General features: G+C 32.0%; 11 protein-coding genes and 1 long non-coding RNA gene across 17 annotated transcripts; 2 read left to right on the top strand and 10 right to left on the bottom strand.

Annotated features, from left to right (window-relative positions):
* Window positions 1-18,935: 18,935 nt before the first annotated feature.
* Window positions 18,936-27,890, bottom strand: LOC132724770 (G patch domain and ankyrin repeat-containing protein 1 homolog). 2 transcript variants are annotated; one of them, XM_060709734.1, is made up of 2 exons: window positions 27,481-27,890; window positions 18,936-20,301 (listed from the first exon to the last, which is right to left on the bottom strand). In XM_060709734.1, exon 2 carries the CDS (start codon window positions 20,284-20,286, stop codon window positions 19,108-19,110), a length of 1,179 nt encoding a protein of 392 aa, XP_060565717.1. In that variant the 5' UTR covers window positions 20,287-20,301; window positions 27,481-27,890; the 3' UTR covers window positions 18,936-19,107. The 2 variants fall into 2 exon arrangements, with proteins under 2 accessions (XP_060565717.1, XP_060565716.1); XM_060709733.1 differs by lacking the exon at window positions 27,481-27,890 and adding an exon at window positions 23,227-23,620.
* Window positions 27,891-28,255: 365 nt separating this feature from the next.
* Window positions 28,256-39,913, top strand: LOC132724774 (testis-expressed protein 47-like). The gene is made up of 8 exons (XM_060709739.1): window positions 28,256-28,726; window positions 29,582-29,654; window positions 30,392-30,447; window positions 32,979-33,107; window positions 34,255-34,413; window positions 37,987-38,050; window positions 38,638-38,739; window positions 39,475-39,913. Exons 1-8 carry the CDS (start codon window positions 28,508-28,510, stop codon window positions 39,516-39,518), a joined length of 846 nt encoding a protein of 281 aa, XP_060565722.1. The 5' UTR covers window positions 28,256-28,507; the 3' UTR covers window positions 39,519-39,913.
* Window positions 39,914-42,487: 2,574 nt separating this feature from the next.
* Window positions 42,488-53,320, bottom strand: LOC132724773 (uncharacterized). The gene is made up of 9 exons (XM_060709738.1): window positions 52,880-53,320; window positions 49,524-49,631; window positions 47,980-48,117; window positions 47,565-47,648; window positions 46,284-46,379; window positions 45,568-45,775; window positions 44,968-45,057; window positions 42,918-43,007; window positions 42,488-42,697 (listed from the first exon to the last, which is right to left on the bottom strand). Exons 2-9 carry the CDS (start codon window positions 49,613-49,615, stop codon window positions 42,488-42,490), a joined length of 1,008 nt encoding a protein of 335 aa, XP_060565721.1. The 5' UTR covers window positions 49,616-49,631; window positions 52,880-53,320.
* Window positions 53,321-55,661: 2,341 nt separating this feature from the next.
* On the bottom strand, window positions 55,662-58,837 carry LOC132724775 (uncharacterized). The gene is made up of 4 exons (XM_060709740.1): window positions 58,697-58,837; window positions 58,157-58,267; window positions 57,365-57,460; window positions 55,662-56,381 (listed from the first exon to the last, which is right to left on the bottom strand). Exons 2-4 carry the CDS (start codon window positions 58,249-58,251, stop codon window positions 56,006-56,008), a joined length of 567 nt encoding a protein of 188 aa, XP_060565723.1. The 5' UTR covers window positions 58,252-58,267; window positions 58,697-58,837; the 3' UTR covers window positions 55,662-56,005.
* A 950-nt stretch (window positions 58,838-59,787) lies between these two features.
* LOC132724769 (uncharacterized) lies at window positions 59,788-65,800 on the bottom strand. Its single transcript, XM_060709732.1, has 10 exons — window positions 65,297-65,800; window positions 64,775-64,840; window positions 64,152-64,247; window positions 63,491-63,586; window positions 63,026-63,121; window positions 62,427-62,522; window positions 62,040-62,247; window positions 61,615-61,704; window positions 60,955-61,044; window positions 59,788-60,652 (listed from the first exon to the last, which is right to left on the bottom strand). The coding sequence occupies exons 1-10, from the start codon at window positions 65,389-65,391 to the stop codon at window positions 60,359-60,361; spliced, it is 1,227 nt and encodes a 408-aa protein (XP_060565715.1). The 5' UTR covers window positions 65,392-65,800; the 3' UTR covers window positions 59,788-60,358.
* A 2,905-nt stretch (window positions 65,801-68,705) lies between these two features.
* On the bottom strand, window positions 68,706-76,679 carry LOC132724768 (uncharacterized). Its single transcript, XM_060709731.1, has 7 exons — window positions 76,345-76,679; window positions 74,896-75,025; window positions 73,901-74,011; window positions 73,509-73,716; window positions 70,168-70,257; window positions 69,786-69,875; window positions 68,706-69,545 (listed from the first exon to the last, which is right to left on the bottom strand). The coding sequence occupies exons 2-7, from the start codon at window positions 74,988-74,990 to the stop codon at window positions 69,204-69,206; spliced, it is 936 nt and encodes a 311-aa protein (XP_060565714.1). The 5' UTR covers window positions 74,991-75,025; window positions 76,345-76,679; the 3' UTR covers window positions 68,706-69,203.
* Window positions 76,680-78,538: 1,859 nt separating this feature from the next.
* On the bottom strand, window positions 78,539-85,889 carry LOC132724767 (uncharacterized). 2 transcript variants are annotated; one of them, XM_060709730.1, is made up of 7 exons: window positions 85,738-85,889; window positions 84,947-85,056; window positions 83,601-83,723; window positions 83,192-83,399; window positions 81,717-81,806; window positions 81,390-81,479; window positions 78,539-81,137 (listed from the first exon to the last, which is right to left on the bottom strand). In XM_060709730.1, exons 2-7 carry the CDS (start codon window positions 85,039-85,041, stop codon window positions 80,805-80,807), a joined length of 939 nt encoding a protein of 312 aa, XP_060565713.1. In that variant the 5' UTR covers window positions 85,042-85,056; window positions 85,738-85,889; the 3' UTR covers window positions 78,539-80,804. The 2 variants fall into 2 exon arrangements, with proteins under 2 accessions (XP_060565713.1, XP_060565712.1); XM_060709729.1 differs by having other exon boundaries at window positions 78,540-81,137; window positions 84,947-85,067; window positions 85,738-85,888.
* A 2,455-nt stretch (window positions 85,890-88,344) lies between these two features.
* Window positions 88,345-97,867, bottom strand: LOC132724766 (ER lumen protein-retaining receptor 2). Of its 2 annotated transcripts, XM_060709726.1 has the most exons (5): window positions 97,705-97,867; window positions 94,591-94,850; window positions 93,802-94,054; window positions 91,532-91,608; window positions 88,345-90,773 (listed from the first exon to the last, which is right to left on the bottom strand). In XM_060709726.1, exons 1-4 carry the CDS (start codon window positions 97,793-97,795, stop codon window positions 91,565-91,567), a joined length of 648 nt encoding a protein of 215 aa, XP_060565709.1. In that variant the 5' UTR covers window positions 97,796-97,867; the 3' UTR covers window positions 88,345-90,773; window positions 91,532-91,564. The 2 variants fall into 2 exon arrangements, with proteins under 2 accessions (XP_060565709.1, XP_060565710.1); XM_060709727.1 differs by lacking the exon at window positions 91,532-91,608 and having other exon boundaries at window positions 97,705-97,866.
* An 11,266-nt stretch (window positions 97,868-109,133) lies between these two features.
* Window positions 109,134-117,561, bottom strand: LOC132724763 (H/ACA ribonucleoprotein complex subunit 1-like). Of its 3 annotated transcripts, none has more exons than XM_060709725.1 (7): window positions 117,347-117,561; window positions 116,813-116,949; window positions 116,515-116,583; window positions 115,927-116,075; window positions 113,646-113,705; window positions 112,556-112,650; window positions 109,134-110,878 (listed from the first exon to the last, which is right to left on the bottom strand). In XM_060709725.1, exons 2-7 carry the CDS (start codon window positions 116,931-116,933, stop codon window positions 110,725-110,727), a joined length of 648 nt encoding a protein of 215 aa, XP_060565708.1. In that variant the 5' UTR covers window positions 116,934-116,949; window positions 117,347-117,561; the 3' UTR covers window positions 109,134-110,724. The 3 variants fall into 3 exon arrangements, with proteins under 3 accessions (XP_060565708.1, XP_060565706.1, XP_060565707.1); XM_060709723.1 differs by having other exon boundaries at window positions 110,841-110,909; window positions 112,560-112,650; window positions 117,347-117,559; XM_060709724.1 differs by having other exon boundaries at window positions 110,841-110,909; window positions 112,560-112,650; window positions 116,515-116,580; window positions 117,347-117,559.
* On the bottom strand, window positions 114,577-115,896 carry LOC132724765 (uncharacterized). The gene is made up of 2 exons (XR_009624958.1): window positions 115,593-115,896; window positions 114,577-115,302 (listed from the first exon to the last, which is right to left on the bottom strand). It is a non-coding gene; the product is annotated as an uncharacterized LOC132724765 (long non-coding RNA).
* Window positions 117,562-127,088: 9,527 nt separating the features above from the next.
* Window positions 127,089-132,734, top strand: LOC132724771 (cytochrome P450 3A24-like). The gene is made up of 11 exons (XM_060709735.1): window positions 127,089-127,245; window positions 127,677-127,773; window positions 127,977-128,029; window positions 128,340-128,436; window positions 128,603-128,805; window positions 129,141-129,289; window positions 129,633-129,760; window positions 130,147-130,472; window positions 130,730-130,870; window positions 131,124-131,286; window positions 131,529-132,734. Exons 1-11 carry the CDS (start codon window positions 127,196-127,198, stop codon window positions 131,610-131,612), a joined length of 1,491 nt encoding a protein of 496 aa, XP_060565718.1. The 5' UTR covers window positions 127,089-127,195; the 3' UTR covers window positions 131,613-132,734.
* A 1,880-nt stretch (window positions 132,735-134,614) lies between these two features.
* Window positions 134,615-137,406, bottom strand: LOC132724772 (uncharacterized). Its single transcript, XM_060709737.1, has 5 exons — window positions 137,167-137,406; window positions 136,155-136,391; window positions 135,739-135,858; window positions 135,314-135,478; window positions 134,615-135,185 (listed from the first exon to the last, which is right to left on the bottom strand). Exons 1-5 carry the CDS (start codon window positions 137,404-137,406, stop codon window positions 135,009-135,011), a joined length of 939 nt encoding a protein of 312 aa, XP_060565720.1. The 3' UTR covers window positions 134,615-135,008.
* Window positions 137,407-140,383: the final 2,977 nt, after the last annotated feature.

The following is a 140,383-nucleotide window of genomic DNA, read 5'->3' as shown; positions in this document are numbered from 1 at the left end:
AAAAATATCCTTATAAAGATAAATATACAAGGGAGGCATGATTCATTTAGAGATCATAACGATGATTACGATTCAAGGAGAAGAGATGACTTTCAGTAACAAATCAAGCTATAAGGATTATGGTTCCGACAGGTACTATGGGGACAAGCCTGGGTACAAAAGCCTTAAGAAATTATGATAACCGACACCATAATCGGAATGCCGATTATCGAAAGACATATGATTATCAGCAAAATTTTATGATAAATATCAAAATAGATTCCATGAAGAAAAACGGAGTTATCCGTATATGAACAAAAAGAATATTGACTATGGCAATGATACAGAAAAACCTTTTTGACTTAAGAAACAAAGTTCTACATTCAAAAAACATATGAGCCAAAGCATTGGTTTAGAGGAAAGTATAGCAAATACTACAACAAAGTCACTGTAGATATTAGTAACAACACTGGAGATAATCATTGAAGACGATAATACTGAGACAACTACAGAAGCAAAAGTGAAAGATGAATTTGATGCAACTAAATACAGGGAATCCACGCCTGCGTATAGAGGCTTCGGTAACAGAGGTCGAGGGTTTTCCCGAGGTATTAATAGATTTAATCTTGGATACAGAAACAAATATCTGGCAGCAAAATTTTCAAGATTAAGGAATCCTCCTACGTTTTATAACCATGGAGACAAAGAGTATGACAGTAGTAGCACTGTAAAAGATATCTCAGAGGCACAGAAAGGAGGGGCTGCAGTTGAAACAACTAAAGAAAAAAAAAATGATAAAAATGCTCGAATTGCCAATTGATTCGTAAATTGTATCGGGTTTTGACATCATTTAGGGAATTTAAAACTAGGAAATAGTATATACTTAATTTGTCCAAGGAAGTTTGAAATTAAGGGACAATTTATGAAATGCATTACAAATGTTTTTTACAACCGAGCCAAGAGCTTTTAAAAAGGAAAGCATTTTCTGGTATATAATGACCGCCAAATATGAGAAAAAGTTATAACTGTTTACCGTGTAAAATTGAATTTACCCGTTTTAAAATTACATTTTGTACATGCATTTTTTCTTGTTGTTTGCCATATAATATACATATAAATGTTTACCGTCAAAATATTTATTTTTAACCTGTTTTAAATTATATTTATTGTTGTTGTATATATTATTGTTTAAGCAGAATTTCTATTTAATTAATTCTTATTCAAACCGGTTGAATAGCAAAGCGCATATTTATATGATGCACTAAAAGCTTTACTTTGCACGAAATTCACTCATCAAATTAGATTTTATAACCATATTTATATATAGATATATTATGTCCGTGTCTATCAACCTTCATAGGACTAAGGTTTGATAGACTTATTAACAATAAACTGTGTTAATATTGCATTACATTTATTGCGGTTCAATGAATATACCATTCAACTGCGAAATAAGTATATGATGTAGTTTTGCATATGAAAGTATTAAAAGTGAATTTTACATTCTGTAATGTTTCTCATCTATGTCTCTATAATAATACAATACGAATAGCGCTCGGTGATAAGTGTTGCGCTTATCGGCTATACGAAGCGTCATTGTTCTACATATTTACATGTATATGACATATTTATAAAATGTCAATGAGTTCAAAGCCCTTTTACTTTGAAAAGTTAAATACTGGAATGGAGAAAAAGGAATCCCTAAAACAACGTTCAAAACGGTAAAATTGAAAACGTTGCAGGGTAGGTTTGATTAAGTCTGTCCATGGATAGTACTGGAAAGTGCAGGCTACCGTCCACGCACCCACCCATCCCGGCTTAAGCAGAATTCAAAATTTAATATGAAATGGTTAAATTTTGAATTAAGAAACATCCGGGATGTTCTATACGGCGGTGGAACAGTGTGAAACTTGTGTGCCATTCCTTGAAAAAGGAATAAAAGAATGCACATATATGCCCTAAACGAGCCATCAATGGGCTTCATTAATGAATGGAATATTGAAATAAGATCAGAGATTATGAAAGCTACATGTAACACAATCTTTCAAAAGACATATTTAAAAAGCAGCTCCAGCTGATGAATACTGGAACCATCCAACTAGAAAAAAAATAGAACTACAACAAACACAACAAGTAACAGAAAAAGCATCGAAACACGAGAATAGGGGACGTAGCCCCCCCCCCCCCCCACGAGTATTTAATCAGATTGCCGAGTGTTTTGATGTTCTTTCTCTTTTGTATTATGGTCAAACATAAAAAACACGTTACTTGTTGTCACAATATGAAACCCCAGAAAAAATGAAACCAATGAACGAGCATCTGAATATGATATTTCTGTCGCTTTCCCTTTCTCTGCCGTCACAATAAGTAAACCCCAGCAAAAATGAGCCAATCAATGGGCATGCTCTGGAGTGCGGGTAACTTATACCTGCACTCCAGTTAACGCACTGTGCATGTATATGTATACAATTTAACTCTGACACATTTTCAATAGAAAGGTCCCCAAACTTTGATACAATGATGTCATGTTGAACGATAATATAACACATCTGATGGAATTTACGGGTCGATTTTTTACGTCCTCCGCGATAGAAAGAAGTAAATTTAACATCAAACAAATTGTAAAGATCAACAGCGCAAGGCGACGTACACATTTGTTTTACATTTTTATACTATTATTTACATCAAATAAACTGGTAAATCTTGGCAAACCACAAAAAAATTATTTATCTTTTGTTTCAAATTTTTATATTGGCGCTACATGTACACAATACACGGTATTTTATGCAGTAACCGGTGTCGAAGTAAATAAAAGTTATGAGGGCGCACGTTTTTCAAAAGGAATAAACCTAATAAATATATTAACTACATGGAGTTGTATGTGTGAGGTATGTATCTATTTTCACTTTGTATCTACACATTTTTACAACTTTTAGTTCCGTACGTACCCGAATATCTAATATATTGAATGAATTGTAATGGATTTTCGAGTGTTAATACATTGCAGCGTTTGTCGATTAAAACTGTCAAGACTTTTCATTTTTTTAAGATATACATTCATAAGTATATATATTTACATTCCTTTCGGGTTTCAGATGTTTATTCAGTCCGAAAATTAAAAGAAAATTCAAAAATTTATCCTGTAGTGCTTTAGAAATGTTACTACAAAATTTGACTGATATGTGTACTTTGAATTATGGTCGCTGATTTGCCACACCCTTTAACAAAAGGACGTGGAACTTTAAATTTCTTCTGTTAAGCAAGTGTTGCATAGAAGCTTGTGTTTTTTCCAAAACTGCTTTTCGTTTGTTTGATTGATTTTATTTTCATATGATAAGCTGTTTTGTACTGAAAACCTAACAATGACTTTTTTTAATCTCTTTTTTAATCTTTTTTTTTAGTTTTAGATTAATTTTATTTTAGATGACTGGATGCAAGGCCGAAATATTAGAAGATTACGAAAAGAAGAGAAAACTACAATATACCATAAAACTATTAGAAGTCCAGAAACGAGAACAAAATATTCAACTAAGATTGATATAGGGGGACAATAAACTGTGTATGATGTGCAAAGAACATAAACATCATGACGATCTTGTAATGAAGTTGAAAACTCTCGACTTTTCCATTGGTTAAATTGGAAGTCTTCTTGTAAATCAAGACACCATATTGAGGTCCTTTGGAAAAATCAAGAGCAAAATGACTTGCCTGGCAGTTTAAATTGCTTACCACCAAAGTTGTAAACAGTTTGTTGAACATTTTTTAAAATTTTTCGATTTTTGAAAAACTGTAAAACGCACGACTTGTAAATCTAGTGAGAAAGACCATGTTAAATAGCCCAATGTTGGGGGCATTTCATTTAATAACTATGCAATACTTTGAAAATTTTAAGGACAATAACTAGACTGGTTTTAGTCAAACTAAAAAGATTATGAGATTGGAAATCACTCGGAAGCGTTTTATATATAGTATTTGAAGAAGAAAAAACATAAATATTCAAGGGCTGAAATATATTTCGTTAATTTTTTAAACGAGATGAATGTGATGAATGTATTTCTAGAAAAAAAGAAATCATTACATCAGCTTAACGATTTAGGTTCATGAAGTAATTAAGGTCAAAAACATATTTATTATCAATCACAAGAAATTAAATCATTCACCTCAAATTATATATTATTTACCTAGGAGTCTCCTTTTTTCTGTAAAAAATGTTATTGACAATAAAACAAGGCTAAAAGATAATGAAGTTTTAATTTTATAATCCATTATATAAAACCAGAAGTTTAATATATCTACTATGGCTCGCTTAAAGATGATGTTTAAGTAAGTTTCATAATTATAAGTGACCTGGAAAAATAAGTTATTTTTAAGTCGAACTTCCGGTAAATGAGAGACATTTAATTAGTACACAAATACTTTTTTTTAGCTCATTTGCAACATTAGAAGGAAAGATTTAAGCACGATAAAATAAAGTTAAATAACGAAAATCATTAAAACTAATAAGTGTAGAAAACTGACAAAAGTCATGGGTGATATTTGGGAATTTGTGACTAAGGTACCATACAAATGTGTTAAATTACACAACAAAACGTCACTGTAACGAGTTATTTTTATGGAAGAAGTATTTATCAACATGTTAAACATTGTTTTTCCCTATGGATTTCAGGATAAATAAATCTTTCAAGAATAGTTAAACACTGCAAGATTGATGTTATTGTAATTGATGTAACATCTATTACATTTTGCTTTTAAAATGTCTTAAGTGATTAAACTTCTTTGGTTATATAAACTTCTAATATTAAATATTATTTGTAACTCTTTGTCACATAGATATAACGTATTTTTTAAGACATTGCATATTTTAAACTTTTCGTATTATTAATACGAGTAAGTGGAGTAATAAAAACATTTGTGTCAAATAAAACAGGACAAAACTTTGATATGGGTCATTTAAAAGTACCATAGGAAATCATGAAAGAAGCTTGATTACTACATGAGATATTTACAGCTGTGTGTCGTCGACACCACGATGAACGCCACGTTTCCGGCACATGTTTTAAAACAGAAGCCTGGTCAAAATACATACTTATGGCATGGTGATGGTTACAAAGGGTGGGTTCCACCAATCAGTGAAATAGGAAAGTCCCGCAGAAGGTATAGAAGTAGATCAAATAGAGCTACATGATGTACGTTACTAGTATGGTCTTCACAGCCTTGGTGTGACATTAATACAGCATAACCTATACTTCAACATCCGAAGGACGAAATGAAATACCGATTTCTAAATAATGGTTTAATTACAATGAACGAGCATATACCTGTTATTTTTGCTGATATTACAGTGTTTTCTTTGAATATAACCAAACCCAGATATGTTCAGCTTATCTATTATTCCGCCCAATATTGTGTAATTTATAATTTTATATACAGACTGGAACATACGATACGTTATAGTACATCCAGATACAGATAATAAAATTATGATGCTTTTATATTCCATCATATTTGATATGTTATTTTATTCTTTTTCGTCGATATTTGTTCTCATTTCCAGTTTTAATCATTTACATCTCACTATGCAGGAAGAACCATAAACATTACGGTATCTACGTCTTGTGGGTTAATATATATAAAACATTAATATTATTAAAGGAATAGGAATGGATGATTGATGTCTGTCTAATATAAATATTCATCATTTAAAAAGAGGGAACCATTGACAGTTTTCCCTATTGACATCAACCCTATAAGAGAGAAATTCGTGTTTTAAGACACTATTTTTTACTTGAGAAATAAGTTCATGGGCGCCGCCATTTTGGCGTTCTGTCATTCTCGCGAGACAGACGAGACCGAGATTGTGACGTGTTATACCCACTTCCGGTTATAGGTGTACACGCTGGTACAACTGAAATATATCTTGATGAAGAACTTATTAATTTTATTGCGTACATTATATATTATTTATTGAAAACATCATATGGAACTGAATTGCTTTAATTAATTAATTTGAAGACGCCGCGACATTAATTATTATTTCTCCGATATTCAAGCTTGCTGATGATCCCACCACATGATTTAAGCAATGACTGCTTAATTTTCAAAAGATATAAACCATAAATTTTATTTGAGTTACTATGAGAAACTTCTTCAAATTGACGATATATCCTTTTTATTTTGTACTTAATTTTCACTAGACAGCTGTCCAAATAGGGTACATCGCCGGTCATGTATCTTTTTTTCAGGTAAAATATCAACTAAATCCAATATATATCTACTTACCAAATTCCTTCCCCGACAGATACGCATTTCTACTAACGTAAATTTAATCCAATAAAAACAAAAAAATCATAAATCTACTTAATATTTAAAATGATTATTGGTAACTGAAAAAAATGTGTTGCTATTTTATGACGTGCTGTAATTTACTACAGTATAATTTGACAGGTGTGGAACCTAATTCCCCCTAAGGTCATTCAGTTCACTGTTGAAGCGTAAAAAAATAGATGTCTATTTCGTCATTAGAATATTTGACAAAGGTGATTAACCAATCAGGGCAACATTGTGCATGATCAAAAGGTCTGTCGCACAGAGGACATACAAGGAGCAATAAAAATCGTCAGTACACCAGTGTGACAGGAGCATTTGGTGCAAATTTAGGAACAATTAAAATGGACAATGCGCCAGTATTAGACATAAGTAGTAAGAAACCAGCAATTGTGTGAATAAATTATGCAAATTAGACTTTTGAGCAGCCAATAAAAATGATTTGCCTGCAGTTAAATATTAGGCTACGATTACGATGCGCAGCATCATACGTTGACAGACATGTTAACAATTTACTTTTCAAAAAGAGTTGCTTATATTTTTGAAATGTGTACATCAATTATAAACATATGTTCACACCTTTAAATTTGAAAGTCAGAATCAAACTGCAAAAATTTTAATTATATGTACTATTAAGAACACGTTTTAGTAGGGTTTTTATAATGGAAGTGGCTAGCGTACGGGCCCGTACGGCTAGCCAAAAGTTTTTTAGCCGTACGTTAGTCACGTACGACTAGCAAGACACGCTGTATTGGCTAGCCGTTCGGCACTTTTCAAAATTTTTATGGAAGTCGAAAATGCATAATTATGTTATTTTTATGACTTTTAAGCGAGGATTTTAACCAAGAAAACAGCGCATTAATTGTCTTTGGATGTTAACTTTTTTAGAGATTAATCGCCTTGATCGCTATATATATCGATCTTTGTCATCGCAAGATGTCGAGAAAAAAAAATAGCCTTTGCTTGCATTTACACCAATTGAAATAGTTTACAAAAATTTTGATAATAATCCTTTTTTGTTTCATTAAGTTTAATTTTCGACACCTTTTATATGAAAAAAAAAAAACAACAAACACTGAAAATGATTGTTGTTAGGCTCTTGATAATTGCGACAATTACCGACGGTACTGTATAGAAGTTTGTCCATCAAGAAAGTTTGCATGTTCCGTGAAAGGCATTCTAAAATTCTATTGTCAGTCCCTGGATAGGTTTTAATTAAGGCTAATTAATTGATTGACTGTGGCTTTTATGTTCGATATTTATCTACTGTTTTGAAAAATTATATAATTATTTTTGCATTTCACCGTTTTTTTTTTTCATTCAATGTTCTTTTTATTTATTTATTCCACTCCGATCATTTTTTATTCGATCCATGTGCTTAAAATTAACAAAAAAATGATTTTAATAATTAATACAAATAAAACAACAAATGATAAGCATGAAAAATCAACAATTTTATAACGTTCTCGACTTCCATATAATTTTGAATTGTGCCGTACGGCTAGACAATACGTTACAGTGCGTCCTGGCTAGTCGTTCGTGACTCACGTACGGCTAGAACTTTTGGCTAGCCGTACGTTTCTTTATTTTTTTATTTTTTTTTTGATATTGTTACGTATTTTGAACCATAAAAAATCTCCTCTACACCTCCTGTGAAAATTAAATTGTCTGGTCATTAATATTTTTGGATGCATATTTTAAATGTTATGCAATTTCTTAAAAATACTCTTTTGGCCACCGGCTGCCTCGCTCTGTTAATAAACAGATATGTACAATGAAACTGAAATGTTTGTTTGTTAATTACGTCAAAGCACCATCCCTCTATTAAATTCTGGTGAAAGTACTTTTCACAAAAAGGGCTACGACGGCACAAGCAGACTGAGCAGGGACCCATTTCATTTTAAGGCAATAGCCAGGATCGGTTCAAATTTAAAGTAATGTTATTGGAATATCTAGATAATAATATTTTAAGTAACAAAAATATATGGATTGAGGCGATAAATTATGTATCATATTTTATGACACGCTTTTAGTTATATCAAACGCTTTTTTTAATTCGTGCATCTAAGGAGACGACCCAGATTTAGACGAGATTTTTAACAGTGTTTCACTGCATGCTGATTTCATCGAAGAAGGCGAAATGTATTCATTACTGTGTTGCAGAGTTTTAAACATTACATTATTAAAAGGTTTAATTCAAAAGGAATGTTTTTTTTTAATTAAAAAAAAAGGACTTTGAAATTAAAAAAGGTTTATTTTTTCAAAAAAAAAAGGGGATTAATTTTACTTTAAAAAAGTTTTCCCGGATTATAAAAAATTAAAAAATTTTAAAGAAATTTAACCCAAATAAAGCAGGGGTTTTAAAAAAACACCTTAAAAAAAAAGCATTAAGTTAGTTAGGTTTAAAACAGGAAAGTTTTTCCCGAAATATAACCCAATTTTCCGACCCCAAAAAAATTTAAAAATTTATAAAAAAAAAACCAAGATCAAATAAATGAACCTTTCCTCAACAAAACTAAAAAACAAGGAAACCCCAAAAAGGAAAACCAAACTGGAACCAAGGGCCACCAAAAAAGGCAAAAAATTTGGGCCAACTTTATTAGATTTATTTTTTTTTATCATAAAGGGGAAAATTTTAAATATTTTTTAAACCTTTACTTTTCATTTTTTTTTAAAAACCCACTTATCAGCTTCAAACACTCTAAAGTGCAGACTTGCAAACAAAAGAATTTTAAAACTTTTTCAATTAAAATTTTCTAAAATTCTGAATTTTTTGTTATTGGCCCGTTAAGAATAAGGTTAAAATCACCAATTTCCATTAAATTAATTTAACAGGGGCTCAAACCAAAATTTTTTAAAAAAAAAACACCTAATGTTTTTTATTTTTTTTTTCAACTTTGAGGCCAAACCCCAAAGATACCATTAAAAACTAAAGCCCTTTTGAAAAAAAAATTTAATTTGGTAAAAAAAAGCTTTAAAAATTTTATGCTTTGGGTGAAAGTCACTAAAGAAATCACCTTGTTTTTCCCCATAAGCAATTTATAAAATTTCGAAATTCGGTGAATGTCTTATTGAAAGATTGTACCCCAATAAGAAAAAAAACTGGAAACAAATCCTAAAAAGGAAAATTTTAAATTTTAACAGGAAAACAAACAAAAATCCCTTTAAAGTAAAAATTTTTTCCAAAAGGGGAGTCAAAATATTTCCAAAAATCAAAAATGAGAAAAATTTAAAAGGAAAAAATTAAGGAAAATTAAAAAATTTAAAATTTTTCAAAAATTTTTTACATTTTTGGGGATAATTAATTTTTAAGTAATTTACAAAAATAAAATTTTTTAAACGGGTTTTAAAAAAGGGCAGAAAAAAGGCAAAGTATATATTTGCCCCCAAAACTTTTGGGTTAAACGGGGTTTTAAAATTTAAATAAAAAATTGCTTCCTTTTCGTTAAAAAAATAAAAAATTACCTTTAAAATTTAATTTCAAAAATTTTTCTAAATTAAATTTCATGAATCTGGAGGCTGCCTGCTTTTAATTGGCCAAACTTTATGTCTAAACATCGCCGGTTGGGAATTTATAAAAAAGCCGGCGATACAAGCAAAAAAAAAACAACAAACTATTTTATTGTACAAAATGTAAAAAAAATCTCACCACAGGCTATCTCTCAGATCTTGTTTCTTCTTCAGTTGGTTCCGACATCGATATCCTTTAAGAAATGGCAAAGATACAAAGAACATTTGTCACGTACTGATTTCTACTACAAATCTGTCCTACCATCTATCATAAGAGACTTTAAATAACGCCCATAATGCTCAAACTTAACTTGCTCCCACACTAGCCGCTTTCAATCCTACGATTTCCGCTTTCAAGCGCGGTATAAAAAGTAATTTACAATTTAAAATCTACTAATAATCCTGATACTAGTATAAAATGTTTCATTAGATAAAAATAGCTCTTTTCGGTAATAAAGTGGATGTATATAGAACAATGATAAAATAATAGAACAATTTACAGGAAAAATCAAACTTTGGGAAAAAATTTACGTAAATTAAAAATTTTTTTCTTTTTTAAAAAAAAATTCAAGCGTGATAAACGAAACTTTTTCCCGGAAATTTAAAAGTCGTGTTTTAAACACAAAAAGCAAAATTATTACGTTTTTTAAGGAGGGGTCGCAAAAAGGGGTATTTTTGGCGTTTTAAGGTTTTTTCCAAGTTTTTTAAAGAAAAAGTATTGTCCTTTTTAACAAAATTTTTTACAAAAAATCGTCAATTAAATAAAAAAAAATTTTAAATTTTTGAAAAGGAATTTTTAAGACTTAATTAGAAATTCCCCCCAGGGAAAGGAAAAGAATTAAAAAAGTTTAAAAAAAAATTTTGGCATTTTTTCTCATATAGTTCATTTTCGTAATTTTATTTGCCCCAGAAAAAACGCGAAAAATTTGGTATTTTCCCCAACGAGGATTTTAAATGCCCCATTTCTGACCCATGACTTTGCAGGAGCTAACATCTAGAAACTATTTTACGGGCCCCTCACCACTTCTTATTGCTCCCAATGGGGTAAACACATTTAAATTTAACATGGGGCCCTTTTAACTAGAGAATGGTATTTATTTATACTTCTATTGAGTGACAGTTAAAAATACTAAAATGTTTAACTTGACTTAAAATGTCAGAGCACTTTAAAATCTAAAAAATATATATAACAGAAAAATGACGAATGTACAATTGTCAAACCACGTAACAGAAGCTGTTTTGAATTACCCTTCTTTGCGTATGAAACACAGCTGGCAGTAACAAAAAGTATCAGAAGAACTCTATGACATATTCAGAGTTATCAAAAGAACTCTAGGACATTTGAAAAATCAGGCATAAGTTTGTTAACCGGGACTATGTATTTCCCTTGTAATTAAATAAGTATGCAAAAAATGAACAAGTCAATATGTACGAATGAGCAAATAATATTGAAATTTTACTCAAAACTTTACTTTGACGAGTTCTTCTACAGTATATACAAGCGTTTTCCGACGAACACCATGACAGTTATAAGAAGAACTCCTGACAAGTTATACGTGTGCTCCTGTCCCGTGGTAATGAATATATATGGAACATATATGCATGTTTATTTATTTATCTTTTTTATGTTTTATCAAGTATCCAATTACCCAAGTGCTTACCACAATGATTACAATAAAAGTTCTAGAGAATACATTTTTACATTGTGTCGTGTAAGATTAGAGGCTCGTGTAAATTTAACAAGAATGAATAAAAGTGTTATCTTTCTCGCTCATATATTTCTGTCAGGTGCCCATCAAGCGCATTTCAGAAAAAAATCTTATTCTAAACAAACAATGTAATGGTATTGCCTATTTGAGACAAATTATATAAGGACTATCACAATACATAAAGTATATCATACGCGTGATATAACCGAAATAAATCTCTTTAACTGTACCAAAACAATCCGTTAGCGGTTTAAATTAACTTTAATCACGAGATTAATGTTATTTAATATTTAATGTTATTTTAATCACATCTTTCTTACAAATTAACTAAAATGAAATACATGTATTTTGCTTTGAGCAATTTAAAAGCTACTATCACTAGGTGTAAAGTGAATCATACGTGACAAAACCAATATTAACAAGCAAATTCGTTGAATTTATATCCCCCGCCGAGTTCTCCGGTTATTACTAACACAACAACTGAAGACATAATTAAAGCTTTATTTATATATTTATCATGGCATAAACAGTAATATTCTTTGAATTTGATAAATATTCAGGGCAATCTCTGTGTTAAATAGTAATATCTGGAAATGCCAATGAGATGTATACAATCATACTGCATAACTAATCAAGGGCCATAAATCTGAGTTATAAGTGTCTGACTGGAACCTTGTTACTAGGCGACTATATGCACATCTCCTCTTCGTATCCCATAAAGTTTTATTGAATTCCAGCCAGTAGTTGCAGAGAAGTAGCGCAGTAACGAATATTTTTCTATATGCATACTGCATAACTAATCAAGGGCCATAACTCTGAGTTAAAATGTCTGACCCCATCAAGGCAATGATATGCGCATCTTCTCTTGGTATTGAAGGTTCCCATAAAGTTTTGTTGAATTCCAGCCAGTAGTTGCAGAGAAGTAGCGCGAAAACGATTTTTGCTCTACATGCATACTGCATAACTAATCAAGAGCCATAACTCTAATTAAAGTGTCTGACCCGAACAAGGTGACGATATGAGCATCTCATCTTGGTATTAAAGGTTCCCATAAAGTTTTGTTGAATTCCAGCCAGTAGTTGCAGAGAAGTAGCGCGGAAATTATTTTTGCTCTATATGCATACTGCATAACTAATCAAGGGCCATAACTCTAAGTTAAAGTGTCTGACCGGAACAAGGCGACGATATGCGCTTCTCCTCTTGGTATTGAAGGTTCCCATAAAGTTTCGTTGAATTCCAGCCAGTAGTTGCAGAGAAGTAGCGCGGAAACGATTTTTACTCTAAAAGCATACTGCATAACTAATCAAGGGCCATAACTCTGAGTTAAAGGGTCTGACCGGAACAAGCTGACAATATGCGCATCTCCTCTTGATATTGATGATTCCCAAAATGTTTCGTTGAATTCCAGCCAGTAGTTGCAGAGAACTAGTCCGGAAACGAAATTCGGACGGACGGATGGACGGACGGAAGGACGGACGGACAACGCCGAAACAATATCCCCCGATCTATCGGCGGGGGATAAAAATATTACTTTATAACAAACCATCCGTTCGCGGGATATCTTTCATACTCAACAGATAAATGTTATTTAATGTGCAACATCTTTCTACAATAACATAAAACTTCTTCAATGCTAAAGTTGGACATTTTGCAACTTTAAGATAGATAGATAGATAGATAGATAGATAGATAGATATTTATTCAGGTTAAAACACACATACATGTATACATAACAAACACTTTAGCATTTTATATAAAACTGATGACACAATTGTAATAAAATATTTCGGAAGTTTGTCAGACATAAATATCACAGACGGCTCATTAAATAATAAAATATTATAACTAAAAAACAAAATCTAAAACTCTTTCTTTCCTATGACTAGATATCAATTTACTAGTTTAATAAAATGTAAGGACGTAAGTGGAAACATGTATAGAGTAGTGTGCAATAACCTCGGATTGCCCATGAAAGCCCGAAGGCTTATTTCCAATGGGGTCCTTGGATATATACTTACTATCATATACAATATAAAACACAAAAACATTGAAAAATACAAAACTTTGGAAACTGGAAGATGTCATTTACGTAAAATATCAAACTTTAGTATTTCCATTAACTTTGCTAAAAAGAAAACAATAAAAATGAGATCAATATCTAGTCATACTAGTGGATTTAATTATGATTTACTAACCTAACTGTTCTAGTAAATGGGCCTTCACAGAGCTTTTGAAATTTTCTATCTTATTAATTTTTTTGATGTATGTTGGCAAGGAATTCCAATCATTAATTGCTTTTTGAAAAAAAGTTACATTATCTTTCCCATAACTTCTTGGGACCCTAAAATTGTACTGATTCGACCGAGTTGAATAAGAATGAATGTCACGAACAGGTATAAAATTTTCTATCATATATGAAGGGCACTGGTTATTAACAATTTTAAAAACATGATTAAGACGTAATTGCTTATTTCTGTTTTCTACATTTAGTAAAGACATATTAGCAAGAACAACATTATTGACACTATCTCTAGGTCCCATACCGTGTATAAATCTAACAATTTATTTTGACAAATTTGAAGTTTATTTTTAAAAACACTTGTTCAGGCTCGGGTACCAAGAAGAACATGCATAATCAAGGTGACATTGTATTAGTGCTGAGCATAAATATTTTCTAGTCCTAAAATCTAAAACATTTGCTTGCCTATACAAAAACTTAAGACGTGAATTCACCTTTGTAAGAATACAATTAACAATAGATTCACCTGACAAAGAATCATCAATATTTAAACCTAGATATTTAACAGATTTTGTGGATTCAATAGTATGTCCATTACAAACAATTTTGAACTCTTTAACTTGTTTTAGTTTACGTTTGGAACCAAAAATAAGACATTCAGTCTTTCCTAGATGAAGTGACAATTTGTTATCTACAAGCCAAGATGAACAAGACTCTAGTGTTTGTCCAAGTTTTTGAGAAATAATACTTGGATTTTTGTGAGCAAAAAGAATTGCACTGTCATCGGCATACAGAATAAGTTTACATTCTTGATCTATACTAATTCTCATGTCATTTACATAGCACAAAAATAAAAGAGGACCCAGGATGCTGCCCTGGGGAACCCCACATGTAACAGGCATGTAATCTGATAAAATATTATCAACACTAACAGTTTGTTTTCTACCTTTAAGATAAGACATAAACCAGTCAGTATTAGAGATACCCATCAATTTCAATTTTCCACATAAAATATCATGGTCAACAGTATCAAATGCTTTTTGTAGATCTAACATTATCATGCCTGTGTATAATCCTTTGGAATTATTGTTTCTGATATGATCCATAAGATGGATAAGACAAGTGTCAGTGGAATAGGAATTTCTAAAACCTGACTGTAATTCATACAATAAACCATTAGCAACTAAAAACTTTTCAAGTTGAGAATACACTGATTTTTCTAAAATTTTTGAAACAATGCTTAAAATGCTTACAGGTCTATAATTTCCTACTTCAAGATTACTGTTCTTTTTATATAAAGGTTTTACCCTAGCTACTTTCATGTCATCAGGGACATAATTTTCTGAAATTGACATATTTATGATAAAAGTAATTGGTATTTTCAAAAATGAAGCTGCATCTTTTAAAAATCTAGCAGGAATTTCATCTAAACCAGTACTCTTTGATGAATTTAAATTCTTAAGCTCTTTATATACAAATGTCTCAGACACATGTTTTAAGTACATTTTATTATTCTTAGTATTTCTATCATTATAAAAATCTAACAAAGCTTGTGAGTCAATGTCAAACTTTTTGCTAGCACAAGGTAACTTATCCACTAGCTTAGAAGCAACAGTAGTAAAAAAGTCATTAAAATGATTAGCAATTTTTAAAGGATTATGACAATTTTCACTATTTTGTTTAAAGATGACATGTTTTTTATCAGTTTGTTTGCAAGTAAAGACATTATATTTTAAGTTTAAGGAAATTTTTCCCTGTAACTTTACAAAACAATTTTCAATTAAGATTAGAGGTCCGCATGACATTGTCGTTCTTTGGATGGACGATTTGTTCATCTGAAGCCATGGTCTATATTGTTTCAATTAGGCGCCACGAAAGAGTGGTCTTACAACTCCATGAAAACGTGATTAAGTGATGTGTGTCAAAAACGCGCTTGTTATTATTATTCAAGTCAAGAATTTACGTCATGCACAGAGTCCTGGTAAAAAGAACGCAACGTACTTAAAGAAAAATAAATGAAGTACTGATCTAGTAAATTGTATTTCTTTGGAAATTCTTCTTTATAGCAATATTAGGCTCAATGGTCTATCAGAAAGAAAAATGACCGCGAGTGGCTTGAGCGTAATAGTCGCTTTTTTGGATTGGCAATTAGTTCTTAAAGTATATAAAGTGTACTGCAGTATACATTTTCGCAACATTTTTTTCAGCCAACTGTTAAAACAGCATTTTTGTGTTTACCTTTTTGTGGGCGATTAGTTCTTTCAGTATGAAAATGGTAAGAATTTTCAGGGGAAAAAAGACCATTTCCTGGTGCTAACCGTTCAAACACAATTTGTCTGATTCCGTTGCAGATAAGCTTTCTCATTAATTTTAAGGTTCTTCTTTACAGCAACATAACGCGCAAAACTGTAGCCCAAGGAGACTTGCCTCGGGACGCCCGCGTGACATGGTCGTTTTTTGATCGACGAATTGTTCTGTTTCTGTAAGTTAAAAGATTTTCGTAAAAAGAACCTCACTAAGAGTCAAACACCATTTGTAATATTTATTTGCGGATTAGCCCTTACGTCAATATACATGCTGAAGGGAAATGACCTTCAGAGATCCGCAAGTCATTGTCATTTTTCTATTTGTTTTTTTTGTTGTTGATGTTAATGTTTTTTATCGGTGATTTGTTCTTTGTATATTCGTAAAATACACCATTTTCTTGAGCCAAACGTTAAAACATCATTTGTCTGATTCCGTTGCGGATAAGCCCTTGTTTCAGTTTGGAGACTCTTCTTTACAGAAATGTAAGTATGTATGTAAATGTAAGCTTTGGCTCAAAGGAAATAGCCTCTAGAGGCCCTCATTGCCTGGTGGTTTTAAGGTTCGGTGATTTGTTCTTTCTGTATACTATTAGATCGATGGAAATTTTCGTAAGCATTTTCGGAGAGACTCAACCATTCTGAAACTGTTGTGTATATTATTTCAAATAGGCACGAAAGAGTGGTCTTACGTACAATTTCATGAAAATTTGATAAGGTGGTGTGTGACAAAAACGCGCGCGTTAAAGCATGTTATTACAAGATTGCAGTCATGCACCGTTTAAAAGACCATTTGTCTGATTCTTTTGCAAAATTTGCCCTTGCATTAGTTTGGAGGTTCTCCTTTGCAGCAAAATAACGGCACAAAGACCTAAGTAAAAGGGCCTCAAGAGTAACGCGTGATATAGTTGATTTTTTGATAGGCGATTTGTTCTTATTTAAGAATATTCGTCTCTCACCATTTGTTGGTGCCAAACGTTCAAACACACTTGATCAGATTCAGCTGCAAATTAATCTTTGATTTTAGTAAAGATGTTCTTTTTTTCCGTCAATTTTATAAAAGTCCGCAAGCTATTGCCGATTTTCTTCTTTCTGTATATAGTGTATGTATTTTGTAAAAAGACCATTATTCGGAGGCAACCGTTAAAACATCATTTGTCTGATTCAGATGCGGATTAGCCCTTGTTTCAATTTGAAGGTTCTTCTTTACTTCACAATCAGGCACAAAGCCCTAACCAAATGGAAATGGTCTCAAGCGGCCCCCGTCGCATAGGCGTGTTAATCGAATCTACACGACTATATATAATATTCAATTTATCGCAAACATTAAGAACTAATTACAGTGAATAATGATCACTTTGTCATGGACGCGGATATAAGGTATTGCTAACATTTAGCAGCAATAACATTTAGCGCGTCTTTAAGATCGTTTTCATGGAATTGCAAAAGCGGCACAGCTGCGTTGCAACTGAATTTTGTCAAAAATAAGCTGTAGCAGGCAGGTAGCTATTAGAAAAATCATTGGAATCTTATTATTTGGATGTGAAATGGAATGAATTAGCCTAAACATCCAATTTAAGTTAATTTAGGAGCGGACGTCGATAGAGCTCAAACTTTACAAGTTTTAACGACCTTTATGACAAGGTGAACAAATTCAATGCTGGTGCCAGGGAGAGTTGGCAAAGGATTTGGTGTGTCCATCGACATTATAGTAAAATCACACAATATATCCTCCAATAAAGTCTCGCAAGATGTCTATAAATGTTAGATTTAAGACCCCTTTAAACCAAGGTTTCTGTTGTCTTCCTTAACTACAGCATACAATGTAACAAACTGATTTTTTTTCGGCTATATATCACTATAGATGTTTAATAAACAACAATGAAATGATGATAACAAGATCTTACTAAAGGACATTTTAATAATTAATAATTTAATCAGAAAATGAAGATGAATTTAGTCAGAAAACATTGACACGAGCTTGTTACAGTACATGTATATATGAATGTATAACTCCACTTATAACGAACTCGCTTATAACGAATTATCGTTAATAGCGAACTAAATCTGACATCCCCGGCCGATTCCTTCTTTATTCTATATTTAATCACATCGCTTAATACGTACTCGCTTATAACGAATTTTCGGCTATAACGAACCATTTTTTCAAGCCCCAAATGACGGAAATCATTTTAATTTCCTCGGTTATAACAAACTGTTATACTTGAAATATCGGGATGCGCTCGATTAGGATCAGTACATGAATAACGCTATCCGATAATTAAACAATCGAATGATTGCACAAGTTAGTTATGGCTTCAGGGAATAAAGATTTTGATAAAATGTTCTCACAATATAATTTCCTACTTGTTACGGAAAATTTGTATTTCACACCCTCGGTTGATTGCTGTAAATACCCGATAATTGCCAAATAATCGATTTTTTTTTGTTTGCAATATTAACCAAACGATAATAAAAAAAGAAAACAAATGGTAAGAACTTTATAGACAGTAAATACATGAATAAATACTTGTACCATGTACATGATATATTGCCCAATAAAATGCCCCGCATTAAATAACCGCTGAAGTAAATACGGTTACATCGGTAACCAGTGAAGAGTATGGCTTTTTCACGGCAAATTTCCCCATCCAAACAAGTCAGCAAGTTGCTGCTACTTCGCTTTTAGCGAACTTCGGATATAGCGAACGATATTTTAATGTTCCATTGAGTTCGTTATAACCGGAGTTATACATTTATATATACATGTACATTACTGGACTGGTACTAAATAAGGATTTATTTATTAAACGATATAAATTAACCTTTTCGTGAATGGGGTAATATTAAACTGATGCTGATATCCAGAGACTGACCTTTATTAGAGCACTTTTTAAAATATTACTACCTAATATTTAAAATAAAATGTAGGAATAAGTATTAAAACAAGACTATTGCCATACAATGCAGGACAGTCTTAAAACTTTTGTTTGTATCACAGAGCATGTTTTTACAATATGCATATATGCATAATGCATGCATATTACAAATATGGGCTATCAATGTTCATGTAAGTTCTTAAATTTCTCTCCCATTGTTTGTCTCTTTTCTCTCTTCTTATTCTTTCTCTTTTGGCTACAGTTCTAGCTGACATAACTCTCTGTGAATGTTTATGAACTGTTTTCACTGCTTCTAAATCTTTAGGTCCAAAATGTGTAACTTTTGCTTTTTCTTTCACTTCAGAACCTAAACATAATCTGTCTCTTTTAAGAGTAGTTTTCACTGGATATTTAGTACCCTGACCTTCAGGTCCAAGCCCTTTACATCCATCCCAGCCAGACTTTCTCATCAGCTGAAAGCCACGATTGCTTTCTGGTATAGAAAATTGATCTGGTTTAGGTTTCAATCTGAGACTGAACAGATGAACAGTGGAAGTTTCATGCTTTATTTTTGTACATTCACGAAACTCACTTTTACATACATCACAGAAAAAGGTTACATTCTTATTCACTGCAGGTTTTTCATCTGAGCGTCCAGTGAAAGTATTTATTACAATTTTAGCATCTATTGCACCAACTTCTTCACATATTTCTAAAACCGTCTTTTCTTCATTATTCAAAATATATTTGTTTGCACCCACAGAAATAAGAAACTTTATCACTTCTATATGCCTAGAAACTGCTGCACACATAAGTGCAGTCCATCCATATCCATCTTGAAAATCAACATCTAAATCCTTTTCATTCTTGAACAACTTCTTCAGTCCAGGCAAATCACCATTTTGAGCACACTTAAGCATATGCATTTGAATACTTTTATTAACTTCAGAGTGATTAACCTTTCTCTTTTCATACAGTCTTTCAACACCACTATCAAAACTGTCAATGCCAAAACTTGGCTCATCAAGTTCTTGTTTTATCTCAACAATTTCTTTGGTTACTTTCCTCTGTTCTAATGCATTATATGTATCACACAATGTAATTGTATGTTTCTTCTTTAAGTTAATTTTCATTCCATCTTTGCTTTTTTCTTTGGAATTTCTTTTTCCTTTCCTGTTCCTTTTTCTAGTCTGTTCTGATTCAATATCATCTTTGATCAAATCTTCATAGAACGACTTGGCTTCCTCCCCAGTAAGACTTTCCTTGTTTACTTGCTTCTTTTGTTTGACAACATCATTTTCACATCCTTCTGGTACAAATCTGATCAAGTTTGTGTTTTCCATTCTTTATACACTAACCTAAAAAACACACAAAAAATAAATAAAATATACCATTAATTCTTTGATAAATTAAAAGTAAAAATTGTAATAATTTAAAATTAAATAACCTTAAGTGTATAAAAATAATTAAACGTTGGCTATTTTTAGTAGGTTTGTCAATTATTTCACGCATGTCCGCTACCTTTTAATAAATTTCTTTCATTCTAGATATTCCATATTTATAATCATTTTAATCACAAAAGAAACCAAAAATAGCTTTATACACTTTAACAATAAAAAATATAATGCTCAGGAAAGTCACATTAGTTAAAGCAGCACACTTCCACTGTCTCCAAACATTTGTTTATTTTATACTTTTTTAAAGCACAAATATTAATATTTTTAATGAGAAAAATATCTGAACTAGTAATTAATCTTAGCCAAAGTTATTTTTCAATTACTTGTCATGAATACAGAAATTTCTCATACAATAGTAACAGAACTGTTTAGGATAAAATAATTTGTTGAAAAAAAAAAAAAAATGTTTTGTCTACTCTTGAACACATGATTGTTTTGTCTACTTTTGAACACATGATTAATGTACATGTACATGTAATGTGAAAAAGTCATCTATACATGCTCAACATGCTATTTTGACTGTTATTTCTATCTTAACTGGTAGCAAAAAATTCTATAAAAACTGCTTTTTGGATAAGTGGGGGTTAGGGACAATCAAAAGCACTAAAACCAAATTCAAATCTGGTGCAACACGAAGAAAATGCATTATGGCATCAATATTAAATATCCATGTAAGAGAATAAATGCAGTCTATTGAAGGTTGTTGGCTTGCGCCATTGAAATATTGAACAATGGAAGCTAGTGTATCTGACTGTGGTTGACAACCATTGACCCATGGACTTCTAAATAGTACATGACTTAAGACTCATGCTTAAAACTGTGATTTATTATGGTAACTGTTGAACACAAATATTCTGATGCAATTCAGATACATGTTTCACTAATAACAGCACAAACATTGATTGAATGAAATATGCAACCATTTCTTTTATTGCTTTCTTTTGTTTAAAAGAATGCAATTGGCCCCTTATTCTTTTGTTTTGGAATATTGGAATAAACTTAATTGTAATATTGTTCTCTTTTGTTCTGCTTAGTAAGATGACCCTCTACATGTATTTCTTTTCTTTAGTGCGGATTAACAAGTGGATGTAATTTAAGGTTGGTCAATGTACAATTGGATGGAAGATGGATGGGATTATGGGGATGAGATGGGATGAAAAATTGATTGAGTAACATGATATTCTACAGGTGTTGTTTGAACACTTGAGGCAGATCTATGTTTGGAATAAACATGATAAATGAAAAAATATCTTACAAAATAAAAGCATAAAACCAAAGACTTTTATTACTTTTTTTAACATAACTCTGTGATAACATGCTTTACTTCTAGTTTATTATTCTTTCATCTAAAGTTCAATGGTTCCGGCATGATCATTTGATCAACAAAAGGAAAGTAATTCTAAGTCAAGATGATAAATTAACTGCATACATGTGACAACTGATTTTTACAGTGAGACGAACATCAGGATTTTCATGTTTAATATAGGGAATCGGGATCAGGATCAAAATATCAGGACTTTTTTAAATCCCGCTGGGATTTCACATGTACATGTATGCAACTGCATGTCTGCTGCATATTTGGCAAATTTAGGTTATTAATTGAACATTTAATATAAAAAAATTGATGGAATTACTTGTTTTTGTTTTAAACGAAGACTTTTACTAATTAACTTTCAAAAGGTGTTTTTTGTAGTTTTTTATCTCATATGATCACATTTATTACAATTTGGCCCCGATCACTGATTTAGAAACTTTGTTTCACATAAACTCTATTTTACAGAATGATTCTAAATAATTTGGTTAAAAACTTCACTGTTTAGTTGTCAGACCAACTTGTCCTAAGGTCAATTTTTCCCACTTGACATTGTTTTGGTCAACAGTTCAACTTGTCCCCTATATTTGTTCAAATCATCCTAAACCAGTCCATTTGTCCCCATTTTGGTTAACTCATCACTATTTTACCAAAAAGCAGAATGAAATTATTTGAAATCATTTTTATGGGAGAATGGCCGGGGTGCTGAGCAAAAAAATGCTAATTAGCGGGGACACAGGGGGAAATTTAGAATTATAAATTAAACTTTGCCCCGCGGGACCGCAGAGTAAGATTTAAGATATATAACAGCCCAGGCACGGGCGTAGTTTAATAAATAAAAATATACATGCTAATAAGCTTGGATGTGGGGCGAAGTTTAATAAATAAAACTTTGCCCTGAGCCCCCGCTTAAATTAGCGTGTATTCGCCCCATGACCCCGCCAAGCGAAAAGTTGAGAATTAACAAGTTAATATGGTGGGGGAGCAGAGCAAATAAATGCTAATTAGTGCTCCTGCCATTTTATTTCTTAAATCTTGCTCCTGGACCCCGCGAGACAAAGATTTATTTATTAAACTTCCCCCTCCCGTCTCTGCTAATTAGCGTGTTTTCGCCCCCGCGTCATTTTAACTTATTAATTCTCAACTTTTCGCTTGGTGGGGTAGCGGGGCGAAAACACGAATGCCACAGGTCAGCCACCATACGTATGTCACTATGAGTATGACTGAAACAGGTCAATTTTGAGCAATCAAATTAAATTAATTAATTTATTAATGCAGCACCAACAACATATGAAATATGATGAAGCGAGTTTTGTCATGAAAGATGAATCTGCAGAAGTGCAAATGTACATTGTGTCACCTAGATCTACTAGTCTACTGTGTGTGATGAAAAAGTGTTTTTGTAATACTTTGCCCAGTCCTTCTCAAAATAACCACCAAAAATACAGTAACGTCTCCAAATAAACTCCGAGTGATATTATAAAACTAATTGAATTAAATAAACTTGATTTTACCTATTTCTTTGAATAATTATGATAAAAACATAACACTGTCAATTTTCTTTGACATAAATGATAATTATGTCAAATATGATCACATATGACTATCATAACATCAACCAGACGCTTTTCCAGAGCGTCTCATGACAATGATTTTTATTATTTTATTTTATTTAAAAAGATCTTTTTAATAAATTGATTTTAAAGTTAACTAATTATTTATAAAAGAAATGAAAAAGTATTAAACTTGAATAAATCTCTTTATATTAAAATATTAATTAAAATGTATCTATAGCAACAAAGGGTTTACAAAATGGCGGTCTCCGGTATGGAAAGAGAAGACTCACTGATTGAAGCTCATAGAACCTCGCTCCTTGAAGTAATTGAAGATAAAAACAGAGCGGCAAGCAAGGTATTGCTTTGTTATAACTGGTCAATGTGATTGACGATCAAATTGTTTTGAATCAAACTTAAACGGCGAAGTTATCGCTAATGTTTACATTTTCGACAATGCAAAATATGTGGGTGGGGTAATATTTAGAAGATTATAATGAAAGGAAGTGGCTAGCCGTACGGGCCCGTACGGCTAGCCAAAAGTTCTAGCCGTACGTGAGTCACGTACGACTAGCCAGGACACACTGTATTGGCTAGCCGTACGGCACTTTTAAAACTTATATGGAAGTCGAAAATGCATATTATGGTGCCTCATATTTCCGTGGTACTTAACTGTTTAACACAGACAACATAATTTAAAAGAATAAAATTCTGGAAAACACATTGAATATTGTAGGATAGACATGTCAATTCCATCATAGTTTATTCCATTTAATGATTGCATGTAAGCAATTATGTATACAACATTGTAATTAACACCCATCTGCTGCCTAGTGAGTAAAATTGTGTTCTCATATTTCCAAGGCAATTACATTTTAACAGTTTCAAAAGCAAAATAAATAGTATTTTTTATTTTTTTAGTACACCTATACCTAGGCTCATCTGAAAGTGGGGATTTTCTCTTTGGCATTTATCAAATATGTCAATGGTTGTTTAACAAAGAAGATTTTCTTAAAAGGTATGAAATCCAAAAGTAAAATGGTGAAATAAATTACTCTGCTCCTAATTTCAATTAAATTATATTTTTTGTTCAGTTGTATACGTCACATTTCAATAAAAAAACAATAAAATAGTAAAAGTTAAACGACTGGCAGGTTCAAGAAGTCTAGGAAGTACTTTAGACTGTTTATACCTATTACCTTGGAAATATGGGTACCACGGAAATACGAGGCACCAGTATATGTTATTTTTTGTCTTTAAACTAGGATTTTAATCAATCTCGCATTTGTCCTAGTGTATTCACTTTAATACAGATGCTCCGCCATTTTGTAAAAAACTGAATACGAACAAGCCTTTTAATTATAATCTATTTTGATAAAAGTGTCAACGTTGCATGTTATTAGTTATAAGGTACATGATTTTCATGCTAATATGATATGTTGTTTTATTTGTATGAAAGATGAATTGTTAAATCATTTTTGTTAATTAAGCACATGGATCGAATAAATAATGATCGGAGGGAAAGAAGGAAAGAAAGAAATAAATAAAAAGAATACTGAAAAAAAACGACGAAAAGCAAAAATAATTTAATACTTTTCAAATACAGTAGATAAATATCGAACATAAAAGCACAGTCAATTAATTAGCCTTAATTTTATAAAGCCTACTTAGGGACTGACAATAGAATTTTAGAATGCGTTTCACGGAACATGCAAACTTTCCTTAATGATGGAAAAATTTCTATACCGTCGGTAATTGACGCAATTATCAGAGCCCAACAAAAATTATTTTCGGTGTTTTTTTTTTCAATTTGAAAATTAAACATAATGAGACAAAAAAGGATTATTATCAAAATTTTGTAAACTATTTCAATTGATGTTATTTTAAAGCTATTTTTTCTCGACGTCTTGAGATGACAAAAATATATATTCGTACTTTCTTTACTGTAGCCAACAAGGCGATTAATCTCTTAAAAAGTAAACATACGAAGACAATTGCTGTTTCTTGGTTAAAATCCTCATAAAGTCATAAAACAACATATGCATTTTTGACTTCCATATAATTTTTAAAAGTGCCGTACGGCTAGCCAATACAGTGTGACCTGGCTAATCGTACGTGACTCACGTACGGCTAGAACTTTTGGCTAGCCGTACGGGCCCGTACGGCTTAAGCCACTTCCATAATGAAAAATACCCATTGCTATTGCTCTGGTATTTTTTAAGACTTAAGGATGAAAGACTTTACAAAAGATGTTTGATACGAAATATAAAACAAACCTTTTTCGTGTTATCTCTAGCCAAATTACTTATGTGTGAACGATTTGAGCCATTTAATAAAATGTAAAGTCTATACAGTTTTTTCCTACTGTCAAACTGTTACATTTATGCCTATTTTTTTCTGACTGTCATGTTTACAATTGGAAAATTATGGATATTCTGTAATCATTTTAATTACAAAAGAACAAAAAATAGCTTTATACCCTTTAACAATATAATGGAAAGACACAATTTAATTAAAGCAGCATGGTTTTTTTTGAAAAGCAAAAATATTAAAAGTTTCTAATGAGTAAATTATACTAAATATGTTGTCATACTTTTGCACCAGTAAATAAACTTAGCCGAAGTTCTTTTCCAATAACTTGTCAATATATACAGAAATTTCTCTAACATTATTTATGTATTGAGAGAACTGTTCAGGATAAAAAAAATTGTTGAAAACGATTTGAATTTTTGGCTGAATAGCAAACTTGTATTGAGAGAGTAATTAAGTGAGATTATGAATCATATTAGATGTAATCAAAAAATGAAAAATTTTAATATTTGGAAAATATCTATAAAAAACAGATACATACATGTATTTGTATCTACATGTACATGTATCAAGTGAAGTTGGACATTTCTTCCTTACATTGCTAATTAACGCTACCAACAATGTCTAACTAGGCAGTGTCCATGTAGATAAATACAGTTGATGGTTGGATTTTAGAAAAGACCTTGCCATCCAAAAAATATTTCCAAGTCGCTTTGACAAGTCTAATTAGATTGACTATATTATCTCAAGTTGAAATATGCAGGCTCCCAAGAAAGGTAAAGGGATTAGAAGTAACAGGTGCTTGTAATCACAAGACATGGTACAGATTAAATTGTATAGGCATGCAAGACACCAGGAAAAGAGATTTGATTTATCTACTTAATGCATTTATGTTAACCACAACTTTTTGTCTACAAGAAAAACTGCATCAAATCATTCTTTTTACGGTTACCATTGTCTTGAACACAGGCCTTGACTAAATGGGAAGGTGTCTTGAAAAATGGTAAAAAAAAATATCAACAAAAAATAGTAAAAACTTTTGAAATATTAAAATAAAATAAATGATTGATGCTGATTTTCAAGCTACATGTTTAATTGTAATTTGACTCTACAATGAAATGTTTGCTTTATCTACTGTTATTTATATGGTAAAAAGCCCATTTAGTTTTGTTTACCTTATTCAGGACCTTAAAAAAACTGTACAAGTTCCCATTTTCATAAATAATTTTGAAGCGCATCATAAAATATTTGAAAAAAACCAAAACAAAAAACTATTTTTAGGTGGGTCAAAATCTTAAATATGCATGAAGGTTTAATAATAACTTAACATATTTAACAAAAAAAACTGGCAGTTTAAGAATCTGAGATTTTAAAAGTCAAAGTTATTTCTCCAACCAGTATTATGCCGAGGTTAAATACTCAAGTCTTTTCTTTTCATTCTTTAGATTTGTAATTATAAATGTCATCCAAAAAGAGTGAATGGTTTACTATAAATGGTTACAAGTTACAATTCTAAAGGTTGTTGCAAAATTGTATACTGCAGTAGAGCTATGCAAGACTGCACATCCACACAGTCTGATGTATACTGAATTCTAATTTCAATTTTTAATCTCAATTCAAATAATTTTGGTATGAAAATCATTGCAATTATATAAATTATGAGCAATTCCCAATTCAGTTGAAATGACTACAATTTACAAGTCCTGAGCAGGATACAGGGATAATTACTATTCACCTGACATCAGCAACCATCCTATATATGCCAGTATCTTATTTATCCCTCATTAGGTACAATATCATTGTTGATAAAAAATTAAATGAAATGTTCACAAAAAGTATAGTCAAAAATATTTATGCTTTTAGTAAAATGATGATAAAAGTAATCACTTCATTGACATTACTTACCATGCAAATTCATTTGTTTTTTCCCCATCTTCATTTTGATTTTTTGAATTTCTAAAAATTGTTCCTCATCTTACTTAATTTTCACAATTTCCACAAGTAGCAGATCAGTTATCTGGTAAACTACTATTTGTTCATCAAACAAAGCTCTGGGATTTATTTTTTCACCCAAAGTATATGTAATAAATTGCCAGTTTCTAATATGCCACTATAGTTTTATTGTATCTTATCCCATTGTACAAACATACTCTTAATATTTGCTTAACACAAAACACTTGAAATGAATCCCTTAGAATAAACCATTTTCAGGTATGTTTTAATACAGTTCAAAAAAAAAATCACAAGTGAAGAATATTTAAGGCTTACAATAAAAATCCAGCATTTGTACAGATTGTAGATTTTTGTTGATTTTGCCGGCATTATGTTTGTTTCAGCTGGTGTATATTTACTTAAGATATTGTGATTTGAAAGACATTTAGATTAAACTTTTGTCAACATGGAATGAAACATTATTAAAAGCTTATCAGTATGATTGAAACTTTATCACATGCTGTCAACAGGTAGTTATACCTGTAGTGATAAGATTGTTTTTAAGTAACCAATAGTGTATTGTGAAGTCTGTGTGTTAAAACAAATCTTTTAACTCTCAATTTTAAATCAGACTTGTTAAATTTTGTCATGTGAAGAGATTTAGAAGATTCATGTGTCACACATAAATTCACAGAAAAAAATATATATTTATTAGATCTACATTGTTAAAAAAAATCTGGAAAAAAAGCTGGATGAAATTTATATTGTGTGGAATAAACAACTTATTTGATAATTATTATTAAAGAACAAATATACCATATTCTTTAATATTTAGATTAGGAAGTTTTTATTTTTTGCATTTGAATTTAACTTGAATGGACTTGCCGTGAATAAATTTTAAACAGTGTTTGGGTGATTTTATAACTAAAATCGCTCGGGTAAAAACAGTAGTCAGGTGGTTCCAGAGCTTTTTTAAATAAAACGGGAACATAGGTAAACAATGGCAGAAAAAATGAGTCAGCTAGAGAAAGATAAAGGTAATAAAGATGATAGTCAAAATGATGCAGGGGATCAGGAAAAGCAAAGACCTGGGTCTCGAAGCCCAGAAAGGCGCCGGAAAGCCAAGAAACCCCAGGAAAGAGTATGGGACTGGCCTAAGAAGAGCTTTTTTGAGCTTTCGTGTTTTGATCCAGCAGAAGGTGGAGGTTCTAGTAAAATGGTAGAAAAATTTGCAGTGTGAAATATATTTTTGAGATATTAATAATGATATTAATGATAAAATCTTTTTTTTAGGAAGGTAGAGTATTTAGATTTAATTTGCATTGCCATATTTTAGGAATGCAGAGCATAATAAGCCTTAATTTACATGGTTTTTCATATGGCTTTCACTAATAACAACATTCAAATGCATGTACAAAGTTTGTGTGAGCACAAAATAGTTAACCGAAAACTGTATAAATCAGAGACTTTAAACACAGTACTACACAAACTTTCAAAATGTTGATTGACAATTAATGTCACAAATGTGCATGTTTTTTTTTAATGTTTTTGTAAAGGCAAAAATGTATAAACTGATTGCTTCAATATCCAAAAGAACAAAATTTTATAATTGTTATAGCTGATTGTATATTAATCTTTTTCTTAACATACATGTATATGTTGAAGAAAAAATTATTTTTCAGTAATTGATACAGTATGATACATTAAGAGATTTCTTAACCCTGAAATTATGAACATTACTTTGTGGAGAAGAAGAAAGATTAAAAATGATATGCCCATGTTTTAAGCACAACAAAAAATCGGAAAATATTTATCATTTCCAGTATAAGCAACAGCAGTTTGTAATTATAATAGATATTCAATGATGTCACTGTATTGATGTTACCTCATAACTTGTAACCAATTACATGAATAGAAAATACTGCATAAAATGATTTATTTCCTAGGGAGTAAATTGGACCAGCTGTTATTTAAATCTAGACAATTCCATTATTATGAGCTTATTTAAATGTTAGAATATTTGCTAAAACTTTTAATATTATATTTCAATATTAAGATATATTTATAATTTCAGAAAAATCTGGTTCACAGAATAGTATATGTTGGAAAATTAAGAGAGAATGTTGATGACAGAATTGAAGTTGGAAGTGAGTATAGTGATTTTGTTGTTTTTTCTTTTTGTTAACTTAAACTGGGTGAAAATTTATATTTAAGTCAAACCCTTGTAGGCAATAAAAATGTACTTTTTTTTAAAAATCATTGTTATATACTGATTGTTAGTTGTCTAACAAATGTTCCTGGTTTCTTTACCAGTATTTGCATTAAAAAAAGTCAGGCCTGCTTTTCTACAAGAAACTGTCATCTTGTGTACATGATTTCCTTTATAATACCTCCTGGCCTACATGTAGGGTCCATGTAACATAAGATTAGCTAAAAAAAAGTGGAGGTCCAGTAATTGTTTTTAAAGAAAGATAAAAATAAATTAAATTTCCATTAGTGACCATTTAGTGAAATGTCATACATAACAACATTTCAGATTCTTTTTCAACCATTTTATAGTTGAATGGGTAGTATTTTTATGGATAATATTTTTTCAAAGTATTTTACTTGGCTAGAACACACATTAAGGAGCATTGGTGACTTCCTGATGTCAAAAGGCCAGTCTGCAAATTTTTGCAAGAGTGTGCCTATGTGATGTTGAACTGGTAGTGACACCGTGAGTGACCTCAGATGTAAAGAAAGAACACACAAAAAATTCCTATATTGATAGTTATTCTCATGTTATCCAATAGAGAGAGTGAAAGTTTAAGAGGAACAGTCAACTGTGTGTAATTTATATCCATTAATAGGCTGTGTAATATGAGGTGTAATTTTTATTTTTCAGATCATTATGACAGATTGTTGAAGAACTTACAGAATAACTACCAGCATGCTGAACAATAACAGGTCTTCTTCTAGTGTCCCTTAAAACCCTTTTAGTTGTAAGGAAAATCTATATATCTTCCCCAAAAATTTTTAAACCCCCTTACCAACTTAATTCTTAAAGAACTTGCTCTCTCAATCTGGACAAAACCATTTTTCATTTTGGAAAAATTTTCAAAATAATATAACTAATGCCAGAGTGCAGCCCATGATCGAGGGCATTGATTGCTGTTTGATCTTTGGTCTTACGGGTTTGCCTGTTAAATTCATCTTTGCCCACAGGCTAGGGTTAATAGTACAAAAAAGATAAATTCTGTTTTACCCTAGAGGTAGAAAATTAAATTTTATTTTTAGTCACGGGGACAATGCCCCTAAAGGCAGTGAGGCCCCATTGTCCATTGTCTGGTTGTGTCAACAAAATTTTTTCAACAACTTTTTCCTCCTAAACCATTAGGCCATATTTGTTGAAACTTTGCAGGAATGCTCCTTGCATAAAGCTCTACCAAAGTTGTTCAAAGAATTAATTCCATAAAGAACTCTGGTTCCCATGGCAGCCTAAAGATATTTTTACAAAAAATCTGAAAAAAAATCTTCTTGTAAAGAACCCAAAGGTCTAGAGCTTAGATATTTGGCATAAAACATCTTCTAGTGGATGCCTACCAAGTTTGTTCAAATAAATGCCCTAGGGTCAGAATTGGCCGGCCTCAGGGCTCATTAATTTTCCTTATATGCATATATATATATTTTTTTTTTTAGTTTTTACTATATATATATATATATAGTAAAAACAAAAAAAATTCTTCTTGTGAAAATCCAAAGCAGATAGAGCTTAGATATGAAACATCTTCTAATGGATGTCTAGCAAGTTTGGTCAAATAAAAGCCCTAGGGTCAAAATTTGCCCCGCCCCAGGGGGTCATTGATTTTCCTTATATATACCATGTATATAGTAAAAACTTAAAAAATCTCTTGTGAAACTCCAAAAGAGCTAGAGCTTAGATATTTGGCATAAAACATCTGCTAGTGGATGTCTACCATGTTTGTTCAAATGAAAGCCCTACGGTCAAAATTGGGCTGGCCCCAGGGGTCATTGATTTTCTCTACATGTATATAGTAAAAACTTTAAAAATCTTCTTGTAAAAATCCACAAGAGGTAGAGCTTAGATATTTGGCATCAAACTTTTTCTAGTGTATGTCTACCATGTTTGTTCAAATGAAACCCTAGGGTCAAAATTGGCCCTGCCCCAGGGGATCAAGGTTGACAGTTCAATCCCCAGCCAGGTCAAATGTTTGTTTTCCTTCAATTTTTCTGTCATCTTTTTATAAGCTCACTTCTCACTTAGTGACAGGCTGAACTGTTTATTAAAATGACTGCCAGAGTTAAAATTAGACAACAACATCTAAACCACTGGTTCAATTTTGAAATAATTTTACACAAAATTTCCTTGATGACAGTGTACAAAAAATTGTTCAGATTAAGCTGTCCCTTGTTTTCAAATTGTGCTTTTTTGGTGAAAAAGGGACTCAACTTTGACCTTTTGACCTTTTTCTCAGGTGAGCGATCCAGGGCCCTCTGGGCCCTCTTGTTGTTAAAGTGTGATGATAATTGAAAGATGATTGAAATAAAGCCAGGATTAAGATAGTCACTTACAAATATCCATAATTACTTTAATTATTTTTAATGAAAGGTATATGATAAACAGAGAAGAATAAAAAGATAACTGAATTATATATAGATACATAGATCAACTTTGGCACTAAAAACAGAAAAATATGCAAAATAATAACTATTTTTGTAACAATCAGAATTACATAATTGTATTAGATTTTTTATGGGATTCTAAGCTTGATTTGTGTAAGAAACACATTATATTCCCAGTCCTATTAAGTAAAAGAAATTAAGTCAAGTTCCTTTAACCCATTACTTCATGAGCATTTTGTGAAAAATGGCTGTTTTCATTGAAAAGTCTCCCGTTACAAGTTCAAATTGCTATAATACTATAAAAACTGCTTCAACACTAATCAAACTTGGCACAAATGTTGACTGGACCATTGCACTTGCAACAACATGCTCAGGCTTAAATTTTCTGTTACCATGGCAACGAGGGGACATCTCAAAATTGCCAAAAATCACTATTTTGCGTTGATTTTTTCCATCAAAATTGATTTCAAAGTGCTGCACTTTCTCAATGGATTGAGATAGAGTCAAATGCTTTTCAGCGTTGATTACACGTTACCTTATGATCAATCTGGGGTCATTTACAGCCTCTCACAAGTCCAAAATTTTTCTTGGCGATGAGGGGGACTCCGCCCCCCTTCAAACCCCCCAAACAGAAGGGGGCACATCCCCCTTCTGGCAACCCCCTGATGTATCTTTTGGTTGGGGGACCGCGCCGAAAAAGAGGTCACTTTTTTTAACAACATTTCTCAAACAAAAACAAGTGTTTGGGGCCTAAATAAGGCATTTTTTCATCATTTGAGACAACAAAAAGGGGGGGGGGGTGAAAAAGGCGTGTATATGAAGTAATGGGTTAATGTCAATTATTATAGGATTCTATTATTATTATTTTCCAGACATCGTCAGATATGATTCTTGAAGTGGTGAGAGATATAATAAAGACACAAAAAGAGGAAGATGGTTTTCTAGAACAGGCAAAAATACTTATTGTCTCACATGATATATCCTTTATAAATACATGTTTTAATTTGCTATACAAATCATTAAAGCTGCACACCTCCAGATGTTCTAAAATATTTAGAGAAAATCAAATTTGAAGAGATGTAACTCTAAGATTTTAAGAAAAGTAAAAGATTCAAGATTCAAGTAACAATTTACATGTTATGTATGATTAATGACTGATCTTAGTATATTTATAATACCATATTTCTACTGCAGGACTAACACAGTAACAGCTATTTTTGTATATTTTGATCTCTTTTTGGTAATTTACATGGATTGTAAGTGCAGTTTGCAGTGTGTAAATTACTTTCTTTGTTCACTACACAATACTTTGAAATACATTTCCAAATTTTCATGAAAATTGGTAGAATCTTGTGGCATGCAGCCTAATGGGAGAGTTTTAAAAGTTTGATATGCTTCATAATGTGACAGTCCAAACATTTACACCACAGATTTTGAAATTAAAAAAAAAAAAAAACAACTTTTAAAGACTTGTACTGCTTTGAACTTGGAACAATTCATTGTTAATTCAAAAGAATGCCTTCATAACCAAATGTATACAATAGGTAGCTCAGATCTGTACATTCAAATTCCATTTTAGACTGAATTGACTCCAAATTATTTCACATTAGAAAGCTGTTAGCTTCATATAGCTTAAAGGTTGGTGGTTCAGCTAAAATGCAGCTTTTGATGAAGGGGCATCTGAGATCTTCCTCCATCAGTAATTTAGCTGAAAAAATTGCCATAACATTGTTTGCTTCCCAGCATTAGCTCCACATCTCTGAAATAAACAGTTGGTTGGTCCATATTTGAATTCAGACAATTCAGCATGTTAGTTTACTTTCTACATATTCAGTTTTTCCTCGAGTTTCATTGACAACCATTAACTAGATTTATCTCTCTTTAATTCAATAGAGAGATCTATAATTGAATCATTTCCAACCACATGCATGGGTGCAAGTTTTCAGGCATATGCCTGAAGCTCAGGTTTTTTGTGACAAATTTCATCATTTTTTACTATAAAATTATGTATGAAAATGGTTATGAATAAAGGTTTTCAGGTTTTTCCAAATTTTCAATCAACTTGCACCCATGCACATGTACACTACTTAAACATGTATTAATAACTCCTTAACTACGGTGAACGTATCCACACGTCTTTACCAACAGTGGAACTTCAGGACGTTGGATATACAGGCAGCTAGAATGGAATCTTATGAATCATCAGAAGGTGCCGATAAAATTATCATAGATCTTCTCTCACAACTACTTAAACTTGGTAGCAAGTTGGCGATCATTCCAAAGGTATTTCATCTTTTTCTTAAACTGCTCAAACCAAAAGTGATTGGCCTTTGCCACCAGCATAGTGCCAGGTTAGCCTGCACTTCCGTGCAGTCTGACCAGGCTTTATATTGTTGGCTGAACAACTTCAAATTATCATTTTAATATTTGTAAAAAAATAAACATGGATGGTTCAAAAAATGGAAGCTGGACAAGCCTATTTAACAAATTCAGTAAGTTCACACATGAAAATCAAAATTGTTGCCAACTTTTCTCAGCCTTATTTTGAAAATTAACGCATATATACTTTAACATATCAAGTTAAACCATATGAAATTAGATGTAACATAACAATTATTTTTTTTTTAAGATTTTTATTTTATTATTCTTAGAAATGGTTTATTTTTTTTGTCTTGTTTTTTTTTTACAGTAGAAGATATTATTACATAAATAGTGTTATATCAGTCAGTGTCAATCCCTCTACCAATATTTTAACCAATATTTCCTGAATTATTGCCTGCAAGATATTGTTTTGATGTTGTATGTTCATCTATTTATATATTTGTTTGTCTGTCTGTTCGTCTGTCTGTCTATTGGTCATTCTGACTAATGTTTAACAAATTACAAGAAATATTACTTAAATGTTTGTATACATCAAATTATTACAAGGAAGTTTGAGCAAAGAAGATTTTATCAGATTACTTAAAGAGTTGCGAGTCCTTTCGCTCTAATATCCTGTACATGTTCTGTATGTTAAGAAATTTTGAACAAAAGATGTTCTTTGTTTTGAGCTTGACAATTTGAAGAATAGTGTGAGCTATTGTACTCATGTTAGCATCAGTATTTGTATTGCAGTCGCACTTTGGTTAAGATTTGCGTGCAAGTTGGTATCTCTAACTACTGAAAGGAATTTGTTAAAACTTCACACACCTGTTTTCTGTGATGATCTAACTTGTTGGGCATAGGTCCCATAACTCTTAGTTACCTTTTTTTAGAGTTATGCCCCTTTTCTTACTGTCAAGCACTGAGAATACTCGAGCCTACTGTCTTATGGACAGTCCTTGTATTGGTATTTAAATCAGGTTTTGTGCATGAATGTTGGCATTCCTCGTTATATTTATATCCAATAAAGAATACATAATTACAAAAAGTAAAACTCTGTGTCTGCGAATTTGGTGTTGTGATACCTGTTTTATGAAATGCCAGTTGTGAATTTGATCTAAATATTTTGAGATTATTCTTTAGATTATGCCTGATGGTACTAGCTTTATAAATGAGGAGGATTGGGTAAATAAAACATGCATTTTTTATGGGTATATGAAGTGCTGAAAGTCTTTGATGTGCTGTATTGTAAAGCATGGTGTTAATCTCATTAAGATTTTGATATTGATATGGAGTTTGATATAGGAATAAAGAATGTGTTTTTTTTCACTTGCACATTGGTATGTTTAGGTTAGCACTGTAGATGTAAAAGCACATGGTATTGAAATTCAATGTGAAGAAATTGCTTAGTTATATATATTGTTTCCTTGTATTTTTCCTCTGAATTCCCCTTACCAGTAATGTTGCAAAACTGGTATTTGGGATATTTCATAGTCTCAGTTGCCATATTTTATATGCAGTTCACAATTGTTACATTTTATGTAGTCTCTCAAATAAGTGTTTTGCTTTGACCTGAACCTATTTTCAGTTTAGCTTTACTGGATCTACCAATAGATTAGATTATCTTTTAATGAAAGATAAGTGTCTGTAGCATCAGAGGACTCCATGGTTTAGTGGTTTGGGTTACCATCTTCAAATCACTTGTCTGCGAGTCACTGCTGTGTGGTTTGAATCCATTTATGAGAGGAAACTCACATACAGAAGGTTGGTAGTTCTACTCGGGTGCCAATTTGTGCCTGATATAATGCACAGAGGGGCACCTGATGTCTTCCTCCACCAGTAAAGCTGGAAACTTGCTAAATCACTGACCTTAAAACTTGTTGGTGTGACTTAAAATCCAACAAAAAACAAAACATCTGTATCTGCATAATTTAAGAACAACAAATATTCTTGCACTGTGCAAAATTTCTTTCAGATGAGGTGATGTGACATGGCAATTATGTTCTCTATTTTGATTTTTTTTAACCTTCTTTAAATCACAAGAACTTGTTATAAAACTAAATGCTCAATGTTGTTAAGTTTGAACCTTTTGTTTCTGCCTTACATTTATGGGGTTGAACCTTGCTTTAGATGTTGAATTGTTTCTAGTGAAGGAGCTTTTCAGGTAGCATATAAAATGCCGATGGTAAAAATATACACATATGATAGGCTCTGTAGATAATGTAGAGATGGGCACTTAACTATCTTCTTTTACAAGTGCACTGAATGGGACTAGAAAGTGGGCATATGTCATGAAGAGTCTACTTAAATTGAAACAGTGTTATTGTGAAATACTTAGAAATACTTTCAAAAATACTTTCAAAAATACTTAGAAAGAACAAAATCAGTTTAAGTTGATTTCCTATGATTGGATCATTTACTATAGTATTTCATTTTTAATATATTTATCAGGCAATTGTGTCCGGCTTGTTTAAAAGATCAGTTTCATATTATCATATTTATATAATAAAATGTGTGTAAGGATGATTTACTACATTTCAATAATGACTTAATTTAGATAAAGAGCACTGAACAATGCTCACTGCCTGGCGAGTTGTTTTGAGACACTTTGCACATTGTTTGAGTAGAAAAACAGAATCAACGATTAGGATTTTAATTCAATTGACAACTTCTTCTACTACTACCACTTTTTCTTCTTCACAAAATGATTAAGTTTAATCTAAATTTCCATTTATAAGTAAATTTGAATCAGTTTTCATAAATTTGAATCAGTTTTATTTTTTGATCCTTATTTCACTGGGAATTTGTATATTTTGTACATATATTTAGCTGATAGTCTGCCACTTTTCTCCTGTATTGTTATTTTATTCTTTTACATGTATTTTGTTATTCAGATCTATTGTATATTTGCTTCCAGTAATATGTAAGGGATTCTATTGAAAGGTTTGTGTATGGTGTATATTTTATACAATCATAGACTTTTACTCTAAGCCTGCTGATTGAAAAAGATTCTACCCATGTGACCTGAGTGCAGACCAAGATCAGCCGGCACATCTGATCATGGTCTGCACTGTTCACTATAGTCAGTACATATTTTGAAATTGATGAAATGTTTTGTCCAGATTGAAAGATGGACAAGGCCATATAAGATGTTTTTGGTGGTTAGAGGTTCACTGTTTGAATGCACTGAATGATGATGGCTGGTGCTGTTATACATCTAAGTATTATGGGTTTGATCTGGCTGATTAATTTAAGCTTCTGATACCAAAACCCCTTACATTAACAATGAACAGTTACAAATTCAAAGCTTGACAAGCTACAAATTTATCATGGCATGGGTAAGATAGAAGTTTTCTATTTTTAAACTTTGCCATACTGGAAGCAGATATAAATATTTTCCTAGTCTTTCCAACCTTTTGCCCCTAAACTTAATACATGAAATATATATGAAACAAATGTAATGTTACTTACCATATTTTATTTATCAATTTTCAGATTGCTTTTAAGTCAACACTAGATTCTTTGCATGAAAAGTTCCCAGATCTTCTTCCTCAACAAGGTAGGGGCTATATGTTTTGTTGAAATGTTTCTGACAGTTCATCAATAAATTGTGTAATAGTATTTTATTTCATCATTTGACATTACAGGAGTAAAAATATTGTGAAAAGATCAATTCAATTTTGTGTTTATTTCGTATCATGTTATCACCATTTTAGATACTGAATTTAATCCATGTAAATTGTACTAAATTATTATATATACACTGTATTTTAAATATATTTGTTAATATATAAACAGGTTCATACCAGTCACAGGCACCCAATATATTGAGTGAAAAATGTAAAAGCATTTAAGTGTCTTAAGGTCCGAGTGTCAATAGATACCCCTGGTCTTCGGATTGCTAGAATCTATCTATAAATTCCACAACAAAAAGTCTTGTTTCTGCTTATGGTAGTCCACATTATACTACAAAATCATGCCACCTTCTCTTGGACAGCCCACATAGTATGAAGTTCTTGGTCATTGCCTATAAGACTACAGTTTGACCAAATCCAATAGGATGTGTTTTTTTCATATCAGGCAGTCATAGTTGAAGTTTAGTGATGTGAGGTTTCAATATTTAATTGCTTGTTTGTTCACTTTTAGCACATATTCACTTTTTACTGGAGGAGAATGACTCTACAATGATAATGCCTGAAGAGTATTTGGACATGTATGAGAAACCCTTTGATGTCACTTTGGAAAGTGGTGAGTTTTTTATCAATTAGGTAGTGTAAAATTATTTTAATGGCAACCAAACATAAATATCAGATTTATAAATTATTAAAGTTGAAGCAGCAAAGCTAAATTAATATAACCATTGTTCTGCTTTAACAGGATTGAAGAAGACCCTTTATGTTATATTTAAATAAAGAAAGAACTGAGTATTCATAGATTATTTCATGCATTAGCATGAATATTGGATATAACTACAGAGTGACTTTCCTTAAAGCTGCATGGCTTTAGATGAGCCAAAATATTTCAAGAAAACCAGATCTACTAAGATATTATAAAAAGGATTCAAGTAATAATTTACATGTTCTGTTACATTTGTGATTAATGACTGATTTTGTAATCTTTATCACCATATTCTACTCTGTTGTTAACACAGTAAGGGCTGCTTTTTGATATTTTGTGATTTATGTGAATTTTAAGTGTCATTTGCAATGTGTGGATTAATATCTTCGTTCACTTCACAAGATTTTACTTTTAAATACATTCTAAAAAATTTTACGAAAATTTGCATGAACCTGGAGGCATGTGGCTTTAAGCTTGCTGGATGGTTTTTCTTTAAGCAAATTAAAAAATTCTTTGTCCGAAGTGTGAGCTGTGCTTAGAGAGAAAGTATATATATACATTGTATATATAATGTTACTATGTGTTTGATGATAATAATAATTCACTATTCAGCATCATGTCTTACTTTTTTCTGTTTTCTTTCAGAAATGGTTTGGCCATTACCAACAAAGTTGTTTCCATACAACTAAAGATCATTACATAATGGTAACAAAAAGCATAACAGTGTATTTTAATGATTTATATCTACATTAAAAAAATTACAACAACAAAAACAAAATAAACAATCAGACACTATTATACATGGTATGCAAAATTCAGTGACTGATATTTTTACTTAATAAACTCAAAGAATCATATGAATATGAGGACAAAAATGCTGTTTTTTCTGTCCCACAATTAATAAAAAAAGAAAAACATTTTATATTTATGCTGTTTTGTCTGTTTTCTTGATGCCTGTGATAGTACTTATGGAATGTCAATTTCCAAAAAAATTATTTTAAGATTATTTTGAAATTTGTTTAAGCTATGTTGTATATTACATTTCATTTATCATTTCATGCCTTGTAATAAACATTTAAACTTGTTTCAGTGTTGTTCTTTATATGAGACTGTTTCCTTCTTCAGTTAAAAGAAAATGTAATAATGGATTTTTTTTCAATTATTAAAAAGGATGTTACTCCATTGGATAGACCGCATTGTAACTTAATAGCTGAAGAATTATTTATTTGTTTCGTCAACGATTTTATATATAAGTGATTGTGTAGATGACCTCAGTTTTAAATGTCAATTTGTCAGACTGAGTTCTAAGTTATATAATTTAAAACGTAATATTGTTTTGCTGGGATAAGGCTCGTGTATTACTGTTTGATGTGAAAAAACACTAATGTTTCGGTGTTGCATTGAACATAGTTAGCAGATGATCCTGACAAAAAACTATTAGTTTGTGCTGGTGTTGGTATCTTATAATTATTAGCTCACCAGAACTGAAAGTTCAGGATAAATTATTTGTAAAAAAAAGGTGATTCCCAAACATACACTTTAAATGGGTATTGTTGCATGCCTGTCACATGTAATCTACAGCTGTCTTAGTTTATCAACTGTCCGTTTTTTTTGGTTCATCTGAGCTTAAATGGAAACACAATATTAAAGTGTATTATAATAAGCACGGTCTTAAACATACTTTTTAAGTTTACTGAAATATTTTTGCTTGCCACTGAGAGTGTACTGAAGTAAAAGTAGATTTACATCTTATGAAATAATGGATGAATCAACACATCTTTAGTTGATAAGACCCTTAATTTAAATGATCTTAAATATTTCTGAAAGATCTTCTGTTGTAATTAAGGTTGTTACCACACTTAGGTGAAATTTATTATGCTTCTCAAACAATTTTCAAACGTCGAATAATATGTACAATATGTATAGCAAATATTTGTCCACATTATATGTAATCATTAAAATATATGCATTTATTTCTTATTGAAAAATTTGACTTAGACTTTATAGAAAACAGATATCTTATTACCTCCCTTTATTAACATGAAATGTAAATTCGGTATTATCTTTACAAATAATGCTTTCAAAATGAATAATAGATGGCAATTTTGTGTACAACTATAATAGCTAGGCCATTATGTAACAAATTGTTCATGATCAAGTTGTGATTTTAGTTTACAGAATAATAGTATGAATAAAGTATAGCAATCGCTTTTATTTATACTTTTTGGTTAATGTATTTGATGGTAGAATAAAAGTGTTGACATTATAGGTATACTATATGAAGTTATGTTTAGTTTTGAAGTAAAGGAAGGAAATTCAAGTATATTGTACTTATTGCATATGAAAGCAACATTCCAACATATGTCCAATACATTAAAATACGTGTACAATTTGTTTTTCATATAAAACTCCGGAAAGGAGAGATACTTCGAGAGCAATGAAATAGAGAGAAAAGGAATCTCTGCAAACCACAACGAAGAGTGGTAAATAGCAGGCCTGATTGTTTTGAGTCAGTTCATAAGAGATAGCGGAAAATGAAATGTTCAACTCTCGCGCCCTAGCACCGGCTTAAGCGGTATTCAAAAGCAGTATTTGTTCAAGGAAACAGTGATCCCGAAAGATCAGAAACAATATAACAATACTTAGATGAAGTACGAGGCAATTTTTAAAGGTGATATTCCAATCGGTGTTCTATAGTTATGACATTAGTTATTGCATTTAAAGAGGATATTAAAAATATGTATATACTAAAGTAGATACAAGTAAAATGGTTTCCTGCGGGGAACATTTTTAATGACAAAGATATTTCATTTAACTATTTTCAACATTGTTTGGGGGGATAAATAAACGTTTGTATCAGGAATATAGTTGACAATAATCGATCAATATAGAAGAAGGTCTTTAGAAACTGGTGACCGTTGAAGACCGGAGAAGGTCGAACATGAAAATTTGAAATATCAACTAATAGTGTTGTTTAATTATGTAATTCGATAATTCCTAGGGTAAATCCGTAACGCATTATTTAGCTAGTTTTCGTTTAACCAATAAACGGTTAACAGATCACATGCTCCTCCATGTACTGAAAACAGGTCACGGTCCCTCCATTGCAAAAGTTAAACGCGTACCAATACCTGGTCTGGAATAATAAGTGAATAAATGATTGGAGCATTGTCGTTTAAAAGACGATAAAAGAGCAGTGGGAGTAAAGATGAGCTTGGAGACGAGCAGTGAAATTTTTGTAGTTGAATGGACATTGATCCGTTTAAAGTGTTGGAAGTCTAGAAATTTTGGTTAGGGGTAATTGTTCCAAAGTGCAAATGTATTTTTCTAAACACTTTTTCCTTTATAAAATAAATTATTTTTCATTAAAAAGATACAATATAACCGGGAAAGGCCCAAAACAAGGGGTTTTAAATTTTAAAATGCTTCCGATCTTTTCATTGATAAGCAATTACTTTTTTAAATTTTATGACCTATTTTTCAAAAGCACAAGAAAAAAACATTGTTTTTTGACAGATTTCAATTAACTATCTAAAAAAATAAAAGCATTTTTGTATTTTCCTTTTCATTTTTTTAAAATTAAAAACCTCGGGCCCCCCTTCGTTAATTAATCCCCCTCCGCCCTTTTAAAAAGCAGCCCCCGGGCCAAAAAATTAGCTTAAAACACTTCCTCAAAGTTTTGTTTATGGCTTAAATTATTAAAACTCGCTTCGGGTTTTTTTAGAATAATTGCCATGGGTGGGTCTTGTGTAACCATCAGCCACGATAGCTTCAAACACTCCTGTACAAACGTTATAATAATCGGATCATCTTGAAATCTCTGGTCCTGGTATTTCGAAGAAAATTTACTCTTAAGACTGCGTAGGATCTGAAATGATATTTAAACTTTGTTTCTTTTTTATTGTCATGAATACACAATATATTGAATCTCAATTGATCACTATAATTATTCAAACAATGTAACAGACTTTAAAAGTTATGCTTTTTTATATTATTAAAACTTTGAACCAAAATGTCTGTATATCATTAGCATTAAACACAGCAGTAAAGACAACCATTTTCATTAGATAGATGTCATTAATACAGACCGATTCTAATACTGGAACCTGATCGAGAGCAAACATTTTCCTTTCTTCTTTTATGCGTTGCATCAGATCAGTCCGAAGTCTGTTGTGTTTCTGAAATAGTATTATGAATTTCAATCATATATTTGTTTTCTGAATTTAATAGCCTTAACTTAATGTTTTATGATAATTTAGGGTTAGCATGTAAAACTTTCCAAAGGTTTCTATACACTGTATCGACAAACCACGTGACTCTAGGAGGTAAGTTGGCCATACTCTTAAAGATCTGTACATACCTTCAAATTTTGCTTTCTAAATTCATGAGTCAAATTTTTAAAGAAAATATCTTGTCAAGAAATAAGTAAGAGAAAAATGAAAATGGTCCATGTTTTAAACATTTTGGTAGAGATTGAATATAATGAAATTTTAAATCTGGGGGCTAAATATTTATTGATTAATTAATGAAAGTGTTCAATTTCATAAGTGTAAGTAAAACATTTGTTCAACAAAATTTTGATGTTGACATTTATTTTAATATGTGAGTACAAGCAGTTCTAGGACAGATGAAAAGAAAGAACAATTATTATTTGAAAGCCTAATCTAAAAACTTAATGTACAATTTTAGAATTATTATGGAGTTAAAGCTAAGAAATGTTATTGCTAAAACAGAATGAGTCCTACTGTAGTCCAATTGATTCCTGGCATGCACTCTTTCCTCTCTCCCAGATGATGAGTGTTATCACCTTTATGATGGCACCTTGTATATGGCTTTCCCCTTAGATAATGTTGTCCAGGCAAATAGATAGATATTGCAGATGCTGCAAGTTTTCTGTCTACTTTGTAGTCATTAAAATCTGTTATTAGGAAATGCCCTGAACAAATTTAATAATGTTAATAACTTGGTATTGGCGATGATCACCTGATTCTTTCCAAAAATAAATGGTCTTATTTTTTTGTTGGGTGGTTCCAGTTTTCCTCACTTTAATAATGTTGAAACCCCCTTTGGATATGTGGTCTGTTTTTAAATTTGTTTTTTGACGTCTTATCTGTGATATGCAGGCTTCATAACCTCTGATCCCCTTTCAAAATTTCATTTTATTTAGTTCCGCCCATTGTTTTTTAGTTCAGGGCACACATATATTTTATTTGGGGACCATATGCCGCTTTTCGTGGAATGGCACTTATGTGTTGAAGGTTCCATGATAATCACCATATGAACACATCTGCGGATGTTTTTAAATTCAAAATTGTACCAGTTCCTGCTGAAGCCGTTGCGAGGGGGCGAGGACGGTAGTTTGCACTTGTTCAGTTCAATCAAACCGAGCCTGCAACAATTTCAATTTTGTCGTGTTGGGCTTTCTTTGGGGTTTCTTTTTTTCTCTATTGTTTAAAAGTAATCATATTTAATTGTTTATATTTAGATTTTACAGGACTACCAGTCTATTTTGAAGTGGGTATTGACAGAATTTGTTGTATTTTTACACTATAATCTCTTGAATAAAGTAACAAAATTGTTTTATTTTAGCCTTAACTGACAAGCAATTACTGTGATGTGTAAAAATGTACTATCTTTCATTTTTAAAGTAAGAGTTTAATAATTATCAATTTGTATTGTCTGTTCTGTAATAGGAGTTAATACATAACATTATTTGTCAGTATAACACCATATATGTTAAATAAGAAATTTGTAGCAAGATTAAATATGTTCATAAACACTGTGCAGTCCCCCTATACAGGTCACGTGCCTCCCTTTGTCGATACAGTGTTTAGGTATTGATAGGATAATATTGAAACATTTTTTATGACAGTTCACAGTCACGTAGAAAGACGTGAATGAATTATGAATTATGTTGGAATTATTTTCATGGTTTTGGTCAATCAATCTTGAAACCAAAGTTTAACTACAGAAGAAATACACATGACAGCTGAAAAAACAACTATTTTTAAGAACAGAATTTAAAATCTCAATTCAATTCAATATTGCACTAATCCTTAAATATTTCATTTGTATTGGAAATAAATCATTTAATATAGACAACAGTAGGATTTTTTGCGACTATTTAACAGTACTTACCCTTGTAATAACATCCGCAATACTTGCCACGTTGTTATTGAGTTGGTGCATCTGGTCTTCTGATATGATTTTACATTCTGTATAACAATGCTGAAATGTCCAAGTTTATATCAGTTTTATTTTACATTTATTTAACGTATTTTCCTTTAGTTCTAAGTCGTTGAGTCCATGATAACACTAATTAATGTAATTATGCAGTAAAGACGATTTTGCGCCTTTTCATATTATTTATTGGGTCAGATTTTATGTTATTATATAATTGGTATGTTTACACTGGATTATATACATGTAGACATTCTTGACAATAGTCAAACAAATTTCATATGATATCAATCATTGATTTAAGAAATAACTATAGGTTTGAATCTCAACAGGGACTTTGGATTCTTCCATTTAAGTATTGCCACAGGCCAGTTGTTATTCCTAGGTGTCCTCTTCTCCAGGAAATAACGCATTATTGACATTTGAGATGTTCCTCGACCAAAAAACCATGAATTGTCGCTACATGACTTAACAATGTTTGAGAGACTTAAAACCATCTTGATAATAAGAATAATCTAAAAGGATTAAAAGACACGTTGGTAAAAAGTATAAAACAACCTCTAAAATTTCTAGAAGAATCTGGATTATCTGACTCTCTGCTAAAGAATTCCCGAAAAAAATGTTGATAGCACCATAAGCATCTGTCCATTGATTGTCGTAAAGTTCTGAAAACTGTTCCCCCACTTTGGTTGGACGATTTTGATCGTTAAGATCTGCTACGTTAGGATTACCGTCCCTTAAACGGCTCGACATTATCGCACTTAGTCTGGAAAAACAATGACATTTCTATTTAATCAATTTAGAAATTAATCTACTGCAAATTGTCCGGAAACATTCATCCTTCTTGTAACCATATATCTATCTAGTCTTTGTAAAATGAAAAACAGTTGAAATTCATGTACAAATTACTTAGAACATATTCATTCAAGCTCAGTCGTATTAAAAGCAACTCCCAATCCGCTTCCTGGAACTTATGAGTAATGTTGCCAGATGAGAAAATCAGGCGTCAGTTGAACTCATTAACACGTTCCCTTGATACATTTCAACCAACCGCCTTACTTATGTAGAAATTGACAATCCATAGTATATTTCCAATATAAGACTTGCTTCTCAGAATGTACTGTTCATATTATAATCTGAGTCGTTTAAACCTTTATAAATGTTTTATGACAGTGTTTAAAACGAAAGTGGCCATAACCGAGACATGAAAGTGAATTTGTATGTTAAATTCCTCATCTGTGAATGGACATACCAAGTTCGAAACAGGGCTTTACCGTTTTAAGGCATCCTCCTTCTGTTGTTGTTCATTTGTAAGTTCATCTTGTAAACGTGACATATTTCTCTTCCAGTCTGCTTCAGCTTCCTTGAACCTCATAAAATTAATTTGAGTATAATATTAAGTCATTTTCTTCAATCAATCAATCAATCAATCAATCTTTTCAAACAATCAATCAATTAATCAATCAATCAATCAATCAATCAATCAATCTGAAAGTTACTGCACTTATTAACTGTAACAAATAACCTTCAGGCCTCTTGTGCCAGTAAAATATGTTTGACGATATATGCAGGTGCATGTATATTACAAATAAAGATAAACGGCAAAATGGAAATGTTACAGACTCAATTTGATCGAGCCTGGTCAGGAACGATAGTGGTATCTACAAGCTTCCGTCCACACAACCTAGCACAAGCTTAAGCAGAATTCAACATATAAACATGAACATATTACTATTTTGGTTTTAGAAACATCCGCGTTTATATGGCGGTAATAATGATATCTTCAATGTGACACTATTATTTGTGTCATTCCATGAAAAGTTGCATATAGTCCCCAAGTATTTTCTAAGAATACGTGTGGCTTAAACGCGAAATTTTGAAAAAGGGGTAAAAGGTAATAAAACCTGCATATCATAGATAAGACATCAATAGACAAAATTAAAAAGCAGGCAACATATCTTAAGGATGATTAAACATTATTCAAGTAGGAATTAATATTGTAGCCACCCAACAAGAAAATACCAAATAGTTAAAATCAAAATACCACAAACAAAACAATATTGTGGTGCTGAACGATCTTTAAGTATTAGAAATATAACATCTCTGGAACCGTCCAAATCCTTGATCTTACGGCTGCATTTTTGTTTGTTTAATTTATCTTATTTAAGCCATTTTATTTTTAGAATTTCGTCGGTATTTAAACATTTTGTAACGGGTCATTGAACAAATAGTGATTGTAACATGCATATAAATTTAAACCTGCAATCAATACAAAAAAGATACAATCGACCGATGAATATATCATGAGTGTTGAAGCATCAGCATAAATGTTCCGGGCTCAACTCTCTATGGAATAACAATGATATAATGACTTACCTTTAGGCTAGCATACACCGGTCGCATATCCATCTGCCCGGTATGACAAAATTCTAAACTACAAGTTATTTGAATAAAGATGTTTGATATCAAAATTCTAATGTCAATTATGTAAAACAATCAATTTCCACTACATAACTTAAGCGGGATACTAGCGGGGTAAAAGTGTAATTAATTACTGTTTCAAGGCATCGTCCTTCTTCCTTAATTCATCTTGTAGGCTTGACATCTCACTCATCCATTTTATGTTATCTTCATGGAGTCTAAAGTTAATTCGATAGTGATGCCAGTTTATATTCGGATTAATTTTTTAGGCATGTAATCACTAATCACATATCACAATCTTATCACATACTAGTATCACAAATAGATTTTTTTTTTGAAACTTTTTAATAAAAAGAGTTTATGAAGTGAAAAAAACATCATTTACATATTTTTTGTCCATACACATAATATTCCGTACATAAAAATATACTTATTTCTTATACATGTACTACTGATACAATCCTAATATTGATGTAAACATACAATATGATCAAAGCAGATTGCGTACCGAAGAAACTATCAAAATTTTTATCATCAATGTAAGCTTACCTCTCTCTTGCATCACAACATGCCGGACTGCGCAATTCCTCGTACTCTTCTGATGTGCTCGATATCACCGGTAATAAACACTGTGGTCTACTGCTTAACTTTAACCATTTTTTGAAAACTAGCGTGTAGCATCTGAGGCTGAAAAAATACTTTATCTGTTTAACTTACAATTAAACAAAAATTAAAATATACGAAGGGTGTTCAAATATCAATGCAACTGTTCAATTTTCAGAAGTGCTTAACAAAGAGCCAAAATAAATTATCTCAATCATTTAAAATGCTCACCACAATGTGATATACAAAGTTTAAGTCTTTTTATCCAGTTTTTAAATGCGTTTTCATAATCATGTCGAGGTATATTTTTCAGACACTGGAAAATAGCCGAACCGAGATTTTTTTGCGTTTGATATTTTCTTCCAGCAAGGTGTTTTTGAGCCTCGGAAATAGGAAAAAGTCACAAAGGGAAAAGATCTGGCGAATTAGGAGGGTAACGAAGCTCGACAACCTTTTTCTGATTCAGAATTTCTCTTACAATGGCCGCTTAATGGCCGCTTTGTGTGACGAAGCATTGTCATGCAACAACCTGACACCATGGTGACCAGTTGCTGGTCGACGGCTTTTGAAATATTTCTTTAATTTATGAAGGACCTTGACTTTGTAAAACTTGCCATTTTCAGATTTACCCTTTGGTACTGCAATTTGGTAAAGTTAATGGTGTGTTTTGCTTGTCAAGGTCTCTTACTTCAATTGGTTGCCCATATTGTGTTATGTATCTTTCGCTTGGGCTCATAAAAGTGAATCCACGTCTCATCGCCAGTGATGATATTTGCGAAAGATCGATTGTTGTATTTAGGGAACTGTTTCAACAATTGTTTGGAGGTTCTTACCCGAGCAAGTTTTTGCGTTTTTGTTAGGGGTATCCATCTGGCATTTATCCTTCACATATTTAAATGACGTTTGAGAATTTATGAGCGGCTCCTACGGTAGATACCAATGCATTTGGCTATATAGCTAGTTGTAAATCTTGCATCAGTAGCAATCAAATCCTTTACATGTTCAACCATTTTTGGCGAAGTTGCAGTTTTCGAACGGCGTGCATGAGGTGTATATTTTACTGAATTCACACTACTTTTAATTTTTTTACACCACCGTGTGACAGATGGAAAAAGAAAGTTTATTGTTAAATATATATTTCGCATGTATACCAAGAATACAGCGTATCTTGATGTAGGACCATATTTGGTCAGTGAAATGAGACCTTTTCCCAACCATTTTAGCTTTAGTATACACGAGTAGATAGCGTTAATCGAGCTATTGTCAAAGCTACTGAGCTGACTTACTTATGTATTGTATAAATTGAGAGCTTATACAACCATCCATACGATACATGTAAAGCCTGGTTAAAAGCAAGATATTGGCCTAGTTGCATACATATTTGAACACCCCTCGTACAGTGGGAAAATGAGTACAATGAATTTCACAATCATTTATTTAAAGAGCTTCTCGGACATTAAAAATACTATGCGATACATAAGAACACTCACCTCTTCAACGTACATATTGCAATGATTGATACAAAAATGAATGCCATCAACCATACTGATTCAAGGTAAATGGGTCCAGCACAATGATCCATATTCTGCCACCGTATTCTGTGAATTGTAAGTAAAATCCGTACATTAATTGATACAATTTATAAATGTGGTCATTTAAATCAAAAGGTCGCAATTTGTTCTTTTCTTAAAGCAGCATGAAAAATTTGAAAATGTATCAAAAGGTGAGATATTGTGAAGTGAAGAAATAAGGCATTTTACACATTCCAAGCGGCACTTATAATCACCAAAAAGAGTTCAAAAATTACAAAAATAGCCGTTAATTACTGCGTTAGTGAAGCAGTATGTTGATAAAGCATAATGTTTTGATAAGAAATACACACTATTGTCTAACGGAAGTGGTCGCAATGGCGTGTAAACTGTGTAAAAATAATTGAAATCTAACTTCGATGATATTTAATTGAAAGTATATATCGTCATCTTAGTGCATTAACTGATTAACTTCTGTAAAATGTAGAAGAACTTATTTCGTTACTGCACTAAGGTGCACGATATTTGCACTGGATAAAGGCTCTCTATGTTTTGCCACCAACACACAATGGAAATAAGAGTATCATTTCTTTGTGCTATCCTTGGTGTTGGTGTACATGTCATGGCTTATTTATTTTCAAGTATGTTAAATATGTAATAGAAAGAGCCTCGAAACACGAGGCTATCTGATTTGTACGAGGTTGTGTAGCCTCCGAGTATGAATCAGATTGCCGAGTGTTTTGATGTTCTTTCTCTTTTGTATCATAGTCAAACATATAACACGTCCCCTGTTGTCATCCCAGAAAAAAGTAACCAATGAACGAGCATCTGAATATGATATACATATCGCTTTCCCTTTCTCTGCCATGACAATAAGTAAACCCCAGCAAAAGTGAGCCAATCAATTGGCTTAAACCTGCACTCCAGTTAACGCACTGTGCATGTATATGTATATGATTTAACTCTGACACATTTTCAAAAGAAAAGTCTCCATACTCTGATACAATTGTACCTTACATAATGTTTAAATGTCCATGTCTATGTATTCTTTAACGAAATCAATCTATCTATATAAGTAACCCCTGGAGCGGGGCTCTTGTAGAAACCATAAGGTCATGCCACATGCCTAATATCTTAGCTCTAGACACTGAGGAGAAATCTTTTAAGGACAATTCGGGAGATTTCATATAGACATATAGGCATGATTAAAACTGTTCAATCGAACTGGCATGTTAAAAAATGGCGGTTATAGTTCTCGTTTTTGAATTATCTGACACTTAATTGGACTATTTTACTTAATTCAAGGGCAGTTAATTTACAATGAAGTTAAAGCTTATTATTTATTATTTTCATGTATAGTACTCCCCGCGGGTACCGCGTCTTTTCCAATTCCGGTGTAAGCAGAAAATTTGTTTCTTTACCCACTGAACGCCACCAAATACTCTTTCAACCATGAAAGTGGAAACTGGAAGTGTTCCTTTTTTAATTTGGATAGAAATTGTTAAGAATATTTTCATTTCAAATAAATTTCTGTCATTGATAGAAAAATCCAAAGCTGCCCGCATGTGTTGAAAATACTTCTTTATTTTACCCCATATTTATCAGTTAAACTGATAATTTCATGTTCCGACAAGTGAAGGTCGTCTGCTGAAACTGTAGTGACGTCACATTCTGTTGAAAAAAGTTATACTAAAGCCAAAAATGGCCATCAATTTACATACTACGGTACCATAGTGCTCTCCATTTAAGCTCCCATTCAAAACATGGCGGACTAACCGTAGATGATTCTAATTTAAATCATTGAGTTATTCTATGAATGACATGTGTATTTTAAAGTCAAAATGCGACATTTAAACACAATTTAATAAAATAGTAAATTCAAGTTCTTTTTATTTATACAATTTGCTGGAAATAATAAGAACAGTGGTACCATAGGGGACCATCCTAGCTTACTTTGGTTTGAGTCATTGTGCAAAATTTTAAGAACGAATAAAAGTGGGTTAATTTTGGTATTCTTTTTCTTTTTTTGTTTTTTCTTTCAGCTTTAAACCTGTGTCAATATCTTTAAGAAAATGGCATCATGCTGATTCAAGGGCAAATAACTCAAAATTTGAATCATCGATGACACCCACCGTTTTTCGCTTGAAATATTTCTGTCATTATATTCTAACAAAATGTCAAGTTTTAAGGAAATCTATTGAACAGTTTTAATTTATATGTCTATATGAAAACTCCCGAAAATGCCCTGAAGTTATTTTTACTCTACAAGTCTATATGAATTAAGTGGCCCCCGGAGTATAGCAAATTTTGACCCTAGGGATATGATTTATGTCATTTTTGTTGACATACACATGACAAGGCTACAGCCAAATATCTAAGCTCTAGGCATTGCAGTTTCATAAAAGAAGACTTAGATGCAATTTCATTTAAACGCCTATGTAAACTGAGTGACCCCTAGAGCGGGACCATTTTTGACCACGGGGGCATGATTTATATAACTTTTGTAGAGGACCATGAGGTGATGCTACCTGCTAAATATCTCAGCTCTTGGCTTTGTAGTTTCTGAAAAGAAAACTTTAAAGGTTTCATTTTGAAAAAGTTTTTTCTTTAGCTCCTGTGACCTTCTTTTGAATCAGACCGGAACCGTTTAAATAAATGTAGTAGAGAACCACTTTAGGATCATCTTGTAAAGTTTGGTCGTAATCCATCAAATACTTTAGGAGGAGATGTTGTTGAAAGAAATTGTGGACAACAAAAGACGACAGACACACTGCCATCACAAAATCTCACGTCTGAGCATGTTTTTGTCACAAAAAAAGACATTTATTAACAAAAAACAAAACAAAACAAAACATTTTTATATTGCGTAGTTTCAGTACCCTTCATTTTGCAGTCACGTGCCGTTTTCTTTGGTCAGATGAAGTTTGTGAAGGCATTGATTTGTAAATTAACAATATCTGAACTCTTCCTGGGGGCTTATACAAAAACAAAAGAAGTGATGAAATGGTCATAGTTTTAACAAACTTTTGAAAAATGTTTTATCTTAAATAATAAGATAATATTTATTATAACATTGTGTATTTCTTTTCTTTTTCTTTTTATTATTATTATTTTCTTATTTTATAAAAAAACATTTTTGCGCCGATTTTAACACAAGTTATGATAACAAAATTACAAAATGTAGATTCTTTCAATATTGAGCTAAGAAGGTGTACACAATGATAATATAACTTCCCATGAAAGTATTCATTTTTTTTATGTATTTAATAGAATTAAAAATTATTCTGTAACTTAAATTTTAAGATACATAAACTTACATATATGTCTGTTTCACTAAAAAAAAGTTGCTGACCACCTACTACATATATAACAAAATTGATTTAATTCCTCTTTCGTTTTCGAACAGCAAAACTAATGTAGATAATTGATATGATAAAACAAGAGTATCAAATCATATGTAAACATAAACATGCTTTAATGTTAACTGATTTATGTTATTATCTTAAACCTTTCAACATTGTATGATTTGACTTAAATTTGTCAAATCCCGTATCTCTTAATTTAGCTACAACGTATACAGCATGTTAACACACCATAAAAAGCTGGTTTTTTACTCTTAAATAAATTTTCACATTTTCTTTTAATTTCCAAAATGGTTATATGTATTTAACAGACGCTCAATTATTTCATTTGTTGAACGTAACCGATATATCTGTTTTATTGCAAACCAGTGAAATTTCAATATCAAAGCCTATAACTTTATGTTATCTTTTGATTACCATTTTTTTACAAGCAGTTTACTGTTTTGCATATTTACTTCAAAGAAACATTAATTTTCGTTTAATTAAACTATGTTACTTCAAGATAAGGCTTACATTAAATGCGATATGATCACTGCCTTTGAACGAATCTGAACAAATCTGAGCACATCTAAATAGCTTAATTTTCATACGTAATTTTCTGAAATTGCTTCATACGGTGCTATTGGTTTGGGGGATACATTGCATATACAAGAACAGGTTCAAATAAACCGTACCTATAAAATACCTAATTTTGTCGTGTTGGGCAATTTTAAAGGTTTCCATCAAATATTTTACCTTTCACTTTCTTATTTGGTGAATGGCATAAAAGCGTGGGATTAATTTATAGAGCGTTGTCTTTTTACTGTCGCACTTGCATATATCCTGGATGTTTTTTAAGCTGTGAGAAGTTGAAAACCAACCTACATGTCACGCGAATCTAACAATCTTACTTTATATCAATGATAATTAAAAATAATACACATTTTTTATCTTCAAACGCATGTTAAGAAAAATAGGTCATAAAAGGTCTTTTACTAACCGACACTTGGAGAAATTCATATAAACTTTGAAACTTGGTCAGCCGACATTTTCTTGAAATATAATGAATAACAAAAATAAAGCTTTGTAAACAATTACGTGCTTATTGACTATAAGTTTTAGTTTTTTTTATAATTTTAGTTCAGAAAATGAAATGATTGATTATTTATAACAGTTGTTTTATTTTATTACTATTGTTTCATTCAATACTTTTGACGAAATTATCAAGACTTCAAAGAATCTCCAATAGTATGTTAATGCAACGTTATATTTTAAGCTTAGCATTATATCATAACGTTTAAATTGTGCCTTCTTCATATTTTAAGTCTCTTCAATGTCTAAATATTCACATTACTCTTAAACATATGCCCTTTTTAACTTTAAAGAGAAAGTTTTATCTTTCCATTTCAATTGATTCGCATGCACTACAAAACTTATATACCGCGACAATATATCTTTTCTAACAACAGTTCTTCGTCATGTTTCTGAATCAATCTCTTCAACATCTCCATTATCAATGGACCTACTTCCACTAGAAACATCACTGGCCATACAATATACTCAAATGATTTGCTTTTTTGTCTTGTATGCCTAAACATTGTCATAAGAATCGGCTTTAGGTTCAAGTACTATTTCATTTGGTTGTTCTTGTATCCCCATAAACCACGGTAGTTTCAGACATTCCTTTGTATACACATAACGAGAAAATCTTTGATCCTGGTTTTCGATAAGAAAGACCTCTTCAATGAAGGCGAAATCTGACCTGAAATATCATTTGAAACATGCTTTTACTGTGTGTAGGTATAAAGAGACGTTATAATATTTTGAAGTGATGTGGTATTTGGTTCAACTTTGCAAAGCATTCTTGGACATCCTTATCAGCACTGTCATGGACAGTTGAAGATTTGCATAGGACAAGCATATCTCATTAAACGCTTCGGATAGCCTATACGAAACTTCATATCGTCCATAGGATTACGGTCAAATCCACCTCTGGACAAATTTACTTCATGTTAAAACGGCCCATTTAAAGTCAAATCGGCCCAAATTTGAATACACCTTCAAAAGTTTAAGTGAGAGAACATTTTATTCTACCATATTCTAACTATATGTCAAAAACACATTATTAAGCCACGCATAACCGTCATTGCCCACAAAAAAACAGATAATAAACAAATCCATAGACATACCAATCAATGATTTTATAGAGCAGTCGGCAATACCTATACATATATTATACTTTTTTTTACAAAAACTCTAAGATCACGGACATGTCACATGTCATCTCGTGCCGTTATGTTGATGGGCATTTAAATGGATATTCCATAAAGATAAGTAATGTGGAAACATAAACTGTAGTACACTGCTTTTATAGTTTTATTTTTATAATTCTCTTATACATGAAGTGATTTTTTTTATACTATTGTTGCTATATTTGGGGAAAATGGTGCTAAATCTGATCTCTTTTGAATGTATTGCTGCAACAAAAGCAGCAAGAATAATACTTTTCAAAAGCCCGTTATTTTCCCAACTGAAACTTTTAAGTTTTACAAATACAGTTTCATGATATTTTAAAGAAATATTAACTTCCTAAGTGAGAAGGCCCATAAAAAATATATATGGATATTGTTGATAAGTATACGATACATGATTCGACTTTATATATCTTCGTATCGCAGAAAATAAACTGTTCTAGCATAAAATATTATTTTTATCATATAAATGTTCATACTAAATCACGGAGAAGTCTATTTAACTTTTGCAAGACATATTTTGTAAGAATATCCAAATTATACATTTCTATTGTTTATACGTATTAATATTAATACTTCTTATAAGTAACAAATAACGTACTTAGAGCAATCTCTCATCATGACATTTGAAAACATCAAAACCAACCATTATTCATAACAACTTTCTAATGACCATGAATGTTTGGAATAATATACCTTGTGAAATAAGGAATTAGTAATAAATTATTTTAATTATTTTCACTATTAAGATGTAAGATAAGTTGAATTACATTAGTTATTAAGTATTAATAATCAAATATCGATAAAACTATATAGCATAAATAAAACTTTTACCGTTTTAAGGCATTTTTTATACATTTTCCCCTCTATTTTTTTCTTGCAGGCGTGCTATCTGTAATAATGCATCTTCTTTCTCTAACCTTTCCTGTTTTAGTTCTTCTTGCAGGCGTGCATTCTGTCTTAAGGCGTTTTCTTTCGCTATATTCTCTATTGTAAGCTCCTCTTTTAGATATGCTCTCTGTCTCAAGGCATTCTCTTTTTCTAAATTCTCCCTTCTAATTATTTCTTGTAAGCGTGTTATCAGTCTTAATGCATTTTCTTTCTTTGAAATCTCCCTCTGAAGTTCTTCTTGTAGGCTTGCTGTTTGTCTTAAGGCATCTTCTTGTTCTATGTTCTCCTGTTTGCGTATCTTCTCTCTCGTTAATTCAGCTTCTGCTTTTGAAGCCCTATTAAGGTTATTGTAATTATTATTTCACGAATGATTGATTATTCATCATGCATGCTGATATAAATCTTGTAAAAAAATAATAATTCAATACCTATCTTACATAATACAATAACATTTAAGAGTAATAATGATGTACAGCTTTGGTGCTTTTTCAAAGACACATAGTGCTTGTTTATGAAGGGAGATATAAAAACTTGTTTTTTTCTGCTCAAATAGACAGCATAAACATAAAAATTATAGGCCAAACGTTTCAAAGGTTAAAAACAGTAGCCTATCGACGTTGTGATGACAGTGCTTATAGTGGGCTCTAGGCCATGTAAAAGGTAAAAAGGTAAATGTTTTGGAAATTAAATACCCCTACAAAGATAAATTGTACCCTTGGAAGTTGACAAAATAAGGTTATGTTACATAAAATGTATAACCCTTTTAGTTTCAAAATTGACAGGAGTTTTAAAAGATTAATCAATATGTAACAAAAGTAATTAAAATGGAATGCCAAGAGTATGATTTACACAATACTGTAGCAAACAATTTGGCAATGTCACGCTCTTGATATTAGCTTTTGTTATTCCTAATTCAGAGTGACTCGAAAGTCAATACGATGTATTTAAATGTATGGAGTGACGTCAGAGAGGGTCAGTTTTGGTGCTAATGCAGTAACTAACATAACTAAGAAGAGGAACATTAAAGTACATGTACGTAAAATTTAAGTCTGAATTCGAATTTTAAGAGAAAAGTGCTTTTTGAAGCTCTTCTTTATCTTTAAACATAAGACTTTGTTTTAAAAAGGGTAAATATTACTTTTTAGGGGTCTGCTAGGCAATTACTACGAAATTGGACAATTGGCCATATAAGTTAAAAAACAAAAAAAAACAAATTAAATGTTATTTTTATATTAAAAGTTCAAGTGGGAACTTAACCTTTCTTATGAATACAAATATTAAATTCAGTTTTAAACAGGGTAGCATAAATTATCTTAACCGTTTCAAGGCATGGTCAAGCTCTTGTTTTTCCTTGATAAGTTCAGCTTGCAGGTGAAATATTTGCCTTTCCAATTCTTTTTTATCTTTCTTGAATCTAGAAATGATATAAACAAACAAATATAAAGAATGGGGAAACACTTAAGTAATAAGCGAAATAAGGTTTATATTTGATACAATTAACACACTTATTGCCATTTGTTAAGTTATGATACATTGCATATATTAAATTCTACTGATTTTCGTAAATTGATAAGAAATCTTGGTGTAGCATATTTTCTTCTCAAAAACAAAATAACGTTTAAGAATTTATAGCGCTTCAAATAGCTTAGGTCACGTATGTCGCCCTGTGTATCCCGTTACTTATTTGTTTATTCAAATTTCAAATGTGTTTAAAGGTGTTAGACTGAAATTCTAGAAGTGTTCATCCATTGTAAATAAAGGTATTATTTATAAGGGGTCTAACATTGTGAGCTAGGCTAGTAGCACCTTTCTGATTGTATTCAAGTTTTGACTAGTTTGGGCTTTTTAATTTTGCTTTTTCTCCTGTCTGCTTGCTTGATTTTCATTTTGTAAATTTATGATATTTCTTAGTCAGAATACGTTATTTAATATTTATGATAAACATCTAGATTAATTGGAAAAGTGCAATATTTATGATGAAAACCAAGGTACAGGTGTGTAAAAAATTCTAATTTGAAATTTATTAAACAAACTACTGACAAATATTTTTAAGATGATTAACGAAACGGTTATATTTCAAACGTTTATCATATTTTATGAAGATACATACCCAGTACGAATACTTATGAATACAAACGCAAGTGCAATTATCTCAATGCTAAGAACCGCCGACAACGTGTAAATGATACAATCAATGGTTTCCATATTTGTCCATTACTTTCTGTGAAATGAGTGAAAAAAGATCATTTAGAGATACAGTTATCATTTCTTGTGAGTGATATTAATTTTTATTATATATCTTTCAAAAAATCTGAAATATCAGTATAAATCCTTGACAAAAGGATCAATCAATTCATATAAGTGGTTAAACATTGTCACTTTCAATATATCAAAATTATTTAGAAATCAAAAACACGTTTTCGTCCCAGTAATTGCATGCTCGCATATCTTTATCACGAAATTTAACGGAATTTTCCGAACCTACACGAAGTGATGATGAGTGTGTACTATCCTTTACATCGTAGATTATTGCTCATAATTAGATAACAAGGGAGCGTCTCATGTCAAAAACTAGATCACATAATGAATAAAACATATAAATAAAAATTAACAAACATTTTTGAAATATAATATATAAATAAATACTTACATTTTTTCAATGTTGATTGCGATCATTTTCTGAAACTCATGTTACATTAGTTATGTCCATCACTGATTTGATTTCAAAATAATGAAACCAAATAAGATTACATTTGATGATAACATTGGTCTTTATCAATTTGTTATTGCGTAAATGTTTTATCTCACGCACGCTTAAATTAATTCTATTTGTAAGTTTCATTAAAGGGACTCCACTGTGGTTTTTGGACATGATGGGACTAAAAATATTTTTTTCCAGAAAAATGTACCATTTGGTATAGGTTTAGACCACTAATCTTTGTGCAAAATTTCAGATCATTCGCGCACTTCGTTTTTCCAGAATAATGATTCAAATTGTAAAAAAAATGACCCAAAATGAAAAGCGTTTAAACGCTTTTCACTCCAATCGGGCTAAGAAAAGCTTAAAAATACGATTTTCAATTTGTTTCAAAGTATATTTCGTAACTTTCTTTGCATATATTTCTGTTTAAAGTTCCCAAGCTCGTTCATGTAAGAAATTCAAATGTTATGTTTTTTAGGCTTTTAAACCTCAGTGGAGTCCCTTAAACAAAATATTCTTCTATATTGAAGGAAAATAGTAAAATGATAACTCTCATGCTACTACAAATTTTCAAAATGTAATCAATTGAAAACAAGGGCCGTTTTAATTTGTAACCTAAACTGAAACTAATTATATTGTTATTTAACTTTCTCATTGTTCTCATTTGTAGTATATTTTTCTTCAAGGTTATAAGTGTCATATAGTATGTATAGTAACATATGATTGCCTCCGCATGAATAAATATGCGGACCTTGCAAATGATTACTTTTAAATTGCATAGTTTAAATCATATTTTATTGTTGAATTATATTGTTTAATAAGGTTCTATAGATATGGAGGGAATGTTACATTAATCAATACAAAATAAAACAAACCGTACCTACAAAATATTAATTTTTGTCATGTTTGGCAACATTTAAGGTACCAATAAAGTAATTTACCTTTCACTTATTCTTCTTTGATGGAAGTCATACAGGTGAAGCATTGGTATATAAATTTTCGAAAAGCAATCATCAAAGGAAATATTTTCATGTCTTTATTTCACGAAGCCAGTAGACAAGGCAACAAATTTAATAGTATATACAAGTACATGGGTCACATATAATATCAATGGCAAACAATTTATATACATAATAAATCTCATACAAAAATAAACATTGAAACAGAACATACATTTTTAAACCTATACTATATACAAAAGAGAATAAACACAAAAAAACTTGAAAACTCCTGCAAAACGTATGTCTGTATATACCATGTCTGTATATACCTTAATTTATTCTATAATGTATCTTGTGACAAAACACGTTTGTTCATGAGTGTGCGATAGCAAATGTTCTTTATTAAATGCCACAAGGATATTATCATAAAAACATATAAAGAAATTTACCTTTTGTTTTGGAAAGAGCATCAAAATTATGAACGGAAATGATTGGATTTAATCTTAACCTATTATCTATGTCCCTTTTAACATTCTAACTTTGAATCTTTTAAATGTTTAAATATTCCAAGTGCATTTGGTACTTAAATTTGGAACTATAATATTAATATTTTCTTTGCGCTACACGTTCTTAATTTACTGCACAAATGTAGTTTATCAATATTTCATCGTCATGTTTCTGAAGTAAATTCCGCAACACCTTTCGTTACCAATGGACCTCCTTCCATCAGAAGCAACGCTGGCCATACTATATATTTTAAAAATTTGCCTCTAGTCTTGTATGCTTTAAAGTTTTCATATGTATCGGTTTCAGGTTTAAGTACTATAGCCATTGGTGGGTCTTGTATAACCATTAACCACGAAAGCTTCAGGCATTCTTTGATATACACAATAAGATGCTGTTCATCAAGCAATCCAACTTCTTGGTTTTTCGATGAGAAACTCGTTTTGAGAGTAGGCAGAATCTGGAACACCAATAATTTTTAAACCTGCTGTTTATGTGCAAAAGGGGTAAAAAACGCTAACATATCTTTGAATAATGTAATATGTAGCTCAACTTTTTAAAGGAAAGTAGGGGCTATCTTACTAAGGATTGCCGTCGGCATAAAATTTAGTTTATGATATCAATGAGAGTGCATGTCTCGTTAAATGCTAGAGGTATTTCATTAAAATTTACTCTGATAATCTTAAGATTTAAAGATATATGTCACTGACCAAGATAAATGTTACTCGACTATGATTATAGAGATATATAAATTTTACTTACCACTGTTAAATCTGGAACCTCGTCAACGGCAAACGCTTTCCTTTCTTCTTTTATGCGCTGCATTAGATCGGTTGGAAGATTGTTGTCTTTCTGGAATAATAGTTGTAATACCCGAGTTCATTATGTTAAATTTTATATTTAGTGATAATGTTACAAAGTTCATCTTCGGTCATTTTGTATTTTGGGTTAGAAGAATGAATGGTTTACGTCTTCCCTCCCTTCCAACCTAACTCAGCATTTTAGATAACAGCATTATCTAATAAAAAAATCGAAGAAGTAGATAATGTCAGAATTCTATAGAAGATTGAGCTCCATTTCTATTCTTTTTCGTTTGACGCATATTTGTACTTAAATACCTTTGATTTTTTATTAATACCGTCAGAAAGTTCCGAGATTGGTAACTAAAATGTGCCAAAAGAAAAAATGAAAGATTATCATTATGATTATTTTTGTTTATTTCTCTTGTTTTTGTTGTCGTATGTCCACGAGCTGTCGATTACTACCAAACAATTGTATTATAAATATTGGCGACATTACTGTTGGCATTTTAATATTTTAATATGAAGGTAATCGAAATTTGGACTCACTTATTCAGTTTATACTAAAGTTTTCGGGGACTGAACAAAGCATAAAACTAGCTTAAATTTCAATAGCTCGTACCTTTGTGATAATAGAAGCAATACAAGACACGTTGTCATTCAGCTGATCCATCTGGTTTCCAGATAGAGCTTTGCATTCCGTAAAACATTTCTGAAATATTCCAGTGTTATGTAGCATTTCCTTTCAAATGTTCCTATGTGTGATACTTAAGGTATGTTATATATTTTTGACACATTTAAATATTGTCCTAGTCGGGTCTGTCGACGACGAGGGCTTTATAACTGTTATTTTTAAAGGAGATGCAGACTGTATGATATCAATTTAAGCATTGCGTAAACATGTTCAACTTAATAGACTAACCTCCTTTGTAAAGAGATGGCAACTGAGTAACGTGCATTTTATTATAAATTAGGAAATTGTACATCTAAAAACATTAGACATATTAAAAACGAATAAGTAATCAAATAGAAAGTACATATAATTACCTCAAAAATTTCAACAAGAATCTTAATAATTTCTGGCTCACTTTTAGCTTTCCCAAAGAAATCATCTATAGCACCGTAGGCATCCGTCCATTGATTGTCGTAAAGTTCAGTAAACTGTTCTCCCAATTTTCCTGGACGATTTTGGTCGCTCAGATCTACTACATTAGGGTTGCCGTCCTTCAAACGATTCGCCATTATGGCACTTAGGCTGTTAAAAATGTACTTACATTTTGACACTTAGGATGTTAAAATGTACTTAAATAATTTGAAATTATTTACAATATAGTAATTTGACAAATGCTTGAAAAGTTAAACGTGACAAAAGTCACAAATCGATATAAATATTATTCAACAATTTAGCTGTTATTTTTTCAAAATGAATTTTACCGTTTCAACGCATCGTCCTTTTCTAGTGCCTCCTTTCTAAGTTCATCTTGCAGGATTGACACCTTATTCCTCCATTCAGCTTCTGTTTCAGTGATCCTAATTAGATCATATTGATGACGATTATATTTCATCATTGTACTTACATATTTTGAAAAAAAAATTGAATAAGCGATTGTTATTGTAAACATTTTCTTGAAACAAATACTTTCTTTCTAAAAAAAATTAACATTATTATTAAAATGCCATTGTAATTTCCAATCCCGATGAAAAAAATCATTATTTAAATAAATCACATGTGTAAATAGCGTAAACATTTTCATCATACCTTACGCTTATTCCTTTCGTAGGTAAAGAGTTCAATAGATTTGAAAAATGGGAAAGGGACGTCATTAAAAACCAATAGTTTAAAGCACAAAAGTCTTTCTTCAAAGACGAGACATTTGCCTCGTGATTTCAACTTTAGTTTAGTAAACTACTTATATCAGTAAGCATGATTATGTTGGCTGTTATTACACAGTTTGATATATGAATCCCTTACATAGATGATGGAAAATCTCCAAGTATAACACAGGACAAGTTCAATATTAAATTAAGAAGACCTTTTCAATGCATTTTCTTTAACTTTTTTCTCCTTTGTAAGTTCATCATGTAGGCTTAACACCTGTCTATTCCATTCTGTTTCAGCATCTTTGAACCTAACAAGGATAACTTGACTATGATAATTGCTCATTGTTTCATTTTAAATACATCATTGAATAAAATAAAATATAAGTTAATATAATTTCTCAAACTTAAAGGAATAAAGTACTGTTGTTTCATGAATATTTTATTGAAACAAATTGCTTTCTGTCTAAATATTTTCAACATTAACAGTAAATTACCATTGTATTTTCCAATCCCGACGAAAAAATGTTAATCTTGAAATAAATCATAATATTCAACATTCAATATTCTCATCTTACATTACGCTTATTCCTTTCGTAGGTAAAGAGTTCAATAGATTAAAATATTGGGAAAGAGGTGTCATTATAAACCAATAGTTAAAAGCAAAAAATAATAATTACATTTTCAATGCATCATCTTTAATTTCTTTTTCCTTTGTAAGCTCATTGTGCAGGCCTAACATCTGTCTTTTCCATTCTTCTTCAGCATTTTTAAACCTAATAAAGATAACTTGACTATGGTATTTATTCGTCATTTCAATCTAATTATATAATTGAATAAATGAAATACAAGTAACTTCTCAAGCTTTAAGGAAAATAGATTGTAGTTTAATAACGCATTCCCTCTTAGCTTTTTTCTTTGTAAGTTCATCTTGTACCTGGTTGATTCTTTGATATCTATTGAATAATCAAATTATATTTTCTTAATTCAGTGTTCTATATCTTCAATATATGAAAATTATGAAAAATTATGCAAAAATATAATAAATATTAGATGACATAATGTTGATATCAAGATGTAAATGAGGCTTTCCTGAAATTTAATATAAAAAAGGAAACGCTGCCCATGTTTTTGGTCAAATTAAGACTTCACATATTCATACAGAAAAAAGAGGAAGTACAATAAACATGGATATTTTACAATACAGGTTGTTTTCTAAAAGGACATACTAAAGATGTTTGACAATACTGTTTATAATGCCAGTAAACAGACTTAGTCAATAGCTGGAAATACCCATTCAATGTAAGCATTTGTATATTTTTAAGAGCGAGGAAGGTTTACCGTTTTAAAAAATCTTTTTTTTCATTTTCCTCTAGTTTAAGTTTATTTTGTAGGATTGTCTTCGCCGTCTTCCATTCTGATTCAGCTTCATTGAACCTAATAAGATCAATTATATATATATACATGTACTCTACGGTACCAGCCTGTCAATTAATTTTGCAGGCTTTATATTTATTTTGTCTACCCTTAAAACGGAATGAAGAATAATTTACAGCAGCGTATGATCCAATAGTTGCAACAATAATCTATAAAACAATATAGGGCTTTGGAAATGCCATGTTCAAAATTAAAAAATAAATCGTACCTTCTATACTGTATAGTAACCTTTACATCTACATTGCAAAATATATCCACGTCAAATTTACAAAATGCTACTTGACAGACAGAAAATCAGGTTGAATTCAAAAAACACTTGTCATACATATTTGATGAAAAAGCACAAATGTTACATTTGTAAGATCCCAAAATAGTCTGCATGAAACCATATTTTTCCTTAATACAGGTTTGGTTGCAACAGCTAGTATATGATACAAAGATTCACAAGAACAGCACTTTTCATGGCACATGTCTATGACTATCAATCAAACAATATTATACCATTACATGATAAGTGTTATGCTTACCTATTTATATGTGCACAGCGTTCATGACAGTTTCGCTCCAAGTCGTGAGAGCGCACCTTGCGACGTCTGTGATAATGTAATAATAGTCTTATAATTATTTGATGTGAAAAATGGTGCTTTTTATATCGAAAGCAGTTACAAATCATTTTTAGGAAGAAAACATTATAAAACAAGAACATTTGAGAAAGTGATGACAAATTGAAGTGCGAAACCTGCAGACGGCATTTGGTTGCATCAAATAAAGAGATAAGAGTTTAGGATAACAGTATAGAAATATGAGCTGCCCCATTACAAAACCAACGTAGTGGGTTTGCGACGAGCATGGATCCAGACCAGCCTGCGCATCCGCGCAGTCTGATAAGGATCCATGCTGTTCGCTTACAGACCCTATAAAAAGTAGAGAAACTGATAGCAAACAGCACGGATCCTGGTCAGACTGCGCGGATGCGCAGGCTGGTCTTGATCCATGCTGGCCGCAAACTCATTTTATTGGTTTTGTCGTGACGCGGCTCATATACGTACCTTAAACACTGGCGTATGGATTCAATTATCACTACAATAATTCCAATAACCAACACAGCTGACTCTGAGTAAATAATGTAATCACGGACATCCATAATTCACAAAGGAACTGCATAAATCGTAATGTAACAAATACAGTATGTTTACAGTCACGTTTATCAAATCTGCCCAATGAGATTAGATAAATGTGTTTACTAAAGATAGCACAATATCTTGACTTCTAAAAATCGGATTAAGTTAATTATAAACCATCATTTTTCTTTGTAAAAAAGGTAAAAATAGTAACTAGGTCATGGCATTTTTTTTGGAAAATACATGTTGTTGCTTTTTGTTGTTTTTTTAAGATACAAATATATGTTATATCATAAATAACCATATTCATTCCTCTTTCGATTCCAATGATAAAGGTAGTTTTAATTCATTTCAATCTTACCATGAAAGTTGAAATAACATGTAATGGTTTATATAGATCTAAATCTAATTAAGTGTCCGTTTCAGTTATAAAACCAGCGAAAGCAACTATTCCATTTAATAAAAGATTACTCTAAGTAATTGCAATTCTTTAAGCATCAATATGAATAAATTACTCGGTATATAGTTCATCTATAGAGTCCATCATTATTTATGTTGATAGTGTACTTTAAAATTCATGATAGCTAGCTGAACTTTTATTATACATTATAACATTGAATGCCACAATTTTCTCGCCCAAAAATGGAGACCACCAAGAATATGTGCCACGATTACAAGATTACATATTTTTATCGAGTCAAAGTTATGTGACGAATTAATCAGTGCCAAATTTATATAATTATTAACTCCAAGCTAGCTATATGTAATTTCAATAGCTTGTATTAAAGTTTCAGCTGCTCGTATTGTGTTTTGAAAGTAATACTGTTGGTCCAAGTGGCATGCAACTGACAGTGATTCTTAATCTTCTGCTTCAAGATAAGGGGAACAAATATAAAGTTAAACTATTTAAGGTGAAAAGTGATTGTATTTCTTGAAAGTTCATGGGCATGCCAAGTAATTGCAGTAATTAAACGATTCCGATCGTATGTATGATGTCATACAGTTTTCATCATTAAATATATTCCCGATCATTGTGTTACTGTAAGGAAACTTTTAAAGGTTGATATTACAGACATAGAAAATTAGACAAAGATCGGTATGTAGGGTAGTATGCCTATGCAGACCTAAACAAGGCTAAAATGGACAAAACTGGCAGCCATTGGGTGATCATATCGTGAAGTCGTCTACGAACAGTGTATGTCATGCCGGCAAATACCACACGACAATACCACAATGTCTGTGTACGACCCCCAGATGATATGGCAAAAACATACAGCTGCATCATTTAAGGAGATACCAAATAAGCTACCAATTGTCTTAACACTTAAAGGAAATGGTCAACTGGCAATGAATGTCTCGTAAAAGTGAAGGACCTGTCAAGGGCATATAAGGAAGATGACAGAATAGACACTATTGGTCAAAAGTCTTCTCCCTTAACACTCATTAAAAATGTGCTGCCCGATTATCTAAAAACTTGTGAATACTGCGGTCTTTTGATTTAACTTACATTTAGTATTATGGATGATATTGTGGAGAAAGACAAAACTAAATAAACCATTGTAAATTATGAGGCAGTAGAAATAGTTAAAAGTGTATAAAAATATAAAAAAAGTAAAGACCACAAACATGCTTGTGAACAACAACATGAAAGCTGCCTGCATTAAAGGGAGACACAGGCAAAATTTTCATTTCTTAATTTGAATTTTTCATTCATTTTTCTTTATATATCCTCAAAATGAATACACAAGGCAGTCAAAGGAACATAACTTTTCTCCATATAAAGAATAAAATTGTAGTTTCCGAACTTGACCCGCGTGGGTCAGGTTAGAGCGCTAATATTTCACAATATTTGTCACAGTTAACTCTGGAAACGGTAAAGAACATGCCAAAATAAATGACTTAGACTTGTTTTAATCATACAATATCCACAATATCTGTTATTGTTACTTCAAGGGTTTTTTCAAGTCACATGGTTTGTTTTAAAAGTGTTCGGTGATTCTGTTGGCGTCTAGATTTTGTTATACATACATATATATATTTACACTTTAAACCCAAAATATATAGAATTAATACAGAAATTCATGTTTGGACTTTTAGAAATGTCATTTTAACGTGATTTGAGTACACAAGATCATTTTTGTCATTATTTTGCCTGAGTATCCCTTTAACGCTCATTACACTTACAGAAAATACATCCAAAGCAGAATATCAAGAAAGGAAGATTTAAAACTTATATGTATGAAAATATATTTAGAGAAGTTGATTACCTCAGTCTGTGCAATTATTAAAAAAGAAGAAAATGCTAAAATACTTGCTAACTTGGTAATATTAAAAACAAAGGAACAATAAAACAAGGGAAAATTTGTTATATTTTCTGGTCCTTCGGGGACATTGATGCCAGCACTATTAAGTGTACAGAATTGAGTACCGCTCAAGCCGGTGCTTCGAGGCGTGAGGGATGTTGCAGCTATTCATTATTCTTCATTTTCAGACTCAATGAAAACGAGTCTGCAATGTTCATGTCATTTTGCTGTGATTAATACTTCTGAGCGATCACTTTTTTCTTTTCTTTTATTAGATTTTAAGGTTGTCAATAGTAGTGACATGTGTCATTAGAAAAAAATGACAAGTTACAGTTTTACATCTTATCAGGTGTACTATAATTCTATTTGAACTATGACCTATTTATGGCAAAAAAAATCTAACACTGCAAAGCATTATATTGATTATAAGGAAAAACAATGAAATAATTAAAAAAGACGCCAGAGGTTTCACTTTGTATTTTTCTAACCTTATGACCTGTTTTTTTCTAAATGTTACACTTTCACCCAAAAGTATGTTTTTGTTTGTTTGTTTTGGGTTTTACATCACATCGACACAGTATATGTCATATCGCGACGTTTCAGCTTTACTGGTGGAGGAAGACCTCGGTGCCCTTTTGGTATGCATTATTTCCGGCACGAACGGGTACCTCAGTAGAACCACCGACGTTACGTAAGCTAGCTGGATAGCTTCCTCACATGAAAGAATTTAAAGTCCCTGTCGGGATTCGAACCCACAGAGGTGAGGGGCAAGTGGTTTGAAGTTAACGACCTTAACAAAAGGTATGTAGTTAATACGTTGATACTTTCTTTTATCTTTTATATTTTTGTATATAAATTCTACTATATTTGTTTTTATTTATCATGATGTAAAGTGAATTAGTCTACAATGGACACAATTTTCATATACCTATACAAATATTTCTTAAAATAAAATAAATGATAAAGTATTTAGTAGTTATGTAGCTATGGACATTTATTTGATGAAGAATACCATTTTGTTTTAGAATAATTTATTTTATGAAAAAATATAATGATATCTAATGATATCTTTATCGAATCATATATCTCAAACTTATCAACAACATCCATGTATGATTATTTCGTGGTTTATTATCACCTTTGATACTAAATACTTTCAACATGGTCATGAATGGTAATTCAGACCTTCTATAATGGACCACTTCACGTAAATTTATTCTAAGGTAAGCAGCTATGTCAGGCAAAAACAAGTGAATACAAGAAAAACATTGATACAAAGCATCAAAAGGCGTCCAAGCAAGAAATGCAGCAAGTTAAGATGAACTAGTAGACATATGATGACGAGATTTTCTTATAAACTTTTCAATGGTTAATTGGTTTTTACAAGAATTGCATATCATTCATGAATGGGTGCACGAAAGACTTTGTTCATTATGAACTTTGGTATGCATGCTACATGATAAGAATATTACTTTTCCCCACAGGAACTTGAAATTTTATCAATATTAACGATAATACCCAAAATATACAGGTCAATTATATCCAAAATATACTCTTAGTTCCACTTCTGAATTTAGAGACGAAGAGGTGCTAGTGAACTCTGCAACACCTTTACATATCAATTCACCTTCTTCTTGTAAAAGCAAAGCTGGCCATACAATATAACTAAGAAATTTGCCTCGATTCTTGTACTCCTTAAAGTATTTATAATCATTGGATGCAGGTTCAAGTACCATTGTCATTGGAGGGTCTTGTATGACCATGAACCACGAAAGTTTCAGACATTCTTGTACGTATGCTTTAACAGAAGGCTCATGAAGAAATTTTGGGTTTTGGTTTTTCGATGAGAAGTTCCGCTCCAGCCTAGGTAGAATCTGAAACATGTGTTAATGCGATATTATAATAATCATGTCTAAAACAAACTTAATGTGCTTCATTCGCTTTATCAAAGCCTGCAACAAATACTATCATTGTTGTCTAAAAGCCATATTACTTATCATGAGAAATTTAAATTATTAATAAGTGTACAGTAGGAATAAGTTCAAAATGTCTTACTGCGTAAAGATGATGTGTAATCAAAATGCAACGTGTCTGCAAGACAACAATATACAAACCATATCCACTGCTGGAATGTGGTTCGGGGCGGATTGTTTCCTCTCTATTTTAATACGTTGCATCAGATAAAACGGAAGTTGACTGTCACTCTAGAATAATATTCATATCATCATTGGCTTATTATTTAAAATGTAACAATGTAAATTTTTCTATTTCTGTAATAGTCTTTAAACATGAACAATAACATGTTTTTCTACGCTTTATTGTATAAAAATATTTGATGATAACGAGCTTTTGCAAAACCTTTTGTTTATTTATGTCTGAAGATCTCCAGAATTTTTTATGAAAAAGTGTTTTATAACTCAAACTTGAAGCAAAAATGAATAAAATGACATTATTCGTTTTTTTTTAAATATAGCTTATTTGTAAATTATAGCATACCTTTGTAATAATGACGGTAATATTTGCCACGTTCTCCTTTAACTTTTCCATCTGGTTTATTGATACGTCTTTACATTCTGTAAAACATTCCTGAAATGTAACAGTTAAATATTTTTCTTTATGTCACTACCCTTGATAAGTTGGTTGTGTCTAAATAAAACTTAACTTTGCAACAAAAAGTAACTTGGACCTCGATGCCATTGTTTATATTAAGCCCTTGGTGATAGAGGTAAAGTATCTGCAAGGCATTACATGTCAGCCTAGAACAGCAATTATACTTCGTGGCTCTGAAATGAAGTGTTTTAAGAACAAAATATCAATGTAGCTTTTCACATCTGTTTCAACCTATGTATTGCGGTCACCTAGACATCAAACTATTTTAAATTGATTTAGTTAATATAAAATAATCGTATGATAAAAACGGTGATCCAAACATCGAAAGTAACGTTTTTGACCAAGTGAATAGTTTTTTTACTGATAACATAACAAAACTACATGCCTTGTGTGCTCTTTATTTCTATTTGTTAAAACTGTAACATTGTTTTTGTACAATGCTTGTTTTTTTCTTCTGAAGTCATTTAATTTTCATTGTTTTAAATAATCTATTTCAACAAATAAGTAAGCTATGATTTCTCTGCAATGGAATATAATGTTATAATTAAATGAGATGGAATGTATTGTATTGTTAAAAACTGGTCATTATCATCATATGAAAGGTCATGTTTATAAAAGAGCCAATATAATCTTTGAAAGAAAAAAATGTCTTATACATTAATTTACTTAGATAATGGAGCTGGACAGCCTAATGAATAAGCAATGTGTATAAGCAACACGGCACCGTTTTGGTGTACATTGGCTTCCTGATGTTGTCAACGATCTACCAAGAACAACCAAGCGGAGGGTGATGACATTGTGTCAAGATCTCTACAACGAAAACAACATACTGCAAACACAACTCGGGCACCCACTCAAAGCGGAAAGAATCATTTCAGGACGCCAAAATCTGATGACCCTACGGTCCGAAGATTCAAACTTCAAAACTTTCAACGCCCATAAAGTGCTGCTCATCGAAAGTGTAACTTATAGATTTACACCTTATGTTCTTACATGGACTTGTGTGAATATGCTTGGTATAATATTTTATGATTTCGCAATTGTCAAGCAAATATTTTATAAAGTAGAAAAATATACATTTGATGGGCTCCTTTTATAACTCATTTTCTTGTTAAAATCCATACAATGCAGGCGTGTGTTTTCAAAGTTCTTTCGTACATAATAAGTATTTGTGAAAGTATTTCTTTATCTCCAATTACAGTTGAGTTCACACTAAACAATATTGTATTGTTCTCAAAATATTTAGCAACAGGTTCATACATTCATCAATTACTTTAATGTGAAAGACAAGTCAGTAATTGTCAACATATTTATTGTGTAAGAAATATATGTTATGTTTGCCTCAAACCACTTTTTCTATACTTCTGAAAGATACATTGTTGTAATTACAAGTAAAAGTGACATAAATCTAATAAATAATTCAAAGTAGAAACTTGAGACTATTCATCAAGGTATTTGGCAGATATCAGACTCCTGTATATAAGCTTGGACAGTACTCTGGCAGTCACATACTAAATTGACTGAGACAAAATAAATCAGCCAGAGATCTAAATTATTGTCTACTTATTATTACAGGTATGTTATTTTCTGTTTGTTTAAATTTGTTATATTTTTCATTTCTTACTTTGTTGTAAACTTTGTAATTTTATTTCATATTAGGTTTAAATAGTGAACTGTTATATTTTTACATATTAAGAGTTAAATATGATACCAGTTTAGTAATTTTACAACATTAAGATTTGTAATACTTTTTAAAGTTGAAATTTATAGAAAAATGTATTCTAGAAATATGTTTAAGAAATAATTTAATTTTAATCATCCTTATGTGTTTAGATATGTTTTTTGTAAATACCTTCCAAATTTAAAATTGTCAAATAAGGTGTTCCTTATAATTATAGGATTTTTTATCAAGTTTATAATTTTATGTTACAATTAGTTAGTAATATTGTTGTTTAAAAAATCATGATCTCATGTAAAACATTTCGGTACTTCTCATGTGCCTTGCGAGTAACTTATATATAATTAATACCATTCCCCACTTTAAATAATTTGTTAGAATAATAACGAAGAAATATTATTTTATTTTTGTAGATAGAATAAACCTATATATGTTATCTTCATTGGTTATAAATGAAATGAGTAAAATTATGAAATCTTTTATAATATAGATAATTTCAGATACATATACATTACTTGTATGATTTCTTTATGAATGATGTTTTTATGTATTGTATTGTATTTGAGACACATACTAAATTGACTGAGACAAAATAAATCTACCAGAGATCTAAATTATTGTCTACTTATTATTACAGACACAAGAATCTCAAAACTAATTTTACACCAACTTGGATATTACATATAATAATCCGATATCCTAACGGTGTAAAAATAATATATAACTTAAGAGGCAATTCCTCATGTTCAAGATTGAAAGAGAATATTAATTCATTGATTTTAAAACAATCCATATACTGTGATATTATGTTTTTCAACCATGAAATGCTTGCATACTTTTTAAAGATATAAATAATTAAAATTTTTCAAAGAAATCATGGAGCTAAATATAAGTTTATATATCTGTGCATGAAATAAATAAAATTGATAACTTTATTTAAGATTTCTATATTAAAAATTTAATGTATAAAGGGAATGCTTTTATACAAGAGGACAGTCTCAAGTCATGCTGTGTATTGGTATTTATACTAGTCCCCTGCTGATAAGAGGGCCTCAGGGTAAATAACAAAAATGCAGATGTATGCAATATTTACATGTATTTAAAATTTCCTGTTTTTTTTTCTCCAAAATACATGTAAGACATCTAAGATAAATGACTATAATTTTTGTATAATCAAATGTAAAAACATAATAATAATGGCATAAACGCATGTTAGATATTATTGTCATTATTGTCTTTGAAGTGGAATTTTCTAATCTTATAAAAAAAACTGGTTTAAAATCAATATCAGTGTTAACTATTCTGGAAAGACCTCATATCAATATTTATCCACATTTCTTGCAATTTTGCATCAAAATCATCTTTTAGTTTCTGAACTGGGAAATGTTAATTTTTTTTATCATAGATTTGACAAATTTACCTTGTCAGTTTTAATTAACACATTTAAAAAATAATATATTTAATATGTACATGTAATTATATTTCAAATAAAGAAGACTTATAAAGTAACGTTGCAAATTGCCAAAATATATTATGTAAATGAGATGACCTTTACTATTTCTAGAAGTATTTGAATTATTTCAAGTTCTGTTATAGTATTCTCGAAGAAATTCTTGGTTGTATCGTATGCATCTGTCCATTGATTGTCATAAAGTTCTGAAAACTGTTCTCCCACTTTGGTTGGACGATTTCCGTCGCTCAGATCTGCTATATCAAAGTTTTCATCCCTCAAACGACTTGACATAATGGCGCTCAGACTGTAAAAATATATCCTCATTTCAAGTCTTCGATATTTTAAAGACATTTAATTTTCTGTTTCTAGACGTGCAAATGTTCAGTGTTTTATCTAAAAGGAAAAAAATTAAAGACAAAAATGTGATTTTACCAATAAAAGTCAGAAAACGTTAACACCGATTTTAATTATATCTAATTTGATATTACCGTTTCAAGGCATCATTCTTTTCCTGTGTCTCCTTTCTAAGTTCATCTTCTAGTTGTGAGTTCTCCTCTCTAACTCGTAATAATTCCTTTCTTAATTTTGCTCCACTTGTCCTGTTAAAGATACCGTGATTATATTACGTTATGATATACATTATGAGTACATTTATATATTCTATGCTGTAATATAAAGGTGAAACAATATGACGATACAACATCCTCGTGGTGTGATTATTTTCCATAATATTTGTTTCTGTTTGCCCAAACAAAGCATTTACGTATTTCGAAAGAAACTTGTATGAAATGCCGCCTTATTATGTTTAATCTAAAACAGTTGGTACCGACTTGAGATTTTTCTCACCGATGCATTTGTTATGCTGATTTATAATAATTTTTCTTCAAAGTCGCCGCGCATGAAAAATGAGTAAAAAAATTAAGTCACATTGTTCATGTTTACATACTCCGTATACTATTACAACATGGATAAAGTGGACGAGTTTGATAGGATAGAAATGGCTATTTTTGGTACAATTTCTCGAGAAAAAGGGAATCAACATGTAGTATTTAAATCAGCAAATGACTGAAAAAATAAAAGTCATTACTTCCGATGACGTAAATTGTTCAAATAACAGTGTCAATCAGTCTTTGTGTAGAAGATATTTTTTGTCTTGTGATCTGGTTTAATAGTTTGATTAACACTACATTAAGAGTTCTTAACAATAAAATTTCATTTTATTAAATAAGATACTTTCAGTTTTCTGTTATTTTCTTTTCTTTTTTGTCATAATGTAATCAATGTATCGCAAAATGAACTGTATCGCAATATATCACCGTTGCACCCCATTTGTGTAAAATCTATATAGGACGAGGCGCTAGCCGAGGTCAAATTGATAAAATTGGATCCGAAATGATTTCTATTGGAATTTCACCCAGTTCAAACACTGAAAGTCAATTGGCTATCTTCAATAAGGTGTGAAATAAAGGTAAAATAAACTTACTTTGTATAGGTGCATAAATACATAGCCAGACAGGCAATTATCGCACAAAACAACAGTCCTGACAAACAGTATACGAGGATGTCACATGAATCCATTTTTTAATTTTTCCCACACAAATACTGTGAGTTTACTGAAATTTAAAAAAAATGGAGATACAACTACTATAAGCTAGAAATATAAAGATAGAATTGTTATAATCTACAAGAGGGATATACTTAATAATGATATAATCATTCGGTACACCTCGCCGAGTATTCGTAATTATTGAAACAGCACGTATATACTCGGTCAGCTTGGCATCTGTATATCTAAAAAGCAGATATTAGTTCGTTAAAATTTAGATGGTGATAATTAAAATATGGGATGATTTTTATGTTTCAGATATACCATTCTCAAAGAATAGAAAACCAAAACTTGATATGATTATCTTACAAGTTTTTACGAGATCTGACGGACTGTGCCGACTTTTTACGAGACTAGGTCGCGATGGCTGCATCAAAAGATGTATAACTACATTGCCAATTACCTAATAAATGATAATAAATTATCTCGTGTATTGAACTAAAGGCAGTAAAAACAAATTTACGAAAGGTGCATGACTGAAAATCCTGACAGAGTCCTGCGTTATTTTTTTTCCAAAAAGAACAGCGTTTATGCGGGACAAAATATCTGCTCAACCTGGGTTTTTAGCATGTCAAAAAAGGCCTGAGGACTTATCTGAGAAATCTTACACCGTCATGCGTGAACAAATTTTTGTCCTGCGTCGTCCTCATTTACGTCCTCCCTTAAAACATATTTAATTTCGTGTTTAGCGTGAATTTACACATGACCATTCCAGCGTAGACACATGTCATCTTGCGACAGCGTGCATTGTCCTATATGCGTATGCGCCTATTTAAAACTGTACTTCGTCAACGTGCGTCTTCATGCACGACCAATTCTTGCCGTTTTGATTTCAAACAAGTATATGACATGTCAGTCGCTAATAGGTCTACCTTCCGTCAATTCAAAGATGCTACCGAAATCAGTTTGGAAAGGAAGCCACAGGAAATATGTTGGCGAAGACAGTACCAATTCAACAGCAATATACCATGCCTTGTCGTCATTTCGTAACACACAAACACCGTGGTACAAACTGTCCGCGTCGATGAGCAATAACTAAACCAGTACTACGTCATTAAACATGTTTGCGACAAAGTAGGACAGGTAAAGACCGTCATGTGAAAGATGCTTGTGAGTTGTCTTTGAATCAATCTTACGCCAACGAAAAACAGACGTACTCATCGTTATGTGAATTTATCAAAGACCACCATTTTCTACATAGCTTTGCACACAGCTTTGCGACTCAAAAGTCCTTCACATCGATATGGCAAAACCTTAAGGTTGATTAAATATAATAATATAAACAATGTAATAAGAAGTCATATTCTTGCAAAAAAATGTACTTACATAATTTCAGTTTATAATGTTGAATGGCAGCTTTTCATTGATTTCATATTACATTGTAATAAATTAAGTTTCTGTTTCGATTTGAAATGAAGAAAACATTTTAGATAATAATGAATGATAACGGTAGTTTTTATCATTTTCCATGTAAACATACCAGTATACATACCTTGATATAACTTAAACTTCGCTCTGTTGTCAAGGGGGACAAACCAGAACATACGTACGGTATTACATAATCAAATAAAGCATTGCAATCTTAATGCAGGCGTCACACTGTCCGATAAGCATACATCAGATGGGCATACGAATATGGAATGAAAATGGCCCCGATATAAGTCGACAGCCAATCAACAGCCGAAGCCGAAGCAAGTATCATTCCTACAGAATGCTACGCGATCGTTTCCGATCCACACACGATTCCTACCGAAGGTGGCGCGATGGCATCCGATCCACATACGAAGTCACCTTAAAGGTGCATTTTAACAAGAAGTTTACCCGCAGGACATGCGATAGGTACACGACATCGTATTTTGAGTACGATGCATTTGAACATGGTCACGAAGGCGTTATGTGACCTCCAAGTGTTAAAAAACGTTCGGCCAACCACGGCAAATTTTAGTTGCTGATAGTATTGGGCGCACAACTAAATTTGATTGAACTTTATCATGCCGCCAAAGGTGGGCCTGTCAGAGTTGCGCATCATGTTTTCTAAGGTGTATCAATGCTGCTGCGTTCTATTTCTTTGTTGGCTCATCGTCAAAAAATGCTATTCTACAGGATATATACTGAAAATAATTGTTAATAAATTGCAAATAATGAAAGTTTTTGAAGTCTCTGTAGAGATGTGCAGGACTGACAGATAAGAAAGATGGTCTGAGAGTAGCCTTTAAATATATGTCCACCATGATGCATATGCAACGCTTGAGCCACTCATATTTGCTTTCTTCGTCCACATCGTGGTCCCATCTCGATTTAATGGTACCGAAACGACGGTATTGCGGGGGTTTGACGTAGTCGTGTTGACATCCCAAGACAATCTGGCATATTCTTGTTTCCTTCGTATTGTCTTCTTGAGGCAAAAAAAATGCAAGATGGCACCGATGATCACACGAAGTAAAGACGAAGAAAAGTTCACGATTTGACAAGATGACTTCACGACAGCCTTACGAAGCGCAAAATTGGCATACGAATGCAACACGAAATGAACTTTCGCAATGTCTTCCGGTAATTTTTTGGCATGCCAAATATTTTGCGACCGTTCACGAAGTTGCTGCCGGAGCCTGAAAAATTAGTGTGGGGTCATACGATGGCACAAGATGGCGTCAAAATGGACCGGTGTTATAACGTACTTCCCGTTACATTTTACGTTCACTGTTTTAGTGCTAATCGGTAGAGTGGCATTTTCATCATGCAAGTTAGAAAGATACAGTGTTTGTTGTAAGTTAAAGTCTGTATCTTGTTAATTAAGACAATCATGCCATTATCATATTGTCGCGAGCAATATAGCCTGATTGTATAGTTCGTCATTCATTTATAATACATACAAGGAAACAAATACGTCAAGATAAACCTGTTTATGAAAGATGAAATCAAGAACCAGAGAAAAATAAAAGTAAGCATTATGTCATATCGATGACACATTAACTTACTACTGTACTGAATATTTATGACCTTCCGTAGCTAAGTCTTGCAAAACAGCATGAATTCCCCCATGAGCATATATGTATTTGAAAAATGGCCATTTTCACTGAAAAGCCTCCTCTTACAAGTTCAAAATACTATGAAACTATGAAAAATGCTTCAATAATAATCAAACTTGGCACAAATGTTGACTGAACCATTACCTTTGTAACAACATGCTCAGTCTTAAATTTCCTGTTACCATGGTAACGAGGGGACATCTCAAAATTGCCAAAAATCACTATTTTGCCTCCATTTTTACCATAAAAATTTATTTCAAAGTGCTGCAACTTTTAAGGGATTGAAATAGAGTCAAAGGCTTTTTAGCTTTGGTTACACATTACCTTATGATCGACCTGGCTTCATTTTAAGCCTCTCACAAGTCCAAAATTTTCTTGGCGATGAGGGGGACTCCGCCCCCCTTCAACCCCCCCCCCCAAACAAAAAGGGTACATCCCCCTTCTGGCAACCTTCTGATGTATCTTTTGGATGAGGAGCCGCGCCGAAAAAGTGCTCACTTTTTTTAGCAACATTTCTCAAACGAAAACATGTGTTTGGGGCCCGAATAGGACATTTCTTTCACTATTTAAGGCCTAAAAAAGTGGGTAGGGTCGAAAGTGCGTTGTTTCGCGTATATATGAGTTAAAGAGATAACAAAAAATGTTGAAAAACTTTGGAATCACCCAAAATCTAGTTTTTCCATGTTAACATGTGATCTTTTACCTAATTTTGGTGAAAAAAATGTTGTTTTGTAACATTTATGTTTTTTTTAGTTAACCCTTTCCCCCATGAGCATATTGTGAAAAATGGCCATTTTCACTGAAAAGCCTCCTCTTACAAGTTCAAACTGCTATGAAACTATGAAAAATGCTTCAATACTAATCAAACTTGGCACAAATGTTGACTGGACCATTGCCTTTGTAACAACATGCTCAGTCTTAAATTTCCTGTAACCATGGCAACGAGGGGACATCTCAAAATTGCCAAAAATCACTATTTTGCCTCCATTTTTTCCATCAAAATTTATTTCAAAGTGCTGCAACTTCTCAAGGGATTGATATAGAGTCAAAGGCTTTTCAGAGTTGGTTACACGTTACCTTATGATCGACATGGGTTCATTTTAAGCCTCTCACAAGTCCAAAATTTTCTTGGAGATGAGGGGGACTCCGCCCCCCTTAAAACCCCCAACCCTTCTGGCAACCCCCTTTATGTACCTTTTGGATAGGGGGCCGCGCCGAAAAAGTGCTCACTTTTTAAGCAACATTTCTCAAACGAAAACATGTGTTTGGGGCCCGAATAGGGCATTTTTTCACTATTTCAAGCCTAAAAAAGGGGGGTCGAAAGTGCGTTGTTTCGCGTATATATGAGGTAAAGGGTTAATGCGAAAAGTTCTTCAAAAACTAACAAATACTTTCGGAAACGGTTTGGCCAATGTCAGAAAGTTGCATGACATCGCGTCTTCGCACATGGCGTTTAAAGTGCAATACTTTCTGGGGCAGAAAAAAGTCGTTGTGCTCAACTATCCTCCATAATTACCTGACCTTACCCCTTGTGACTTCTGTTTGTTTCTAAAGCTAAAAATACCTTTCAGGTTAAAATTTTATCAGCGCAAACACATCAATTCTGCAATAATACAGTGTCTTTATATTTACCTTAAGAAGAATATGAAAGTGCCTCCACAGACTGATCTGGAGGTGAAAACTTTGAGGAAATGAAATATCAAGTGAAACCCATGAAAAATCAATTTTTACGTGCTTAGATGCATTCATATTTGAACACTCCTTGACCAACAACCATGAAATAACAAGAGCGATCAGTGATCACATGTGTCGCCTCATGATGGCCAATTTCATGTTGGGACAAGTTTTTTGACAGACGGACAGACAGACGGACAGTGCCCAACTAGACTTGGTACTGATCATTCCTGTAAAGTTTGGACAAAATTGCACCAGTAGTTTATGAGGAGTAGTCCGGACAAGCTTTTGTGTATCTGGCAACACACAGAAAAAAACACCTTTTTATCAAAGGGTCATAACTCGGCCAAAAATCATTCAACCGGGAAACCTGTGCAATATGCGCAAAGACTTGAGCTACTGATCAATCCTGTAAAGTTTCATTTAAATTGCATAAGTGCTATAAGAGAAGTAGTCCGGACAGACTTAAAGAATAAAAATTATTAAAGGGCAATAACTCTGATAAAAACATTGAACCGAAAAAATGCTGACAATATGCACAACTAGACTTGGTACAGATCATTCCTGTAAAGTTTCAATGAAATTGCACCAGTAGTTTATGAGGAGTAGTCCGGACAAGTTTTGTGACGGACGGACAGACAGACGGACAGACAGACGACGGAGAAGTGATCCCTATATGTCGCCACTACTCCGTAGAGGCGACGCAAAAATGCCATAATTTAATGTATTTTATTTACAAAATAGCATGTAGCGTGTATAGATTATCATCAAAGTAAAAAATTAACTGAGGTCAGTAAAGAATTTTTAATTAATCAAAATCAAATTATAATGTCACACTCGCACTGATAAACTGCTACATGTCTAAATAATTGCTATCTTGAAAGCACCTCTTTCAAGCGTTTGCAATTACTGGATTAATTAGCGCTTTCTTGACTTTATGATAGTTCTTTCTGATTTGTAAGCATATATCCCTTAGGCAGTAGAATTGTTATCAATTATATGCATTTTTATACAGACATTTAATAAAATATGCCGAACAGAAACACATTGCCAACGCACTGCTGTTATATGCAACTTTCTTTGCATTTAAAGTCGTACATTTAGTTCCGCTTCTGAATTTAGTGACGAAGAGGCGCTAGTGAACTCTGCAGTACCTTTACATATCAATTCACCTTCTTCTTGTAAAAGCAAAGCTGGCCATACAATATAACCAAGAAATTTGCCTCGATTCTTGTACTCCTTAAAGTATCTATAATCATTGGATGCAGGTTCAAGAATCATTGTCATTGGAGGGTCTTGTATGACCATGAACCACGAAAGTTTCAGACATTCTTGTATGTATGCTTTCATAGGAGGCTCATCAAGAAATTTTGGGTTTCGGTTTTTCGATGAAAAGTTCCGCTCCAACCTAGGTAGAATCTGAAACATGTGTTAATACGATATCATACTAATCATGTCTAGAACACACTTAATGTGCTTCATCCGCTTTATAAAAAGAAAATAAATACTAGTATTGTTGTCTCCAAGTCATTTAAATGTAGCCTAATTACTTATTATGAGAAAATTTAATTGTTAATGAGTATACAGTAGGAATAAGTTCAAAATGTCTTACTGCGCAAGGATGATGTGTATTCAAAATGCAACGTGTCTGCAAGACTACAATATACAAACCATATCTACTGCTGGAATGTGATTCGGGGCGATCAGTTTCCTCTCTTCTTTAATATGTTGCATCAGATAAGACGGAAGTTGACTGTCACTCTAGAATAACATTTATAACATCGTTAGCTATTATCTAAATAGTGTAACAATGAAAATGTGACCATTTCTTTCATAGTCTTTAAACATGAACAGTAACATGTTTATCTAGGCTTTATTGTATAAAAAATGTGACCATAACAAGATTTTGCTAAACCTTTGATCTGTTTATTTATGTCTGAAGACCCTCCAAAACTGTTTTATGAAATAGTTCGTCTTTTCAAGTATCTTATTACATACCTTTGTAATAATGGCGGTAATATTTTCCACGTTCTCCTTTAGCTTTTCCATCTGGTTCTTTGATACGGCTTTACATTCTGTAAAACATTCCTGAAATATAACAACTTTCTACTTTCCTTATTTCACTCTCCTTGCTAATTTGGTCGTTTTCAAATATAATTACTTTGTCAGATCTCGATGTCATTTGGTGATTTTAAGCCCTTGTTGGTAAAGGCATAGTATCTACATGGCATTTCATTTCGGTTCATAATAACTTAAGGACTTTGAAAATGCACGCTTTGTATAAGGATGTTTTTACAATAAAGGCGCTTAAAATATCAATTTATCCTTAAACATTTGTTTTAGCATACATGTATTTATTTACGTCATTTAGACATCAAACTATTTTAAATTGATTCACCAATTATGAAATAATTGTATGATAAAAAGGGTAAGATTTTTGACCTTGTACTTGTAAAAAGAATGCTACTGTAAACATAACAAAACTCCATGCTTCATGTGTTTTTAAACTGTAACATTGTTTTCGTATGGTACTTGTTTTTCTTCCTAAGTCATTAAAATTTCATTCTATTTCAATAATTGAATTCAACAATTAGGTAATTTATATTATCTCTGCAATGGAATATAAAGTTATATATGAAATGGAATATATTGTTAAACACTGGTCAATATCATCCCATGAAAGACACTTGAAATCAATGTTCATTTATAAAAGAATCGATGTAATCTTGGACATTATAAAATTACAAAGATATCGGAGCTGGTTAGCCTAAGGAATGTTACCGTAACGTGTACAAACAACACGACACCGTTTTGATGTACATTAACTTCCTCAGAGCTTTTTGACTACTCACATTGTCAGCGACCTACCAAGAACTGGCCAGTGGAGAGTGATGACATTGTGTCAAAATCTTAAACAACGGCTGCAACACATTGCAAACATGTCTCGGGTACCCACCGGAAACAGCAAGAATCATTTCAGGACGCAAAATTCCGATGATCCTATGGTCCGAAGATTCAAATTTCGTGACTTTCAAAGCCAATAAAAAGGTGTAACTTACAGATTTACACCTTATGTTCTTACATGGACTTGTGTGAATACATTTGGTCACATTTTATGATATTTTCAATTGTAAAGCAAATATTTTATAAAATAGAAAATGATATAAATTTGATGGACTCCTTTTTAAATTCATTTCCTTGAAAAAAAAAAGTCATATAATATAGGCGTGCGTTAGTACATAATACTTATTTGTAAGTCTTTCTTGATCCCCAATTATGTAATTATATTCCAAATTGATAAAACATTTAAAAATCTGGAAACAAAGTGATCCCTCAAAAGCATTAATCACAACAAAATTACAAGACTCGGTTTGATTGAGTCTGTACATGAGGGATAATGAATACGTGCAAATAAAAGAAAAGTTATAAAGAAACGTTGAAAATTGCCAAAAGATGTAATTTAATGAGGTGACCTTTACTAGTTCTAGAAGTATTTGAATTATTTCAAGTTCTGTTAGAGTGTTCTCGAAGAAATTCTTGATTGCATCGTATGCATCTGTCCACTGATTGTCATAAAGTTCTGAAAAATGTTCTCCCACTTTGGTTGGACGATTTAAGTCGTTCAGATCTGCTATATTAGGGTTTCCATCCCTCAAACGACTTGACATAATTGCACTCAGGCTGTAAAAATATCCTCATTTCAAGTTTTCGATATTTTCAAGACATTTAATATTCTGTTTCTAGACGTGCAAATGTTCAGTGTTTTATCTAAAATAAGAAATTTCTAAATGTGATTTTATCAGAGATATTGTAACTATAAAAGTCAGAAAACGTTTAACATATCACCAAAAATAATTACATGTATATCAAAATCGAATTTACCGTTTCAATGCATCCTCTTTTTCCTGTGTCTCCTTTCTAAGTTCATCTTCTAGTCGTGTTTTTTCCTCTCTGAGTTTATCTTTTAGTCGTAAATTCTTCTTTCTTAATTTTGCTTCAATTGTCCTGTAAGAGGTACCTTGATTATATGAGGTTCATTCAAGAAAATAAAATACGTCAATATCAACTGATTATGAAACATAGAGGTTATTTTACATTATTTAGTATACAAATGAATACTTTTTGATGAGTGCACAGCTGTAAAATAAAGGAACAACGATATGATGATACAACAACCTCGTGTCGCGATTATTTTCCAGTACTATTTGTCTCTGTTTGCCAAAACCAAATATTTACGTATTTTCAAGCCTTCTAAATATGTAAAAAAATATATGAAATATCGCTGCAGTTCGTTTAATCCAGAACAGATGATGTTAATTTCTTTTTAACTCACCGAGGCATTTTATGCTAATTTAAAATATTTTTTCTTCAAAGTCGCCGCGCTAAGAGAATGAGTCAATAGTGTTACACCCTTTATTTCTTTAAAAATTCATCCACTAAGTCATATTGTTCATGCTATAACATGGATAAAGTGGACGAGTGTGATTGGATAGAAATGGCAATTTTGGTGAAATTTCATTTAAAAAAGTAATTAACCTGTAAAATTTAAATCGGCAAACAGCTGAATATATATATATAGTCTGATCAGGATCCATGCTGTTCGCTTACAAAACTCTATAACAAGTAGAGAAACCAATGGCGAACAGCATGGATCCTGATCAGACTGCGCGGATGCGCATGGTTGGTCTGGATCCATGCTAGTCGCAAACGCATTATATTGGTTTTGTCATGACGTTTCTCATATATATATATAAAAAAACATTATATGTACTTCGATAGTGTACATTGTTCAAATTACAGTGTCAATCAGTCTTTCTGCAGAGGATATTTATGTTGCATGATCAGGTCGTTTATTTTGTTTAGTTACTATTTGATACACACTAATCTAAGAGTTCTTAACAATGCAATTTCATTTTATTGAATAAAAAAGCTTTTCATAGTTTATCGAGCTTTTACTATTTTTAAAATAAACAGTACTTTCAGATTTCTATTGCTTTTTTGTCATAATCAATGTATCGCAATACGTATTGTAATATGTATGGGCTGCCTGTATCGCAGTAAATCGCAATACGGGATTCACCGTATCATTGCACCCCTAAAGTGTAATCCCTATATAAGACAAGGCGCTAGCCGAGGCTAAATTGATAAGATTAGATGCCATTATAAATTTCTCGCGGTTTAAACGTTGAAAATATATTGGCTATAGTATCAATGCTAAATGCACTTACCCAGTACAGATGCATACAGAGACAATCAGTAAGGCAATTATCTCCAAACCCAACACTCCTGACAAACAGTAAACGATGATGTCACATGAATCCATATTTTGCCACAAATTCTGTATGTTTACTTAAATCAAAAAAATTTAGAGATACAAATATGGTTACAAAGGTAAAATTGTTATAAACTGCTTATGAAAGAAAGGACATACTTTATAATGTTTTATCATTCGGAACAGATTGTGCTATAGTGCATAAACAACACGAATAAATTCAGTCGACTTCGATCGTCTCTGTATCTATTTAAAAAGCGGTAATATTTTTTATCTATCCATGTAAGCAGAATTTTGTATTGTTTCATACACGACCGGCGATTTGCTGAAAATTAAGGTACAGCTAATAAACCGCAATAAGATTCAAAAATTAAACGTGATATCCGAAGTCACATAACTTTGTTTGGGAAAAAAATGTCCAGTGGTTCGTTTCGCTTGGATATTCAGTTTTTCAAAAACAGTACCAATTTATAAACATAATTGCGATAAAGACCGTCATATGAAGGAGAGTTGTGATTTGCCTTTGAATGCATCGCACGTCAACGCAAAACAGACGTACTCTCATTTTTAAAATATTGCAATACATATATGTCATGTAAATTTATCAAAGACCACCATTTTCTACACACTTGTGCAACTCAAAAGTCGTACGTGTCAAACCCTTAAGATTGATTAAATATAATTATGTAAACAATGTAATTAGAAGTCATATTCTTGCGTGCAATTATATTAAACAAATGTACTTACATAATTTCAGTTTATAATGCTGAATGGCAGCTTTTCATTGAGTTCATATTACATTGTAATAAATGAAGTTTCTGTTTCGATTTAAAATGAAGAAAACATTTTTAGATAATAATGAATGATAACCGTCGTCTTTATCATTTTCCATGTAAACATACCGATATACATAACTTGACATAACGTTAAGTGCTTTATCTTAAACTTCGCTCTGTTGTCAAAGGGGACTAACCACGAAGAGTATTATATAATCAAATAAAGCATTGCAATCTTAAGGGAACGCACACCAGTGTAAACTGTCTCAAAGCACCATTATTACATAATCAGAACATTGCGTATCATTTTTTTACCTGTTTTTATCTGTAGTACAATTCAATAGTATCAATTTTAGTTTTTAGGTACTGCCATCCTTGTTATTTCTCACTACCCCTGACATTTATCAGAACAAAATCCCTTAGCCATTTTTATGAGATCATTGGAAGATTAGTTTATTGACTAATGGTACATTAATTTGCTTAAAAACTACATGTACTTTTGATGGAATTCAAAAGAATGTTTCAGGTTAATATTTCACAATGCCTTCTTACCGTTACAATTATTTACTTCCACTGCTTTAGTGCTTCTCGGTATAGTAACTATGCATACTGGCATTTTCATCAAGGCAAGTTAGAAAAGATACAATGTTTGTTGTAAGTTAAAACTTGTATGTTGTTAAGACAATGATGCCTTTTGACTTAATGGAAGAGCTATATAGCCTGATTGTATAGTTCATCTTTCATTTGTAATACATTCAAGGAAACAAACACATCAAAATCACCTGATTATGAAAGATGTAATCAAGCACCAGAAAAAAAGACCTTATTAATAGTTAGTCAGTCAGTCACTGTTCAAATTGACAATAAAAATACATTTTAATTGTAATATTCACTATATATTGTATAAGTGGGCTATAAAGTTCATAAAGTTATGGACACTATTATGTCAAGACAATAAACAATGCTCAAAATTTTGGCTGGCATTGCAGGTGTCACACTTGTAGTCATGATAGTTATCATTCGTGTTACAATCCATCAATAAAATATGACTAATTGGTCCTCATTCACAAACTTTGACCTCGGCTTTGGTAGTAGGGACCTGGAGTATGTGCGCAATAAGCCTTTCAATGGTGAACATTTGTGTCAAGTTACATTAAAATCCCCCGAAGTATGTAGAAGTTTGGCTCCGAAAAAGCATTTTTCAATAACAACTAAGGGTGACCTTAACCTTTAACCTCGAGACCTGGTTCATGCATTTGACACTGCTTCTCATAGTGGTGAACATTTCTATAAAGTTTCATGAGAATCCCACCATGCGTGAAGGAGATATGCTCTGGAATTTTTTTTAAATATCTTATCATCTTAAGTGACCTTGACCTTGCATATATTTACCTAAATTAGTAGTTATGATAATGACCATTTTTGTTTCAATCCCCCAATAAATGATTAGTAATTGGTCCAAATACACATTTTCATCTGAACTTTGACCCCTATGAGTGACATTGACCTTGGCCACATGGACCTAAATTTTGCATGCGACACTCTGCCTCACAATGGTAAACATTTGTGCAAAGTTATATAGAAATCCCTCTATGCATGCAGAAGCTTTGCTCCGCACAAGCGTTTTTCAATGACCTCTGTGACCTTGACCTAGAGACCTGGCTCATGCACATAACACTGCTTCTCATAGTGGTGAACATTTGTATGAAGTTTCATCATTAGAATCCCTTCATATGTAGAGAAGATATGCTCTGAACAAAATCTCTATATTTTATTATCTTTAGTGACCTTGACTATCATCTTTAGTGACCTTGCATATATTAACCTACATTACATGCTTCACACCAGTAGTTATGATAATGACCATTTGTGTTTCAGTCCCTCAATGTATGTTGATTTAATGGTCTGATTACACATTTTCATCTGAACTTTGACCCCTATTTGTGACTGACCTTAGCTGCAAGGCCCTAAATTTTGCAGGCAACACTGCCTCACAATGGTGAATATTTGTGCCAAGTTATATTGAAATCCCTCTGTGCATGTAGAAATTTTATTCCGGACAAGCTTTTTTCAATTACCATGACCTTGACCTTTGACCTGGTTCATGAGCGCGACATGGCTCCTCATAGTGGTGAACATTTCTATGAAATTTCATTAGAATTCCTCCATGTGTGAGAGATATGCTCTGGACAAAAATCTGACACCGCTTGCTTTTCAAACAGGTGTATAAAAACGGCGACATTTATTATTTAGATAACAACAACTTTTGAGCCTATTTAACTCGCTACTAGTCAGATGTTAGCAAATTGGGTATCTGCCAGTAACCTTGCAATCATTTGTCTAAATTTCTAGTGAGTCTTCGTAATCGTATGAACTAACCCTTATGATATCCCTGCATTATAGGATATCGGAGTAAGTGAAAGTCTGGCATATTTATGCAACCACCTCGAAACAGCTGCATAAGATACTTCAAGACGGGTGGGGGGATCACAATAGTTCAACTTGAGCATAACATCACAGGTTTACAAGTTTTTTTCCTTGACTTTGTGCTCAGGTTAGCTAGTAACAAAAACAATGGCAGAGTTTATCTTTGCAACTTATGGCAGGCATTTTATTTTCATGAGATATTATCAAACTTCTATTTACAATCTTTATTTGAATACAAAGTACTACCATAAAGATATGAAAAACCATTACAGTATGTTAAAAATTATCTACCACACAAAATGCATTAATACCGTATGTTTTAAATATATCCTGACAGCATGATTATGTAATGTGATTATATAACCAATAATTTTCACGTTTTGTTCTAAACACACCTTTTACACAAATATATTTTTTGTTTTAATAATTTTTTTAACTGTTAAAAAGAAAATTTTTACAAACGAAATGGTCTAGTATTATTTATGATAAATCTATTCTAAATCACATGTACAAAAACAATGCACCAAAAATTGACATTTGGTTCACTCATGAAAGCTAACAAATAAAGCATTACTGACTTGCCAGTAAAATATGGTTTTCTTTTTTCATCTACATAATCAAAGATATCCAACAATGTTAAAGCCACATGTGTATTATTTTCTCAATTTTACTATATTAAATTGCCTAGCTACTGCAACAATAGGTCAATTTTCAGTGTCCTTAATCTTTTAACAGTAATGAAAATAAAATCAGTTAAAATATTAAATAAATCAAAGCACCCATTGAAAAATAAGTCTAAAATACAAAAAAAACATTTCATTCTTATGCCAGTCAAACATTTTTTAAAAGAGTCTTTACATTTAAGCCTAAAAATGTCACCAGACCATCTCTGGTATAATTAATAGCAGTGCCATTTTTATTTTAGAACAAAGACAATCATTTCTCTTTAAGACCTCAACACAATGTATCTAAAAAATAAATGCACAGCAATTTTTCAGGCTGTTTACCTTTAGGTTCTGTACCTAGCCTGTACAATAAGCAGTCCATATTTACCATGAAAAAAACTAAAATAAAAAGAGTACCACTGGTGTAAATAATACTGTTATACCCAATATATTTAACTGATATACTGCACTTACTCTCACGGATAGTGTCTTATACTCACAATCTACTACTGTTTCAGCAACAATATATACCAATTTGTACCATAGAAAAAGCAGTATTAAATCACCATTTACAAGACAACTGAACAAAAATGCTAAACATCATCTCACAGACTTACCAGAGTGGTATATTTGCCACATCAATATTTTTATGAGAAGTTCACCGTAGATTATTTAATGTTTCTTTTAAAAAATACTGGTGTTTCTATTTCAAGTATGTGTGTAAATATAGCACTTCTGTAATAATTCCCATCACATGTAACATTCACAAAAATAGACTAGATTTAAAGTCCAATAAATAAAGATGGTTATGTACATTAGTTAGAAATCTAAAAATAACCATTGGATTTTCTTTGACAGCTCAACCAGAGTACTTAAATATGAACTGCTTTTTACTACAGTTATTCCTTTTGTGTGTGTTGCTAAACAAATTCATTATCAGAACATATAACTCTTAGTTACCATGTATTTGCAAAAGTTAATTTTTATAAATATTATTTTTTTTACTTATTTTTTTTATCAGTATCTTATCATTTGCCCCATCTCATCAAAGATAGCTTTTTTTCAATGAAATAGTTTAATAAATGAAAACATGAAGAACATTAAAGAAATTAAAAGCTTTACAATCTAGAAAGATATGTCCATCAGCCATCCATATAATTATGTAACAACATTAAAGAACAGAGAAAAAAACTTTTACCAGTAACCATTTAAAAGTACAACAGCAATGTACAATATACTGAATTTTGTACATTATCAATATATCAAATTTGAATGTTATTCCTTCCAATATGAATCAAAGGTAAACAGTATTGACAAAGCGTAAATTTGAAGTGATAAAAATTTAACTTAAGCAAATACAAGATAATAAACAGTAGTTTCAACATTAACTGGTCCACTTATACTCTGCTAGCAGAGTTACTCTACACGTACATCTGGCATTTACTCATTCATCCATCCCCTCAATGTTATTTACAAATGCACACTGACGCAAACACAAAACTACACATGTTCTGAAAGTCACAAGTTCTGGTTTTGTAACGATGAAATTAATTTTTTGTTTAAAAATCCCAACATACCCATGTACAAACAAACACGCAAACTGGACATGAATTAAATCACTAAAACAACTTTCTTCAGCCCACCTCGATTTCAGTACTGATACCTCCAATGTTACAAAGCAAACATGTACCTTTTCTTGTCTGACTGCACATGGATATTTATAAAAACCTTAATATGCCTAACAACTTTATGTAAAATAATTATCATTAAAGTCAAGTCTGTCATTGTTAACTCAAGGCATAAAAACATCTCTAGGTGATGAAATCTTCCGTGATACAAAAATGAAGATATTTTCATAAAAATGTTCTTTGTTGCTATGTTTACGCTGGTAAACTGATCTTCTTGCCTTTCAGAACTGAAATAACAAAACAAATATTCAGTTAAAACAAAGAATTTTACCACTAAAACAAGATAAATATTCCTCTAAAACAATCATACACTCCATAAAAATATTAGTGTTATTTTTTTAATAAGACTGATATAAATATCCACACTAAGAAGAATGGTAAATAAAAGCACAGTTGCAAGATGAAATGACATTAATAAACTTTTCACAGCATTACAAAATTTCACTATTTTTGGATATGATGCCATTCAAAAAGTAGTCCCTTTAAATTGACATTGGCCTCTTTACTGCCCGATCAAATTATATCTATTGTAAATATATCTTTAGAGAATTTTGTAGAAAGAAAATCACTACTCCTACAACTAAGTACATGTATACTGAAATACTTCTAGGATGTAAACATTAGTGGTGTTTTCAGAAGATAACAGCTTTAGTAAGTTTCTATAAAGAGATAGTGAAGTATATATAAACTTTTACAACTATCTTTTACTTTAGATGACATTGTCAGTAAAGTCAATAGTTTGTAAAAATGATCCCAAACATGCTATGTATACAGTATAAACTAAAGATCAAAATAATAAGCCCAGTTATGTAATCATAATCTAAACTTTTTGTTTAACAACCCTTTTTTTTATTTTTGCCCTTGTATACAACATGAAATTAGCAAAATGTGGAAATTACAACTTAAGCATTAGGACAGCCAAAATCCAAGGTATTAACTCAATAAAGCAGGTGCTATAATTTAGTATAATTGTACCATCAAATACCTTTAAATCGAGAATTAAGAACCATGTTAAAATCTAAACATGTACAAGATCATCAGTTGGCGCAACTGGGTTTACCACTGAGCAAGATGAAAGAAAAGATATATTGTCCTATATCTGTTTACATCATTATTTGATATACAACAATATATAATTCAATGGCACATTATTTAATAGTTAATATGATTGAAATAGAAAACAAACATGATGAAAAAGCACTTTTTCAAAACTCACAAAACAAGAGGGCCATGATGGCCCTAAGGTCGCTCACCTGTATATAGCCACACACCCCCCCAGCCCAATTTTTACCCAAGGGCTTTTATTTGTTTATTTGAACAGACTTGGTAGACACCCATAAGAAGATGTTTCATGCAAAACATCTAAGTTCTAGCTCATTAGGTTTTTTAAAAGAAGATTTTTTAAGTTTTTACTATACACATATAGTTAAAAACAATGACACCCCTCGGGCAGGGCCAGTTTTGACCCCTGGGCTTTTATTTGAACAAACTTTGTAGATATTTACTTAAAGATGTTTCATGCTTAATATCTAAACTCTAGCTATTTGGGTTTTTTCAAAGAAGATTTTTAAGTTTTTGCTATACACATATAAGGAAAATCAATGACCCCCGGGGCGGGGCAGGTTTTGACCCCAGGGCTTTTATTTGAACAAACTTGGTAGACATTCACTAGAAGATGTTTTATGCCAAATATCTAAGCTCTAGCTGTGACGGTTCTTTAAAAGAAGACTTTTTAAGTTTTTACTATATGCATATAGGGCAAATCAATGACCCCCCGGGACCGGGCCAATTTAGACCCCAGGGCTTTTATTTGAACAAACTTGGTAGACATTCACTAGAAGATGTTTCATGCCAAATATCTTAGCTCTAGCGCTTTCGGTTCTTTAAAAGAAGATTTTTTAAGTTTTTACTATATGCATATAGGAAAAATCAATGACCCCCTGGGGCGGGGCTAATTTTGACCCCAGGGCTTTTATTTGAACAAACTTGGTAGACATTCACTAGAAGATGTTTTATGCCAAATATCTAAGCTCTAGCTGTGACGGTTCTTTAAAAGAAGATTTTTTAAGTTTTTACTATATGCATATAGGGAAAATCAATGACCCCCTGGGGCGGGGCCAATTTTGACCCCAGGGCTTTTATTTTAACAAACTTGGTAGACATTCACTAGAAGATGTTTTATGCCAAATATCTTAGCTCTAGCTCTTACAGTTCTTTAAAGAAGATTTTTTAAGTTTTTACTATATGCATATAGGGAAAATCAATGACCCCCTGGGGCAGGGCCAATTTTGACCCCTGGGCTTTTATTTGAACAAACTTGGTAGACATTCACTAGAAGATGTTTCATGCCAAATATCTAAGCTCTAGCTCTTACAGTTCATTAAAAGAAGATTTTTTAAGTTTTTACTATATGCATATAGGGAAAATCAATGACCCCCCGGGGCGGGGCCAATTTTGACCCCAGGGCTTTTATTTGAACAAACTTGGTAGACACTCACTAGAAGATGTTCCATGCCAAATATCTTAGCTCTAGCTCTTACGGTTCTTTAAAAGAAGATTTTTTAAGTTTTTACTGTATGCATATTGGGAAAATCAATGACCCCCTGGGGCGGGGCCAATTTTGACCCCAGGGCTTTTATTTGAACAAACTTGGTAGACACTCATTAGAAGATGTTTCATGCCAAATATCTAAGCTCTAGCTCTTAGGGTTTTTAAAAGAAGATATTTAAAGATTTTTCTTTCGGTTGCCATGGCAACCAGAGTTCTGCATGGAATTAAATTCTTTGAACAATTTTTAAAGGTGACCACCAAAGGAACATTCCTGTGAAGTTTGGATGAAATTGGCTCAGTGGTTTATGAGGAGATGTCATTTAAAGCAAAAGTTTACGGACGGACGGACGCCGGACGAAAAGCGATCACAAAAGCTCACCCTGTCACTTTGTGACAGGTGAGCTAAAAATGGTAAGATATGTATGTATTAAAAGGTTACATATGTTGGGAAAAAAACAACAGTAAGATTGGTAACAACAATGGATACCCCTCAATGTTAAATGGCAAGAGTCCATTGTTACATTTCTGAGAACACATGATGTTAAACAGATCAATTGTCCTTTACTTTTATGAGAAAAAAGACAATGTCATCTTTCAAATTATGAAAGGTTAAAATTATGATGGTGATTATTGCTAACAAGCCAGATCAAAGATTACAACATGTAAATTCTATCTTTTGTAAAAAAAACTGCAACATAGACTTACCTTTAGTAATGTAAAGGTAGAAGAAATCGCAATAGAGTATTGTTTGTACACATCCAGCTACAACGGCAATTAGATCAAAGAAACCCTCGAAGTAGTATCTGTAGATCCAGTTCAGCAGATAAAGTGCTCGATAAGAACCAAGGGCAAACAAATAGTGGCTGGTAATAGTTTCTGCCTCACCAGTCTTGCTCACCATAAACAGCTGCGGTAAAATTGCAACTGACTCAAGGTAGATAGAAAATGTCCATAGAATCTGTTTGAAAAAAGAAATACTATAATATATAACAAATGTAAAGAAGGCAACTATATATTTTTCATTAAACTTAAAGCATTTTAATAATATATTATTTAGTTATATTTAGTGTAATTAAAGTTTAGTTTAGTTATATTACAGTAACTGTTTTATTTCTTTTCCATTAACCTATCCTGCATGACAACTACCTGGAAATGTGTCATAAGACATGGATGCCCATACATTCCAGTTTTGTCAGTCAACCAAGAAACAGCTGAATAGCAAGGCATATTTATATGCACCCCTCCCCCACTAATGGGGTATGATTTTTTTGGGGGGAAAGTCTGTTGCAAATTTTTTAATCTTTTTATTTCAGTCCACGAAAAAATGAAATAACAGAATCCTCAAAGCAAACTTTGAAAAGAGAGAGTTCTTGTATGATATGAGAACAAGATTAAGACATATGCAAACATAACTAGGCTACTAAAACTTGTGTGTTTGCTTTACAGACTGTAAAAGTAATCAACGTGTTAAAAAACAATTTCAAATCTGCTTACCTCAAGAGGTGAAAATTCATGATTCACAAGAAAGGCTAGTCCTCCAACTGGCACAACGAGAAATTCCACACGGAAAGTATCATGGTTGGAGTCATATGTAGGCTTGAAGTGTTGGTAGATAAAGTATACAGTCACATATGATGAGGCAATGAAGAAAACTTTCATAGTTGTATTGTAAACGGAGATGAAGGATGTAAATAAATCTAGGTATCTTGTTGTAAATACAAGAGCAAATAATATTTGACTCTTTCCAGATATACCTGAAAGGCAAAAGAAATATATTAAAAATGAAAATCAAATCAAATTCTTTAATGACTTACGAGCCCTGCTTACTGCTGCTTACAGTCAGAAAATAAGAATCAAACGACTTCTTAAAAAAATTTGGCATATATTTCAAATTTATATGGAAATCGATAGTAAGAGGAACACAAACTTATCAATTGATCAGCTGTCAAGTGGATGTCAATTTGCTTGTCCTCTTATTTTATGTCTAGAGTTGGTCCGTTATTAACCATGAATCGTTAATATTGCCCTGGAATTGAAGTATGGTTTAACTGTTTCTACAGTACTGTAGTTCCAGAGACTTGTATATATAGTTTAGTATTTTATAACATATATGAAGCCAGAGGAATGAGATATCATTATGAATACTCATTTTGAGATTTAAAGTTTGTTCTACTTCTAGTCAAGATCTAGTCACTAAGGTGGTATAACAGAATAAACAGATATGCATAAACAGGTCAATTTGCACAATCACAAGGGACGGAAATAAGGCCTCATTCATAATCCAAAATACCCTCTCTTTTCTCGATAAAAATATTCCAAATAACTGCCAAAAATTTAACTTTTTCTACTTTTGAGAAAATTTTAGCAGCTTTGACTTTTCTTAAAGGAGACATGTAAGATATTTGGTCATAAATTATTAAGAAAACTTAATAACTAAGCATTTGTATATAAATATATTGTACTGTATATTGTCTAAATGAAAGTATCATGATACTGGTAAGTGTTACAACCAAGATATTGGGATAATATTGTGATACATTTCATCAGAGATACACAACTCTAATAATGTCTCAGTGCAAATGTATCCTCAGACATCCATTTCACATGACAGTCTCAGTCCTGTAAATTGTTGATTCACAAGCAAGAGCCAGGAATGTCATTGTTTACCACTGACATAATCAGCATTATTTTTGAGTGAACAAACATCACTATCTAAGCCATTTTTGACAGGGACTTCCTTTTCAATTTGGTCAGCCTGCTGTCATGTGATAGTCATGTCACAATTTTGACATCAAAATGATGGGAAAATGATAGGGCTGCAACGATATACCAAACGTTCCTTTTGATTTGATTTCAGACACCTGATCAATTTTTTTTTTCGATTCAATTCATGTGTGATTACTATTTTGTCTTTACTTGACAATTCTGCTTATTTGCTGTAAAAGTTAGTGACCCTAAAAATTTCTTTTTGCATTTATTTAGTTGTCTCAACTAATTTGGTCCCTGACTTGATATTACTAGTAGTGTTCATGAAATGAGCGGTTTATTTCAAATTATTTAGAAAACAATTTTAATCAAACAAACAATAATGTGACTAGTAATCTTACAAATCTGACTTTCTGAAACTAAAACTAGACTTTTTTAACACATCAGCATCAGTGTACTTTCTTTTCATATGTTGCTCCATGTCTTGTAACTGAAGCTGTGGTTGCATCACGTTAGTTGTACGGGCACGTACGGCTAGCCAAAAGGTCTAGCCGTATGTGAGTCACGTACGACTAGCCAGGACGCACTGTATTGTCTAGCGGTACGGCACTTTTTAAAATTATATGCATATATGTTATTTTGTGTCTTTAAACGAGGATTTTAATCAAGTCTCTGCATTTGTCCTAGAGTGTTCACTTTAATAAAGATGCTCCGTCATTTTGTAAAAAAAATGATAGTTATGAACAAGCGCTGTATAATCTATCTTGATAAAAGTGTCAAAGTTGCATGTTGTAAGTTATAGAGCGTCATAAATTTTCATGCTTATCATTTGTTGTTTTATTTGTATGAAAGATGAATTATTAAATCATTTTTGTTAATTAAGCACATGGATCGAAAAAATATTGATCGGAGTGGAATAAATAAATAAATAAAAAGAATATTGAAAAACGAAAACGGTGATGAGCAAATATATTTCTATAATTTTCAAATACAGAAGATAAACAGAACGGAATATGCCAACTTTCCTATATGATGGACAAACTTTCTATACCGTTGGTAATTGACTCAATTATCAGAGCCCAACAACAATTAATTTCAGTGTTTTATCCATTTTAAAGGTGTCAAAAATTAAACTAAATGAAACAAAAAAGGATTATTATCAAAACTTTGTAAACTATTTCAATTGTCTAAATGCAACCAGATGACAAAGATCGATAGCCAACAATGCGATTAATTTCTCAAGAGTAAACATAGAAGACAATTGCTGTTTCTTGGTTAAAATCCTCGCTTAAAGTCATAAATAACATATGCATTTTTATCTTCCATATAATTTTTAAATTGCCGTACGGCTAGCCAAAACAGTGTGTCCTGGCTAGTCGTACGTGACTCACGTACGGCTAGAACAAAAGTTCTAGCCGTACGGCTAGCCACTTCCTAATTCATTACCCTTCATATTTACTTTACCTATCACTATTACTAATTGTTAAATATTCTGTTGCTATTTATAAATGCACAATCAGCCAGAGGAAAATATAGTGCTTTACTTATTTTTAAAGATAATATCTATTTTTTCAAAAGGCTGCGCATGTTTCAATTGTTTGCAACACTGCAAAATCAGAACATCCTGAAACTGATTAAGGAAGTTCTTTGTAAACCAGCTGTTACGAATTAAGTTTGTGTCAATTTACATGGATATTATTCAAGAATATCAAATAAAAGAAATTTAGGACATGATTGCAGTTGCTTAATGTTCCCATGGCCAACAGACAATACCAGTGCATGCCATTTAAAAGTGGGTGGGGTGATGCATAAACATGAAAAAACCGGCTGACTGACCGATGAAAGTTTGTTTACAAAATGAAAACAATCAAATTACAAAAATGTCTTGCAAAAATCAAATACCTGCTACTGAACGTGATTTCCACATTTTCAAAAGCAATAATAATATGGCCAATAAATGGCTCATATCACCACAAAGTCGGAAAAAATTCATTTTGTCTGATCTGTCAAATTTCCACGTCTAAGAATGGCGAATGCAGACGTGGCCCGCTGTGTATTCTGGGTAACTTGCCAGGGGAGGTAATAAAATGTCAATTTCGGCTTCAAGTCAACTCGACCCAAAGGAAAACGACAGACCAGATGATTTAAAATTTAAGTCGTGGACGTTTCAACTGCAAAACTTACGTATGACTTCAGTCTAGTACCATGATATTTGTAATATTATATAAAACCACTGTAGATCTATAATTTTGTGTTAATAATTGATAGCAAAATAAGTTTCTCACTACTTAATATTATTTTTTAAATATTAATTAGAGCTATATATATATAGATCTATATATGTATTTATCTAAATCAAAAGTTATCAGTATACATTTCATATAAAAAAAACACTACTAAATTATATCTAAAAGGCGCTAGTTGATTTTTTGGTAAGTTATTCTAGCAATGTAACAAAAAAGGATTTTTGATTTTTTTTTAATCTGGGACAGAAAGTTACTTTAGTCCCAGTTTTAATATATGGATGTAATATTGCATGAATAACAACACATTTGGGTCAAGCGTCTTTGTTATATCTTAGATGTGTCCTTGTCATATGAGGATGTGAAAAATAATTGTGGTTTTGTAACATATTATAATTTGTTATGCGCCATGTAATTATATTCGTTATTTACAAATACAATATTTGATGTTGTTTTTAATGTCCGTATTCCATATCCAAGGCAATAGCTACTTTTTAAAAGTACTCTGGTATTATAAATAGACACTCGGTTTCATAACCTAAAGTTATTTATAATAATTAATCAAATCTTTAAAAAAAACTGAAACGACCATCCAGTTCAAGTGTATATTATATAATGCCTCCAGATGAGCCAAATTATTTCAAGAAAATCAAACTTGAATGAAATGTACTAAGGTTTTAAGAAAGTTAAAAAGATTTAAGATTCAATGTTATATATGTTCGATTAATGACTGATTTTGCAGTATTTATCACCAATTTTCTACTGCGTGACTAACGCAGTTAGAGCTATTTTGAGCCCCTTTTGTTAATGTTGATGGATTGGAGTTGCTGTTTGCAATGTATAAATTACTTTCTTTAATCACGTCACAATAATTTACTTTCATACAGTTCCATTTTTTTCATGAAAAGTGGCATATGACTCGATCTGGAGGCATATGCTACTGTAAAAACGATTGATATAATATAAACATGTGAACTAAATGCATTAAATTTCATCTGCAAAGAACTTGTAAATAAAATTAAAAAGAAGTACATGTATATAATACTTTTACTGTCTAGGTTGAATTGGTACACATAGAAATTTGCTTGTTAAGTTTTTTTTATCTTGCATCAAAATATCATTAATGTACTTTCTTTAATTTTCTTTGACACAATCATACATTTAAATACAAATTCGCTAATTAATTAAGGAAAAAAAATGTTCATAACAGTTAATTAAGCAGACAATTTTGTTTTCAGAAATGCTCCGACTGTTATCATTCACCTTCTAAACGAGCACCTTTTATAATATGTCAATATAATTATCTAGGAAAAGTCATGAGCAAACCAACCAAATAATTATATATTTTAGAATTTCACAAGGGTCTGAAATCCCCAAGTTGGTGCTGGGGGCATGAACGGTAGATTGCATTTACCACTGCCTGGTACGGGTCAAGAATCTTTCAGCTGTGAATGCTTAAATTTGAAATAAAATTATATAACAAGGGCAACATTGTCGCAAAATACGCCCGTCACAAAAGTTTTTGAATTATAGATATGCATCCCAGTACTCTTTGACCTCTCTATGTAACCTTGACTTTGGTAGCAGGGACCTGGATAAGCCTCACAATGGTGAACATTTGTGCCAAGTTACATTAAAATCCCCCAATGAATGTAGCAGTTCGGCTCCGAACAAGCATTTTCAATGACATCTATATGTGTGACCTAAACGTTTAAACCTATATATATACCTGGTTCATGCACGTGACACTGCTTCTGATAGTGATTAACATTTCTATGAAGTTTCTTTAGAATCCCACCATGCGTGGAAAAATATGCTCTTGACAAAATTTATATATTTTTTCATCTTTAGTTAATTTGACCTTGCATACATTAACTAAATTACATGTTAAACACCAGTAGTTATGATAATGGCCATTTGTGTTTCATTCCACTTAATAAATGATTGCTAAATGGTCCGAATACACATTTTCATATTTTATCTGAGCTTTGACCCCTATGTGTGACCTTGACCTTGGCCACAGGGACCTAAATTTTGCACGCAACACTCCGCCTTACAATGGTGAAAACATTTGCTGGAAAAGCGTTGTTCGATGACCTCTAAGTGTGACCTTAATTGACCTTTGACCTAGAGATCTGGTTCATGCCCGTGACACGGCTTCTCATAGTGGCGAACACTTTTATGAAGTTTCATTAAAATTCCTTCATGCGTGTAGGAGATATGCTCCGGATAAAAAGTGGAAGCTGCCCGCCCATCCTCCAGGGGGAAACTATAATACGACCTGTTTTTAAACGGTCGTAAAAAAAGAAATAATTTTTTAAAAAAAGTTATTTTTTTCTTTGAAAATTAATTTGTGGATTCTGATGCATTTTCTACGGTGGCATAAAGGGGTTACTAGAAATATTTTATCTACTACGTGCTACTACGTGCGCACGCGATAGTTACTATTTGCACAGCGATAGCTACTACGTGCACATGCGATAGCTACTACGTGCGTACGCATATAGCTATTACGTGCTCACGTAATGATTGACCTACGGGGGGCTATCGCGTGTGCACGTAGTAGCTATTGCGTGCGCACGTAGTAGCTTTCGCGTGCGCACATGGTAACAATCGCGTGCGCACGTAGTAGCTATTGCGTGCGCACGTAGTAGCTTTCGCGTGCGCACATGATAAAGCATTTCTGATGCCCCTCTATGCCACCGTAATTTTCAAGTAAAAACGTGTCTATAAGAAGTTTAAATTGATATCGCCAATACATTTCGAGTGTATACTCCGTACAAAACATTTAGTATAAAGAGAAATAAGTTCAAAATTTTACAAAGGAAAGTTATGGTTCTTTGGCACTACAACAAGCTTCATATCAGTGAGGACTATCTAAGTTGATACCTTCAATACTTTTTGAGTAATGCCCCGGAAGAAAACATTATTATTTATTTATTATTATTATTTTCTTCTTGTTGTTTTTTTTAATTTATCTATTTATTCTTTTTTTATTGTGGCGGAGTTGGGGTGGGTAGTGGGCCAGTTTAGTCAATCTAAAATGTAATAAGGAGATTTACCACTTCACCAGCTGTCTTATACATCTGATTATACAGCTCTACCCTAGGCTATAATCCTTTAAAGCAGGTATTTGCACACCATTAATATGGAACTTAATGGACTTCAGTATATACAGAACGTCTAAAGGTTTGCAGTTTAACGCAGTTTAAAGTTCTAAGGTATAAAGTGAAAATTCGTTATGATTATATTTTGAAAGATATACAGCTGTTGTGTAAGTGTTCTTTGTTATGAAAGTTTATAAACAAAACATTGAAAATATGCTGAAATACAATACATTACTAATTAAGAAGATTTACATTTTTGCTTCATAATATATGAAATATTATGACCAATGCACTTTCAGCATTTACACCACATGATGTTCCAATAGAAATCATTATTGGATCCAATCTTATCAATTTAGCCTCGTTTTCATTTCCAGTGTCCAAAACGTCCATATCAAATCCATATCACACCCCTCGTTCTCGTTTCTAGTCCAAAAGGTTCATATCAAATCCATATATTGCACACCACCTACCATCGTTTTCATTTTCGAGAGTCCAAATTCCATATCAAACATTATTGTAATTGAAGTAACAACAAAATAAAAAAAAGGTGATGTGAAATGAAGAGGTCATTAAATATAGCTGAGAACAATAATGATTCTATTGGACCCGTACACAGTTGCAGATGCTAAATCAGACTCGCCTAGCGCCTCGTCCAATATAGTTTGACAGTTGTGTACTCGTCCAATAGAATTCAGTATTGTACTCAACCATGTATAATAACCTTTGATTATTATATTGCGACGGTCTATTACGATTTTCGAGGCAAGTTTTAACTTTTTGTTTAGTATGTTTAATGTAGTTATTTCTGAACATCTTTCAATCTTGACAAATCCATGCACTGAAGTACCGACTGAGTTTGATCTGCACAGGTCGCATGGCCGCTACAGCTAGGTTGATAAATTCAATGAAAATCAAATAACGTATGTAAAATGGACAGTTGGCATTTAAAAATAAAAGTTTTCACTCCAGACACAAAGTATATGAATACAATTAACTCACATGAACATTTTGTTTAATTTCGAAATTATGTGTAACGGTGTTAAAAACCCATAAAAGCATTGCGTGTTTTGTATTTCGAAAAAGTTTGTGATATTCATTGCAATCAAATATTGGCAGACTGTCGCGCTTTTTAATGTCCGAGAACAAAAAACGTGGAAGTTTAACACGTCAAATTATAATGAAAAGTGACGTCAACCGTTTTTACTCAAAGTTACATACATGTATTTGTTATATACTTATAAATGAAATATTGAGAAATATTGATGAAATAAAATGCGTATTTTCATTTTCCGTATTTTCACTGTAAAAATTTATTTTTCACTACAGTGAAACATATTTTCCGTATTTTCACTGGTGTCTTGCTGGACTACTTTCTTTTAAATTCTGCCATTACACAAAATTTAAGGGAAAGTCTTTCAAATTTTATAGCAAAAAAGAGAAAAATACATATAATAAACAGAAAATTTAAGTTTTAGTAACTCGAAATTTCGACATACTAACTCGAAATTTCGACTTAGTAACTCGAAATTTCGACTTAGTAACTCGAAATTTCGACTTACATTGCACGACTTTCATTGGTTGCCGGTGAAAGCAATGATTGAATTCAAGATACTTTCTTTCGTGTGTAGCTGTTGCACATTGACAGAGCACCTTTAACATTTATTTAACAGAACAATTTTATAGGGTCAAATTGTCCACACATACTGAACATATCCTTCGCTTTTTTGTGGAGGGGGGGGGGATGTAAAATCACACTTTCCACATTTCCGTGTTAACCGGGTGTTTCTTTTTCTTAAGCACACATACAACCATCATATGGAGAAACAACAAGTCCAAAACCCACCCTATTGTAAACTGTGCAATATCATGTGTTAAATAAGTTTTAAATGACGTGTATACGCCAGTTAGTCTGTCACGTTTCTTTATACTAATAATGTTTTTGTAACATTATTCATTATTTACTAATACTTTGATTCATATTGCGTTGATAAAAGTTGATAAAAGTGATACTTGTTATAATATATATGTTGGGAACAATATAAAAGCATCCGATTTTACAAGAAATATAGTCAGTCCAACAATTTTGACAAAGGCCTCAGCACGCCCTATTTTGGCCACGCCGCGATACTTTCCTCAGATGTACGGAATGCCGTTAGGGCCATTGCCTATGAATGTGTTGATCTGAAACGCGATAGTCGATAGTACGATGGTGAAAACGCGAAATCACGAAACTACGATGGTGAAAACGCGAAAGCACGATGATGAAAACGCGAAAGTACGATGATGAAAACGCGACAGTACGATACTACGATGATGAAAACGCGATAAACTATCGTGTTTTCACCATCGTACTGTCGCGTTTTCACCATCGTAGTTTCGTGATTTCGCGTTTTCATCATCGTACCATCGCGTTTTCATCATCGTGCTTTCGCGTTTTCACCATCGTAGTTTCGTAATTTCGCGTTTTCACCATCGTACTATCGACTATCGCGTTTTAGATCAACACATTCATAGGCGATGGCCCTAACGGCATTCCGTACAGATGTCCCACACGTGAAGTATAGGATCGTTTTTTTTTTACAGGGATGAGAAGAATATGATTAGTGAAAAGATATGTTCGAACAGATGGGATACAATACAACGTCTTAAGAACGCCTGAACGTACAAATTAAAGGAAGCCTTGTATTTTTTAGGTCGGGTGTGTACATGCCATTACTATATAAGTTTAAGTTAAATTTCAATAGTTTTTGTCCAGGCACCCGTTTCTCCATCTCCATCGTTCAACGGCACTCCCTACTATATCTTATACCATCTAACTAATAACTTTGGCCGGGTTAGTATGTCGAAATTTCGAGTTAGTATGTCGAAATTTCGAGATAAGTAACTCGAAATTTCGAGTTAGTAAGTCGAAATTTCGAGTAAGTAAGTCGAAATTTCGAGTTAGTAAGTCGAAATTTCGAGATAAGTAACTCGAAATTTCGAGTTAGTAAGTCGAAATTTCGAGTTAGTAACTCGAAATTTCGAGATAAGTAAGTCGAATTTTCGAGTTAGTAACTCGAAATTTCGAGTTAGTAACTCGAAATTTCGAGTTAATAAAAAACATACACCTGGCACTAATGCTCTTCCGTAGATGCTATTTGTTCAACATTTTTCTGTAATAGTTTCATAAATTAATATTTTACATGAAATATTTTATGTCGGATTCTATATATAAAGAGCACATGAATTGTTGTTTCATATACATGTACATGTATGCAGAAACTGGTGAGATACTAGTATTTCAAATGGACAATGATGAAACAGTTCAGGAAAGACATAGTGTTTAAAGAGGATCATTAACAAAATATATAGAAGTTCAGGTCATACTTCGGGTGCTCATCTGTTCATTAACTATGAACAACCTTCAACATTGCCAGCTGTACGGCTTATTAATTAACTTAAACTATAAGCGGGACGTTGAAAAAAATCGATGTAGGAATTTATGTTTTCGGTCACAAAGCACAATGTATTTGAAACCCAATTTCTCTTTAAGATAAATTGCTGCCTTCATTTAATTCCGGACAATTATAGGAAAAAGGAATATGAAGTTATCAGAATAAATCCCTAGCAAAATTCGAGCCTAAGGTAGTCCCTGCTGTACAGTGGTCAAGCAAGTTTTAAGTAGCATCAAACTGTTTAATTCATAAAACAAATATTATTGAAGGAAGGTGTCAAATGTTCTAGGCCATAGCTTCACACAAGTTTCAAGTGTTTTCCTTTACAAATCTATCATAATAAACCGTGACTGGCAGGAAGATAGGACCAAGCATGACTTGATTATAGTGGTCTCCATACCACGGAAGTAAGCCACTTTCAGATCACCAGAGCTCAGTTTAGTCACCACATCGGTCCTGGGCATGCTGATTTCATGATCAATCACAACGGAGGTGACTTGCACCATCCGGGAATCTAACATGGGTCGGTGAAATCAGTCCGAAGCACCGAAACGCTCAAATCTGACCACAGGGGGGAGCTTAACAGGAGCCACCACCTTGCGGGGGTCCACGCTGGAATTTTTATTTCTCGATCACATTAGAGGGAGAATATAGTAATAGAAGAGTACTCCTAGGATCAAATCTATTTATAAATAACAAAGTTGAGAGTTTAAGCAAATTTCAATAACTTGATCTATGGTCAAGGTCAAATATAGGTCAAGGTCATACCAGAATAATTCAATGTCAGTTGTCATACATGTTCTTCTGTCCAAATATGAATCAAACCTGTAAATACATATAATGAAGTTATGAGAATTTAAGTAAATTTCAGATACTTGACCTTGGCGATCAAGGCCAAATAAAGATCAAGGTCATATTTGAATTATCTTACATTAAGGGTTCTTTTTGTCCTAGTATTAATCAAATACAACATTAATATTAACAAAGTTATGGCCAATTGCAGCAAAATTTACTAATTTGACTTTAAGTGTCAAGGTCAGATAAGGTCAATGTAAAGTTCAATTAAATCTTCTTTGATGCCTTGTCCTAAGGATTCTTGTGCAGAAGTATGAAGACAGTACATTCATTTATTACAAAAGTTTAGCCAATTGTAGTTTAAAACTATGAAATTACAATAAGGTAAAGGTTATTTAACGGTCAATGTCATATTTAGTTTGATTTTTTTAAGACATTGTCCTTACTTGTGCTCAAGTATGAAGACAATCCATTTATAAATAGCAAAGTTATAGAAAATTATAGCAATAATAATCAAGAAAATTCATAGACTTGACTTTGAAGGTCAGTCATTTATAAGTCAAGGTTAAGTTCAGTCTGGTCTACTTGAAGGGCTTGTCCAAAGAATTGCTGTGTCCAAGTATGAAGACAATCCATTTATAAATTACAAAATTATAACCAATTAGAGCAAAAATCAAACAGATGACCTTGAAGGTCGAGATCATTAATGAGTCATGGTCAATTCTGACAATGTACTTAAAGGATTGTTGTGTCTAAGTATGAAGACAATCGATAAAGAAATAAAAACTAGAAATGTGTCGTTATGCCACGGATTTTTAAGTTCAAAGCCCTTAAAACTATTCAATGTTAACACAAACCATTTTTATACAAAGTTCAAGGCACTGAAACTATTCAGTGTTAACCTTTCGTAAATTGCATATTGTATATTTGAAGCCAAAATAATGGCTACATACATTTCCACAAAAGTACGAGTGCTGAAACTGAAAATTCAAATTTTTTCCGACATTCAAGAAAGATAACTTTATCCAAAATCATTGAACCACGATCAAATTCAAACTTGAACTGCTTATTCCTTAGATGTATCTTTATGTCAAATTTGAGATGAATGTGTACAACCATTGCGGAGATAATGAACGGAAACTTAAAATTTCTGATTGTTTTTTAAAGTTAAAGAGAGATAACTCTGTCAGCTATCATCAAACCATGACCAAATTCGAACTTGACCTGCGCATTCGTTTGACATATCCATATGTCAAATTTGAGTTGAATATGTAACACTGTTGGGGAGATAATGAACAACAAGAGCTGTCGGTAGGACAGCAACGCTCGACTATTCATAGTGCTTGATAGTAAAAAACCCTTGATAATGAAAAATATTCTAAGTAAAGAAAAGGGTAACATTTTTCTTTAAATCCATATTACAGATAAAGGCCTTGGAGAGAGTCCTATTATGTTCTCAAAGAAGAGTATAAAATTTCAACTTGTTTCAAAGCCATGTGTCAATGGACTTTGAAAATATTTGAGGTATAACAAAAACGTAAATTGTAAGTCCAAAAAGGGGCATAATTCTGTCAAAATGCTTGATACAGTTACATCCCCCTTTCTACATGTTGGGGTCATGATGGTGAACAAGTGTGCAAACTTTCAAAGCCATATGTCAATGGACTTTGAAAATATTTGAGGTATTACAAAAACTTTAACGTAAATTCTAAGTCGAAAAAGGGGCAAAATTCTGTCAAGATGCTTGATACAGTTACCTCCCCCTGTCTACAGGTTAAGGTAATGATGGTGAACAAGTGTGCAAAGTTTCAAAGTCATATGTCAATGGACTTTGAAAATATTTGAGGTATTACAAAACCTTTAACGTAAATTCTAGGTTGAAAAAAGGGCATAATTCTGTCAAAATGCTTGATACAGTTAACTTCCCCTGTCTTCAGGTTGGGGTCATGATGGTGAACAAGTGTGCAAAGTTTCAAAGCCATATGTCAATGGACTTTGAAAATATTTGAGGTATTACAAAAACTTTAACACAAGTGGTTACGCCGACGCGGACGCAAACGGTGGGGTGACTACAATAGCTCTACTTATTCTTATCGAATAGTCGAGCTAAAAACTTCATACTATTTTCAAAGTGAAAGGGGCATTACTCTGCAAAAATCATTGAACCATGACCAAATTCGAATTTGGCTTGCGCGTTCCTTTGACGTATCCATATTTCTAATTTCAGTTGAATGTGTAATACTGTTGGGGAGATAATGACCGGACATTGAAAATTTCATATTATTTTCAAAGTGAAAGGGGCATAACTCTGCCAAAAATCATTGGAACCATGACCAAATTCGAACTTGACCTGCTCATTCCTTTGATGTACCCATAGGTCAAGTTTGAGTTGAATGTGTAATACCGTTGGGGAGATAATGAACGGAAACTGAAAATTTCATATTATTTTCAAATTAAAAGGGGCATAACTCTGCCAAAAATCATCGAACCATGATCAAATTCGAACTTGACCTGTATTTTATCATGACATATCCATATGTCAAATTTGAGTTGAACGTGTAATACCGTGTGGGAGATAATGAACGGAAACTGAAAATTTCATATTATTTTCAAATTAAAAGGGGCATAACTCTGCCAAAAATCATCGAACCATGATCAAATTCGAACTTGACCTGTATTTTAGCAGGACATATCCATATGTCAAATTTGAGTTGAATGTGTAATACCGTTAGGGAGATAATGAACGGAAACTGAAAATTTCATATTATTTTCAAAGTAAAAGGGGCATAACTCTGCCAAAAATCATCGAACCATGACCAAATTCGAACTTGACCTGTACTTTCTCATGACATATCCATATGTCAAATTTGAGTTGAACGTGTAATACCGTGTGGGAGATAATGAACGGAAACTGAAAATTTCATATTATTTTCAAATTAAAAGGGGCATAACTCTGCCAAAAATCATCGAACCATGATCAAATTCGAACTTGACCTGTATTTTAGCAGGACATATCCATATGTCAAATTTGAGTTGAATGTGTAATACCGTTAGGGAGATAATGAACGGAAACTGAAAATTTCATATTATTTTCAAAGTAAAAGGGGCATAACTCTGCCAAAAATCATCGAACCATGACCAAATTCGAACTTGACCTGTACTTTCTCATGACATATCCATATGTCAAATTTGAGTTGAATGTGTGCAACCGTTACAGATAATGAACGGAAACTGATGATGACGGAATGATGGAACAGGGTAACACTTTATGCCCCAGCCATTATATTGCGGGGGCATAAAAATAATGGCCAACGTTAAAGTTTCTGAATGGCTATGGGTACAACAACCCGACCATAGCAATAGCTCGAAACATTTCTAACTTTAGCTAAAAATGGAATCCTTTGAATAATAATGGAAAGGGCTCATCAAGCAAAAATGTCAGTTTGTTTTGCAAAAATGTGGACAACTACATGAAGTACAGACCGGGAGAGCAAGTAATATATGGCAGGTCATATGGCGACTTTCCAGCTTCACTGGCGGAAGAAAAACCTCAATTACCTCGAAGTACATTATTTCAGGTACAAGCATGAACGAAAGATTTAATGACCTTCCGTAGATAGCTGCTGGATAGCTTCCTCACATGAAAGAACCAGAAGTCCTAGGCAGGATTCTAACGGATGCCCCATATCATGGCTGCTGTTGTATTACCTTAAACAGTGCTAGTGAACTAATGAAAAATCAAAAGCAAGTTAAACGCCTTCAGTTTTATTTTCAAGGCAAATATGTATGATAAAATTGACATCTATGTACAAATTCACATTAACAAAAAGTCTTCAACAAAATTCTCATGCTGCATTAAGTTCAAATTCAGTACAGCACACATTAAAATGGTTATCATAAAAAATTCACAAAATCAGTAACAGTTTCATATTTCACTATAGTTCATACATTTAAGTAACATATGTGTGGGGTGTCTTTACATAAAAACATTTTGACAATTATTCAATCATCTCATATTATCAGGTATAAGCCCGCTTTCTAACTAGAACTTCAGCAGTCTGTGACACAGGCAACACAAAAAGATTATATACTGCATAACACTACAAAAATCACCCCAATATGATTCATTGTCTACTCAGCTCTTTTAAAAGACACTAACAGCATGTATTGTGGTTGCAATATCACACATTATTAGTTATTCTGTTACAAATGGGAGGATCTCTCATTGCACCATGTAAGAAAGTTAGTATGTCAAACACAAATGATAACAATAATAGAATTAATGCAGGAATGAGATTATTTTAACAATATCAGCTGTTTTTCTCTCACTTAACAAACACATAAAATAACAAGGATGGTGAATTACGAATATTGTAACCAATATTCTGAAGTAAATGATTTGAAAATGCCTATTTTTATATGTAATGATTAACTAAATGAATTGAGCATTTCTCTGTTAAATTTGCCTGCAAATGTGTGCTACCTTATACAATGTACATCAACAGAAAAATAAGCTAATTACATTTAGTTTTCATTATCTAAAAATAAAATAAAATATTTACAGCTCAAAGCCTGCCTTTATTACTGATGATTTAACCTGTTACCTCCATTGGGTTATAACAACAATAGCACAGATATTATGAGGTTTCCATAATGGTAAGACTCCTAGTCATGTGACTGAATTACAGATCAATTTGTTCCACATTTACAGGTAAAGTATCTGACAATTTGCTATAGATATAGACGATTTTTACAATATTTACCTCCCTTGCCAAAAGTGGCAACCATTTTGGGGGTTAATATTCTATATTATTGACAAAGCATGACAATATCAAATTCTTTTATACATATGAAGAAATACATAATTGTAGAATTATGAGAGACTTTTTTTATCTTATCTTAAGCATATGATATATTGGAAATGAGTCCCCTGGCCTGTGAAAGGCATCTATACAAGATTTGGTATGAATAATTCTAAAAAGACTTGGCTTTTCTAGCCAGCAATAAGTGTGTACAATAGTACACAAAATTTATGCATAATGGATAAGAAAAAGTAATGACAATAACTTGCTATAAAATCAAGTTAAAATATCATTTTCTTGGTAGTTAAAACAAAGATATATAATTTTGTCATATTAAAACAGAGAGGTATCATTCTGACAGGAAGGAATCTTGCTGCTGATTTTAAGGTACCGTACATAATGCTCAAGTTGCCCCATTAAAATGTTCTCGAGTTGTAGTATACATAAAAATTGTATCTACACCCATACAGGTCGGCAACATATATCCAGAAAATATTCCCCTACCCCTATATTGTATAGGGTTATACAAGTAAGCAAATCAAAATCTCTTGAACCCACCACCTCTACCTCCACCCCTGCCCCCACCAAATCCCCCTCCTCCTCCTCTTCCGCCTCCTCTACCTCCACCCCTGCCCCCACCAAATCCCCCACCCCTACCGCCTCCACCACCTCGCCCACCACGGAATCCACCGCTCTACCACCACCACCAACGACCTCCGCGACCTGAAATAAATGAAGATGAGAAGTATATAACATATAGTAATATGACCACTCTTAATGGTTTGATAAGGTTGAGATAAGTGACATTTTTAACAATGTTTATGTCCTAAATGATCAGGACAGTAAATGTTGAAATCAGCTGAAATTTGTGTAAGGGGTCAAGGCAGTCACGCCAGATGAAGCCCTTCGAAACCGCTTATAGTTTCTCTGATTTAAAGGACATGACTTCATTTTGTTGACTCTTTGTCAATTTTAACAGAAAATCTAGAGCTAGTAAGGTTGTGAAGAAGCCACCACATCTAAACATTTACAATAATATAACAAGAGCGATCAGTAATCACATGTGTCGCCTCATAATGGCCAATTTCATGTTGGGACAAATTTTGTGACAGACGGACAGACAGATGGACAGTGCACAACTAGACTTGGTACTGATCATTCATGTAAAGTTTGGATAAAATTGCACCAGTAGCTTATGAGGAGTAGTTCGGACAAGCTTTTGCGTATCTGGCAACACACAGAAAAAAACACCTTTTTATCAAAGGGCCATAACTCGGCCAAAAATCATTCAACCAGAAAACCCGTGCAATATGCGCAAGGACTTGACCTACAGATCAATCCTGTAAAGTTTCATTGAAATTGCATAAGTGGTATAAGAGAACTAGTCCGGACAAACTTTAAAAATAAAAATTATTAAAGGGCCATAACTCTGACAAAAATCACTGAACCGGAAAATGCTGACAATATGCACAACTAGACTTGGTACTGATCATTCCTGTAAAGTTTGGATGAAATTGCACCAGTAGTTTATGAGGAGTAGTCCGGACAAGCTTTTGTGTATCTGGCAACACACAGAAAAAAACACCTTTTTATCAAAGGGCCATAACTCGGCCAAAAATCATTCAACCGGAAAACCCGTGCAATATGCGCAAGGCCTTGAGCTACAGATCAATCCTGTAAAGTTTCATTGAAATTGCATTAGTGGTATAAGAGAAGTAGTCCGGACAAACTTTAAAATTAAAAATTATTAAAGGGCCATAACTCTTTTGAACCGGAAAATGCTGACAATATGCACAACTAGACTTGGTACTGATCATTCCTGTAAAGTTTGGATGAAATTGCACCATTAGTTTATGAGGGGTAGTCCGGACAAGATTTGTGACGGACGGACAGACATACGGACAGACAGACTACGGAGAAGTGATCCCTATATGTCGCCACTACTCCGTAGAGGCGACACAAAAATAAGGATAAAGTCCAGAGCATACCAATAATCAGGCTTGGAATAAACTGGCACAAATTTAAGGGGGAATATCATCTCCAATCAGGAGTCTGGTTCCTAGAACCAACGGTAAACCAGTACTGGTGTCATATGAAGAAACATGGCCACAACAACAGTAAGGCTTAAACCCATGATGCCTGGGCTATAAAAAAAAGACACCCTAACAACTAGGCCACTAGCCACTGCTCCTCACCTCATTCATAATTGATTTTCAATATAGTTGAACTATCCAATAATTGCATTTTACCTACTTTAATTGAACTATACAGACATGCACCTTATTTGTAACTTGAACAAATTCAAATGACGTATTTCAGAAAGTTAACACTTCCATTTCTACATAAAAGTACTGTATAAATCATGCAACTTACCACCACCACCTCTGCCTCCACCACGTCCACCTCTCTTGGGTTGTTCGAGAAATCTTTGCAGTGGTAATAACTTGTATGGGTCAATAAAAAACTGAAAATAATCGAGCCTCATTTTATATAGTAATTCTAGATAAAGATGTAAGTTTACAGAAAGAGTAAAAGACTGCAAAGAATTTTATCAAACAAAATGACACATATGCTGTCTGTCCTAAATAAATGATTTATGTAAAGTAAGAATAAGTTACAATTATGAAAGTCACAGAGAAAATGATGTGTAATAAAATGTGAATTTATGGAAACAAAGAAGGTTGTTACAATAACTTATTAATTAATTATAAGGAATTTCTGTTGCAATATGAAACTAAAATTTTTTGATATCAAACATTGAATATTTTCATATTCACCTATTTAATCCATGCAAATAACTGTATCTCTTTAGTTTGCTTTTATCATGCAAGTAAAAACTGATAAATCATACAATCATACACAAAAGATAAAGGAAATGAAGAACTACGAGCAACATATGTTCCAACACGAGACATGAAGTTTTTAACACATTTGTTCTGAGCAATTCAAGTAGGCGTGTAATGTAGTTTCTTAACCAATCAAAGACATTGTGATACAAACTTAAAGCAACACCAAGGAACAAAACCACCTCACAGTAAATTGAACCCATTTAGTTGCCTCTTATGATCTCGCAGAGATAAATGGTGGCTGCAATTCTGATGCCTTGAAGGCAACCCCTCAGTCAAAAAAGGAGATATCCGTCTACAAATATTTCATACCATTCTTGTGCTGGTATTCATAATTTACTGAAGTCAGGGTTAAATAAAGGCAGCAGCATGGTCAGACAAAGAGAACTTCACAAGAGAAAAAAACCAAGTTCCATATCAACATACTCTTACAAAATGACATTTCTATAATACCTCTAGACCCTTCATATTTTCACAATATTCATTGTGATGTGATAAAAGTAAATGCAGTCAAGTCAAACTGAATTTTATTTTCAAGCCTTTTCGCAAGTAATGAAATGCTATTGAGATCATTATAAGAGCAATTATCATGCCAAATTTTGAAATATCTTACCTTTTGGTCTTTAGAAAAAGAGCCTGCTTTCATGTTGTCTGATAATTTTATAGAAAAATACTAAGTTATGGTTAAAGAAAACATGTTTAGTTCCCTTCAAATTAACGTGTTAACAAAAAATTGTTTACACTAAACCATTACTTCATGAAGGGTATAAACTACTACATAGTATCAGTGCATATATTAAAATGTTATTCAGTACTGTTACTCACAAACCTATGTGGTACTTATATTCCGTACTGGTACCAAGCATTACCGATCAGCCATACAAAAAGCTATAAAAATATATAGGCATACTGAAAACAGTTAAAAATACAACTAAAACTATCAAGTATTTAAGGGTAGAAAGCTGTATTGGATTATCTGTAACTACATATACACTTCTGCATATTTATGAGAACCATTACGGAATTCACATCTGTAATTTTCAGATAAACTGTGTAGTATTGAGGTGCATAAGATCATTACTTAACTACTAAATACAGCAGCTGAATACTTTTTGCACACCATTTTTTTTCCATTATCAAGTATAATAATAGATTAATGTTCTGGTAAAAGTAAAACTAACTCTCTCCAAATGTGTGCATTATGAATATGAGATTAATTTACAACAGCATCACATAGCTGGGGCAATTTACATCTAAATGTATTTCTTTAAGTAATCAAAGTTTTACAGCCATCAAAAACTAGAACTGCCACTATCATGGCGTGAATACCCCCGCATACCACTTTGTCAGAATCAACTGTGGCCATTTAGAGCTCAAGGACAACCTCCCTGCCAAATCTGAGGTTACTAAGCCAGTGCATTGCTAAGTTATGTATTCTACATGCTTCAAATGTGAAAATGTCAAAATCAATACATTGCCGACAGGACATTCTTTAACAATTAAGAAGAAAAGCTTTTTTTGTCAAGGTCCCTGTGACCTTGACCTTTGACCCAGTGACCTCAAAATCAATAGGGGTCACCTTATAGTCATGATCAACATCCATGCCAAATATGAAGACTGTGGGTCATAAATGGGTGGACAAACTTTTTGAAGTCAAAGTCCCTGTGACCTTGACCTTTGACCTGGTGACCTCAAAATCAATAGGGGTCATCTACAAATCATGACTAACCTCCATTCCAAATATGAAGACTGTGGGTCAAAGGAATCTAAAGTTATTGGGCGGTCAAGCTTTTTGAAGTCAAGGCCCCTGTGACCTTGACCTTTGACCTGGTGACATCAAAATCAATAGGGGTCATCTACTAATCATGACTAACCTCCATTCCAAATATGAAGACTGTGGGTCAAAGGAATCTTAAGTTATTGGGCGGACAAGCTTTTTGGAGTCAAGGCCCCTGTGACCTTGACCTTTGACCTGGTGACCTCAAAATCAATAGGGGTCATCTACTAATCATGACTAACCTCCATGCCAAATATGAAGACTATGGGTCAAAGGAATCTTAAGTTATAGGGCGGACGAGCTTTTTGAAGTCAAGGCCCCTGTGACCTTGACCTTTGACCTGGTGACCTCAAAATCAATAGGGGTCATCTACTAATCATGACTAACCTCCATACCAAATATGAAGACAGTGGGTCATAGGAATCTTAAGTTATTGGGCGGACAAGGTTTTTGAAGTCAAGGCCCCTGTGACCTTGACCTTTGACCTGGTGACCTCAAAATCAATAGAGGTCATCTACTAATCATGACTAACCACCATGCCAAATATGAAGACAGTGGGTCATAGGAATCTTAAGTTATTGGGCGGACAAGGTTTTTAAAGTCAATGCCCCTGTGACCTTGACCTTTGACCTGGTGACCTCAAAATCAATAGGGGTCATCTACTAATCATGACTAACCACCATGCCAAATATGAAGACAGTGGGTCATAGGAATCTTAAGTTATTGGGCGGACAAGGTTTTTGAAGTCAAGGCCCCTGTGACCTTGACCTTTACCTGGGTGACCTCAAAATCAATAGGCGTCATCTACTAATCATGAGTAACCACCATGCCAAATATGAAGGCTGTGGGTCATAGGAATCTTAAGTTATTGGGCGGACAAGAAAAAACCGACGGACGGCCGGACGCCGGACGGCCAGACGGCCGGACGGACAAGCTGATTCCAGTATACCCCCCTTACAACTTTGTTGTGCGGGGGTATAATAATTTTTATTAAATTACAGAAGAGACAAATTCATTACACTTGTCCGGAAATTATTTTATTTCATTAACATTATGTTCCACCCATTATAGCTTGACACACTTTAAATATTGCATTCTTACTAATGTAAAAGGATACAAAATCTTTAACTGGTCCAAATATTTCATCAACTTTTCCAATTTGTTGTTTGTTTTCCAGGAATATAGGTGCATTGAAGTATGGTACTTTTTCATTTGTACATTTACAAACAAGGTCATCTTCACATGTATGTTTCATAGTGCCTAATTCTGAAAAACAATTAAAACAATAGTTACATTAAAACGCCATTATTACTATATAAAAGTATGGATACTGAAGGCCTTTTCCTAGCCCAGTTTGGGAAGTTTTGAATTGTAAAATTGCTTAATTGGGAATTTGAATTTTATGACATTGTTTAATTTACTCACGCAAATTTCAACTGAAACACAACAAATATAACAAGAGGGCCGTGATGGCCCTGGATAATACTCACCCGAGATACATTGCTAGAAAAGACCACAACTTTAATTTTTCAATGTTATAGTCAGTAATCAGATCACATTTGGTTTGTCATATTTTACCCAAGCTTTAACTTAAATTTAACCTCTGGAGTCCTGCTACAAATGCTACAAAGATAAAACAAACAAGACCCAGAAGTCTAGTAAGAAAGAAAAGTTTGAAAAGTGTACAAAAGGAACAGACACATACCTACAACAGATTCTGGTGGTCCCTGATCATAGCCTCGGTTAAAACCTCCTCCCCCGCCACCTCGACCTCCTGTAAATTAAATTAAAGTAACACACATACATGACATTAACCTTGGTGGTAAACGACTTATGTTTGTAAAATTGTAAGTTAAGCAAGTTGGATTTAAAATGTTGACAATTAACAAAAATTCATTGGCACTTTTCACAAACAGTCTGGATAAAACAGTATTGATAAAAAATCCCCTCGTCAAAATGAAGTAAAATTTAGTTTATGTTACCAAAGGAAGAAGAAAATATACCTCTAAATCCTCCTCGGTCTCCACCACCTCGCCCTCTGAACCCTCCACCACCACCACGACCTCCGCCACCTCCACGGCCTCGAAACCCACCGCCGCCACCACCACGATCACCAAAACCCATTATTTAATTTAGATAGCTGTAAATGGTAAGTTTTTCTTCTTCAACATTGATAAAAATAAATTGTCTTGCATGCAATTTACTTTTTAGTAAACCCAATAATGAATAATAAAAAACACAAATAATTATTTTAATAAATCATAATCTTTTCTACAAAAATTCGATCTTTAAATCAAATAAATTAGGAAGATTACTGATGTTCAAAAAAATGGAGACATTAAAAAGTTTAAATAAGATGTCGCGAAAACTTGTGACATTCTTATTCATACTATTCAACGTTATTAATTAAACATTGGAGATATAGAAAAAACCAGCAGATATAAAAAAAAATACTTTCTTGTGAAGATCTTATTTAAAATAAGTAAATACCGTCGCTTTTGCAGATCAGAAATGTTTACCGCTATCGGGAAACTTACCACGTGTTTTTACAATTTATGCGTCCCTCTTTGCCACAAATTTACAAAATGACCTAATGATAACGAAACAAATCGTGTCAGTTAAATAATGTCAGCGATTTAAAAATGAATATTTGTAAAATATTCTGCAAATTCAAAGTAAAGAATTGCCAAAAATGTTATTTAGCATGAAATGTCAACAATTCTGTGAATTTTAGGCCTGACACTACTATTTTATTGTTTATAGGTATAAATGCACTAAATTTATTTCATATTCATATAAAAATATATATTGAACACCACTAAATTTATGTTTCTACACAAATTTAAGCTACTGTATGTATTTATGCCCAAATAATAATAGAGGAAAGACAGCTCTTCCTACATCTTAACAGTTAAAATAGTTTACTGTATTCAGTCGTGAACTGACTACCCCATGACAGAGAAGGGACAGCTACAGAAGTATGAAGTGCAGGAACTTCATGTAACCGTGGGACTAATTTCAGAATGAAACACAGGACACACATCTAACAAGGTGGAACACGGTCAAGAAAAGCGAAAAATATATGAATAGCAGTGTAAAATATCTGGAAAGAGGTGATAGGGATAAAGTATGGCATGGGGAACTTCTAATTAAACGGATGCATAATTATGGTCTATTAAAGTAAATTTAAACTAAAATGCTCATCGGTCATCATAGTTTTATGACATAATTTACAACGTCCTTTCTCTCATATTGTCTGATTATTCTCAATATATATATTTTCCATTCAATAATTAAGTTTAAATTATAAAACTTTTTTTTGACACACATATATATAAACGAATTCAAATTACTACTCCAGGTTTATTTTAACAATTTCACAAACATTTCTCTTTTAAACACTTTAAATGCTACTTTCTTTTGCATATCATTGTATAATGTACCAAAAAATTCGACGGTATTCAACGGTCTCCTGTCTCAAAATTGGAAACTGTTTAAGTATTTGGAATTAACGCTTATCGTCGATTGATGGAGATTCCTCAATAAAACCAAAACTAAAAAGATGAATGGTAAACTGATCTTCATGTTTGTCAGATATTTCCATCCCATTTGTCCTCACAAGTTTATTCTACTTCTATGTAAAAAAAAACAGGCATAAATTTTGTCAGTAAGGAGGAAATAACATTATAGCACACAAACATAATATACATTTTATTATTGAATATCATCCAAATCATTAAGTACACAATTAACGTGGAAAAAAGAATTCGTCAACAAAACTTATATCATATTAAACAATTTTTGTGAAGTAAGTTCTTCTTCCAAACTGTAAGTAACAATTATTATATACCGGTATATATTTCATATATTTATATCAAACTGTTATTCCAAGGAAGCACCAGCATTTTATTTGTTCTTTTTTGTTATTTGCAAAAATATAAAGATTATATAATTGAATGCCATTTGTATAGTTAAGGTTTTTTATTATCTTCCAAAAAAGGCATTTTTGTATAAATTGTTATTTGCCATAAATCATTTCATTATGATGTTGTCACTTAGAATAAAACAACAAAACTCTATATGATTATGCGAAATATTGATTTTATATTGCAATGATATGTTTTATTTTGTTAAAATGTTTAAAATTAAATAAAGATGCAGTCATATTTTAATAACTTAAAATGAAATTATCCTTTTATATTATTAAAGTTTATTTAAGCTCTATCAGATGAAATATTTTATAAAACAAGAAAATAAAACAATAAAATTCTGTTGTTTTCTTGAAAGAGTTTTAATAAATAATGTCTATATTATTTGATAGACATGAATAGTGTACGTAAAAAGAATAAAATATTCCGGAACGAAATAGTCAGCTACCTTTTTTAGTCGGTTTGGCGATATTTTAAGGCAAGTCCCAATCTCTTGAAATAGAATATAATATATAAAATAATATAAAGTAATTTCAATCCAAAAAGGAGATGCCAAAATAATACTTAATAGATCGATACGTTCACCAACATTAAATCTTTTTGGCTGAAATTCCAACAGCAATTATGGTGTATAAATCTTTTGACATACTGGCAAATATGGGTGAAATTTTAAATTTCTTTTACTATGAATTACATAATTTACGCTCAGTCGCTCATAAGGAACTTGTTCTGAAAACTATACGTCATACTAATCATTTGAAGGATTCTTTTTCTTACGACAGAATTGATGTTTCTAACAAATTACCTCTTACTATCAAACAATGGTTGACTTTACAATATAATACATGATGCAAAATGATCACTTTATATTGTAGCTGCTGTTGTAAATGTCTTATATCATGATGCTACAACTTGTAGCCTACAACTAACAAAGTTGAAACATATTCATATAATTTGGACACACAAACACGCACGCACGCACGCACGCACGCCCCCACGCATATACACGAACAGACACAATTTGTTTCCTATGAATAACACTTCTTACATGTAATTTTATTATTGTGTGTGTGCCTGTTTGTTTTGCTAGAAGCCGAATTTCAAACCAACTTTGACTTTTAAGTGAAATATATCATAATAAATTCTATTTCAGAATTAAGCAAAATATATGCTTTATTAGAATAAATTCTATTTCAGAATTAAGCGAAATGTACGAAGCAAAATTAATGGAAACAAAACATAAAGTGCATTGTTTTGAAAGATAATTATGTAAGTTACGCTACATTGTGAAATACAATGTATATTTCTAAATTTAAGATAGCAATGATAAAAATAAACAAAATATTTAGATAAATATTTTAAAACAAAATAAAACGAAAACATTCAGTTAATTAATTTACATCGAAATAAATGGAGACAGAATATACCGATAAATATAATGAAATATAAATGGAAACAAAACATTTGTGGGAAAAAATGCTTAAATAATTAATACAAATTGAATTAAAACAAACTAAATATAAAGTAAAAATTGCAGATATTAATAAAAAGTATTTATCAAAAATGCACTGTATGGAAACAAAAAATTGCAGTGAAATATCAAGAAATACAATTAAATAAGAAAGACTACATTGAAGCAAAATAAAATAAAGATAAAAAATGTAGGAAAACAAAAAACAAATAAAATGAATGTAAAAATATGAATTATGAATCCGCTATATTTATTTTACTTGAAGCAAAATAAAAAACATGTAAAATAAAGATAAAAAATGAAAGAAAACAAAATAAAATAAAAATTAATGTAAAAAAAACAAACAATTATGTATCCATTCCTTTTATATTTTTTATTTCACTTAATTAAAATTGACATACATTTCCTCTTTTCTGTTGTTTCATGCGAGAAAAAAAGATGAAATATGTCGAATAATATCAAACATCAAATATTTTACTGTCTCTGTTTCTTCCAAAACTTAGTCAACTTTCGCACAAAATGAGTTTTTTGTACTATTTAAATGATGTATAACAAGTGTTTGTCAATTGTTAAAACAATTGAATAAGCTGAAATTTAAAAAAAAGCAACAAAAAACCCCACATATTTTGCTAGTTTTCATGTAAGAAATAAAATAATTATCATAAGAAAACCCTCATGGTTTTCAATAATTTTCATGCGAAATGTTAAGACTTCATAAGAATAATATCTAGCACATATATTTTGATTTATCTAATTATTTATGTTCTAAATTCTTTCTTTGAATAAGGAATTGTTTATCATAAGAAGAACTCCACTTTTTTCGGTAAAGAACGACAGAAAGCCATGTTACATGCAGAACTCGATTGTTCAACATTAATTTAGAACTAATATCATCATTTAAAAATTATGAAAACAAAATATAGATAATACTATAAAGATGACCAAATTGTACTTACTAGTACTGTACTTCCTAGATGATTAAATTCCTTAAGATTTTAAATCCTTTAAAATTCTCATTTTCACATAATATGCAATGCATTTCATATCTCTCTTTTTTTTGTTCAAATATAACTAAAACTGATCCATAATGATTAAAAACAATAAGGTAATCGAACGTTGTGTGTTGTTATTGTAATCGTTTAAGAAATTGCTAAGAATACAAATTGTATTCGTGCAATGTTTGAATAATGTGTATACCTGTATAGTATTTTTTATACATTTGCCAAATCTTTTCATGTAGGAATGGTTATGACTCCACGCCACTTGCCCCTAACCTTTGCCAGTTTATATCACGATTACAACAAAAGGAAGCTATCCCATTGGTTTAACTAAGATAAAATGTGTTTTCTTTTCTTTTCATTTTTTGCTCATTTATAGTTTATCTAATGTCTTCGTTTGAGAGATAAAGAAAGATGTAAAAAAGCGCAAAGCAACAACAAAACTTTATTTTGCCTGAAACTTAAAACATTTTATTCTAAATTATAAAAAAATAGAGTACAATCCTGATATTAATAGTTTATATACAATAAAATATATAAGATAATAATAAATATCAATTAAATAAATTAATAAAATTAATATATTTTTCCTAATCAATTGAAATATTATCAAATAATATACAAACTTTTAAACTCAGAGCTTCAATAAAAGCAATTTCACACGGGAGTCATTTTGAATTAATCAGTGTAAAGCAAATTCAATACGATGCTTCTGGCTGACATGAACACCCCATAGCACCGATTTAATATATCGAATGTTCATGTCTTATCAAAAAAATGAATAAACATTAAATTAATTAATTCATTTTACGCAAATATTTGAGATTAAAATTAAGGTAGTCTTTAATATAAGCGATCTTTCATCTAAATGTATGACGACAGTAAAATGTTGCAATTCACTTCAAGTTAGTGGTGAAATGTGTCATTGGATATATCTCCCTTTAAAAATATTGCTAAATGTCATTATATAAGCACCGAAATAGAGAAAAATAAAGAATCTCTAAAGAACGTACAAAACGACAAAATTGAAAAAATGTTGCAGCCTCGGTTTGATTGAGCCTGTTCATGGACGGTAATGAAATGTGCACGCCCCCTAGCTCCGGCTTCAGCAGTATTCATCATTTAACATGAATTGGTAACATCTGCAGATGTGTTCACATGGCGGTTATCATGGAACCTTCAATGTGACACGATACGTCGTTAGTGCCATTCCATGAAAAGCGGCATATGGTCCTCAAATAAAAATGTGTTTGCCCTAAACGAGAAAACAATGGGCGGAACCAAATTAAAGGAGATCAGAGGTTATGAAGCCTGTATATCACAGATAATATGTCAAAAGACACGTTTAAAATGCAGGTCACACTTCCTAAGGGTTATTTAACAGTATTCAAGTGAGGAATAATGGAACCACGTACACAACTAGATAATAGCCGGATGGAAAGAACTAAAATACCACAAGCACAGCAATAAAGGCGTGCCGAACGATCTTTAAGGATCGGAAATATAACATCCCTGATTTAATGTACTTGGCGACTTTTTTTACAACATCCTGAATTCGTGAATGCGAATTTATAATTAATATGCTCTTCTTATTTTCATACCTAAAGGCTTTCATAAACGTGATTTCAAGCTATGTAACTCGGACAACAGTAATTTTTGTATACCTTAAAGCGGTAATTAAGTACATAACACGTGATTTGATATTTATATTATATTACATATAAGGAAATATGATGGTCAAACTAATTAATGGTCCAAAAGCGTGTAACAAAGTCCTCTGTTTAAAGTATCAGTTCATTTCAATTCAATTCAATATTTTATTGGGCATAAACATATACAATGGTCAACGCAAATAAGCAACTGTATGGCGGATATAATAAACAATTGAGAAAAGTAAGTTATTACAAAGTTACAATTGTAGATAATACATGCATTTAAAGATTAATTCGGCAATAAATGACATTAAGTCATATACAATTCATTTAAATTATTTATCAGTATCATTACAAGACAGGGAGTAGTTAACAAGCTATTACAATCAATAAAAACTCATTAAAAATGATAAAAATGTAATTTGGTCATTACATGTTTCTCTTAACATTACCTAAATATATAAATCTTGATGTTTGTTTAAAGACTATGAATGCCATGACACTTTTAGTACCATGACATTCCTTACAACGTACAAGTCTGACAATCGTAAATTAATTAGTGTAACATTATAATTATCTTATCAATATTTGAAATTAATTGTATGAAGTGACTGATAGTGTGGGATGCATTTAACTAGATTTTAAAGTGTGTTACGATAAAATGGATAGAATCTGTGTTATTTCCATAACAATCTGGGAAATGTTCTTAATTTCTCAAAATTTTGTAAAATTACTTAAACAAAAATGTGTTACTTTTTAGCATAACAATTAAATCGGATAAAGGATAAGATCAGAAAAACTGGATACTAAAATAATGTTCATGAACATGCATTATCACATGTTCTGACCCTTTTTCAGAAAGATAATTAACTTGATAATTAATTTTACTTAATTAATCTTTATTTTTATATAAATTATTTCATGAAAAATAAAGTACATTTTTTATTGATAATGTATATACAACATGTACATGTATTTCCACATTTTTACAACATTATCTCAATAATATTTAAGTCCGACGTGGTCGCAAAGGGAATCCTTAAAACATCATAATTATTTTCCATATCTTTTTATTGCAATTTTGGCCACAAAGCTATAGAGACATCATTTGCTTTAGGAATAATGCAAAGTTGACTTAGAAATGAGGCAAAACAATTAAACTAAATTTATCCTACCTGAGTATCTTGAAAAAAGGACTTTTTTAAGATTTATTTTACTCATATGAGGGCGTGGGGTTCCACATTATTATATTATTTACATAATTAGTCCATTCCTAATCAAAGATAGCCTTTTGACAAATACTACAAGAAAGATGCATACTTTTTTGAAAATCTATATTTTTACCTTTAAATAGTTATAGCTTTTATTAAAGGTGTTGCTGTTGACAGATTTTACGGTTGATATCATGTGATGTTTTAATATTGCATTTTTTAAATCTGTAATGTATTTGCGTATATGTGTGTATGTATTTTATATATACACATATATATGCCCGTAATATAACAGACTATAGTTTTTTGTAAAATATCTCTTGTAATTCTACTCAAAGAATGGCTATGTACAATGTAAAGTTTATCTTTTATGTTGAAATGTATGTAATTGTGCACACATGAGAATATAATAAATAATTATAATAATACAATAATTATTAAGACAATATTTATAAAATAATCTATTTTCTTATATACAGTAATTAGAACAAGATAAGCCTGTCATATTGTGAAATATTCTGGCATTTTAATCAATACTTTATAAAAAGAAATTTTTCAATGGATGGGGCAGTCATACTTCTTCTGAGAGTTAAGTTATTAATTTTACGGTCGGGGAAGGGGGGTATATTGCACTTTTTAGTATCCCTCATGGACAGAGGATTTTAAATTGCCGGTTAAAACATATCATGCATTATTAAAGAGTATAGAGTATAGAAGCAAATATGGTTAATGGAACCAGTAAACAGCCTCATAAGTGCAGTAACTGGTTAACTCCTTATAAATATATATATATTACATTTTTTAAAAAAAATATTGTTCGTATGTATATGGATATTCATTTTTTTCATAATATTAGTTACGAAGCTGTTTATACTATATGAAAAAATCTCACCAATAAGCCTTGACCAGTATCTGTCTCTCTCCGATTAAAATGTACAGAATCAGAATTAAGACCAGGTCTAACGTAATCAATGACCATAAATTTTGTAATATAATTTGTACGAAACAAGTTGCTTAGAAAACTATTTATACAGAAAGCAAATTAAAAAAAAAAACAGAAGTATCAGAAATGAAGATTTATTTCCACACTGTGCCAATCATATTCTTTGTTACTGACAACTAACTTAAATGTGTATAATTATTATCACTCAGATTATCATGGCAATAGTTCTAAATTACTAAAACATAAGCGCTTTAGCTGAGCAAATTCTGCAGAAAATAATCTAATTGCTTATAACATTAATTGTTCCACTAAATGCACAGTGAGTAGGTTATTTTCCGTTCAACAGACAGAACGACTTGATGCGTTTGATTATTCTAGTAAATGCTTTAATTATAAAATGTTTAATCGTGAATTCGATTTTGAGAAATATTTAAAACTGTTTCTCTTTTATCTTGCTATTTCGTTATGTAAATTTGTATGTATGAAACATAGCTCACCTATGAAAAAGGAACAATTTCATAATATACACTTGAGACAATAGATTAAAGTTTTGGACATTGGCAATCCTTTGAAATACATTAATTGTATGTTTCAAATAACATTTTAGTCTTACTGTACTTCAACTTTCCATCCTCTACACGCTGTAAATGATATTTTGTAATGATGTGTTGTTAATAATAAATGAGCTGTGTCATGACAAAACCAACATAGTTGGTCGCTATCAGTTTCTCTACTTGTACTTGGGTTTGTACGCGAACAGCAGACTGCGCGGATGCGCAGGCTGGTCTGGATTTATGCTGGTCGCAAACGCACTATGTTGGTTTTGTTATGGCGCGGCTCATTATTATGTTATTTGTCGTGTGACCTTATGGGTCTTGACTTTTCCACAAAAATAAATGAATGAATAAATAAATAAATAAAAATAGAAACTTGTAATGGTAAAGTAAAACATCTATTGGGCTGCTTGCGAGAAAAATGAATATAAATGACCAGTGAATTTTTTTAATCAGTTCATCCCTGTGTATTTTTCAGGAAGTTAACCTGAATACAGATAACCCCAGCCTAAAATTCACAAAGCAGTACGTGAAACATTCTATGTATTATGCAAAATATGACATAATTTTATTTTAATAGGTACGTATACGACTAGTTTGAACAACATTTCTTCTCTTAAGAACAATTTTAACATTTTCAACACATTTTCAAAAAGCAACACACTTTTGGATGTGTTTAATTATGGTCAGTTTGATTTTATCTAAAAACTATTCAAAATGTTGCATTTAGACGATTCACGGTATAACATTTTGTTCTTATGCTATTTGGAAAAATAAAATAAATAAAAAAATTAAAAGTTTTTCTCACCCCTGATTCATGCTCCTAATCCAAATACAAAATATATTGTTTTGAATACTCAACATTTAATATTTATTGATTTGATACTCATCAAATGGGAAGGCTAGATATTATATATGACTGAGGGTCAGTGGGACTTGGGAATGTACATGTAGGTCAAATAATTGAACTATATCATCGTTGTCTCTGGACAGAAATCCATAGAAATTCATACTAAAATTAAAAATCGAGTAAGCCTTGAATAACCTTATTATACTAGGCAAGGTATTAACCGTGCTCTTGTTGACTCCATTACGGTGTTATAACATGTTACTATATTTAGTAATATAATCTTAAGCTATTCCCAAAATAGTTTCTCCACTCTTGAAATTATCTAAATTTTTCACCATTTTTAGCTTTTTCGAGTACCTAAGCAACGATAACAGTGTTATTTATACAAATATGACGGCCTTTCCGGTTACTTTGGATTATTTTTTCCGCTCATTATCAAGGATGGCTAGATACAGGAGTTGTCAATAGGTTTGTTGACCGTAAATAACCGACTTAACTTGTTTCAAGACTTTAAAATTGCAAAAGCCAAATTTTTAGATTCAAAATTGGTAACCAATAGATTTTAACATGTGAAGTAGTAGCTCTTGAAATCTCAATTTTTAAAGGTGTTTGAAAAGAAAGAACATGCCCCTTTTTCTTGCACATGCGCAATAGATGAAATCTTTAAACAAAAGACCAAATAAAATAGGAACGCAACATGACTTCCATCTAAAGTTCTCTTCTCACGAACGCAAAGAAACATTTGAAAAAAATACGGGAATCGTTGACTGAGTGTAAAATGGTTTTCTTAGTAGTACTAGTGTTAGCGGCAGCCTTCTTGGGATATATGTAAGTACCTTTCTTTAGAATTCTATGCAGAAATATTATTTTGTACTGTATTTGTTAACATTCATCCTTTTTTTATTAGAATTCTATTTTGCATAATATAAAAATACAATATAAATAAATAAATCTGAAATATCATAAATTATGACACTCTAAATGAAAATATTTTATACATTATATTTTTACTGAAAATGAATATTCATATGTTTAAATACTCAATAACGGTAATCAACATTTTCTTTGACTTCTTATTATTTTAATCATGTAATCATTAGATTCTGATAATGTACTGTCTCCATAAAAGCAACGATTCAATGCATATAATCATATAATTAGTATTATAATGATCAAAGAGGTGCTTTTTTACCAACATTACCTTTTAGTCTTTTAGTAACTTTTAGACATGTAATGAATGTTGCATATTGCATTTACAGATACCTAAAATGGCATTTTTCCGTTTTCAAAAGATTGGCCATACCTGGACCAGAGCCGAGTATTATCTCCGGGAATCTTATGTATATCTTGAGAAAAGTAAGTAAAAACAAAAGTGTTATATTATCAAGACAGATTAATATATAAAAATTGTATACAATAATAATTTCATAAATGATTTTATATATTCTTAATTAAATAAATCTATATTCCAACCGCATTGTCATCGTCTCAATTTTCATACTAGTGTAGGAACAAATGATTGTTTAATATGTTTAACAATGATCAATTTCTTTTTTCAGGGTCATCTTCAGGCAATGGTAACGTGGGGCAAGAAATATGGACGAGTGTTCGGGTAAATATTTTGCTGAATATATATCAGAACCATTTTAGGGAAGACTGCAAAGTCACAAAGCTATTCGAATAAACAAATGTAAAAATTGCACAATTTACAATTATATATGCTGCACTAGTATTTAACAAATAAGAAATAATAAGAAATAGAATCTTTCGACAAAAATGTATGTTTTCCTGTTATTTTATTATAGATTCGCATCATAGTAAACTTAAAGTATAGGTAGGCCAAATAAATAAATGGTAGTTTGTCATATAAGCTCATCTGGTTTGAATATCAATTCAATCAATTGCATTTTTACTTGTTTCAGATACTTCGAAGGGTGGTCTCCTGTAATTGCCGTATCAGATCCGGACATTCTGCGTGAAATTCTGGTGAAGGACTTTAACAATTACCGAAGTCGCAAGGTGTGGTTTCTGTTTTTCTCTATTTTAGGCTGTACATAGGTTACTTAAATCATCTGAAATTATTCAAAACGATTACATTTGAAAAGTTTAAATATTGAAAACTTAAAATATATGAAATCTCACCTTATTACTATAGTAATCCCATGTCTTCCTTCATTCCTTACAGCCATTCCCGTTAGCACCAAGAAAGGCACTTGGTCTGTTTTTAGAAAACGGCGACCAGTGGAAAAGGAGCAGAACATCGTTAACTCCAGCGTTCAGTTCCGGTAAATTACGTCACATGTTCGCAACTATAAATAACAGCGTCGATCATCTTGTTGCAAACACTGAACACAAATGCGAAAAGGAGGAGACATATGATGCATATAGGTAAATAAATAAATACTTTCATTTTATTTCATTTAAGCTATCTGAAAAGACATCGAATTTTGACAAGACTTAAAAGACCAATGATTATGATTTTCCAGTCAAGAAAATTTAAGTAATATTAAAGGGAGATAAAGTCAAAGAGTACAACTGATTGTTGGTCCTTTATTTCTTAGTGCTGCCTTATGCAATGCAATAATATATCCAACCAAATTTAGGCTGTGGTGTTATGTTATATTTCACATATGGCATGTATTATATGTATTATTACATCTAAAACATTGGGAATTATGAGTTGAACTAGCTTAATAATTTCTTTTTTTTCCCGTATTTTCCAGTTTGTTCCAATCGCTGACACTAGATGTCATTGGAAGATGTGCATTTGGACTACAGACGAACGCGCAGACAGACGAAGATGATGATTTCCTCAAAAATATAAGATTCTTGTTTGACGGACTTTCGAAGACGTGTATCCAGCCTTTAGTTAGTAAGTACAAAACATCTAGATGAATTATAAAATTACAAAATATGTTTTGTGCAAATTCAATATACGAGTGTCTAAAACAAATTTCATTTTTTTTTGCGCTGGATGACTTTTGTGTAATCTGACCAAACATATTTGTGTCGGGTATAATGTGCAAAAAAGTCAGATATTAACGAATGGGTATTCTACAATCAGTTAGTCAGGAAGAAAAACTTCTTGGGAGTTTTGCCGATGTAAACGATAACGGACTCTACCAAAACCATATTACAGCAGGTATAATTCAAAGATATTATTCATTTGACCACGCATCATTTCATTACTGTATGAATTTGTCGTCCATTTTCAGTGTTGATGCCATTCCTCTCGTACTTTGTGTTTGCTTTGAAGAACATTGTCTTCCTATTTGGTATGAACCCAGTCGTCTGGTTGAAGAATCAGATGAAAGATGTTGTCAAAATAAGGAAAGAAATTGGGGTATGAATCAATCATTTATCACACATGTTATGACATTTCTTATGTAGATATAATATGCAAATATTTAGAGCAATTTAAATCACTTTTAAATTTCAAACAGATCTGAAACACTTCTTTGTGTCTCATATTTGCAAAGAGGGGAATATCCTAGAATTTTGCTATGGCAAAGCATGTATACATTAATGAAATAGTAATATCTAGGTCCATCTGACAATATATTTGTTATAAAGCTTAAATCATAACAAACAACGTTTTAATGTATGCATCAATTTCAATACATAAAATACATTTGCTTTTCCACTTTAACACTTAAATTGAGGAAATGAGAATGTCATGCTGGTATGGCATTTTACAAACAATAACCATATTTTGTTTATCTCTTACAGTACGATAACGTAAACACTGATCTTGTGCAACTAATGGTGTTTCCTAACGCAGACGGCAAAAGCAGACGAAAAATCCGACCGATGACTGAACGTGAGGTCGTTGCACAGAGCATGACTTTCCTATTGGCAGGATATGAAACTACGTCAGCGGTTCTTGCGTTCCTCACGCACGTGCTCGCAACGAATGATGGCGTACAAGATCGGCTCTGCGAAGAAATAGACGAAACTTTTAAAGGGAAGGAAGTTACATACGAAAAGGTCAATAACATGCCATATTTTGATATGGTCTTAGACGAGGTGTGCCGATTGTATCCAACCGCTTCCTTGTAAGTACTATAGCTCCATTGTTTGTAACTAGAGATACTCTAAAATATTTCAAACTATTCATTTTTATACCAAAAGTATAACAAACTTCATGAATAAGCTAGTTTCCTCAGGATAAACTTCAAATTACGTATTTATGATATTTTGTTTGTTACATTCTAAAATAAATTCTATTGGTATATAATTTTGTTGTTTCAAAGGGGTAAAATTTAATTGCCAAGCAGTAAATCAACTTGAATGCTTATCCATTTCATTTAAGAGTTGTGACGCGAAAAGCTGACAAGACACGGAAATACGCTGGCTATACGTTTCCTTCGGGTATGTCAATTCAAGCCAATGTCTGGTCCTTACATAGAGATGAAGAATTTTGGGAAAACGCCGAGGAGTTTAACGCAGAAAGGTAAATAGATATCATACTGTATTATAGATGTAAAATATTGTTTTCCGTTCATTATATTGTATGCAATAATTTCTAGATTACAACATGCGTAAATACAGGTTTCTTTTGCATTTGTTTGAATTCGTAATAAATAATATCTTAATCATACGGAATACATCGTCTCATGACAAAAATATGCTTGAATAGCAGGTAAGTCATATTTTCAAATTTATTTTACATACTCTTATAACAGTTTCCAATTTTCGTACCACAGGTTTTCTCCCGAGAACAAAGAAAAGATAGTGCCTTACAGTTTTCTTCCGTTTGGTGCTGGGCCAAGAATGTGCATTGGTCAAAGATTTGCAATACTGGAAATAAAAATTGCAATTTCAAGAATTTTACAAAACTTTACATTCACAAAAACAAATGAAACAGAGGTAAGTCTTGATTTAATTATGCTTCATTTTAAATTATGCTTCATTTTAATTACTAGTACAATATACTGACATTCAAGAATGTAGCCGATTTGGCAGGTATTGACAATAATCATGATAAACAATGTTTAATTTCATATAAATTAATTTTCATTTTCATAAATCAATCACGCTTTTAAGTAACTTTGCATTAGTTAAGTTTATATTCTAAATAGAGATAAATATCCCCTTCTTTCTTATTTCAGGATTCCCTAACAATAATTGCACGCGGCGCTGTTGTACCACGTGATGGGGTCAATCTCCGAGTTCATAGACGACATTCAATCTGAGAGGACAATATTACAATCCATTTGTTTCTTAGCATAATCCTTGCATTCTTGAGTATCATATTTGAAGGGAATATTAAGCCAAATAAGTTGTATTTGCATCTCAAGAACATTAGGATGCTCTCGTATCGGCGAAAAGGTGAAGTGCGTTTGATGCCATTGACTAGCATGTGTTTCTTATCAAATCAAAGGAGCTAATATTATGCAAAGATTTATAATTTTAATGATTTCATAATGTTTAAGCTGTGTATTTAAAAACAACAGGTCATTAGTGACGAAAAAGTGAGCAAGCAGATTTCCAACGACATGCACATGTTTAAAAAGTGGGATCACTTTGTTTCTAGATTTTTTTACATTTACTGGTAATTTGAAATAATTTGCTCTTGAAAATTTAGTTATTGCAATTGACCGGTGCTGTGTAGCATTATAGATTTAGCACATTGAAAAACCTTATTCAGACGGTTTTCTTTTAAAAGAGCTTAGATCAGTTTTCGCTTTGTAAATTTTGCTTCCTATACGTGTATTTATAATGACTTATCAACTGTTTAGTACTTTCGAGTTGGCGTATAAAGCACTTAATTGTAAGTTCTTTAGCTGTTTGAAATGTTTTTTCTTTAATTTCTTTAATTATTTGAAAAACATTTTACAAATGTCTACTATGATTAGGCCTGTTCAAATGTATATGACACATTGAATTTTATAGACGTGAACACATTATTATTAGTGAAATGTTAACTCATTTTAAGTGTGATAGTAACTTGGTGTTAGTGCCATGGATATTTCTTGTGAAATACTAACTGATGATGCAATATTTACTGGCTGAGTCTTCCTTGTTGATCTTGTTTTTTTTCTTCAAACTTTATGAACACACCAATGTTGTGTGCTAAAGTCATCGGACATGTGTGAAAGTGTGATTTTATTTTATGTAAACAAATATCAATTAGAATGTTTGGATAATTATTGTCGTTATAGTTGAAACCGCCTGAGATTTTTCTGTTATATGTACATGTATTTAATGTTACTGTGATAAACCAGAATTTATAATTATGTCACTGTGCTGATGTATGTTTAATGCAAAAACTGTATCATATGATAATATAATTAATAAATTATCACAAATTAATACTCTGTTTTAAATGAAAATTTAACTCGGGTTATTATTATTTCCTTTTATGTATATGTTTGTTTGATTGGGATTTACGTCACACCGACACAGTAAAGGTCATATGGCGACTGAAAGAATCCAAAGTCGCTGTCAGGATTCGAACCAACAGTAGTGAGGGACAAGTGGTTTGAAATATGATAAACAAGATCAATAAGGAAAGGCGGCGTTCAATGAACGCAACCCCCACACGACCCAGCAAAATAGAGAAAACAGAATCCCTAAAGAAAGTCCAACACAACATAATTGAAAATGTTTTAATACATAAAAGGTAGGGGCGTCCGTGGCCGAGTGGTAAAGGTCGTTGACTTTCATGGAATGGCACTACTGTGTCACATTGAAGGTTCCATGATAACCGCCGTATGAACACATCTGCGGATGTTTCTAAATTCAAAATTTTACTATTTCATGTTTAAATGTTGAATTCTGCTTAAGCCGGTGCTAGGGGGCGTGGACGGTAACTTGCACTTTCCAGTACCGTCCATGAACAGGCTCAATCAAAACGAGTCTGCAACATTTTCAATTGTGTTGTGTTGGACCTTCTTTAGGGATTCTGTTTTTCTCTATTTTTTGCGTTCATTGAACGCTGCCTTTCTTTGTTGATCTTGTTTATCATATATTTGTTACATTCGTCATGTTTCGATTGTTAACTAGCATTATCATTACGGTGTACTTTACTGGTTTGAGCATGAGTGACAACTGCCATTTTTCAAGAGTATGTTAATTTTTCTGGTTGCAAAGCAAATGTTTTTATCTGGTCTTTCGGGATCATTGATGCCAGCACTATTAAGTGTTGAGAATTGAGTACCGTTCAAGCCGGTGCTAGGGGGCGTGAGGGATGTTGCACGTATTCATTATCCCTCGTGTACAGACTCAATCAAACCGAGTCTGCAATTCTCTTGTAATTTTGTTGTGATTAATGCTTCCCAGGGATCACTTTGTTTCCAGATTTTTATACTACATATACTCAATTTCCAGCTGACGCTCCATTGGATTCTGATTATCGGGTTCTTTTGATGACGAAGGAATTAAAAACATCAACGCTATCGTAAAAAAGGCTTTATAAGAACTGCTGACCTTTGGTGCTTGCCTTATAGCAAGCTTTTCTAATTGATCTGCTTAAATTATCAAAGATGTTGCTCATTCGACTTTCTACCGGAGATTTATCTTGCTTTTCTAATGGTGTCCAGTCAATGTCTGCCTTGTCTTCGTATTTCCTCTCCATCCTTCTTATGTGAATCTAAGTGATGACTCTAACTCTATCTTTACTTCTGTGTCCATGCTTGGACCTATATTTTAGGTCCCAGGTCCATGATGGAAATACAAAGTACCTGAAAATAGCAAAATGATACCTTACAAAATTTCAAATAATACACATGTATGGAACAGAATTAGTGCATTTATTCCATCTTGCTTGATGATATTTGGACTTACATAACGCTTGCTTCCATACTTCTTTATGACAATGGAAACCTACGTATTGCTGAATACAGTCATGCATTATGATTTCATGTAATCGCAACTTCATGTGTCGGTCAATATACAAAAAACGTACAAAATCTCCCAAGGAGTTGCCATCTTGACATGTATCCTTCTTTATTTCAATTGTGGAATAATTAACAAGAAAACACATTTTACTTTGAAATCAGTAATGTAATTTGTATTGAAAATAAACATTTTAAATGGATTAAATCCTTTATTGAACAAGTGTCAATACAAAAAATCATTACCGTTACGCAACAAAAAATAATAAATAAATCATGTTCAAATTGCATTATAAAGAATTAGTTTTTTAAAAAAACATTAATTCTAAAGATACAAAATTGTAAATAAATGACGAGATATATCTAATATTATTCTGCAGTCTATGGGGCATGATGAACTTATCAAAATTATAAATTCAGCAAAAAAAGGTAGTGGAAGATTTTTTCTGTCAACACACCAAGTAGTCTCTTTCGAAAATAAATCAAATTAAAACATATTGATCCAATCATTTGCAACATAAACACTTTAAACTATGTAATAAGTCCATCTGAAATTTAATTTGTAAGGGAATATATCATACGTGACGGTAATGATTAAACGTAACGGTATTTACATAGCACGTAACGGTAGTGAAATCAACAATTTAAACGAAACTGAAGCAATATAGCACATTTAATGTCCAGTTGATTATACATTTTAAATGCACACGTAATCAACCCAGAGGAATGTTCATTTGATAATTAGATTTTTTTTCACAGATTAAGCTCTTTCGCCACTAACTTCCACATTGTTGGTGGGATTTGGCAATGTCTTGATGTAACATGTTCCGGTTTGTCCGTCAGAAGTGTGAGAACTTGTTCTTTGTTATACCATAAGACATCATCGATCATAGGCCAAAAATATCTGTTATTACCTACTCTGTGCATTGCCTGAAGAATAAATAATATGAAGTATAAACATGTACATACATAATTATTACATAATTTAGAATTATGTCAATTATATAAATAAGACACGAGCACATTTTGGTGCATTTTGGTAAATGAGAATTTTGTACCTTAACTTCTATTTCGTCCTCATCAACATCAAGAATAACTCCTGGGAAAGGGAGTCCATCGTATTGTACAACAACATATCGACCAATTAGATTTTCCTCAACAACAGATACTTTGTTCAGCTGCACAACATCAACATTTTTCTCTATGAGTTCCGACATTGTCACCTGAAGAAAACATGATAAAATCATAAAGCGCTGGTTGATGTCCAACAAACGTATTATAATCATGACAACTTCATATTGGGACTTTGTTTGATAACTTGAGTTTACATGTGCAATGCTTTGCAAGCACTCTTCATTCTTCCTTTACAAATTCTAAAATATGTTTGTAAAAAGTTAAATATTTCACAATAAATTGTCACAATGTTTTCTATCTTGTTTTGTCATATCTTAATTTAAAATATATACCTAATAATTGATCATACCTTAAGCTGAGGTACAGTGTGAACATCAGGTTTGAAGCAATTGCACTGTAATTTGGTCGGGTGTTCACAGAAACACGACAGCACTCTAGATGTGAATGAATGTGGTTCCTCCAATACAAGCTGTAAATTAAATTGATTTTGTAAGTATACTGCATAAAATGAAAATAAGTATTACTTTATTACTCATATGCAAATAATTTACTACTTTTACTACTTATATTGTTTTGTATTTTTAACAAATTAGTTATTGCCATAATTAAGCTACATATGTATGTGTGTGTGCGTGTGCGTGTGTGTGTGTGTGTGTGTGTGCATTTATAAGTCTGTGTGTGTTTGTGTGCTATTGAATCATCTAATTTTCTAGTCCTTTTTTAGATATTCAAAATGCCAAGTATATGAAAAATTAAGATATTTACCTGGTGAATTTTCATAGTGCCTTGCAAAGGGGATAGGTTTTCTGGAACATCTTCATCTATCTCACAGATCTTCTCTTGAGGTATAAGGAATAATTTAACTGACGTTGTGTCCTGTATTAAATTTATGAAATCTTTTGCACATGTAATGTCTAATTCTTTAACAATTATAGCTTGGTCAGCAGCTCGCTTCACTGCTGCCCCAATACCATCTGCAGGTCCCTTGCCATGTGCAGCTTTCTAAAAAGTTCCATGTTGACATTTCAAAGCATATATTTGAATTTTTGTTGTCCAAAGATAGAAATTATGTTTATTTCTATATTGGGTTGTAGGCCCGTCACTGACAAAATGGATGCGTTTGTATTTTTTGCCAGTAGTAACATGATTCAGCACTGGGTTCAAGGTGTGCCCATATTGCTGCTGGGTCATGTCTAGGGCTATCAGCTACAGTGCAGAATGGTATTATGTTATCTTTTAGTGTAAACAACACCTGTGTGAAGTGAAATGAAGTTTCGTGAACCACCGAAATGCATTGCTTGAATTTCGTGTGCGTATTTGCAAGCGTAGTTTTCAGAAAAATCAATATGTGCTATCAATTCTTCATGTGTAAGATTTCTTCTCAGATAATGTAGTGCTTTGTACTGATTTCTTATATTAAAAATGTGCCTACACGCCCTTTGCATTTCGTCGTTTATTTCATTTGCAAGAATTAGTCTGGTACCTTGCTCTTGCTGTTTTACAATTTTTGTTACAATTTTTGAGTTTTCATTTTCATTGACTTGCTCTCGCTTTGTCTTCCATTCATGCCAGGTGGTTTGCTTATATAGATCTGTTTCCTTCGCCATGGCTAAAGGTATTTTAAGATCTTTACATTCATTGCATTCTCTGTACATGCATTCTTTGCTTGTATCCTGGCATACAATCGTTTTGATTAAAACATTTAGGTTTTTTGTCTGGACTAAGCCATCTTTGCATGCAGCGTGTAATTTCAAGTTTAAATTATCATGAATTTTACACATACACGTTTTTCTATCCTTTTCTCGGGTTTGATTACCCAGAATGGTCTAAGCTTGCAAAACAAACTGTATGACATTGAATTATTCTCCGATAGATACTTAGCGTGCAATGTTTTCAGGTCGTCAGCTAAAAATCTGATCTGTTTCTTTGTCCCGTTTCTAGTGATGGTTGCATTTTTATCAGCAGTAATTCGCGAAACATCATCTCTTTCAAAATACTCGTGTAATTTTCGTTTCATTCTAAGAGTTTTTATGTTAGGCTTACGAAGAGGTTTTTGTTCAAAGATGTCTTCGAGATATTGCTAATGTTGTATTTGCAAATGTAGTTAGACCATATTGCTTTAATATTCTTTTCCTTGTAACATACCCTGCTATCAATCTTTTTTCTTTATTTGTCTTAGCCATTTTGTATCGTTGTCTTATATTGTTAATCATTGTATTGTACAGCAGGAAGGCCTTCACAGGAAATTTATTTTTTTCTTTATCATTTCTTTGTATCGGGTCATACTTATCAATGCCATGTACTTATGTTTAAGACGGTTGTATCGTTTCTTGTATTTTTCGGTAAGGCGTTCCTGAAACTTGAGCTTTATTTGTAATGTTTTGTTTTTACGATAACACTTAGCTTTGTCATTTTTTCTCTTTCGTGCATATCGTTTTTTCATGCTGCTTGATCTGTTGTTTTCAAGATTTTCCGCTCCTTGGTCATTTTCATATAATCCATGCTCAGGAGAAGTTGGCGGAGTAATCAAGTTATTTGTAACATTTCTTCTTTGTCTGTAATATTTAGAGTTTTCCCTCCAGCGCTTTCGTGTGAGCCTTTTTTCACGAGCTGACATATCTTCTATTGTCTTTAACTTTCCCTCTTCTCGGCGTCTTTTGTTACGCTCTCTCTCTCTTTGTTTGTATCTGGCATGGGCATCTGGGTCTGCCCGCTGTTTCTCGCGCCAACGCGCCATACGCTCTTTTGCTGTGAGTCCCATTGTTGCAGTTGTTTTGTTTTTAATTTTATTAAGTCTTTAGTGTCTGCAATACAATCAGCTAAGTCGCAAACACGTTTCCCCCAGTAAATATCCTTTTCCTCGTCTCGAAGATTTAATAATCTGTAGAAAATGCGCTGTGTGTTTCCTAAATACCGGTCAGTGCTGTTCAATATCACTTTGAACCCTGAAAGTATTGATGATATAATTTAGGAAGAAGGTAAACGTTATTTATTTAAACTTGTGTTATTTTCTATATCTATATATATATATATATATAAATTATTTAATGCCTAATTTATATATATCACTTAATATAATGTAACTTACAATTTTATATCTGATTATCATTACCGTTACGTCAAATATCACTACCGTTACATACTACTATCACAATTTCTGTAACGGTAGTGATTGTAACGGTAGTGAGTATAAACAAAATATTCCCCGCTGGAGAGCCTCTCTATATCACAATGTTTACTATTATACTAGCTACGAGTTTAATTCGGTATTTTCAAACAACAGTAGCAAAAATATTATTATGTTACTAAAGCAACGATCTTAAACATATATAACGGTAATGATATTACTACAAAGCACGTTTTATATGCATATATTTACCTTTAATTTTGTCATCTAGATCGTCCGCCATTCTGGTGGCATCTTCTCTGCTTTTAAAATATTCGCGCCAATAAACTTGTTTACGTCATCAAATGAAGAATTATGAAAAGGGAAGTTACTTTGAGGTTGTTCTTTGGATTATTGTAACGGTAGTGACGCGTATTTTTTCTTGAAAGGGACATTTTTCCTGAACACTTTTTAGAATAATTAGCGTAAATATATCATTTTAATCTCATAATATTCGTAAAATTTGTTGATAAAACATTAGAATTTCAACTATATTTCACGTTGACATTGTATATGCACAAAAATACAATCATTTTAATTTGTGTATTTCTAAATCGGGACATTTTTTTTCTATATGAAAAAAGTATGAATGTTCACAATATTGTCAAATTCTTAAAATAAAAATATTGAAAGACATGTAAAATATTATCTTTCAGTAGAATTAGGATTACAAATATACCTTTGAGAATTTAAATATTTATTTTTCAAATTATATATTTAAGGAAGATCAGGGACATCAAATGTACGTTTTTTGTATATTGACCGGTGTTCCTTTCTGAACCATTAAACTCACATATTTTAATACGCTATATGTTTAATTGCATCTTTTTTAAGGACAGTGTATAATGTTCGGTGTTTAAGATAACATTCTTTGCTTGTTCTTGATATAACTAGATGTAAAATGGTAAGTTCCTGAAAGTACAAATGTTCCTTTAATTTGCTATAAATATGCCACTTACATTGTCGACACTATTTCACAATAAATAATTGCTTTTGAGCAATACTTGGGCGAATTTGACGTGTCTTTGCATTCATATGCTGCAATATATTCACTTATTGGCGACGCCGGTGAGCGGCGTCGTCTATTATGGAACGCTTTTTATTTTTGCCTATGGAAGGAGCTGTTATTATTAGCAGTTAATTTCATGTTGTGTAAATTAGTTTTATTTTGATTCGTAAAAATCAAGTAAACAAATGTGTTGTTATATTTGTATTTAATAACTTTATGTAAAAAGCATGTGCATTGTGATATTATTTTCACGAAATTGCGGGTTAAGTTTAACAGCTTGTCCCTTAGTTTTAATGACAATACTAAAACCCGGATTCGAATATCGTTGTGGTCTAGATTGAGGCCGTATCATTTATACATTTTCAAAATTTTCCTACAAGAAGAAAGTTCACCTGCAATTGAGTATAAGGATAGGTAATGAAACTGTTGTAAACGATTATCCTATTGATTTTTATCCTTATTTACATTTATCTGTTGCGCAGAATGGTTGTTTTTTACCAAAGTGTACCAGTATCCGGAATGTTGAAAGCTATCCGATTTTCTGCAATTACTGCTGACACATGGCCATCTATTTTTTTTTTTATGAATACTTTACCATTAATTTGCATGGCTTGATAAAATTGAACCTGCAACATTTCATAATTTTGCTGTTTATCGTGTTCTTTTGGGTTTCAGGTTTTCTTTATTTTTTAAGGGGAAGTAACTTATGTTTACTAAATTATTTGTTCTTTTCTGTCTATCTTAGGTATTACTTATAATACTATTTTTGTTGTATATAATTCACCAGTTGTAAGGTCATCAAAAGCATGTTAATGTTAA

The sequence above is a fragment of the Ruditapes philippinarum genome, unplaced genomic scaffold, assembly GCF_026571515.1.
Source record: "Ruditapes philippinarum isolate M1 unplaced genomic scaffold, ASM2657151v2 ctg4172_1_1_1_1, whole genome shotgun sequence".
NCBI classification, from domain to species: Eukaryota; Metazoa; Mollusca; class Bivalvia; order Venerida; family Veneridae; genus Ruditapes; species Ruditapes philippinarum.
Note: the sequence above shows the minus strand (reverse complement) of the source record. Positions and strands in the feature narration are given on the sequence as shown.

Excerpts from the sequence above, each read along its gene's own strand:
- LOC132724774 (XM_060709739.1), top strand. The coding sequence starts at position 28,508 with ATGGCAGAAAAAATGAGTCAGCTAGAGAAAGATAAAGGTAATAAAGAT. Across the intron at positions 28,727-29,581 it reads GTGGAGGTTCTAGTAAAATG|AAAAATCTGGTTCACAGAAT; the intron begins GTAGAAAAATTT and ends TTATAATTTCAG. Across the intron at positions 29,655-30,391 it reads TGACAGAATTGAAGTTGGAA|ATCATTATGACAGATTGTTG; the intron begins GTGAGTATAGTG and ends TTTATTTTTCAG.
- LOC132724773 (XM_060709738.1), bottom strand. The coding sequence starts at position 49,615 with ATGGATCATTGTGCTGGACCCATTTACCTTGAATCAGTATGGTTGATG. Across the intron at positions 47,649-47,979 it reads TGTTGTGATGCAAGAGAGAG|ACTCCATGAAGATAACATAA; the intron begins GTAAGCTTACAT and ends AATTAACTTTAG. Across the intron at positions 42,698-42,917 it reads AGGTTCCAGTATTAGAATCG|ATCCTACGCAGTCTTAAGAG; the intron begins GTCTGTATTAAT and ends ATATCATTTCAG.
- LOC132724763 (XM_060709725.1), bottom strand. The coding sequence starts at position 116,933 with ATGGGTTTTGGTGATCGTGGTGGTGGCGGCGGTGGGTTTCGAGGCCGT. Across the intron at positions 113,706-115,926 it reads TTGGACCAGTTAAAGATTTT|TATTTTTCTATAAAATTATC; the intron begins GTATCCTTTTAC and ends ACCATAACTTAG. Across the intron at positions 112,651-113,645 it reads CTTTTTCTAAAGACCAAAAG|TTTTTTATTGACCCATACAA; the intron begins GTAAGATATTTC and ends GATTATTTTCAG.
- LOC132724767 (XM_060709730.1), bottom strand. The coding sequence starts at position 85,041 with ATGGATTCATGTGACATCATCGTTTACTGTTTGTCAGGAGTGTTGGGT. Across the intron at positions 83,724-84,946 it reads TCTGTATGCATCTGTACTGG|GACAATTGAAGCAAAATTAA; the intron begins GTAAGTGCATTT and ends TACCTCTTACAG. Across the intron at positions 81,138-81,389 it reads ACATTCCAGCAGTAGATATG|ATTCTACCTAGGTTGGAGCG; the intron begins GTTTGTATATTG and ends CACATGTTTCAG.
- LOC132724766 (XM_060709726.1), bottom strand. The coding sequence starts at position 97,795 with ATGAATTTTTTCCGACTTTGTGGTGATATGAGCCATTTATTGGCCATA. Across the intron at positions 94,851-97,704 it reads GAAATCACGTTCAGTAGCAG|GTATATCTGGAAAGAGTCAA; the intron begins GTATTTGATTTT and ends TTTGCCTTTCAG. Across the intron at positions 91,609-93,801 it reads CTACCTTTACATTACTAAAG|TGGTAAACCCAGTTGCGCCA; the intron begins GTAAGTCTATGT and ends CATCTTGCTCAG.
- LOC132724772 (XM_060709737.1), bottom strand. The coding sequence starts at position 137,406 with ATGAAACGAAAATTACACGAGTATTTTGAAAGAGATGATGTTTCGCGA. Across the intron at positions 135,859-136,154 it reads GCACTATGAAAATTCACCAG|CTTGTATTGGAGGAACCACA; the intron begins GTAAATATCTTA and ends TTTAATTTACAG. Across the intron at positions 135,479-135,738 it reads ACACTGTACCTCAGCTTAAG|GTGACAATGTCGGAACTCAT; the intron begins GTATGATCAATT and ends TGTTTTCTTCAG.
- LOC132724771 (XM_060709735.1), top strand. The coding sequence starts at position 127,196 with ATGGTTTTCTTAGTAGTACTAGTGTTAGCGGCAGCCTTCTTGGGATAT. Across the intron at positions 127,246-127,676 it reads GCAGCCTTCTTGGGATATAT|ATACCTAAAATGGCATTTTT; the intron begins GTAAGTACCTTT and ends TTGCATTTACAG. Across the intron at positions 130,871-131,123 it reads GAGGAGTTTAACGCAGAAAG|GTTTTCTCCCGAGAACAAAG; the intron begins GTAAATAGATAT and ends TTCGTACCACAG.
- LOC132724768 (XM_060709731.1), bottom strand. The coding sequence starts at position 74,990 with ATGGATTCATGTGACATCCTCGTATACTGTTTGTCAGGACTGTTGTTT. Across the intron at positions 70,258-73,508 it reads TACTTCTAGAAATAGTAAAG|GAATGTTTTACAGAATGTAA; the intron begins GTCATCTCATTT and ends GTTACATTTCAG. Across the intron at positions 69,546-69,785 it reads ACATTCCAGCAGTGGATATG|ATTCTACCTAGGCTGGAGCG; the intron begins GTTTGTATATTG and ends CACATGTTTCAG.
- LOC132724775 (XM_060709740.1), bottom strand. The coding sequence starts at position 58,251 with ATGGAAACCATTGATTGTATCATTTACACGTTGTCGGCGGTTCTTAGC. Across the intron at positions 57,461-58,156 it reads TTCATAAGTATTCGTACTGG|ATTCAAGAAAGATAAAAAAG; the intron begins GTATGTATCTTC and ends TATCATTTCTAG. Across the intron at positions 56,382-57,364 it reads CTTGACCATGCCTTGAAACG|GGCTTCAAAAGCAGAAGCTG; the intron begins GTTAAGATAATT and ends TAACCTTAATAG.
- LOC132724769 (XM_060709732.1), bottom strand. The coding sequence starts at position 65,391 with ATGGATGTCCGTGATTACATTATTTACTCAGAGTCAGCTGTGTTGGTT. Across the intron at positions 61,045-61,614 it reads TTGCTTCTATTATCACAAAG|AAAGACAACAATCTTCCAAC; the intron begins GTACGAGCTATT and ends CTATTATTCCAG. Across the intron at positions 60,653-60,954 it reads AGGTTCCAGATTTAACAGTG|ATTCTGCCTACTCTCAAAAC; the intron begins GTAAGTAAAATT and ends TTGGTGTTCCAG.
- LOC132724770 (XM_060709734.1), bottom strand. The coding sequence starts at position 20,286 with ATGGAAAACACAAACTTGATCAGATTTGTACCAGAAGGATGTGAAAAT.